This window comes from Calliphora vicina, chromosome 4, assembly GCF_958450345.1.
Source record: "Calliphora vicina chromosome 4, idCalVici1.1, whole genome shotgun sequence".
Classification (NCBI taxonomy): domain Eukaryota; kingdom Metazoa; phylum Arthropoda; class Insecta; order Diptera; family Calliphoridae; genus Calliphora; species Calliphora vicina.
Window position 1 is genome coordinate 16,468,419 of NC_088783.1, and position 144,179 is coordinate 16,612,597.

At 31.1% G+C, this 144,179-nt stretch overlaps 8 protein-coding genes across 13 annotated transcripts in view; 2 read left to right on the forward strand and 6 right to left on the reverse strand.

The window, feature by feature from the left end:
- The window catches only part of Caf1-180 (Chromatin assembly factor 1, p180 subunit), a 6,821-nt gene extending 3,343 nt beyond the window's left edge, over positions 1-3,478 (reverse strand). Inside the window, exons 1-2 of the mRNA XM_065506732.1 lie at positions 2,329-3,478; positions 1-99 (exon numbers count right to left, since the gene is read on the reverse strand). The exon at positions 1-99 is cut by the window's left edge and continues 1,084 nt beyond it. Of these exons, the coding sequence (XP_065362804.1) occupies positions 1-99; positions 2,329-3,153 (924 nt within the window). The 5' untranslated portion in view covers positions 3,154-3,478. The remainder of the gene's footprint in view (positions 100-2,328) is intronic.
- A 13,916-nt stretch (positions 3,479-17,394) lies between these two features.
- On the reverse strand, positions 17,395-23,577 carry Gbeta13F (guanine nucleotide-binding protein subunit beta-1). 6 transcript variants are annotated; one of them, XM_065507472.1, is made up of 3 exons: positions 23,438-23,577; positions 21,318-21,461; positions 17,395-21,066 (listed from the first exon to the last, which is right to left on the reverse strand). In XM_065507472.1, the coding sequence occupies exon 3, from the start codon at positions 20,862-20,864 to the stop codon at positions 19,842-19,844; it is 1,023 nt and encodes a 340-aa protein (XP_065363544.1). In that variant the 5' UTR covers positions 20,865-21,066; positions 21,318-21,461; positions 23,438-23,577; the 3' UTR covers positions 17,395-19,841. The 6 variants fall into 6 exon arrangements, with proteins under 6 accessions (XP_065363544.1, XP_065363539.1, XP_065363543.1 ...); XM_065507467.1 differs by having other exon boundaries at positions 17,395-21,072; XM_065507471.1 differs by having other exon boundaries at positions 17,395-21,072; positions 21,318-21,479.
- A 2,513-nt stretch (positions 23,578-26,090) lies between these two features.
- Positions 26,091-38,139, reverse strand: Ranbp16 (Ran-binding protein 16). The gene is made up of 19 exons (XM_065506952.1): positions 37,842-38,139; positions 37,399-37,628; positions 37,163-37,328; positions 36,721-36,959; positions 36,431-36,647; positions 36,259-36,357; positions 36,037-36,183; positions 35,295-35,974; positions 29,854-29,998; positions 29,520-29,667; positions 29,299-29,452; positions 28,831-29,236; positions 28,621-28,759; positions 28,487-28,564; positions 28,360-28,421; positions 28,162-28,301; positions 27,199-27,318; positions 27,058-27,128; positions 26,091-26,517 (listed from the first exon to the last, which is right to left on the reverse strand). The coding sequence occupies exons 1-19, from the start codon at positions 37,842-37,844 to the stop codon at positions 26,468-26,470; spliced, it is 3,294 nt and encodes a 1,097-aa protein (XP_065363024.1). The 5' UTR covers positions 37,845-38,139; the 3' UTR covers positions 26,091-26,467.
- A 717-nt stretch (positions 38,140-38,856) lies between these two features.
- Positions 38,857-40,329, forward strand: por (Protein-serine O-palmitoleoyltransferase por). The gene has a single exon (XM_065506985.1). The coding sequence runs from the start codon at positions 38,872-38,874 to the stop codon at positions 40,303-40,305; it is 1,434 nt and encodes a 477-aa protein (XP_065363057.1). The 5' UTR covers positions 38,857-38,871; the 3' UTR covers positions 40,306-40,329.
- A 24-nt stretch (positions 40,330-40,353) lies between these two features.
- LOC135956470 (protein RFT1 homolog) lies at positions 40,354-43,683 on the reverse strand. The gene is made up of 7 exons (XM_065506984.1): positions 43,450-43,683; positions 43,161-43,375; positions 42,544-43,045; positions 41,981-42,244; positions 41,529-41,911; positions 40,894-41,014; positions 40,354-40,826 (listed from the first exon to the last, which is right to left on the reverse strand). The coding sequence occupies exons 1-7, from the start codon at positions 43,507-43,509 to the stop codon at positions 40,692-40,694; spliced, it is 1,680 nt and encodes a 559-aa protein (XP_065363056.1). The 5' UTR covers positions 43,510-43,683; the 3' UTR covers positions 40,354-40,691.
- A 2,971-nt stretch (positions 43,684-46,654) lies between these two features.
- LOC135958223 (uncharacterized) lies at positions 46,655-48,509 on the forward strand. Its single transcript, XM_065509109.1, has 3 exons — positions 46,655-46,792; positions 46,849-47,064; positions 47,704-48,509. Exons 1-3 carry the CDS (start codon positions 46,715-46,717, stop codon positions 48,466-48,468), a joined length of 1,059 nt encoding a protein of 352 aa, XP_065365181.1. The 5' UTR covers positions 46,655-46,714; the 3' UTR covers positions 48,469-48,509.
- Positions 48,510-56,769: 8,260 nt separating this feature from the next.
- On the reverse strand, positions 56,770-106,368 carry inaE (inactivation no afterpotential E). Its single transcript, XM_065507479.1, has 13 exons — positions 105,631-106,368; positions 84,048-84,142; positions 83,861-83,967; positions 83,638-83,742; positions 83,464-83,568; positions 83,180-83,357; positions 82,650-83,069; positions 82,061-82,585; positions 77,441-77,582; positions 77,113-77,217; positions 74,367-74,494; positions 65,472-65,672; positions 56,770-58,606 (listed from the first exon to the last, which is right to left on the reverse strand). The coding sequence occupies exons 2-13, from the start codon at positions 84,140-84,142 to the stop codon at positions 56,785-56,787; spliced, it is 3,933 nt and encodes a 1,310-aa protein (XP_065363551.1). The 5' UTR covers positions 105,631-106,368; the 3' UTR covers positions 56,770-56,784.
- Positions 106,369-121,642: 15,274 nt separating this feature from the next.
- On the reverse strand, positions 121,643-138,094 carry LOC135957414 (brefeldin A-inhibited guanine nucleotide-exchange protein 3). The gene is made up of 7 exons (XM_065508153.1): positions 137,980-138,094; positions 137,691-137,824; positions 127,800-128,440; positions 127,412-127,732; positions 125,569-126,826; positions 125,128-125,501; positions 121,643-125,064 (listed from the first exon to the last, which is right to left on the reverse strand). The coding sequence occupies exons 1-7, from the start codon at positions 138,062-138,064 to the stop codon at positions 121,782-121,784; spliced, it is 6,096 nt and encodes a 2,031-aa protein (XP_065364225.1). The 5' UTR covers positions 138,065-138,094; the 3' UTR covers positions 121,643-121,781.
- Between the last annotated feature and the right edge of the window lie 6,085 nt (positions 138,095-144,179).

Consider the following 144,179-nt stretch of genomic DNA (forward strand, 5'->3'; position numbering starts at 1 on the left):
TTTGGAAGTTACCCTTTTTGTTGCTTTTTTTATTTCAGTGCCTTTATTTTGTTTATTCTCCTCCTCAGATTCAGAGTCCAAAGCAATAATTTCTACCTCCTTTAAATAAAAATTAATATACATACATACATATGTATGTATTTGTAAATTAGTAATGTAATTCGAAACATTCAAATTCAAAATCAATATTTGTACAGTTGAGTACAAAAGTATCAGAAAATAATGAGCATTAGTTGGGCCGAATTTTCAAGGAAAGTATTACAGTTCGTTTTTTACCTGCAGGACTTGAACTATGTATAGTTTCAAGCAGATAGCATGTGCAACGTCTTCAAGGAAATTATGTATTTTTTGTTATTGTCAAACGATCATAAACCAAGAAAATTTTTGTTTGTACTTATACCATATACCTTAAGTGTAGTTAAGAAAATCCTGATATTAAACATCGTATTAAATTTCGTACATATGTTTATGCATCATTATTTTAGAGCAATGTGTACATTAGGGTGGCCCGAAAAAAGTAGTGGATATCCCTAACTAAAATTTAAAATATAATTCATTTTAAGATACCCTTCTCATGATTCAGTATTTGGTGAGATGGATCAAAGTATAGCAATGTATTTGTATAAGTTATTTATGATTTTTTTTTCATATTTCTCTAAATAAACGAAATATCTGAAAGACGCTTTCAATGCAATATCTAAAATTATTAGAAATTTTGTAATTTTTGGCAAACATTTTTACAAAAATTTAAATAATTAGTTTAAATTTTTTCCATTTTCAATTTAGTTTGGATTTTATTTGAATTTTTGGAAACATATTTTCTTCCCGATCTGATGTTTTGTGTTCAAGACACAAAATATAAATAAATACGTAAAAATATTAATTTTCTATTATGCAATACATAACCACATTTTTCAATTATTCCAAAAAGAAAAACATTAAAAATTTTAATCACAAAGAAAGCATGACAAATAATTAAAATGTTTTTGTGTGAAATGTATAATTTTCCATTATGAAATTATATTTATTTTGGCATCGGTATTGTGATTGTCTTGAACATGAAGCTAACATCAGATCGGAGAAAAAATAGGTTTCGAAAAATTTTAATAAAATATCGAAAAACGAAATTTTTTATGAGGATTGTAACTTATTAATTTATAAAAATACTTTAAATAACTCTATGTTAAAATTTTAAAAACTAAAAATTTTTGCCAAAAATTTAAAAATTTCGAATTCTGATACAAAATTGGAACTTTTAACATGAACCAGTATTTCTTATGTTTCCTTTGGAAGAAATATGAAAAAATATCATAGAAACCTTAAAAAAGGACAAACATTTTGAGTAATGGTCTGCTCAAATAAACTAAACATCTATTTTAGTTGAGAACTTCGACATCTTATTTTTCCCCCTTACAAACGGTCCACCATAATTAGAGCAACTAACTTTAAATGGAAAGAAAAAAGGTGTTTTATTACCAACCTCCAAATCAAACCTTGTTTTGTTGTTTCCCAAAATATTTTGTGGCCAGCTCACGTACGGTTATCACTAGACCCAACATATTTTGTGAAACATCATAAAACAAACCAAAGTTTATTTTAAAAGAAGTAACAAAATCTCTTATTTCTTTTAGTAGTCCTAAAAAAACATTAAGGAGCGTATTATATGAAAAATACTTTATGGAGGGGCTGTATGTTCTGTTGTGTTTCTTATATCTCGAAATCACATAAAAATATATGTAAATGCTTTAGTATTAAAAAACATGTGATATTGGTTAGAAATTTTGTCCAAAAAATTTTACATATTTGTAGTACTCTATTGTACAGTGCGTTTTATAAGAGGCACCCTGAAATATTTCATGAGTATGCTATTTTGTAATTGTTCATTCAATTAATTGGAATTGATTTCTATTAACCTTCGCTTTACCAAAGGTTTTTTATGTACATGGTTTACCAATACCCACCCGGGTGACACTACACTTCTATGAATATATGAGACGAACGAAATTTTAAAAAATTGAAAAAACCTTATAAAAAGTTTAAAATGGTTCTATTAAATTCTATAGAACTCTAGAATTTGTTCAGTGAGTACATATTTCATTTAAATCGAAGCAAAATTAAAAAAAATATTAAACCAATAAAATCGATGTGGTCACCCGGGTGGGTATTGGTAAAGCGAAGGTTAAAGCTATTTTATAAATAGCTTTAGTATTGTTAGAGAATAAACATTTCGTAACAGTTTGATACCGCCCTTATTTAAAAACACATACAAATTAATTTATAATAAAACATCACATACATAATATTAATAACTAAACAAAGAACACTCACCTGTTCCTGATCGTCACGGCTTGTTTTTGCTTTTTTGGTTTCATCATCATCTTCGGTATTTAATTTTTTACGTTTATGAGGATTTAATTCAACGGCAATATCTTCAATATCATCACTCGATAATTCTTGTGCCGAATTATTATGAGAACTTTCGGCCGCCGAATTGTTAAGGGACAATTGCTGTAGTTTTGATTTTCTGCGTTTCTTTTTGCCAGCACTTAAGGGTAATTTTATTTGCAACTTTGAGGCACTGCCATGTTTGTCCTTTTGAGCACTAGATGTTTGAGGTGTTCCCGCACCTTTTCGTTTATCTTTAACAGTGGCTTTCGGAGTTTTTAAAGCTAAATCTTTTTTGTTTACAGCACTAACACTAATAGAAGAATTTGCAACATCTTCAGGGTTATTGCCCTCATCATCATCATCATCGACGTCATCATCCAAAAGTGAAACGACTATCTCAGATGTGGCGTCATTATTACAGACAGTGGATAATTTCTTTTTTTTAGTTGCAGCCTTCAATATCTCAACATTTTCTTTGCTTACATTATCGTCGGCATCAATAACATTGGCACCCTCATCGTCGCTGTCATCATAAGACAGTTTACGCTTTCTACCATCTGTAGAATTGGTATCTTTATCTTTGTCTACTGCAGCCGGTGCCGTAGTAGTTTTTGAGCCAACCGGCGATGTGCCGGGAGCAATAACTTTGAATGGTAATCGTGCTTGTTTTAGTTTTTTGGCACTAATTTTCTCTGCATTGTTTGAAACACTATCATCTTGAACCGTATTTGTTTTCGGTGTACTACCACTTGTAGAATTGCGCATTATTCGCAAATCTGTTTTGCACTTAATATTTTTTACAATTCAAAGTAAACAATAAAAAATACTAGATTTATTCACTTTATTTAGCACAAAAATAAATAAAGCTGCAGCAAATAAAAAATCTTTCTGAAAAATGACAGAAAAACGCGCGAACTACTAAACAAAGTATTAGGTAGCCACATCAACAAGAAATACAAAGAGTTTGCAGGGAAAAATCTGTTCTAGGGCAACTTACTATTTAGAAGGGACAATTTTGTAAATAACGTCCGCTATACAGAAAATAATTTTGAAAAATTGTTCTAATTTAATTTTAAATATTTTGAAGCAATTTATTTTATAAAAATTAGTTACTATTGATGATATAATCCAATTCAATAGAAATTCAAGTGAGTTGAGAAATTTAGTGGCAGCATTAATAATTAAACAAAATTGCCGTATTGTTGTTTGCAAAATTTAGTATTATCATACGTTTTTTAGCACTGCTGTATTTTCTTTTAGTAAGGTTTATTACAACTCTAGTAGAAACTGAACGGCTAATTGTTGTTAATTAAAATTTTAAATGCATTCAAAATAGTAAAAGAAATTAAATTCGCTAATTATAGAAATTTTAGCAAACAAATAATACTTATTTTGAAAATGAAATACTGCGTACGCCTGTATCTGTTTTTTCAGTACGAATAAATACAGATCTTTTCACACCTCAGAATAATTAACTTAAAATCCTTTACTTTTTCTGTTTTTTAAATGTTTTATCGAACAAAACAAAGTCAAATATTTACAAAATATCTAGTTTCATTTTATATCAATGTTGGTTACCGATTCAAAGCGGTTAAAAGGTAACGATAACGCTTATTTTGGTAACGGTATTTGCTCAAGGTCTGAACAAAATTATAAAATTTACAAAAATTACAAATAATTTAACAAAGTTGTTATTATTGCATATTACATTTTAAGTTATATAGATTTCAAGAAACTCAATTACGAAAAACAAAAATTGTTATTTTCATAATTCTAAATTATTTGTAACGGTATTTAAAGGTACCGTGAAACATAATTCCCAAACATAACAGAGATTCCGACATAACCATTTTAGTACAATTTGAGTATGATTTGAAAATTATGGAAAATTATATCAATATTAATAAATCAATATCACACACATGTTTGACTAATAAAATCATTTTCACAACTTTAAATTATTAACAGTATACATTACAAATATGTGGGTATAATATGTAGTTTTAAATATAATTTAAACATAATTTTGTCTTTAAAAATAGGTACATACATACTTTCATTTATATTTGATAACAATTATTGAATACAACTAAAAACAATAAAACATATTTTATGTTCCACATATTTAATTTTCAAATTACAATACACATTTGAAATAGACCTGAGAATAGAGTTTGAAACAAAGGTCAAACGTATTGAATTCATTCCTTTGAAAATTAATTTTTATAAAATTAAGTCCTTAGGACACAGCTACACTTACAATATATGTATAATGACCGCGATCCAGTTGAACGCTATATGTATTGAACACATATCGCGATCCGGATGTCAAAACAATAAGCTAGTTTTGAAATCCGGATCGCGGATCAAGCGATACGTTGGTAAAAGTGAAAAATAAATAAAATTGCTAAACAGGCATTATTTTGGTTTTCTCGCAACAAGTTTTAATTAACGACCCACAGTGGGTGAACTGAAAAAAAGTGGGAATAAATCTGTAACTTCTAAACGAATAGCACGATTTTAATAAAATTTCCCATAGTTATGGAGGAGGTTTTGGTAAGTTTAAGTTTCGATTTTGGGCTTAAAACAACAATGCCCAAAAAAACTTTTTAAAAATCCCAAAATTGTGATTTTTTAGAATTTTTGATCTATTGATCATAGCTCGGTGCTATGAAATCCCTTTGCAGAATATTGGAAAATACAAACAAGGTTTTTTTGAAAGCAGCTATGCGATTAGAGAAATGTCTAATGTTGAAATTTATATAAAAAATAGGTCTACTTCGGACGGCTCTGGACCATGCAATAATATCAATTTTGATATTATTTTGCTTTTATAATATTCCCGAAATGTTATCTTTCAGAAACATTTAAAATTAATGTAAGTACTTTTTTCTAAAAAAAAAATGGCGAAAAACGCCAACTAAAGAAAATGTCAAAATTGTTGTGATTTGGAAAGAGGCACAACCATTGAAAAATTGTTGTAGAACGACCAAATAATACGGTTCGATATTACTTTTATGACAACTTTCATTTGTTGCATATCTGTAATAATCTGAGGATTCGTGATTTTTGTAATTCAAATCCATTAACCCCTAATATACGTCTAAGGTAAGGTATAGTATCCATTTATTAGTGTTATTGCTTAGTTACCTCCTGTCTATACCTGATAAATTTGTATCATTATAAACGTCAAAATGGTTGTCAAGATACAAAATTATCAGTGGTCAAAATTCGACCACTGATAACGAAATTATACAGTTACTTTAAGTATACGCAACAATATTTTTCACGTTTGTGTACAAATACACGTGTATTTAGATGATCAAGATAGATCAAGCAAATTTAAAACGCTTTTTAACACCTTTATGGAAAGAATTTTTAAATAGTTTTTTATATTGTGCATATCTAGTAAAAAATAACCTTTTAAACCATATATGTTTCATCAATATTGATGGACAATAACATACTTAAAAGTGTACCACAAAAAAACGTGTGGCCTATAGATATATTAGTATATATATATACATATAAGATTATTGCTTCGTTATGACAAAATTGTTAGTGATTTTGCTCAGACTACTTTGTCCTGAAAACAAACGGCAATAATTGTTATGATAAATATTTGTCAGTATATGACAAAATTGTTAGTGCGTTTGCTCGGACAACTTTGTGTTGACAAGAAACGTCATTAATTGTTATGATAAATATTTGTCAAGTATAGACAGGAGGTTAGAGCAAAATATTGGTCTTCTCGAGACAAAAATCGGACATAAATGTAGCATCCGATAATAAACAAAAACAAGGGCCTACGATTGAGATAACCACACACATAATAAAACAATTAGGACCGAAAAGCCACAATTTCTGTTCTTATATCACGGTTTTCCTGACAAACCTAAACAAAAAATATTTGTTTCCGAATTGTTTGAGCATTCAAATGTAAATGCAAAAATAAATAATTAAAAAATATTTTACACTAACTAAGCAAATGTATTTTTATTTAAATTTTATTTTTAATTTTTATAATTACAGATCTTTAAATATGAGTTTTAGATGTATTTATTTATTTATTATTTTCATTATACTTGTTTTTCACCTTCATTTTTATTATTATTATTATTGAATAATTTAATTCATTTTGTTTTTCATAAATTTAATTTGTTTTATATTTTTGGGCTGTTTTTTTCATTTACTTTGAAAAAAAAAATATAAAATAAAAAAAGTTATAAATATGTGTATGTGTGTTTTTAACGGTCATTTTTTTCTGTTTTTAATATTTTAATAACAATTTCAATTATTATTAAATCATATAAGACGCTTTTTTGGAAAAATCATTAATTTTTCTTTATGTGTAAGTGTAGCTATGCATGTTTGTATGTATATAAACATATTTATGTATATAATATACAAACATATGTATGTATTTATGTATATTATGGATATTAATTTAAATGTGTGAATATTGCATGTCATACAACGATAATGCAGCAGTACGTTTGTTTGATGATTGCTAGCTAGTGTTTGACTGAAAACATTGACCCATAAAATGCGTTAATCAAAATTTGTTATTTCATAATGTATTTGACATATTTTTCGGACGACTGCTAGTTTTGTTGGGGCCACAGACCACGATTCCGAATGTCAAATTAAAAATAAAGTTTGATGTTATTTTCTTTGTTCCCACTAAAATGTGGTTCCAGCTAGTTTTTTTTCATATTGATTCCAAATTTCAAAGAATGATCAAAATCATTTATTGGGTCGAACTATTCAGACCAAACACTAATGATTGGTTGTGTTTTGTTTTTTTGTTTTTTTTTTTTTGATTTGATACGAATAAGATTTGGTGAGTGGTGAGTAATAATCCGAAATATGTGTAACGTTTTTCAATTATTTGAATGCATCACAAAAATGAAATACATACATCATCATCATCAGCAGCATGTGTATGAATGTATTTATAAAAATTAAAAAGTATAAATTGTTTATGATTTATTTTTCTTTTATTTCTGTTACAAATCTTTATTTATATTTTTATTAAATACGTAATAGTAGAATGTGTAATGTATGTGTTTGTATGATTATTATTATTATTTTTTTTTCTGTTTGTATTGAGATTGAGTGCGTAATTGTTTTATATAAGTTTCCAGTAAAATGTGGTGGGGCGCTATTTTTGAATTGAATTTTCTGCAGAAAAATATGTATATATGTATAAATAGTACATACATACATACGTACTTTGTGATAATGGCTATGGCTAAAATTTATGATAAAACTTTATCGGAAATGAGTGTTTATTTATTATTTATTTTTGTATGAATTGCACCAAAGAATAAAGCAATATTTAGATGAACATAAATAAAAATTCACCACTGGTGTTGTATTGATTGTAAGGCTGTAATACAAAATAAAAAAAAACCCAACAACACCACTTCATAACTTGTTTGTTGATAAAAGTCCACTGTGGAGGACACTATTTGATACTATCAAGACCCCAGCATTGTCAAACATGAGAAATGTTATGTATTTGAAAACTGTATTTTACTACAGTTTCGAAAAAAGTATTTAAATTACAATACATATCTACATATTATTCATTACAACGATATATTTACAGATTTTATACAAATATCTGTTAAAAATTGTATGAATTTGATTTTGAAAATATCGCACACCTAGTTCAAAAGTGACACAACACAAAATTTAAATTTTTCAGAAATCGAAAATAAATATATACCAATTGAAACATAATGAAAAACATTAGTGTTTTTTTAGCCACAGTTAACAACAACAGAATACACTGATATCATTTGTATAGATAAACAAGAATATTGTGCATAGTTTAAGCGTAAAATTCATTTTTCGGGTTTATATAACCCGACAAATTAATTTTGAGTTGTGTCACTTTTGAACTGGGTGTGCGATATGCTGCTTAATTCCTCAAATTTATTCAGCCCAATTATGAACAAAAAAATCCGAGGGAGCTTTTTCCCTATTCACATTTTCATCATTGAATTTGAATAGGAAAAAAACACCAGCGGATTTTTTATTCATAATTGGGCATATTATCTTTCATTTCGAAACGTTCTTTAATATATACCATATTAATGAAGATAAAAGACATTATAACTTTTTTAAAATAACACATTCTATAGATTCTTGAAATTATTACAGATAATAACATCTCCATAAGTAATCTTTGGGGTATCCATTCGATTTTGTTAGTTCGGATAAACAATTTCTCAGGCAAATTCTTAATTTGACACGTGTAGTGTCACTTATGTGTCTCTAAGTCCACTAGAGTGTAGTCACTTGAAACATTTTGTGAGTAATTCGTACCGGTTTTATGCAAATTGTGTCGATATAATTCTCATATAGTTTATTTTTATTTTTGCTTAAGTATACTGATATTCCATGTAACATAGCGTAAAGTCTATAGTCACTTCAGTGTCTCTTAGTGACATATAGTGAAGTCACTTTAAACGTTTATTTTGTACTGCACTTTAGAAAGTAATTATTTTAGCAATGGACTATCTGTGATATACATATGTATATGTCTTTTTAGATGACTATTTGTTTTCAATTAGCACCCGTACGTGTTAAAATAACTAATTTTGTAGTTGATCAAGTTAGGTAGCTTAGGTAAAGTAACTGACGCTATGTAACCAGCATGTGATTCCAATGCGTTGACTACTTTGGACCAGCTATCGGACAGTCTCATTGTAATCAAAAAGGGACATGCACGTGTTAAAATAACTAGCCACGTAGCTATTGAAGTATGTAGTTCCCGCCCTAAATGATGGGTAAAATCACTAGTTCGGGACTGTCTCCTAGAACTGCTGGGCCCATGTCGCACATCTCTACTTGCTTTTTTCTTTCCAATTTGATAGATTGAATTTGGATCTGCATATATGTACATAGCAGATCCAAATTAGTCAACGCATTGGATTCACATACCGGTTACATAGCTACCTAACTGGTTACTTGATTTGCTACAAAACTAGTTACTTTAACATGTATACAATAATCAGTTAAAAATACTGCTGTTAAACATCTATACAATTTGTTAATATTGAATCGTATGAATTAAAGACTGACAGAAGAGTTTAGAAATAGCTTTAAACTTATGAAAAGTTTTTTTTTAAAATACTTTTACAACTTTGCATGATCTTTCAGTGTAACTCTGTGGTAGTAATATTTATACTCCAGTTGTCTATAAAATTAGTTAATATTAAATCGTTTGAAATAAATCTTCACACTGAATATCGCTTTAAATAATTAAAGTCTGTTGAAAAGTTCAAAAATTCAATCTACATTATTCTTAATAAAAAACACTCATTGCCGCCATTATTTTGAAAAATAAAAAAAACTGGAAATGTATTACAACATATATACTAACTTGTTTTAAAGCAAAATAATATAGAACAACGTCGAAATGAATATATTTAAATTAAATTAAAAATATGTATGTATAAATATCCTCAAATACAGAGAAAAAAAAAATTATAAAATACAACAAAACAAATTCATGATCATAATAATAAAGAAAATATAAAAAACAAATTAACACTATATAATAGATAGATAATACAATACATTTACATAAGAATGATAATTTTCGTTAAATATTTTTAAATATATTTATATATTATATAGAATAATTAGTTAAAAAAAATGTATAATAGTTTATAAATTGCAAAAACAAATAAAATCAAAATATAATATTCTAAATGCAAATAATTTTAAATAAAAGAATATACATATGTATGGATGTATGTATGTATGATGTATTTCTATTAATTTAAATATTTATTAGTTATTTTTATTATCGTTTTAAAAAGAACTGTGTATGTGCGTGTTAGGACTTAAATTAATATGGCTAAACAGTTTAAGATTCTTTTAATTTCTTTCCTTTTTTTTAAAAATAATTATTGTGTGCGTTACTTTAAAAAGTAAATAATAAACCCAAATAAATAAGGAACTACTAATGGTGATGTTGCTTGGCTGGCTGGCTGGCTGGCTATAATTGTTTACTTGAAAACAATTTTGAAAAGTTTGGTAATAAAGATATTTTTGCAATTTTTTTCAAACACAAATTTTACAAACATTTACAAATCACAGCAAGCCATAATAGTTTACTAATTATTATAAAGACTTTAAATAAGCAAAATTATAAAAATAAACAACTGTAAGCGAAGGTCCGACATCCAGTAGTTAGAAAATCAAAAATTTAACTAGTGTTAGGGTTAGGGAAAATTAATAAACAACTGAAATCACTGCATTTATATCAAGAACATTTCAAAATGCATTGATGTTTGATACAATTCAATATATTCGGCCTTATTATGAGTATCGTCGCTGTGGTCTCTATGGCTGTGGTATTTCGATTGTCGTATATGACTTAAATATGAAACAAACTCAAACAAATAATTACACAAAATTACACTAATACATTCTCACCACTTAGGTTTTTGATAACTGAGTTAGGTATTTGACAGGAGTGTTTCCGATCTATGATTATCATTCATAATAAGGCTTATTGAATACAAAACGCTTGAAATTGTATTAACATTTATTTTAGTTGTTACAATTCTTAAAGTATTGACTCATAACACTTCGGAGAACTTGAAAGCATAAGCATTTCTCTCAGTTTTTATTTGCAAAATATTGTGTAATAGAAAAAAAAAACAATTTTTTTAAAGATAATTTTTATACACTGCTAATCACATCTTATTATTGCAGTTTCCCATCTTATCTGTAGGTAGGAATAATAAATTCTATTAGAATAGAAATATCTACATAGTATACTACATGCTAGTTAAGTTGCCGTTTAGTAAATCAGAGAAATACTATTTCAATTTGTCATTACTAAATTTTATAAAGGGCCTTCACTTCTAGTTGTTGCTGTTGTATATTTATTGTAAACGTGAGTTTTTATTTCAATTAGTACAATGTTTAAATGTGAGATTGAATTGATGTTTTTTTTTAGCACACAAACAACAAAAAAAGGCACAAATAAATAAATAAATTATTCCAAACATAATAGTTTTAAATTAACCCATTTTAAACTGCATGATTAGAATGTTTGTTAAACAAATATTTTTTTTTTTTCAAAATACAAACCATATTTGTTTAAAAAAAAACAAAATTTCTGGTAAATGTGAAAGTTATTTTTAATATAATAAATAAGTTTAAATGCAACAATTCCAAAACCGAAATAAGAAACCCTTTAATTCTTATTATTAAGATTGAAAAACAAAAAAATATTCGTATATTTTTTTTAAATATAGATTTTATTTTAATTAAAATTGTTTTATTTGAATAAATAGAATAAAATTCTATAAAATATACAAATAATAGTTAAAAGTAATGCCCATTCTTAATATGAATGCATACAGTTGGTTTTAAATTATTTGTTTCAAATTTAAGCCAGTTATTATTTTTAAATTTATGAAAGCTTTTAAATTCTATTAAAAAGTGAGTGAGCCCCAAAATTTAAAGGATTTATTATAATTAGAAGTAGCAATTTTACAAATGCAATAAATCGGAAAGTTCTAATTAGTTAAATATAAATTAAAGTAAATGTAAAAGTAAAAGTATTTTAACATTATATAACATAAATAAAAATCTCTTATATTGTTTTGAATTATGTCTGTAACAGCGTACATTATATGCTTTGCCCCTGATCAAACCTTTAATTCTCAATTATATGTTGTTAGTTTACCCGATTTTTAATATTGCACAAATAATAATTCATAAAATAGATTTTAATTTTGACGAACTTAAGGTTCCGCAAATTAAGAATCAGCAATATTATGGGTCTATCATGGATTGCAACTGAACTAAAGTTGCATTGACAGTTGCCAAAATGGTATTACAGATGGCAACTGGAAACTATCATTTTCTGTTGACTAGAGTTTGATATTGTATTTTATTTCACAGTCCCTTTGAGAAATTTCTACGGGAGTCGGCGATAATATATGCATATTTTTAAAAACAAACCCAAGCTGCGAATCCTTTTGGCTTGTGTGCAGAAACACCCAGAGACTTTGGCGGGAATCGAACCCTCAATCCTCTCGCCGATAGTACAACACACTATCATATAATCTATCGGGGTACATATGTATGAACATATTTTTCGCATATTTTACCTTTTCAAAGTATGTACATCTAAACATTTGAATTCACTGCATTGAAGGGAAAAAGAGTATGAACTCGCAGACATTCATAGATTCAACCTGTTGTTTTCATATTTTTATTTTATTTTTGATATCATGACATATTCCGAATTTTCGGAAGAATTTGCATTATAAAATGTATCTTGAAGTTATAAATTGATGACTGAGCTTTCAAAATTTACTGCCTTTACGAACACAACCATTTGTTGGCATAAAGGAAACATGCCAGATTATTAATAGGCTTCTTTCTATATGATTGTTGGAATAATCCAATTTTTGTTGAAAAAAACTTGAAATCTATACTTTTTAATTATTGTTGTAAAAAATTTATGAAATGCGTTTTTCTCACGAATAAATCAATCTTACAATCATATATTTTTTACTTTGAAATATAATGAAAAGTTGAAAATGAGGAAAATACTCTTAATTAAATAGCAAGAGTGGAAAATCGAAAAAAGTCGGAAGTACGACTTTTTGTTAAAAATACAACAGTTTATAAGAAAATACCGGTATCCTAATTTTTGCTTAAATTTAGCTTACAGAATTTGAATAAATCAATTAGAATTTTCATATTGTTTTTTTTTTTTTTTGTTATGCGTCAAAGAAGTTTTTAAAAACATTTTACAAGTAACAATAAATTTATTGGTTTAAAATGGGTTAATTATGCGGTAAATAGCGTTTTGCCCTCTATAATAAATTAAGTAGTTAATAATACATAGTTTTATATTTATATATTTTTTTAGTTATTTTTTTTTGTTTTGCTAGTCTATACTAAAGAGGAAATGGATGTTTTGTAGCATAAAATATGAGATTTGATTTAAACCCATATTAAAAACAAAAATACATACAACAAAAAAAGAATACAATGTAGAAGAGCGAAGAAATATGTTTGTATGTATGTTTGCTTGCTTGCTGTATGTAAGTATGTTGTTGTTGTATATTTAATGTATTTAACCCATTGTTTTTGTTTGATTTTATGTGATGTTGTTCTTGTTGTTGTTTGTAAATTATGGGGGACTTTTTGTTTGTTTGTTTTGTTTTCACATATTCTTCTCCTATACTCACTTATTTTTAATTTTGTTTTGTTTTTTTTATATATATTTTCTGTTTTAATTTATTTTTTATATAAATTTAGTTACGTTTAGTTTTTTTTTCTTCATTTATACTTAATTTTTAATAAGGATTTTTATGCATATATAAAATTTGTTTATATTTTTGTTTTGTTTTCTTTGTTTTTTTTTTAAATTTACTTTTATTTTTAGAAATTAAAGACCTTAAATACGAAATGTTTTCCTTTTTTATAAAGTTGTAGTGTATGATTTTGTATTTTATTATTATTATAATTAAATATTATTATTATTATATTAATAAATTGTTTTGGTTTTTTTTATAAGACTTAATAAATTAATTATTCATTGTTATTTGTTGTTGAAGTGGTTTTGTTAGGACTTTTTATTTAAATAAACTTGCTGTGGTTTTGTAAATGCTTTATCTTGTTTTTTTCATTCTTTCTTTTATAAATTGTTTATTTTAACTTTTGTATTTTTTTTTATATAATTTTGGTTCTGTGTTAAGTATGTAAGTCTCTATAAAAAAAAATTAAAAAAAATATGACGTTTTGCTAAATGATAATTTCAAACGCTATGTATGTATGTAATCTTTTTTGTTTTGTTTTATTTCTGTAGCTACTGTAATTAAGAAAAATTTATAAAAACAAACAAATTCAATTGAATTCATCTACCACTCTGAAGAAACAAATACAAATTATTATTATTTTTCATATGATTTGTAGTTTTATTCTCATTAAGAATGATGATTTGATTATTTTTAGTTTTATTTAAAGTACACTCAGAAAAAATCAAAAAAAGTACGTTAAATTTATGTAAATTATTTTAAAAGTACCCTAAAAACAAATCAATGAAACCGATCGAATACCTAGAATTTTTTAACAACCCAAAACAATGAATTATTATTGTGTCCGTAAAAAATAAATTTTATAATTCACACAAATTCGAACGATTTACGTATTGGTTTAGTGATGGGTACGGAGAGGATAAGCCACATTTAAAAAAGTATTTCACTGAATACTGATGGCACGGAAAGAAAATTTAGCTTGCTCTTTTTTATACAATACTATCATTTTTCCAAAAACATGATCTTGGTGGAAACTAACGAATTTCCATACATTTTATTGATATCTAATAAGGAAAATAAAACTACTTGCACCTTCGAATAAGTATTCGCTCGTATACGAATGCGAGAATCATTTAGGGCCCTGTGTATAGAAAGAACACTCAGATACACTTTCAATATTATTGCTATCGATAATCAGTTAAATCTGTTCAAAATAATGAGCGTCATAAAAATCCAACCTTTGATAGATTTTTCAAAGAAAAATCATTTTTTAAAAACGATTTTCTTCACTACAAATATTTATTCTTAAAATAGCTTTACTATTTCTTTACGCCAAAAAACGTTTTGAAAAAAGTAAATCTTTTTAGAATAAATCATCACGTTGTTTGCTACAAATGTGATATAGATAAAATAAACATTGACTGAAAAATATTTGGACAATTTTGGGGGAAAATTTTGTAGGAAATAAAATTTTTTGGTGAAAAAAAAATTCGGGTTAAAAATATCTTCCTTGATTTTGACCCATTGTAAGTACGAATTTCTAAGGCGTTATTTGAACAATTTTTGTGGGAAATTTGCGAAATTTCGGGTTTAAAAATATCTTCAGATCTTGATCCATTGACCGAATTTCTATGGCGTTAAATACGTCGGTGGAAATGTCTATCATTAGATATCCATATTGTTTATGTTAAAAACTTAGAAATCTAGACGTAGATCAAAAATAGGCAGTCGTGGTTTTTTGCTTATATCTCAGCCATTTGTGGGCCAGTATTAACCCTTTCGCTACATTGTATCCATATGGATACATTTTAGATTTTTGCACATAACTTCGACATTTATTAATATTTTTAAAAAATAGTTTTTGAGTCTATTTTTGGAATATATTTAGATATGTTTACAATTTATTTCATTGAATTATCACTATGCGTGTTCGATTGGTAGCAATTTGAAAATGTGTGAAAATAGATTTTTGAATCCAAAATTTTTTTTTCAAAAAAGTTCCTTCGATTTTTTGCATATAAAATTTTTAAAAACTATAATTTTGTAATAAAAATGATATAGAATGCTTAGAAACATATTAGGGAAATACAAAAATAAAAAATATTAAAATAAAAATCACGGGGGGCTTCAGGATAAGCTTCCAGGACTAAAAATTTAATTTGGAATAACGGATAAACCAGGACACGTAGGACCTTAATATTAATATCAGTCAATATGGATATCAATACCAACCATATAATATACTTAAAACATCTATTAACACCTCCAGTTAAAACTTGTAGCGAAAGGGTTAATCAAAACAGGAGGATTATAATTCGTTTCGGAAATATTTGCGAAAACATCTAACCTTTCTGATAATTTTGAACAGATTTAGCTCGTTAGAATTAATTTGTATGTTTTGGGTGAATTTGTGATCGTTCCTTAACCTGTCAGTCACAGAGATATTTTCACCCTCCTAAGGCAAAAATAATCATACTAATTAAAATCAAAGTATTTTAGCTAATGGAAGTTTAAAGCTGTTGTTGATTTCAGAAATATATACATATTTCTAAATTTGTTTATCAAGTGTATTTAAGCTAAAATACAGTAATGTTTTTAAAATGCAGATTCACTGCCTGTTTCTCTAAATGCGAACGAAAATTTTCTTTCGTATTTTATATTGAAAACAACAACAAAATTTAAAATGTATTTGTTAATTTAAAATACGAAAGAAAACGTTCGTTCGCATTTAGAGAAACAGGCAGTCAGAAACTTTTGAAATTATTTAAAATTTAGAAAACAATTTCTTACCTAGAATTTTATATGGAAATAAACATTTTCGTTTTGATCCGATACTAAATTTTTCCTGAGCTAAGGTTTCAATAATTTTGTGTTGTTTTTAAACAATTTAAACTCTTTTAAATATCAAGATCTTAAAATAAAAGAAATTTTAATTTCTTGGAAGATTTGAAAATCGTAAAAAATTTTGAAATACTTTTTACTGAGTGTTTGAAAAATAACTGATATTTGATTGCATGGGTGGTGGTGGTGGGTAGGTGTTATATATGTATGTAAGTGTGTGGGTTTATTTACGCAATGATCGTTAATTTATGAGATATTTTCATCATTTAGACAAACTTATTTATGCTTCTTTGTTGTTTTACTATTGTATAATATAATTTGTTTTATAATTAGTTATTATATTTATTATAAATCTTCCTTCTTTTATCATAAATTTCCTATAAATTGTTTTATATACGTTCGTAAGTATATTTTGGTTGTTTTGTGTTCTTAAAGATGATTTTTTGTTTTATATTTTATCTTGCAATGTCGTGTGTGTATTTTGTTTACCACTTTATGTATTTATGTTTTATAAATATTTTTTTGTTTTTTGTTTTATGTATTTTATGTAAGTTAATTGTATATAATTTGTATGTATGTATATTGTGTGTTTGTATGTGTGTTTATGAATGTCTGTGTTTGGTTTGTATGTAGTAGTTAGAACCTCGTATGTATGGTGTAAACTCATGTGCGTGTAAATTGCGCGTGTAATTACATTTTTTTGTTGGTGTAATTTTTAATAATTTTTTTTTTTAAATTTTCATTTAAATATATAGATGTTAGATTTGTGTGAGTGTGTGTGTTGAAAGCTTAGCTTGAGGACACAATTTGTATGCTGCGTTCATCTCTCATTATTATTTAGAAAAAGGACGCCCGCTCGTTTTTTAAGCTATTTAAATAATTTATTGGGATTTTTATTTTCAACGTACAATAATGTTTATTTTTTTATTTATTTTTTTTTTGTTAATTAAGCCAAGAAAAACAAAATAGCATATTAAGGAGTTATTGAGATTTTTGTTTGATAAGTTTTTTTTTGTTGTTTTAAGGAATGTTTGTTAGCCAGCCAGCCATGCACAAGTACATAAATCTGTAATTTGTTAAACTATTTTCTAAAGTTAGCAGAAAGTTACACAAAATGAAAACTTTTAAAAAATCCTTAGTTTATATTCTAAACCTTTTTCTCAAAACCTAAAAATTCTTGAATCAATATAAATTACAAATTTTCTCAATTTAAAATTTTCTTCCTAATCTTCATGAATAAACTCATTAAATGCCATAAAAATATCTAGTGAAATAAAATTTAAAAAAAAGCCGATCGAAAGTGGAATTAATTTCCCAATTTGCTCCTTCAGAAATAGTAAAACGAAACCAATTTCAGTTTTCTAAGTGGAACTGATATTAGTTTGTAATTATTTATTTTTCTTAAATTTTGACAAATCATTGAAGCTAAAACATCGGAATAATAAATATGTATAGAATTGAAACTATTCCAAACGAAATGTGAGAAAGGCCTGTCTGTATATTTGCAGAAACTTTCTAGAATATTATTGTTGTAATTTTATTAACTTTTCCGGTTTAAAATTGTTTACCTAGACTGTCATTTTCATAAATTGTGCGGACAATTGTGCGTTAGTTCTATAGTAGGCATTTCAAATTAAACTCGAACTGTGTGTATGTGTTTTATGCGTATAAATTGTTGTGGAAATTAATAATTTATAAATATATTCCACTAAAATATTTAACAATAAGTTTATTTCTAGAATTTTCACATTTTTTAAAGGAACATTTCTGAGTTTTACTGAAATCGAAAGAAAAATATTTTTTTATATGCAAAAATTTTAATTTTCTTCACGTTTTATGATGATCGTGAGGCAGTAACATATGTTTTGTTTCTAATTTTAGTGAAAAGTAAATAAGAATCTATTAAAAAATAAATGAGTTATGCTAATTTGTATAACATGTTCGGGATTTTCTTACAAATGCTTGAGTGTTCTTTAAAAAAAACCCAGCTGACAGTATTTTGCTTTAGTTGGAGATCATCCTGATTTTAAAATACATTTACTCAGCTATTTTCAAACGGAATTTTACAAATCGTTTCCTGTTTAAAAGGTAAAACTCATATCTTTCAAACAAAATAAATAATTTTGAAATTAATTTCAAAATAACATATTTATGATGTTTTGAAGTTGTAACTGTAAGAATACTGTTACTTAATTAAAACGAAATGATCGGTTCTCAATGGACTCCATCAAAACAGAATTGCTACATGAAATGCTGCAAATTTTTCCGTTCACTTTTGGTCTTTTAATCGTCACGTAATTATAAACCAAAGGATTCTTCTTCTAATAGAACGATGGAAGCTTAAACTACATTTCCAAAAATTTAACCCCAACACCACTTTTTGAATATACAAAAACTACCATTAAAATATTTGATTTTTGTATTTTTTTTTTTTATTTTAAATAGTGTTTAATATGTAAATATTTAGTTAGGAAATACTGTGTGTATGTGTTGTGTGTGGCTGGTGGTCTGTCCATAAACAAACAAAAAAAAAACTTATAATGTAATTGCTCCTTACATTACATTTCAATTTTCAAGCTTACACATTAAGTGAGAAATAAATGTTTAAAAAATATTAAAAAAAAAAAAATGTATATAAAACAGAAAAACAATCATCTAATTTTTGATTTTTATAATAAAACAAGATATTGAGTATTTCTTAAGATTTATAAGTTTACAGTTTTGTGTGTTCTTAATGTTTTGTTTTGTATTGTATGTATGTTTTTAATAAGATTTGTGCAAAATTGTACGTAAAAATTTCCATTATAAAAATTAGGAAAAAGAAAATGATTTTCTTCTTATTTTAATAAAATTTCTTTTTTTGTTTTAAGTAAAAGAAGTAAAGATTTGTTTTTGGTTTTTTTTGTTGTTTTTAAGCTTATTTAGATTTGTTGGGTTACCAGAAATACTCAAAACTTAAAGACTAGTGTTTATATTAAAAAATAAAAAATAAGAATCTATGTTTTATATAGAAATACACATATATATAATATAATATATTGTTGTTGTAGTTGTTGTTTTGGTTGCATGTCCCTTTTTGAAAAAAATCCTCAAACCTGACTTTTTGTTGTAGTTGTTGTTGTATTGTATTGTAGAGTGACCACGGCATTTATTTGTTTATACGTTTTAAACTATATGTAGTAGTAAATAGGTTTCTTGTTTTTTTTTTTCATTTCATTTTGTTGTAGGCTGTTGTGTGTGTTTGTGTGTATGTTTTGTTGTTGTATTTGTTGTTGCTGTATTACTTAAATTTTAAGTTGGTATTTAGTTCCATACACGCAAGAATGAATCCCATGAACCCGTTGCTACTGCCATACCATTCTCGGTGACGCCCAGACATGAAACACGATTATCATGACCGGCGAGTATGCCCGAACGTTCGGCCTTCATTGTGTCCCAAACATTGCAGTTGAAGTCATCGTAACCAGCTAACAGCAAACGACCACTCTTTGAAAATGCCACCGATGTAATGCCGCAGATGATATTGTCGTGCGAGTACATGGCGAGCTCTTGATCGGCGCGTATGTCGAACAAGCGACAAGTTGCATCGTCAGAGCCGGTGGCGAACGCCTGACCGTTGGGGAAGAATGTCACGGCGTTGATGTCGGACTCGTGGCCGGGGAAGGTCTGTTTGCAGACTCCCTCTCGTATGTCCCACAGTTTTGCGGAGGCATCGCAAGCGCCCGACACGAAGGTGTGGCAGCCGGGCGCCAGCGATAGAGCCATTACATCGCCGGTATGTCCCAGAAATGATGTTACCTGTTGGCCGGTTTCAATGTCCCACAAGCCGCATGTCATGTCGCCGGAACTGGTGACGATTTGATTGTCGTCCAGAAAACGGCAGCATGACAAATAGCCACCATGACCGGGCAGTTCACGAGAGACTCGTACATTGCCCTCGCGCGTTTTCAGGTTGTAAATTGAACACATGTTGTCAAGACCGCCGCAGGCGACGTAACTGCCGGAGGGCGCATACGCGCACGTCATCACCCACGACGAACGCAGTGGTATGGCATGGACTTTGTTGGTGGTGTGCGAATCCCAAACAATCAGTTTACCATCCTGAGAAGCTGATACTAAATTCCGCGAATCGTTGCCCCAGTGCATGGCATAGATTTTCGCCAAATGTCCTCTAAGTGTACGTCTGGTACGCATCTGTATACGTCCAATGGGTTCCAAAGACGAGGCCGCCTGGACCAGACTTGTGTCGCAGGCCGCTTTACGGGCATCGCGTATGGCATTCTTAAGGGTTTCAGCTTCTTGTCTCAAACTATCCAACTCGTTCATCTTTGTGTCGGTTTTTTACAAATATTTTTTTGGTTTTATATTAAAGAAATTTTTTTTTGTTATATTTGTATAAAAAAAAGAGTGGCTGTTGCTGTTTTTTTTTTCTATTCTTATTTTTTTTTTCTTTTTTTTTTGTTTTTCCAATTTTTTACTACTACTACTGCTGTTCCTCGGTTTTTTTATATGATGATGGTGAAAATCTCTATATCTTTAAAGGTGGTGGTTGGTTGGAAGAAGGCCGCAAATATATTTTTTTTCATTTTTTTTTTTTGTGAGATTGAGATGATGTTCATATTGTATTGTATCGTATTGGATATATGACGACGATGAAGTCGAACGAGGAGGGGGTGGTAAATGAGTACGAAAAAAAAAAGAAATGAAAAGGTGCGGTGTTAGTTATAAAAAAAATTTTCATATCAACCAAACTTTTTGTTCAGATATTTTAACACTTACCTAAATTTGTTATATTTCACTTGTAGCCGTGTACTTTAGGTTTAATTTCCATCCAAAATCGTGCCTTTTCCACAAATCCAATGATGATAAATTTTCTTTTTTTTTAATTGCCTGGGAGTTCTCTTTTTTCGTTTCGATTTTCTCCTGTTGAAAAAATAAAAACTGCTGCTTGCTGTATAAATGATTCTCCCTTTTTTTTCTTCGTTCGTCGTCGTCGTTTGACGTCCTCTTCACTTCATCAACACTTGTATTTTGTGTGCTCTTTACTTTGCCTATTTAAGTGTATGTATATGTATATTTTTCAGTGCTGCCACATTTTCTTTCTTATTTAAAAACAATCGTACAAATCGTCAATAGAAGAAAATATCGAGTGACTATATACAATATCCTGTCTTAGATTTACATGAAAATGATATCTTAATGGCAAAATATTCAAAATAATAATAATAATTTTTTTGCAATTTTATTGACATTTTTGTAATTCCTCTATCTTAAAAACATTTTTATTACATCTACATATATTTTTGAATAATTATTTTTTAATTCAATAAAGTTTGTATAATTTCCACTAAAAAAATATGTTTTCTTAATAATTTGTATATGGTCATCATGAATCTGACCAAAATAAGCCTCCGAATTAAATTAAAATTATGTTCACTTTTATATCTTCCAGAATACAATGTTAATTGCGATAATTTGAATATTGATTCTCTCTATTAAAACTAATTGTTATTTGCATCTAGATGCAAAAACCTCTATCTATAAGCTTTTTTATACATAATGAATATTTTTGTAGAAAAGCACTCTATCCAATAATGCAAAAATAGTACAGGTCTTAAAAATACAGTTTTTTTGCTCCTGCATGGTCTTGAATATAGTCCCTCGATATGTAGATAATTTGTATGATTTGCCAATTTATAAATAGCAACTTATGGTGGTGACTGGAGTTGGAAAAATAAATAAAACTACTAATTTTTAAAAACTCAACACAGGGAAAATTTTATACAATTTTTTTTTACAGTAATAAGTAATTTTTTTCCATGTGTCGGAGATGAAGAGACCTGACCCTATTTTCGATATAACCTTCTGCATGGCCAAAGGCTGGATACTCATAAATATTTGACACCTATTTATAATAATCTTTATAAAATTTGAAAAAATTTTGACTACACAGTTCTCCAAAATAAATTGTTTGACACAAATCTTCTAGACCATTTTTCATTGCACAATTCGCTGCCTCAGCTTTTAAAGACTACTCATTTAAAAATAATTAATTTTGTGGTTCAAATTTAATTTTAGTTACATGTTAATATTCAATTCTGTAAAATCTTGTGTTATTTTAACTTGAAAATGTGTAATTCTTCTACTCCACTTGTGGCAACACTGAGAATATATATTTTTTCTAATGCCTGCCTCTTTTTATATATATATATGTATATTTTTTTTCAACTGTTCTACAATTCCGTTCGAGTTCGATCGTATTTTAAGACAAGGGGTGAGAATTTTTCACTTCAATTTTTCCATTATTTTCTTGATGATTTAAACAAACTATAAATTTGATTTTTTTATAATAAACACATAAGAAAACGTTACATTTTCCCGTTATAATGAAGGAAATATTTTTTAGATTTTTTTTTATCTAAAATAACACGAAATAATTTAAAAAAAATATTCTCACTGACTTCGATTTTCTTCACTTTTGGTTTTTTGGTACACCAAAATTGCAATTTGCACCACCACCAAAGGGGGGAAACTTTTTGATTAATAATATAACGAAAATATATTAAAACACAACGAAACGAACGAAAAAGAGAGAAACAATACACAAATTTAACGAAACATTTAACATATACACGCTTTTTCAGTCACACACACTTAATTTAAGCTAAGGCACCCAAAAGCGAGAACGAGATGAACGAATTGTTAGTTAATATAGAGCAGAAAATCAATTTAGTACTTTATTACTCTTTCACTTATTTTTTTTCTTATGTTCTCCAAAAATTCTCAGAAGTAGAGTATTTTTTTTTCATATGCCATAAAAAAAAATTCATATCTATATGTATGATTTTCTTGATTTCATATTCATTTTTCACACCTTTTTTTCCACTATTCACACTTACGTTTTGTGCAAATTATGCTAATTGTTTTTATTTGGTACTATTATTATGTTATTTGTTAATTTTTATTGTAAACTATTGTTTATTACAGGCTAAAAAATATTTTTGCTAACAATTTCTTATATACACTCAACGAGCACTAAAATAAGCGAAACTTTTGTTTGACAGATTGGCCAACACCTATAATCTTTTTAACGAAACATTTTTTAGGGTTGCATTCTATTTGCTGTGTACTAAAAACATAGTAAATTGACTATGACAGTTCATGGTGTGTGTGTGTGGTGTTAATTTATAACGGTCAACAACAATGAATGATTCACAATTTAATTATTTAAGGGAATATTTAATTTTATAGTTATAAAATGCAATTAGTATTGTGTTTTAGTTATTCCCTTAGGTTAGTATTTAGTTTAGTAAATTCTCTTAAACGTTTCTTTGTAGAAAATAATAATTATATTTTTAATTTCTTTAACCTGCAGAGTTGCATAAATACGAACAAATGTAAATGAATAGCCAGACTTTTTAAAAAAAAAAATTAAAAAGGTAAAGGTATTTATAGACGACTATACTGTGTATTAATACTTTTAAAATTTTAAATATTAAAAACTTCAGATATTTAATTAATGTTTGCTTAGAAAAATTATTTGTAAAAAAAACGTGAGAAAAAAGAAGTGGTATAGATATATGAATTTAATATTAACGTGTCATTTGAGAGATATTTTGGCCACTTTTTATTACATATGAAATATGTATTGGTATATTTAGATATTTATATTTTCAAGTACTATTTACTTATATGTAAACAAATCAAAGATGTACACGCTGTCAAAGCCACTTTTGCGATTTAAAATTTACAGTGAGTGAGAATACAATGGAAACTTTCTTTGAAAACTATATTCATTAAATTCAGTTTTTAAAAGCGTGACCTTTTACCAAATATGTATACTTCTAAGATAAATTAAAATATAATAAATTTCATCGTTTTTAAGCATTAAAGTTTAACAAAAAATACTTCATTGCTTTGGCAAAATAGTGGAAACTTTTCTTCTTGTGGCCAATAAACTTATATAATTTATATTTTTATTATAGATATTTTTATTTCATAAATTCAAAACCAAGAACCTGGGGCCAAATAATAATTTTCAAATGTCCAGATCTCAATCTCATTGAAAACTTATGTGAATTTTTTGATCGCACGGAACACCACACAAAAATTGCTAATGATAGACCAAAATTATGTGGGGCTGCACGCAAACGTTTAAAGCTCTATATGGAACAATACATGGACATCGAGAAGTCAAGAATAATGTGCCTAAAGCCGATGAAAGAAGTTCGAAGCGAGCTGCGTGACCTTAAAATCCCCAGGAAGAGAGGTAAGTCAAATGGGTCAACTCCTGAAAAAGCTAACCCCCCAAAAATAGTAGCTAGTGCAGATGGTTTACCTGCTACCAAAAGCATAGGCACGCCTAAATCTACATTCATACAGGGATGCGTTTCAAATTGTACGGCTAGGGGTAATTCTATCAAATTTTCCGAGAACAATATGGTCTGATGACAAGTTAAAGCAGGGTACACTTAGAAGTGTGCCCTAAGTTATAGTATTAAAATGTAACGTAACTATAACGTTGTACGGAGGATGATGTTCCACGGACGGTAAGGTCGTGTTAAAGGCTGTGTTAGCCGACCGTAATGTATCCTTAACGGAACAGCTGATCGTTTTTGTTTTGTGTGAAGTAGTAAGAACAGTTATAGCAGGGCACACTTAGAAAGGTGACTGCATCACTACAACAAACAGTAGGTGAACTGTCAAAGTTGCCTGTTGTTGTTTTTGCTTTTGTTGTATTTTTCGCCACAACAACCACAAGTGAATTGACAATTTAAACTGAATAAAAAAATTATCAGCTGTTTCATCGCAGTCACCTTTCTAAGTGTGCCCTAAGTTATAGTATTAAAATGTAACGTAACTATAACGTCTGAAGCTGTTAAAAACATCAGCCAAATTATGAATAAAAATTCCGAAAAATTTCTCATTTTTCCTATTCAATTTCAATGAGAAAAAACTCCCGGGGAACAAACTCCCGCGGGATTTTTTATTCATAATTGGGCTGTATTTGTTTCGATTTTTATGTCAAATTCGTGTTACACATTTTTAATATTCTATAATTGCACTAAAATGCTACGTTAAGTCAGCATTACTGTTATATTCCTTCAACACAGCCTTAAGCTAATTTTTCAAAAATAAAAATCAGACTTGCGCAACTAAATTGCCTAATGTGAAAGGGGTCATACTATGACTCCAAAAACTAATTTTTACCAATATTGAATATATGCTATCAATATGAAAATGTTGAACAGATCTGTCAGATATATGTACTTTCTATATTGTCGTTGTTCTATAAATATATATATATATATGACCGTCTGTCTGTTGAAATCAACTTTCCGAAGCCCCTAACTAAATTTTAAACGCTATAGTTCTGGTTCGATTGCTATTTAAATTCGGGAAAATTGGTCCAGAAATGACTGAGGTTTACGCCAAGAACCAGGACTACCGCGATAGTTTAGTTATTTTTTATCTATATCTCGATACCAAGTCATTAACCTTTCCAACGAACGTATTTTTTTCTTTCAAACATACATACTCAAAACGTCAAAATATATGGGATTCTATGCGAGTAGATTAATTTAATATTTCAATAAAAAAATAAGCTACATATAAGTAAAATAAATTAGTTTACTAGGTTTTTTTGTTTGTTTTTGTTTGATTTTATATATATATATGCATGTATATGAAAGTATGTAATATGTACATCAAATAACTTTATTTAAAGTAAAAAAAATATATAAATATTTTTCTTTTGAAACAGACTTTTTGCATTTACGCCGGTCAGTGTTGGTTGGGTAGAATGTTTTATTTTCTTTATTAAATTTTGTTTATAAATCATTATCCAAAATGAGTTTTTGTTTCTGTTTTTATATTTTTTTTTATTATAAAGCAGTCCGTGATTAATGCTTGTCGTAAGATGTAAAGAATCACACCGAAACCGAATAATTATTTTCCGAATAAATTTGATACGAATTATCTGAAATTAATAACAATAATACACAATTAGTAAATGAATTAGAAGTTAGTTACAAAAACACATTGAATAAAAAAATACAATACAATATAATTTAAGCATATTATCTGACATAGATCTCTCTCTTCTTGCTTTGACTTCTTTGTAGAAATCAATAAAAAATAAACTTATATTTTAAGAATAATTATAAATTCATTAATTTGTTTTAAAAACAAAAAAACAAACTACATACATGTTTATTAAAATTTGTTAATTATTCTTATTGTTATTATTTTTAATATTTTTCTTAACGGTCATATCGAACTTGAAAATCAAGTATATTTTATATGTAATCGATTATTAATTCTCAATAAGATGGCGGAAGTTTAGACAAAATGATAAAATTTAAAAATATTAATAATAAAACTATAATTAACAGAGAGCTATGTTTTATTACTATTCGTTTGTTTGTTTGTTTCTTATGTTTTCCGATTTATTTTTATATATGTATATATCAATATATATGTATATATTTTTACGAAAATTCATCGATAAATGACGAACCAGTGTTATAATTCGATATTTTCGGCAAGTTTACCACATCACGACGGAAGGATGATAAATTATGAGTGAATCTGTTGAAAGATATTAAAATCATGTAAATTAATTTCGATGTATAGTGGGTTTAAGCATTGCTATATATACTTCTCTTTATTTTTACTGGATACATTTCGTTCAATGCCGCTCATTAAATCATCAAACCATTGGGCCATAATTTGTTGTTTGTCTAAAGGTTGTGCGCGTAGAATGTTATCTTTAAGAGATCTGAAAAAAAAATCAAAAAAATTCATAAAATGTAATTTTATACAATAAAGAATAAGTACTTAAAGATTTCCTATAGAACTCTATATCCAGCTCTATTTCTCTATAGAGAAATCTAACGCCAGCTCAAGATTTCCTATAGAGAAATCTAACGCCAGCTCAAGATTTCCTATAGAGAAATCTAACGCCAGCTCAAGATTTCCTATAGAGAAATCTAACGCCAGCTCAAGATTTCCTATAGAGAAATCTAACGCCAGCTCAAGATTTCCTATAGAGAAATCTAACGCCAGCTCAAGATTTCCTATAGAGAAATCTAACGCCAGCTCAAGATTTCATAAACAGAAATCTATCGCCAGCTCAAGATTTCCTATAGAGAAATCTAAAGCCAGATCAAGATTTCCTATAGAGAAATCTATAGCCAGCTCAAGATTTCCTATAGAGATATCTATAGCCAGCTCAAGATTTCCTATAGATAGAGAAATCTATCGCCAGCTCAAGATTTCCTATTGAGAAATCTAACGCCAGCTCAAGATTTCCTATAGAGAAATATAACGCCAGCTCAAGATTTCCTATAGAGAAATCTAACGGCAGCTCATGATTTCCTATAGAGAAATCTAACGCCAGCTCAAGATTTCCTATAGAGAAATCTATAGCCAGCTCAAGATTTCCTATAGAGATATCTATAGCCAGCTCAAGATATCCTATAGATAGAGAAATTATCGCCAGCTCAAGATTTTTTTTTTTTTAAATTTATAAGTAGAGAAATCTATCGCCAGCTCAAGATTTTCTATAAAGAATATAGAAATCTTGTCAGCTCATTAATAATATTTTCCCTTTTAAACTTACCTAAAGTAATCCTCATACAAAAGTATTAAAACTAATAAAGGCCTGGACATAGACCATTGATTTCGGCAATCTTCAGCCATCACATTATTTAACAAAGTTGACATCATATTTTGCAACAATTCCGAATTCATTTTAACAACCTTTAAATTAAACAGAAATAAATCTATAGCAATTCATATATGAATAAATAAATAATACCTCTAAAAATCTAGCATTTTCCGGAGTTAAACTGCGTAATTTTTTATTTGGGAATGTAGACACTGCAGAAAAAAAAAACAAATTAAATTTCGTAATTCTATACAATAACATTCCAAAAGAAACTTACTTTTCAACTGAAGTTGCTTAAATATATAGGATACAATGCTATCCAAAATGGAACAACAGGTTATATAAATAGTCGAATCTGAAAACCACAATATTTACATAAAATTTCTTATTTGTGAATATTTAAAAGATTACCCAAAGCTGTAAATCCTTTAGAAAGACTTTCTAGAATGTAAACAAATGCACCGGGTTCTAGGCCAGCCAGAAAACTTATATGATCTTGTGATAAACAATTCAATAAATTAAAATAGGATGAGGCCAATTTGGGATATTCCTAAAAAGTAATGAAATAAACAAAGGCAACAATTAAATACTTATAATTATTAAATAATCGAAATAACCTACCAACAAATCATTTTGTTGTATTGACATGATCATTTTTGCCGCTATATTCAAGACATTATCCAATGTATCGTCGCCATATAGTTTAAACACGCCAAAATTAACATAATTCCCACCCAATGCATTCTTCAAGATGGTAAAGCATACCGATATGCCTTTCAGACGCATAGGATATTGCTGGTCACGTGGCACATCCAAATGCAAAATACGATTACCATAGATACAGATAAGTTTTGATGCTTCACGGAATAACAGAATACCCATGGGACTGGAAACATTGCCCTGCAAACGTTGTGTACGACAATGCACTAATTCGGCAAAGAGTTTTAAAACTGGTGTTGTGACGGCAGGATCGTGGGCCCATAACTCAACAGATCGTATTAGCATGGGTAAATAATCGGAGTAGTATCTTCAATAATAAGAAAAGACAAATTAAAATTAAATTATATCATTTATTTAGCAATTACTTACAACCACTCAAACAGCATTGTATAAGGAACACGTGATGTCAATGGTTGAGCTAGACCTCGCAAATCTCTGGCCAAACCAATAATTGCCTTTTTGGCCTCTTCATTGGGAAAACTATTGGAGTCCATTAACACTGGGCCCAGGTTCTCAAATTGATCTAGTTGCAAAAGTAATTGAGTTTAAATTAATTTTTCCTGAAATTTCCCTGAAAAGTCAACTCTTACTGGTTAAAGGTGTTAAGAAATTATAAAATCTTTCCTCATCTTCGCCCAAATCAAACATCAGTAGACGTCCTAGTGATGTATAAAACATAGTACGACAGCGCATTTCCGTTAAAGATGAGTTAGTGCCCAAAAACGGAAAATGTTCACTCTAAAGATAAACAAAATTAGGCATATGTAACATGGAAAAGGGTTGTGATTTATTTAATAGCCATATTCAAAATAAAAAATCTGTATGGTAAGCCTCTCGTTAGTTAAGCATACTGTTTTTCATATTGATATACATATACCACTTCAATATTATGTTAAATATGTGATTTAACAACTAAACGCTTACCGTATGATGTGTAAGCATGAACTGTACTTCCTCTAGTTTTGCCAATTTACGAACGGAGTTGAAATGCACAGAGAGATCTGACAGCAGCATTAAAGTTTTCGTTATTATTTGTTCTGAATGGCCCCAAAATTTCAGATTTGTTATACTACAAAAACAAAGATATACAAATATTTACAACACATTTAATACTTAGAATAATGACTAGAAGCTTATCTCAATTACGCAAGGCATAGAAAATATATGTATTTATATTCTGAAAGAATAAAAAAAATACAGAAAATATACGTCAAAACTTCAATTCAAATTTCTACTATGATATCACTCGATTTTAGTAAAGCGTATGACACAGTTAATTATTGTTTTTTTTATTGAGAAATTGGCCCCTAAATTTATTTTTTCTAAATCTTCGGGTAAATTATCGACTTCGAGGATTTTATTGGTTCTCACTGTACAAGTTACTTATTCGCTGATGATATAAACTTACTTTTTTATACTGGAATTCAATTCATCGATTGCCATGAAGTCACTATAAATTATACTTTATTACAAGCTGCAGAATGGGCTTTTTATAATAGGCTGAAGTTTAATCCTTCTAAAACGAAGGCAATATGTTTTGGGACATATAATAATAACTTAATTAACTCTGTCTAGGTTTAACACTCGATAGAAGCCTGACTTTTGACATATATAGAAACATATATCCAATGTAAGTGCTAAAGTAAGTCTAGTTTTGAGATCATTATACACTTTAGATTATTACTTAACTATAAACATTAAGAAACAACTAGCTCATGCTCTTCTCATGACCCATATTCGATACTGTCTAGATATTTACAGTGTTACTTCAATATTAAAATTGAATCGTATAAAACTAATTTTTAACCGGATTATACGATATATTAATAGCCTTAGAATCTCTGATCATGTGTCTGATTATGTTATACTGTTCTTTCATGCGATTCCTTAAAATTGGAATTTTATTTACATATTATCAAAGATTTGTTACTCAATCATCTCAATATCTATTACATCTACCTTCACCTTCGTGAGAAGGGTATATATAAGTTTGTCATTCCGTTTGTAATTTCTACATTTTTCATTTCCGACACTATAAAGTATATATATTCTGGATTCTTATAGATAGCGGAGTCGATTAAGCCATGTCCGTCTGTCTGTCCGTCTGTCTGTTGAAATCAATTTTCTGAAGACCACAGATATCTTCGGGATCCAAATCTTCAATAATTCTGTCAGACATGCTTTTGAGAAGTTTGCTATTTAAAATCAGCAAAATCGGTTCATAAATAACGGAGATATGAGCAAAAAACCGGGACAACCTCGATTTTTGACCCATTTTTGATCTATATCTGGATTACTAAGACATTAATATAGACAATATGGATATATAATGATAGATATTTCAAAGTCCATTGCAACGATGTTGATAAGGCTATAGTAAGTTGGACATACAATGGGTCAAAATCGGGAAAAATATTTTTTTACCCGAATTTTTTTTCATCCAAAATTTTTTTTTGTCATACATTTTTTTTTCCAAAAAAAAAAATTTAAAAACAAAAAAAGAAAAATTTAAAAAATTTTTTTTTTTTAAAATTTCGAAAAAACTTTTTTTTTTAAAAAAAATTAAAAAACTATTTCGAAAAAAAAATGTTGAAAAACAATTAAATAATAGTTGCTGAATTTATTACCTTTTGTTTTCCAATAAAGGCTTATTTTGTTAAGTTTTAGTTAATTTTAGTTTTACTATTATTACTTTTATTCTGCACAGAAAAAAGTTTCAACATAAATATTATGATTCGAATTCATTGATTTCAATTCATAACATTTATAAATAATTTCTTAAATAGTATGATTTTTTTAATATTTTATGTTTTGAAATAAAATCTAGAAGGCTTGAAAAATATAATTTCAATTTCATTTTTATTTTTATGTTGTTCAAAAATGTTTGAAATTTTTCATGGAAAATTTTTAGTTTTTTATGATTTTCAGCTACAAAATGATATAAAAAGCGCGAAAATGATTAAATTGATTTAAGAGGATGAAATGCTTTTATATTTATGAATGTTTTATTATGTTTAATGATAATTTTTAAGTTTCAGATATTCTCCTTTTTATCTTAAAATATTGGCCAATATATGGCTATTATGCAAATATTCTTGCACTAATTCATTATATAATACAATTATAATGCAATTTATTAAAAAAATTAAGTAAAAAAAGCCAAAATTTCCGTCATGTAAAATTTTATAATATTTATGAACATGTTCTTATTTTGAATGAAATAAGTTTGGGAAAAAAAGTCAAGTTCCATTAATAATATTTATTACAAAATTCATTCCAATTATGAATTTCTTTTTTCTGTGTGTATTAATCGTATATGGCCCAATGGGCTCGATTATTTAAATAAAGAATGAAATGAAAGAATAGCTTAACCCCATGTCTATACCTTATACATTTTTATCATGATAAAGGTCAAAATGATTGTCAAGATAAAAAATTATGAGGTATAGCCTCCATTTATTAGTAATATTTTGCTTCGTTATGACAAAATTCTTAGTGCTTTTGCTCAGACAACTTTGTCTTGACAACAAACGTCATTAATTGTTATGATAAATATTTGTCAAGTATAGACAGGGGGTAAAATTAAAATATCCGTATCTGAATGTTTTTTATACCTTTTGTCATTCCGTTTGTAATTTCTACATTTTTCATTTATGTATATTCTGGATCGTTATAGGTAGCGGAATATAACTTACATACCTGATTCATTCATCAATATATCCGCTATAGACCTGGTTCGGTTGCTATTTAAAATCGAGAAAATTGGACCACAAATGGCTGAGATATAAGAAGAAAACCAGGATAACCTCGATTTTTTATCAATATCTCGATTACTAAGTCATTAACCCTCTAACCGGCCAATTTTATTTTGAGGTAAAAAAATATACCAGGTTATTGTTTGAATAAAAAAAAAATACGTTGGAATAAAAAAAAAAAACAAAAGACAAGTGCACGTTTATATTTATCACAATTAGTAAATTGTTTGTCTCTTTACACATATTTACCGTTATAACAGGAGAAATAAGCAAATAAAGCAGCATTACATACATTTAATATACCCCGCCTAAAGGCAGCCTTGCCGGTTAGAGGGTTAATATAGACAACATAGAGAATTATACATAGAGACGAGACAATATGATTTGTCAAACAAAAATACAACAAATAATATTTCTGATACAACAAGAAAATACATTGACTAGCATGTATTTTGTTGTTGCAAGAGATAGGTTTTTGACAATTCCGTCTCGTCTCTATGTTACCCTTTGTAGACAATATGGATATCTAATGACAGATATTTCAATTTAAAATAAAAAAAATGTTTCACTAATAAATTGAAATTTTTTTTTGCGATAAAATTATTTTCACTAAAAAAACGATACAACAGCCGACTATAGCTCTCTAACTTGTTCTACCTTTCCGTTTGTAATTTCCACAATATAATTTTCCGACCCTATAAAGTATATATATTCTGGATCCTTATAGATAGCGGAGCCGATTAAGCCAAGTCCTGTTGAAATCAACTTTCCGAAGCCCCCAAATAACTTACATACGAGATTCAAAAATCAATATCTCCGGAATTCTGCCGGATCGGATTACTAAGTCATTAATATAGACAATATGGATATCTAATGATAGATATTTCAAAGACCTTTGCAACGACGTATATAAGACCATAGTAAGTTGGACCTACAATGGGTCAAAATCGGAAAAAATATTTTTTAACCCGAATTTTTTTTTCACCAAATTTTTTTTAGCTAAATATTAAATATTAAAAAAAAAGATTCGGCACATCCGAATAAATTATAGAAAGAATATGATGAATATGAAGTAATGCAGTGCGAGTAATAGAATTGGGATTTTTTTAATTTGTGGTATAAATGTTTTGATAATTTTTCGTAATATTTAAGAATTTTTAAAAAAATTTGTTGCAAAATTTCTAAATTTTAGACAATTTTCTGATTTTTTAAAACATTTATAATATTTTGTAAAATTGCAGACTTTTTAAAAGAAAATCCGTTTGTTTTTGTAAAATTGTCCAAAAAATGGAAAATTATACTCTGATTTTTTAACACTTTTTTTGTGTTTGTTGTGTAAAAGTGTAAAAAAAATCAAAGTGTAATTTTCCATTGTATTGAAATGATATCACACAAAAAAATTATTTTTAAATGGATACGAATGAGAATTTTTCCATTCAAAACTGAAAATGAACCAGTTATTTTCGGTTTATGCAACCTACAAATTATTTTTGAATTTCCGCAAGGTCAACAACATTTATTTTAGACAAAAAAATCAAAATTTTTTTTAAATAATTTATGTTGTAAATCGAATTTATTTTTAGCATCACTATTAAAGTAACGGTATTTTGGGTATGAAATAAATGTTTTTAGTTCTTTTGTTACACTCAACTCGATCACATGCGTTTTACTCTAACAACAGGTTATGTATGGGTCTTTGTTCACAGTGAAAATAAAAGGAATATTTTTTTTTTTAATAAACGGACAGTTTGAAAAATTTTAATAAAAGACTTTATGATCCAATCACGAATAAGATTATTATAAGTCGCGACATTGGGTTCATGGAACATCAGGTAAGTAGCAATGGAAAATACTTTGCTAATATTGTTCCGAATCTTGTAGTTGAAATCGGTCGAGATGATGCCAATTCAGCGGAGGAATTGAATAGTGAATTGTCATCTAATGTAGTACTAGAATTAGCAACTGAGGTTAAAGAGGAGCAAATAGATGAAGAGATAGTTAATACATCAACTGACAGTCTTAACGTACGATGTGAACTCTGAAGAGAGTCTAAAATTTGAGGATGCATTTGAAGAACAGCGTGATGAAAACTTTTCTAGGTAAAATGCTTTTCGCTTTTCTGATCGTATAGCCTTTGTGCGAAAACTTTTGTGTCAAGTGATCCTGCAACAGTCGAAGATGTCCTGAACTCTAGAAAAGACTCGTTGAAGTTGAATGCTACATAGAAATTGGTTAATTCTTCAATTATGTAGACGACAGATATCCAATTTCTTCTTTTAAGATAGCTTTTAGAGTTTTCACGGCTACCGAAATGTTTCCAATTTCAATTTATTTTTAAAATATTTTTTAATACAAATATGACTCAACTTTTAACAAAATATCTCATTTAGAACCAGTTTGAGGGCAATATTCAGCTGTGCCGCATCAAAGTATACTTTTATGATAAAGATTGAAAACAATTTTTGTTGGGAGAAGGTTATATATGCCGAATATAGTTTTCTTACTTTCAGAATATAAATATTTCCAAGCCTTTCAGCAAATTTAAAATTTGTCGGTATGTGTACTGCAGACGTGTATAAAAGGAAACTATTGAAATGAAATAATACTTACATTTTTCGGTTGATAAAACTCAATAGCATTTGTTCATCACTGATGCCAAATACCTCATTTAAACGTTTATAGACATTTGCCTTCTGGGTTTGTTCACTGATATGCATTTTGCGCACCTGCTCTAGAAAACTTAAAATTGCCAATTCAAGTTTTTCACAGCCGGCTTGCGGTAAACGAGCATCGGTTAATCTCATTAACTGAAAAACTCTGATAACCAGCTCGGCATCCATGGTATCATGTTCATCGTTTGAATTCACCGTCAGTCGACCAACAATGGCAGAGCCAATGATATAGACTAACCACGTCAGTTGTAATTCGTGTATGCTAATATCCATGGGATTTGAGTTGGGTGTTTGCAGTAAATTTTCATATTCACGGGCTTTTTGATCGAAATGTTGTACCAGCAACTGGCACGTCTTATCGTATTCACAGCGTTCGATAACCGACAGCTGTTCCAATTGCTGCTGTACCATGCACAAGTCGTCCAAGGGATCATCAATGTTGTCGCGTACAATGACAGGAACGGCTTCTAGTCGTGATTCGACATAGGCTTTTGTTACCTCGGGTGTGTAGGTGCCCAATAGATGAGGTTCGGCTGATTTGACATAAGGAACTGAAGCCACCATACGTTGCCATAGGGTAAGTAAATAATGTACACTATTGGGGGCAAATTGCCACATCTGCAATAAGTGAAATTTGTAATGAAATCAGAAAACATGGGGAGAAATGCAGAAATTTCTACCTGTAATGATTGCACGGTAAATTTAGCAATTAATGCAATAGCTTCGGGATAACAAGGCACTGCAATCAATTCACCCAATTGATAGTTGGACTTTAATCGGGCCAGTAGGCGACAAAATTCATGGTAATTATCAGGATCACTTAAACCCTAAAGAAGTGTTTTTATTTTGTTTTTATTTGTATATTATTGCTTGTTTTTAGCTTACATTAGGTTTGTACTTACATGTAAATTAACCAATATATTTTTAACGCCTTCCACCAAATGTGTAAGGAACTTTGTTCGTTCAGAATTATTGAATAAAGAACGACGTACAGAAGTCATCTGAAATCAATAAATATAATGAATGTGTTGTTTTACAATATGCCTATTTAAAAATATATGTATATATATTTACCTGCACCAAACACGCTAAGGAATAACTAGCCAAACCATTGGGTAATATTTGATACAAATCAAAAAATAATTTCAATGTATTTGCATCTAAGAATGCCGGACGCCATGATGTTGGTATTTGAACGCTATTCATATCATCAGATGATTCATCTGTAGAACTGCCAATAAAGTCGAAACTCAAACAGTTCTTTGTCAGCCGCAACACATGAGAAACAAGACTAAATAAAACACACACACAAAATATAAAATACAGATCCAAGTTATAGAAAAATTATTATCATTATTACTTACTTGACATAAGCTTGTTGAGACTCATCCATGAAGTTTAATGTTTTACTATTATCACGTGCAGTAACCAAAAGATTACACGATAACAGGAATATGTCGAAGAGTTGTTGGTCTCGGAATGATGTAGCAATTTTACGATTTTTGGAAAATGATATATTGGCATCAACTTCCACAATTGAGTTCATTTCTAAAACTAATTGTGATAAAATTTGCACTCCAATGGTGCAGTGCTCCACAGAACCCTAAGAAAAATTAATAAATGTTGAATTGAAATTATGTACATACATACATATATTGAAAACCTGCAAATCTGACTAGTATTTATTATTTAGAAAATGTTAATTGAGAAATTGGCTTATAAACTATAAACTAAAAAAGTATACAGATTTGTCTTAAATTTATTTCAGCATACATACTTCTGAAACTAAACCAATTATGTAGGTACCTGTAAAAATGTTTTAACATCTTCCAATAGATTCTGAAATATTAGTTCATTTTTGTAGGTATCGAACCAACCATACTTGGTTATTTTCGCCAAAAGTGTTACCAAGGCCTGTACTACGAAATGTTGCAAGTTCGGTCTATTGGCCAAATAATTAAGAATATAACTCCTATAACCCAAAATACAGGAAAATTACAATTAATTCTGCTTGCAGTTTTATAAAAAGTAATAAAACTTACCTGATATCGATGCGTTGTTCCAAATTTAAACCCTGTATTAGTTTTGTCAAGGTGGTGGCGGCCAATAACTGAGCATAACTGGAATCGGCACGATCCAATAGCATCTGACATTTGGGCAGAGCATCTTGGCTGCTAACAAATTGTACCAACGTTTTTTCCGCATTGGAACGCAATGCAGAATCTGTGGCCTCATATAGCTGTTTACACAATATCTCCAACTGTTGGATTTCCTAATAAGATACAACAAAAAAAGAGGAAAATATACCTACTAATTAAAACTAAACAAGACAGAGAGACATCTGCAAACAGCAAATCATAACCTCTAAAAGTTAAATCTTTGCAAAAAAACAAATTAACCGGCGTAGTATCTGTACATTTACCAGTTGATAATAATAAAATGCTAATATACAAGCTTTTTATTAAATTAATTTACACTAGCTTACCATTTTCCAAATAATTTGTGTATTTATCGTCGGTACAAAAAAAATCAAGATATCCTAAAGTAATGGACTCCTGCAATTGAACAAATTTTTGTTGTTGTTGAAATGCTGTTCTTTATACAATTTCGCTTTGATTTTCTACATAAAAATATAATAATAGAAACGCTATTTTATTTATGAGTAATTGAATTATGTGTATGTATTTTTTTAATTATTTATTTTTATACTAGGAGTTAAAATTTCTTCCAAACAAAATATTTGCAAACAAGCTTCTCTGTAAATTTTGTTGCAATTTCGCAACTCTTCTTCTTCTTGCTTGTTGTAATTGCAAACATTCAGTGTGAGTTGATGACACAACAGTATATAGTCAACTAATGAGTACAGCATGAAAGGCGTTAATTTTTTTACCTTAAAAAATCGCTTGAAAATAGGAAAGTATTTTGAATTTTGATGTATCGTTATGTTTTGTATTTTAAAGTTAAATATTTGCCCACCCTTTTTATAGGGTTACAACAGACATGAAATGCTGTTAAAACACATGGTTTAAAACCGTATTAAAACATTGAAAAAACGCTAACATGATGGGTCTATACCTAACACTAACATCATGTTAGTGTTATGTTAAGCATTTCATGACCTAGTGTTAGGAATAATATGCTATAAATAGATTTAAGTGTATATACTAATGTATATCACATGGGTTGCAGGTAGTTTAGAATTTAGTTATAAGTTATTTTTTGGTTTAAGATTGTAAATAAAACACTTCAGTTCGTTTTTAAAACCCAAACAGGGAAAATCATTTCTTTTTATTCACAGTCAGTGCCGCTTAACTCTACAATATCTATTTAAAGCAAAATCATCATCAATTGTGACAGAGAAATATAATCAATGTAAATTCAAACTAATTGGCTTAAAAATCGCAGCATTATCAACACTGAAAGCAAGTGCAACAGCATCTCGTTTGCCGGTGAAGTTAAAATAAAGGAATTTTATACGAATTCTACTTTTGTTTCGACTAATTTGGCTTGGATTAATGGATTACTATTACTATGACCAAGAAGGTGATGATGAACTAGAGGACAATGAAGATTATGAATACGACTCAATGGTACTGCCGGATGAAGAATCATTTAAGGATGTCTATGAAGGTTGCATTAAATCTTCCAATCAGCAAGTGCAACAATATATATTAGTTCTTTTGGGATGCGGTTTTTTGCAACGTGTTGCCTGGGAAATAGTAAGACGTTCAGTAGGTAATAGACATCAGTATTTGTACCATTTAATCTCTTTAGTTTGTGGCCTTACAAGTTTATGGTTTTATGTTGGCGCCGGCAGCAGCCTTTATGTATGCCTGCATGTTTTGAACTTGTGCTTATTTCTGAAGTTGGCGCTAAGGTTAAAACTGAAATATACGGGTCCTTTGCTCTGTATGTACACCATATTTTGTCAATTATTTTGCGAATATCTATTGAAATCTGAACAATATGAAAGCATTAGGGGACCACAAATGGTGGTGAGCATGAAATTGATATCGGTGGCCTTTGAAGTTCAAGATGAAAAGGAAAAGTATCAGTTGATAACATACTTGGGATATCTGCTAAGTCCGGCTTCTTTAATATTAGGACCCTGGGTGTCATTAAAAGATTACAGACCAGATTTTAATGTGAGGTTCAAATTAATGCCACATTTGGGCAGAATTCTCTTAAATATTTTATTAGCTGTAACGTTTTTAAATCTTTCCAACTGTATTGTACCCTGGTTAAAGCAATTATTGAGCGCGGGACTGTGGTGGAGTACTTATTTGGAAGCCTTCTCTGTACGTTGTAGCCATTATTTTGTTTGTTATCTTTCACAGGCCACACTAATGTCGGCCAATACGAATTCTTTGACATTAAGCTCCTCGTCTTTGGCATCTACTCAGACCATAGTCAATCCATGGGCTATAGAATTTCCACGCTCTTTGTCCGATGTTATACGAAATTGGAATATACCCATGCATTTGTGGCTGAAACAAAACATATTCAATCGTTTACGTGCCACAAAATATCCGTATTTTGTTGCCATTTTTATTACCTATCTAGTATCGTGTCTAGTACATGGTTTCAACTATAAAGTACATTTGGTTTTAATTTCCCTCAGTTGCTTTAGCTACTTTGAGAATCTCCTGAGGCATTGTTTAGCCCAAGTATTCGATGCCTGCATAGAATCAACCTGCTGTAAACAGAACTGCAAATATTTGCATTGTCCACGTCGTATGACGAAACAATATTTTACGCCTGCTTCGCTATTAGTACGTTTAGTCAATTTCTTATTTAGTTTAATAGTTGTCATACAATTGGCCTATCTGGGGGTAATGTTGAATGCCACATCGTCCAGCACTATGACCATATTAGAGATTTGGAACAATATGAATTATTTGGGTCATATATTAGCCATGCTAATGTTTGTATTTTATAAATGTATTTAAAATATCAAAGAAAGGTTTTTTAGGAATAATGTAAGAATGTACTTAGTATTATTATGTACTTATAAAACGACCATACGTTTTTTTTTATTATTTTTATTTAGAGTTGTTTAGTTGTAATCTTAATTTGTTTTCAGTTTATAAATATGTATTTATAGGTATGTAAGTAAGTAATAAATTGTTAATATTTCTTTTATATACATTTTTATATATGAAAAATAAAATTAAATAAAAAAAAAAAAATATTTAACAAAATTTTACTAGGAATGTAAGTAAGTGAGCTTGTTTAATTAATATAAAGAAGAAAAAGAAAACTTTAACTAATTTTCATAATTTCTTCTAATATATTTGATATTTATAGCATTTATTAATAACATTTGTCTTTTACATCAAACAGCCTTTAATTTTCTTTTATACGACCAGCCCAGCTTTATCAGATCTTTATTTTCATACGACCAAACAGCCAAAACAATTACAACGCTTAGAACGCCTAAAGTAATGTGCTTTAGAATGGTTGTGTTAAACTGTTAAGAGATGAAGAAATAGATTTTATTTTGTTGTTTTTATTTTAAACTTTAGCAAGTCACTTACCATCCAATAGTTGCAGACAATTCCCACAAAAATTAATGTCAATATAAAGAATCTCTTTGGCAACAAACCCATTAGTGGATTGCAATCTAATGGCTTGTATTGCAGCCAAATAAAACGAGTGCTAAAATTTAAAGATTTAAAGAAATTAAGAAAATCTAGTATGAGAGCTATATTCTGTGCTGAGCCGAATCTTATATACCCTTCACCAATGTATGCTTTAAGATAAATATTGAAAGCACTTGTTGTCATATCGGTCCTAATTTCTATGGCGTTATATACGACGTTCGAAATGTATATGATTAGATATCCATATTGTCTTATGACTTATATTTCAAAAATACGTAACAAATCGAGGTCGACATTTATGGGTCGATTTTCTCCATTTTAAACAGCAAAATAACCAGGACTAGAACCGATATATTTATATATCAATAAAGTATGTAAGTTATTGGGGAGCTTCGAAAAGTCGATTTCAACAGACAGGCGGACATGAATCCACTATCTATAACCATCCAGAATATATGTATATGTGAAAAATGTGGATATAACAAACGGAATGACATACTTATATATATCCTTAGCATGGTGAAGGTGAATCTATAAAAATCTTGTTTGATATTGAAATTAAAAATTACCTGAAACAAATGCGCGAAAACATATTGATACAGTTGGCAAATATAAAGCCCACGGGACCAAAAATACTCGTCAATACGTAGGATAATACCAAAAAGCTTACAGAAAATATAGCCATTAGATAATTGTATTTGTCAATGTCTTGGCTGGTATTGGTGGCAAACATATAGCCCTCAGTTATACCATTCACCGCCAGGAAATATATAGCCAAACAGTGCCATTTTAGTAGTACAACTGGCAAACCGTCGGCAACAAAATCAGCACCACCATACAACAGCAGTAGGGTGTGTGAATAACTTTGACCAAATACCAGTGCCAGTAGACCTATTGATGATACAACTAAAGAGAGATGACTTAGAACTTGAGCGGCTTGCTGCACTTTTGCCTTGAAAAAACAATTACTTAGTAGATTTTAATTAGATTCTTTATGTATAATAAATAAGTTTATAATTACCTTATCCTGTTTTTGGAGATCCACATCTCTGGCAATGGTTTGTGTAAAATAAAAGTAACTACTTTCCTCTATGGGTCTAAATATGAATCTTGCTGCCAGACTGCCCAAATTGTTGACCACGTCGTAAGTAGCCTGTTGACTAAAACTTAGGACAGGACTCATGGACATAACATATTTCTCTCCCTCCGTTAAAATTTGCTTAAGAACGCCTTGCTTGACAAAGCTTAAAGTTAAAACTTGCAGTTCTGAGTTGAAAAAACGTTCCTAAATGAAAAACAAACATTTTCAATTCGCTTTAAGATAGAAACAAGTACTTACTACCTACTACACCATATTTCATTTACACATAGATCGGAAACTCTCCTGTCAAAGACCTAAGTTAGTTGTCAAAAACCTAAGTGGATAAGGTATTAGTAAAAAAATCGAGGTGATAACAAAAAATGGTTGTTCTGGTTTTCACATAGTTTTTACTAATACATTCTCACCACTCAAGTTTTAGGCAACTGAGTTACATAGGACTTTGACGAAATCTATTAATTTCTAAACTTTATTTCACTGCTTACCTTGTTAATCATGGTACCGGGGAGAAATTGCCTCAAATTTCTAAACGGAAAATCATGCATACTATCGAAAATGTTTTTATTAACAAATGGCAATCGTAGCTTCCAATTATTTTCTTTATCCTTCATGGATTTCTTGTAATCTTCAAACAAATGTATATAATAGGCAAAAAATCCATAATGAGATACAAGTATTGTAATCGCACTAACCAATTGAGCAATAGCAAAGGCATAAATGGCCACCGAACCATTTCCTAAGACAATCCAAAGAAACACCACTGAACGTACAAATATATGAAGAGTATTTAAAATAACTTTAAGTTTAACAAAACAAAACACTTGTATTATAAACACTGGAGCTTCGGCACACAGTTCTATGACACAAGACAAGGCGACAGCATAACAAGCAAAACGGTATTGTGCCGCAAATACAGTGTCAACAGCCGTTAGCCAATTGAGCCATATATACACGCAAGGTATGCTTATAGCTATGCAGATGGGAACTCTGGAAAGTGGAAAAGGAAGAGGAGCACAAGAGATAAAGATAAACATTCACCAATTTTTTCAGCTCATACATATAGTAGTTTAAGAGTTTTTGTTATTCTTAACGCTCTACTTACGTTAGCCACTGTTGATTTATTAATTGAGCCCATGAGCATTTTTCACGTTGCTGGGAGGTAGCACTAAGCGAAGCACGATTTATAGCCTCACGAGATAAGAACAGAAGCGTACTCTCCAGCAGCAGTAAACGTACATTCATTATGCCCAATACCTCGCGGCCAACATTGCGCACTATGAAGGCATTGATACCAAAGGTTATAATACGACATAATACCTGTTTGTTATGAAATTTAAAAGCAATAGGGATATATTTTTTCTTATCACAATAAATGGCAGTTAATAACCCACCTGAAAAATAATACTTAATCCGGCGTTAAGCAAACTACTTTGCAAAACATTACGTGACATCTTGTTGTGTATAAATATGTAGACCTGGGCATTAAATTCTTATCATACCTGTCCACACATATTTGTCGTCTGTCTTTCCTTGTGCGTATTGTTCCTATTTTAAATATTTTTGGGTTACTAATTTAGTTGGGATGTGTAATGTTTTTATTGGCGTTTGTTTTGATTCTGGTAGCAGTGGTGCTAATTTAGAGATTTCACATTATATGTAGCGATTTTGCGAACAGTTTAGCGGAGAAAAAAAAGTGTTTAACTATTAGCGGGAAATTTAACTAGATTGATAATTTGTTGGTACTTTGAAGAATGAAAGGACACAGGAAAGGTATCCCAAGACATAAAATTAATAATGGATGGATTTCCGGAAAAAGTGGATAAATTTCTAATATTTTAATACTTAATGAATTTGTACAATATTTGAATAAGTCCTCTATAACTCCTAAACTAAGAGAGATAATTTTAACGTTTTTATGCTTATAATTACGATATCTATCAACTAAAAAACACATCAATATGTTTGTATGACTTTTTCAAAAAATTGGAATGCAACAGATTTATACTTGGCCTACAATTAAGCTGACAATGTATGTCAACATAATCATTATGATTAACTACCAATTTTTCTGAAAATCTTTGGATTTTTGTGTAAAAATAGTTATTGTTTCGAAAAGCGCCCAATTCAAAATATTTGTGACTGGCTCAATTATAATTTTCCCTAGTACTTTCTCAATACAGAAAAATCGCGAACTGATGATGGATTTTGTTGAAAAAGTTATCAAGACTGTCTAGAGTTTAAGAAGAAGCAAGGAAGCTCTAAGGTTACCAGATCAATTTCTATAAATGATGCCTTATTAAGAAAATTTAGAGCAGTGTCATGCTTATATCGTCGCCTGCATTTAAATCAGAAAAATATTGGTTAATTTGTAATAATGTTTGTATAGGACTGCTTTAATAATAGCGGTAAACAGGACAATTTGCCAGATGGCTAAAATATGGGTTGAAAACAGACAAATTTTAAACCTGCAGCATTCCTGTTTTATTATTGTTTATTTCAGGGTTTCGATATTCAGCTCTAGCAACATATTTCTTACATTTGACTATGCAATAAATATGAAATTATCTCATTTCATCACAATCAGCTAATATAAATATTCATACTGTTCGTTCGTATTACTATTAAAATTGCAATGCTCTTCTGCAATTTTTAGTAGCAAACACAATCCATTGCATATCCACCAAAATATATGTTCGTGCTTTAGTAGCACACACAGTTTTTCTGTCGTGCTAATATTGCACTCCATTCGTTTTATTTTGTTGTGCTGGCAAACTTTTCTAGCAAAAATACACACTTCTGTAGTTGTGCTATAGCACAATTGACATTTCTGCAATTGATGCTATCAGTTGCTGTTCTTGATAAGTGCATAACAACATATCAGTAAACACACCCAATGTACAGTTGGGCAGAATCAAAATTTTTTTGAAATATATCTGGCATTTCTAAACGGCTGATCTGATCAGGATAAAATTTGACGCGGGCATAGCCAAGGAGTATTCGAGTTTAAATTATTGAAATGGGACCTACAAATGCCTCAGGGGCGGCGCTATGGGGGCTCAGAATAGGGTACCTTCGTCATGCAAAATTTTTAAACACGTGCCATTTTTTTGTTTCCCATTCGATTTCAAAGAGTTTTATATGTTTAGAAAGCGCTCGTCTATGTCTTGAAAAAATATGCTTGTGTGTGCTATTTATCTCTTATACTTTTCGAGTTATAGGCATTTCAAAATTGAAATTTTAAAATTTTGCCATACCTTGGTCCGCTTTTTTAAAAATATAGGTCGTACTTTTGTACCGAACGGGCTCGATTTTTTTTTGTTAGTTAGACAACTAAATTATCAGTAATATACAAAATATTTCAGAGTAATATCGATTATAGATCCAAAAATAAACGATTTTCAATTTAAGAATTCAAAAAATAGTAGATTTTTGCTGTTTTTTGGATGAAAAGGTGACTTAAATCTTTTTTATTAAAAAAAAACTTTCTTTAAGAACATATAACAATTTTATGTTTTTCTGTAAGGTAGCTTTACAGAGAACATTTTGATATAAAAAACATGTCCTATTTTTTGAACATGTTGCCCTTTCGTCCTTCGGAATTTGACCTATTTTTTGATAAAAATTTCAACTTTGGGCCACATGTTCTAAAATCCCAAAGTTGGGATCAAAAAACGGAAAGCAGCTTTAGAAACCTTGATTTGTTCCCTATTTATCCCCAAAGTATTTTCCCAGCCCCGAAGGAAATGTAGACCATATGGTTAAAATTGTAAAAAATACCATTTTCGGGATTTTCGCTTAAATTTTTAGGAATTGTGGGATTCCTTTTAACCTTTTGAAAAGTTTTTTTACACTTTGTAATTTGGAATGACAAATTTAAAAAACGTTGAAAATTTCATTGAGTTTTGCTAATAAATAAAGATTTTATTACAGATTACATATTTATTGAGTTTCTAAAACTAAAATTTTTATCAAAATTTTAATAGGATTGCAAATACATATTAGGAACAATTTGATCCTCATTTATTCCGAACATTTTTTTTCTTGTTTAGATATTTTAATTTTTGGTCTTACAAAAAAAATGCAAGTCAATATCTCAGTTAGATTCAAAAATATTTACACTAATGAATAATCGTTATTTCGTATTACATACTTGACAATAAAATAACTAGCAGCATCCAAATAGCCAAAAAACAAGAAATATCAATGCAACCATAGCAAAGCAACCAAAGAAATGTAAATTGCTGCCAGAGAAAATTGATAGCACAACAAAACAAAAACTTATGCTGACGCGCAATATTAGTTCGGCAAAAAAGTGTGTATGCTGCTATAGCACGAACATATATTTTGGTTGTTGTGCTACAATAACGAGTTGACAACTGGTTGTATCTGCTACTAGAAATTGCAAACTAACATTGCAATTTGTATAGTAATATATGAATAGTAACAGCAATTTATATTAGCAGAGTTATACAAAATTATAATAGTAACTATATTTTTAGTATGCAGATTGATAAAAATGTATATTTACTGCAATTGACGGCTAATATAGTAGCAATTGTAAACCCTGGTTTATTTTGATTGAAAAATTTGTTGTGCGGTCTTTAATTTTAAGTGTAAAAACTATTTTTTGTCATTTTATTTGTAATTTACACCAAAATGAGAACGTGTTTTGTGCCCTTTTGCGATGGCAAAAATAAAGATCAACCCAATAGAACAATGTTTTTAGTGCCTAGGGTAAGTATTTTGTACTAGAAAAGCAATTATAAATTAAATTATTTTTCTTCTAAAAGGAACCAGTACTGTTTGCACAATGGGCCGATATTTTACCAAAAGTACGCACCTTAAGATCTATAGATAGAATATGCCATTTGCATTTTAGACCTGAGGATGTGGTCTATACATTTGATCATATTATTAATGGTCAAATATACAAAATACAAAGAGATCGACCTAGATTAAAGCCAGATGCCCTGCCATGTTTGGAAATGACCACCAAAGAGGAATTGGTAAGTTAAATGTTTTATACATATTATACGATATGAATATAGATAAAAGAGAACAAATCGATATATCCCTGTAACACTTTATATTTTCATAATTTCTTACTGTTAATATTCACATTTTCTGTATTGACGTCCTTCGGCCAGACGTCTACTTTGGGATATATCGAACACCGGCTTCGCTAAAAATACTTTTTCGGTATATCGAAATTTACTAATGTAGGTACGACATATAGATTAAAAACTAAATTTTTAGTTCACAATGTTAATAACATGTAACAAATTATATATCAGATGAAAGGTATTTTCAATCATACCAATATTGCCATGATAATAATATAATCTATTATTTAGAGAAGATATATACTATTATATATAATGATTTTAATGTTATATAATTCCCAAATTAAGAGAACGGATAAAAAAGTTGACGTTTTTATGCTTATAATTAAGAGTGATATCATTACAAATTATTTAAATGCAAGCTGTTATCATGATCTTGATTTAAGCCGGTAAAAATGTGTGACTGCAAAATGTGATAATTCGTAATACATAGTTTTTTTTGTTAGTGAACAAACCATAGATCAATATTACTAATTTAATGAAAATTAAAAATAATTTGTATATTTACGTGTTATATTTTAGCTCTCATACAGAGTAAAGCATCGACTTCCTAGTAACACTAAAGTAGCAAAATTAAGTGATAAAGCGATATCCGATCAAATATATGAGCTGATTACAGAAGATCATCAAGCTGAAAATGAACAACCAACGATTCTTAATGTCGAAATTCAAAAGCAACAACCTCAAGTAGATAATTGTACCGCCATTGTTGTTAATTTCGAAGATGTTATCGAAAACGTTAATAATGACGAACAAACTATAAATGATGAACCAGATAATCAATTAATTGATCTGGTAGTGGAAGAACCTAACTATGAATGTGATGAAGCTAATGAAGAAAGTGCTTCACTTAATGCTAATAGTGAAAATTTGGCAATGGCGAAACTAATGGATTTATTTAATTTACTCTATGACAATGTGTATGATGTTCTAGCGCCTAATACTCTGTGGGGTATACATCGTTGTCCAAATCGTTCGCTTATATGTTTCTCTTACATGGACGTCACGAAATTCCAATTTACAAAAATGATTAATATTAATGTCGGTGGTTCGGTGCAGCTGTATTTTTATGGATCTTTAATAAGAACTCTGCAGTTATGTGAGGATATTGACGATTTGGATAGTATGGCAATAGTGTTAAATCATGTTGATATGTGGCGTTTGTGTTTTGGAAAATCATCGAATTCGGAATGTGAAATTGTGGTGGAACCAAACGATGACAACTGTTGGAGCACTGATGACAATGATCAGGTATTTTTGTGTAAAATATGTTTGCAAATGAATTAATATGATTTTTGCGATGAATAAAGTGGAAATTTAATTTTAAAGTTGTTTGAATTGTCAATATACATTTGAAAGTACTTTATTCGGCTGTGTCGAATTTTAGAAATTGTTATGGTGAAAAACATAAATGAGATTTATTCTCCTGTATCGCTGTACCTTGCCCGTTAAAATAAATTAAAAGTATATTGGGTGTATAAGTTAAAAATGTGCGACTTTTTTTAAATTTTTAACTTTTATTTTGAAACATTTGTACAATATAAATTTAATGAAAGTATTGTCCATTGTTAGCTATCAGCTTTTCCCAACAAGAACAGTTCATTTTTAGAGGCCAAAAACGAATAAAGCCAATATCAAATACTTTGTTCCAAAGTGAAGTGTATCTCAGAGAGAGCGTTCTTCATCAATCGAATCACATAATAGTTGGACGGGCACGGTCTGTACTACAAAGCGGGTGAGGCAAAACTTCCCAATCACTTCATTCTAAATAATTTTTATGTGGCCGAGCGTTGTCATGATGAAATATTTTGGTTTCATGTCTGGCCGCATATTCTGGGCGTTTTTTTTGGCCAATTCTCAATTCAAACGTATCAGTTTCATTCGGTACAGGTTCCCTGTGATGGTCTGGTCAGATTTCAGCAGTTCACTCACAGACACTTTATTCCACCAAATACACAGCATTAGCTTAGCGCCGTGGATATTTGGCTTTGGTGTCGATTAGGCTGGTTGGCCTAATCATAAATAATGATTCGGTGCAAAAATGATTTCCTTTTATAGCTTTCAAACATCATTTTGTACATGTAAAATCGTCTTACAAGGTCTTTCAACTTCAATTCGTATGGTATCCAATTTCCCTGATTTTGGAAGAATCCTGCTGCTGCAAATCTTTTGAAATTGCTGATTGAGTAGCTCTTAATGATTTTGCAACCTCTTCACCTTCGTGAGAAGGGTATATATAAGTTTGTCATTCCGTTTGCAATTTCTACATTTTTCATTTCCGACCCTATAAAGTATATATATTCTGGATCCTTATAGATAGCGGAGTCGATTAAGCAATGTCCGTCTGTCTGTCTGTTGAAATCAATTTTCTGAAGTCCCCTGATATCTTCGGGATCCAAATCTTCATAATTCTGTCAGACATGCTTTCGAGAAGTTTGCTATTTAAAATCAGCAAAATCGGTCCACAAATGGCTGAGATATGAGGAAAAAACCAGGGCAACCTCGATTTTTGACCTATATCTGGATTACTAAGTCATTAATATAGACAATATGGATATTTAATGACAGATATTTCAAAGACCTTTGCAACGACGTATATAAGACCATAGTAAGTTGGACCTACAATGGGTCCAATTTCGATATTTAAATTTTTTATTTTGAAGTATAATTTGGTTCAAATTAAAGAAGTTAAAGCAAAACTACCCGCATTTGATGCTTTGTTGGTACAAAATTCTACATTTTTGAACCAAAAAAAAAAACTTTGTTGTTTACATAGAGCGGAAACTAGGAAAAAACTTAAATAAAAAAATTACTCAAAATATTCCCACATACGAGTGTTGTTTTTGTTTTCACATAGTTTTTTCTACTAATACATTCTCACCAGTTAGGTTTCTAACAACTGAGTTAGGAGAGTTTCCGCTATATGTCTATTCTCTATGGTTTATTCTCTAATGTTCAATAATTATGTAAGAATTAATGTCAGATATGTACCCTTCAAAATGACATATATATAAGTTATTAAAAATCTATTGCATTGAAAAATATACATACATATAGCGGAAACTCTCCTGTCAAATACCTAACTCAGTTGTCAGAAACCTAAGTGGTGAGAATGTATTATATAAATAAAACTATTTGAAAACAAAAGCATCACTCATACGTGTGATTATTTTGAGTAATATTTTTGTTTGATTTTGTTCTTTTTTTGCTTCAGCGGCACTTTTATTTTTATACCCTTCACCTTCGTGAGAAGGGTATATATAAGTTTGTCATTCCGTTTGTAATTTCTACATTTTTCATTTCCGACCCTATAAAGTATATATATTCTGGATCCTTATAGATAGCGGAGTCGATTAAGGCATGTCCGTCTGTCTGTCTGTTGAAATCAATTTTCTGAAGACCCCTGATATCTTCGGACCGACACTGTGTCAAAATCGGGAAAAATATTTCAAATTCCCACAATTAAACCAATAATACAGAAATGGTGGTTGTATTTCTTTTTTTAATTTCTTACTTTATTTTAAAATTATTATAAAATTTATTTATGTATATTTCTTATTCATTTAATTTTAATAATTGTTTTTTTTTCTCTTATTATTTTGCGAAATTCGCTCATTATTTTACAATATAAAAAAAACAACAAAACAAAACAAATAATGAAGTTGTAAATTAATAATACATAATAATGATAATAAAAATCGAAACATAAAAGAAAATGTTTATCATATTATGAATGTAGATATATTGGCATTTATTTAAAATCTAAATGAGGAGATCCATTCACATCACAGTCATCGATTTATAATATCTTATTTAAATTTTGTTTTTATTTTTTAATTTGTATATTACATAGATAGATAGTTCATCTTTTCGTTAACGAAATAACAATGTATGTTGCAGTATGCGCTTCTCAACATGATCCATAAATGAATGATCGATATTCTTCGTAATAATGTTGTAAATGCATGTGTTTTTTTTATTATTATTAATTTTTAATTTAATTTTTTATTTTCATTTTAATTTTGGATGTGTTGTTGGGTATATGGAGGGGTGTTATAATGCACAAGTTTTTTGTTTTTATGTTTTTTAATGGCATAAATTGCGGATGGCTTTATCACTTGATCAACAAATTCGTCACTACTTATAAACTAAACAATTCTATACTATTAGTATCTATGTATTGTATTGTATTTATGTTGTTATTAATGTATGTTTGTATATAAACTACTTACTAAAATAACTAATTATAAATCGAATTGAGTCGTTTTATTTTATATTATTTAATTTATTAATTTATTTTTATACTTGTCTACTTTACAAAGTACAAACAATTCTTTATTTTAATTCTTTGTACTTAATTTAATATAAATAATTATTATTATTAAATATTATTTCTGTATTTATTTAATTATTTATCGTGTAACAAACAATCTACTATAATTTTTAATTTACTTATAATTCTTTAAAGGTTCCTTCATTACAAATATGTTAACATTTTATAGGATTTTTATTTTGTTTCGAGTGTTTAATCAAAGAAAGTAAATGTTTGTCTTATATCTCCAAATATTTTGCATTGATTTGGCTGATTTTTTAAAAGCGATTTTCTATTCCTGCTAGATCTGTAAAACATATTAGTTATATGCAAAGAAAATGTGTAAAAATAAGATATTCTGCGCTGAAAATAATCCATGTTTAAGTTAAAAATTATAGAAGGAATATGAAGTAATTAAATGCTGAAATGGATCGAAAATGTAACAGAATTGCTAAATTATTTTCAATTTAAATTGGGGAATTAACAATTTCGAATTTTTTGTACATATGTATTTGAAAAAGTTTTGATTTTTTTTAAATTTTCGATTTTTTTATTAATTTCTAGATTTTTTGGTAAAATTGTGGATTTTACATTCAATGATTTATTATTTTAAACCTCTGTAAGAGTGCCTCAAGGCATGCATTACAAAACACCAATTATCTCAAAAAGTAATTATAACTTTTTTTTTAAATTTAACTGTGACTTTAGTTGCCGATTTGTTAACAATTCACTCGAAGGTCGAAATGCATTCCGACTTTTAGTTTTTGTTTTGTTAGTGATGCCATAATTTTAGCACGTGAAATTTAGTGTGTGACTTTTTTTGTTTTAAATCAAAGTTTTACTAACTTTTAGTTGCCCGATCTATTCGAAATATTTTTTATTAGTTATTTTTCATTAGTTTTTCAATAAAATCGTATCATACTTATTGTTTTTTACACCTAAACCGGCAACAATGCCCTGAGGCACTCTTCGCCTTTTTGCAGCTGGTTCCTAAAGTTAATTTGCAAATTTGTTTCTGATGGCTTTTCTTAGTTTATTGTGTTACCTAAAATTACCCTAAAAATTATTCGACAACTTTTTTTTAGCTTTTTAAAGTTTGTAATTTTTATTTTAAAATTCGCAAATAAAAGTTGTAACCTGACATTTTATTTTATTTTTATTTTATTCAGTAATAAAAAGCCAATTTGGCCAAAATAATATTACATAGTAATACAATAAACCTAAGTATAAAAACAAGGTTTAAATATTCAATAAATTTCATGTTACAATACTTTCAAATGGGCTCCCCAGCCGTGATAAAAAAAGTATATGATAAGTATGTCAAGATTTAATAGAAAAAAAGAGACAAATGAAATACGGTCCAGTTAGGGATAACGAAAACAAGAACAATATTAATATTAATTGAGGAGATCACAAAGGGTCTGAAAAATATTGTAAAAGTTTTACTTTGAAAACATTATTAGAGTGCGTGAAAACACGCAACTCTAATGGCAGACTATTCCAATAACCTGTGATCCTAACAACGAAAGACCTACTGAAAAAAGATTTAAATATCCTAGGGGTAACAAAGTGAGGATTCCTGTTGCGAGGAGAAAAAATAAATGCATCACATATAACAGAAGGTCTACCAGTTTTCATAATTTTATAAAACTTTAGCAAATTACGAAACTTTACAAATTCATTAAAAGAACAACCAATAAAGCATTTCACAGACTCGGAAATATGTTCTCTACGTCGAATGTTAAAAGCAAATCTAACTATCGAATTAACCAAGCGCTTCAATCTAGTAAGACACAAACCGATAGTCCCGGATACAACTTCAAAACAGTAAAGAATCTGTGGCATTAGAATCGCGTGTGCTAATTTTGTTCTCACATCCTTAGATAAAAATAGATTAGTACGATAAATCTTACGTAAAAAACCCCAAATTCTACCCGACACAGTGTCAATATGATTCTTGAAGGAGAGTTTAGAGTCTAGAACCACACCCAAACATTTATGATGTTCAACAAATTGTATAGAATCATCACCTAAGAACACATCTAAATTAGAAAAGAAACGGTTAGTAGGACCAAACATCATGGCTTTAGTCTTAGTTGTGTTAACCTTTAATGAATTGGCAGTCATCCAAAGTCTAATATGCTCCAAATTAGAGTTAATATCATTCTCAAAAACTTCAATGAATCTTCTATAACCTCTAAATAAAAGAAAAACATCATCTGCAAACAGAAAAGGTTTACAATTACTGGTTTGAATAACGTCAACATCATTCACATAAAGCACAAAAAGGAGAGGACCTAAAATAGATCCCTGTGGGACACCCGTGTGGAGAGGAAGTAAACTAGAAGAAACACCATTTACTACAACAAATTGCGACCTACCAACCAGATACGACATTATAAGCTGACACGCAGACCTAGAAAAACCAAACGCATCCCTCAACTTCAAAATCAATAGAGTTAAAGGCTTTTGATAAATCCATAGAAATCAAAACACTCAACCTATCGCTATTGACATTCTCCCTGATAGAATCAGTAAGACTAAGTAGAAATGAAGTAGTATTGAGACCATATCGATAGGCATATTGTGAATCACTTATTTTAGTAGAAACCAAGTCATTCATCTGGGCCTTAATAACATTTTCAACAACCTTAGATAAAGCGGGGAGTATGGAAATGGGTCTGAGATCATCTGGACTATGTACAACTTTGACCTTAGGTATGGGAACTATACGCGCTACTTTCCAGGCAGAGGGGAAAACTGCGAATGTTAAAATTGAATTTACAAAATGAAGAATCACGTGGGATATATATGGGAAAATCATTTTTAAAAAGCAAATTGATAAACCATCAGTGCCGACAGACTTGGACTTAACTTTATTCAAAGCTTCTAACAGTTCTAACTCACCAATACAAGAAAAAGAAAATCCACCAGGGCCACCAAAAACATTAAAGTCAAAAAGGTCAGAAACAGGAAAATCAGAGCCCGCAAAAAAACTATTAACTGTATTGGAGTCAAATGCCAAGTCAGTATCATCAACACCAATGCAACCGGAACTTCTAATAACCTTCCAAAAACCGGCAGAATTAATGTTACCAAAAAGCCTACGTAATATACCCTTCGCACGATTACAAAGCTTACAATAAGTTCTCCAATTTAAATCAGAGCGATTGGACATTTATTGAAAAAAATATATATATGTATGTATACATAATTAACCTTTTCTTTTTCTCTCAACCACTAAACTTAAATGTGATTTACTCTCTCAGAGATATAACTCAAAAAACGATTTTTAAATTGTAAAGTCTGCCAATTTACCATTGAAATGAAAGTGGACCCGTTATTTTCGATCTATGTTTCTAATATTGGGTGTATGACTTAAAAATTCTCGATTTACAATGGATGGCGTATCTTTTGAAAACGGGGCTCTTAACACTTTACAGAAGGTTTCCCAGGTTAGGTTGGTATCAATTAAGTACCTCTCAGATATTGTCCTATAATTTAGACAGATCTGAGGTTTTATCCCCACTCCCTCATCAGCCTTAACCTTAACTCGCAATTTCGTCCTCGAGCTCATATTCCTGTACGTTATATTGTCCCTGTACTCAGCACATCCTAAAATTCTACGGACTAATTAGTCCAGATCAATTCGACTGTCGGCCACTATTTTGAATTTGACCACATGACCTGTCGATATAAATAATAACAATCACCTCCCACCAAGGTTTCAGCCTAGAAGACGCTGCATTCGTTGGGAAGTCTATATGACATTCAAGTATCTTTATTAACACACCAGCTGCATCTTTTATCTATGTATGCATCTGAGCATATTGAACACGCGGGTTGTACTTCTGAAATCATATATGGAGGTTCTGTAGTCCGCGATTCCCGGAAAGATAACAGAATGTTCATGTTACTCGAATTGGTGCAAAATATTCCTTTTGCATTGAATAATGTTATGAATTAATTCAACGATTAATGAATTACATATACATATTTAAATAAAAGTCATTGAATGAAACTGATGAATTTATGGAATGAATGAAATTTTAATTCCGAATTAAGTACCCCTATTGGCACTGATACACGTTCAATATACATATATTGACCGCGATCCAGTATCGCGATATTTATTGAACGTGTAGCATGTATTATTGATGAAACATATGAAATTTATGTTCCCATGATATTCCAATGCACTTTTCATTCACAATAGTTTATTCTGTTCTGTTGTTTACAAAATTCCATCTAAAAATTTCCCATGTTGGGGTATTTTTTCACGTGAACAAAGTTGATGAACAAAAAATGGGAAAAGGGAACATATTTCATGTGAAATATTGTTTCGCGATAGGGGTGAAGATTTTATTGAATTAAGCTCAAATGAAATTAATTAATTCGAAGCTCTGCCCTAGTCCTAACCTATGGAGTATCCACAGGCTTAGTAGGAGTTGAGTTAATTATTGTGTGTTCCTGGGTATTCTAGTATTTTGCCTCCTCTACTAATTTTATATCCACACCTCTGTTAACCACCTAGCATCTTCTGTAAGTAAAGACGAATAATTTGTTTTCCCAGACCCTTACTTTTACCCAAAGAAGAAAGTTTGCCCAGCAACAGTTAACTGATAGTCAAACGTATTTTTTTTTAAATGTACAGAAGTTTTTCATAATTCAAAAAATTATTTCGTATCATTCAAAATTTAATTTTTCAAAAATTGAATAAAATTAATTCACAATATAGTTCGTACATTGCAAATCAGAATTTCGTGGTGCGAATATACGAAATATTTTGTATAATGTACAAACGATTTCTTATATATAAGACATGGATTTTTTTCAGAATAGCAATATTTTGGAAAACGTGTATGTCCCACACATAAATTCCAAAAAATCCCCCAAGTTATTCAAAGCATTCCAAGTGTTAATTAAAATATAAAATCGACTTGCCTATCTACAATAATCGAGAACATAGAATAACCCCCTGTTCTGTAAACCGAATCCGAGGAACGATTTCGTTTTTAAAACGAATTCACTTTCGATTTGGTATTCTATAAATTGGATGCACATGATTTACTCGTTTTACTTTCGAGTGTTTCAATGTACAAAATCGTGCGATTTGCAGAATATCAGTTTGTCAATTTTTCGAAAATCATTTGGTTTTGAAATCACTCGATTTATATGAATATTTCACCAATTACAAACGGCAGTTAATCAAAAATGTTTCTAAATAAAAAAAAAAAAACAAAACACTTACTCTCCTCCAGTAAACACTCTACTCTATTGTACTAATTGCATTAAACACTACTTTCGTTAGGTGTTCGGGATCTTGGACTAGGACTAGAAGAACCATTTGCAATTGTTAATTCAGGTATATTTGTGGTGGTATTATTAGTATTGTTAGTTGTAGTAGTAGTAGTAGTAAACAGTTTAACATTGTCACCCAATGCCGTGTACAGCGGCTGTGATGACATTACGGAAGGATATATACAGTTTTTTCTTTTGCCCCGACCCATTGTGCCGGTCGAAAGCGGTGAATTGAAAGCGACCTTCGGCTTTTGTACTAGAGCCGAGTGCTCCTGGTCGTTGCTAAACGATGCATAGTGTTTCGAATACAATTCCGTTGTGTTTGTAAATGCATCCTGGTGAAGAGGAAAATGTGACTCTAAAACTCCCTCTGGCATAATGTGAGGATTTGAGTTGGTTTTCGCAGTCATACAATCGATCGATGAATTTGCACTATAGAAAGTTGTTTCATGAGAACCCATGTTGAGGGTGTTTAATTGATTGCTACAGCTACAGTGATTGTTGCAACACTTGGCACATGCAATGTTGTCACGAGCACTAACATCGTTGTTATCGTTTATAATGTTGCTATCGCTAAAGGTGAGTTTGCGAGCAACACTTGCTTCGGTTTTTTGTTGTTGTTTATTCGTTGAGGCCACAACATCGTCTAATTGATCGGCTGATTTAGAATTTTGTCTACGATGGCAATGTACAGAGGAAGAATTTGAAATTTTAGCTAAAATGCGATCGCCTCCATTGGCGGTGTTGGTGGGGATGGTGTTGTTGGTGGTGACTCGTTTATAACTTTTAGCCGAGGCAAAACTATCCTCCTCCTCACTGGAATCCTGGATGGCTGGTGTAAATAAAGGAGGCGGTACAATCACTCTACCCATACGTTTGTATTGGTCTATATTACGACTATCTTCGGCACAACTGGACAGATTTTCGATAAATTTGGGGGCTCTTCGTAAGACTGTGGGCGTGTGTAACTGTGATTCGAAAACATCATTGATATCGACCACATTATTGTTGGTCACATTCTGCAAATAGTGATCTATACTAGTGGCCAGACTATTGCGTACACTGTTGCGAGATGATATACTTGATATTTCCGAAAGGGTTTCTGGACTGGCCAGCGGTGCTAAACCGCACCATTCATCCGTTTCTGCACCATTTGTGACATCTGATGCTCGCCTTAGAGGCGGTATGGGTAGAGATTTGGGTTTCTTTTCTATTTTGGCCGAATGTTGTCGCTTTAAATTGCTTAGCGGTGATGGAGTGTCTTCAAATGCCACACATTTGGTTTTTGGTGGCTGCAACACCAATTCGACTTGTTCCACTTTCACCATCTCTGCACTGCTGACGTTAATGGGACTCTTGCGTGTCACCGTAGTAATGCTATTCTCCATTGCACTTGATATGTCGTATTGTATACAGCTGATTTGGCTGCGACTTAAAATACTGCCCGCCAACGAGGAGGCCTTACTGGAACTCATACTTTCGGGAAAGTGTGCATGTTTGTGGGTCATTTGAGGACTATGGAGATTTGTAAATGACGTCTCTAGACATACTCTTTGTTGCTGCAGTTGTTGCTGTGTGGTGGATGATGAGGTGGGTGTTTGACTTAAACTGGGCCTCGAATCTAAACTATCATGAGGTCCATTTGCGTCCGAACTCATGTGATTGGCATTGTGATGATGCTGATGATGTGTCTGATGTAATTCCATATTGGAACAATTATAATAACTGTAGACATCTTGATTGCTGCGGTATAAATCATTAGATGTGGTGGAAAATGCATTCGATGACTGGCGATGTGGTTTGCGAGGACCACTAGTGGTAACAACCTGAAATAAAAATAGCGGGGGGATAACGTTATTAACTTCTGTTAAGTAATATTTATGAAAGAGTGGGATTCAGGGAGGAATACTTTTCAAAAAAATCCAATATGGACTTTCAAAAAAATTAGCAATAATCTGAAGGTTCATCGTAACACTATTTCAAAAGCCACTAAACAGTATAAGGAAGACATGAACATTGAAAGAAAATCAGGATCAGCAAGAAAAAAATGGTCTAACAGATATTGGTATGACAAAAGAAGTCGAAGAACACTTTCGAAGAGCACCGAAAACATCTATGAGAAAAGCAGCTCTGATTCTTTTGTGCGCTGAGACAAAGTTAATGTTGAGTTGAAGTCGTATAAAGTTCAGAAAGTTCCAGATCGCAATTCAGTAAAGAACTGAGAAGCAAAAGAACGAGCGAAAAATTGAGGTAAATTTTTATAAAAAATACATCTGTTGCGTGATGACTGAGGATCAAGATTTTTATGTGGCTGATGGACGCGGTAATGTTCAAGAACAACAGCGGACAAAAAAAAAACAAACAAAATTTCCCAAGAAGTTTCTTGGGTGGCAAGCCATTTGCAGTTGTTGCAAAAGAAGCCAATCATTTGTAATATCAGGTACGAAACACTGAAATATATATTACGGAGTGACTACAAACAATTTTTTAACCTTTCTTTCATGTTTCTGGCCCAATTTGGTATCATGTCACTAGGGAAAAAAGGCCCTTGAGTGGTATTCAAACAATAATGTCAATTGTGTACCACGGGAGGTAAATCCACCCAACTGTCCAGAACTTCGGCCTGTGGGAAAGTATTGGGCTCTTGTAAAAAAGGATTTAAAAAGCACAGGAAAAGGACTTATACGTTTTTAAGCGTAATTGAACCACCTTGTCCAAAAAGGTAACGAAATCAACTATAAAATCTTTAATGGGAGGATTTCCGAAAAAAGTGGATAAATTTATAAACACCGAGTAATATGCCAATATGCCAATATTTTAATGTTTAATGAATTTGTACAATATTTGAATAAATTTACGTATTTTTGAGAATTTTTATATTCTGGAGGCTGGACAAGGTCATTCCAACAAGGACTTCGGAACTTTGACAATTGATAGCGGCCCTATTGTTGGTCGATTTGTGCGGACAAAGTTCTACATGGATACGGGTACGCCAACAAACCAAGTTTTCGAATTTGAGACAATACCAATCCACAGGAAATCCAGAGCGTCCAATGGATCCAGAAAAATTCACTGTTTGTTGTGGATTTTGGGCAGGTCCATATTTGAGAACGACGTTAGCCAGGCCATCACCGTCAACGGCGATGATTAGCAACTTCTTTTGGCCTGTTTTGGATGATATGGACACCAACGACATGTGGTTTCAACAGGACGGTGCTACTTGCCACACAGCTCATGCCACATTGGACATTCTGAGATCGTACGATTTTACCTCGTTAGACTATTTCTTGTGGGGTTTTCTTAAGTTGCATATCTATGCGAATAAGCCACAAACAACAGCTGTCCTTAAAGCCGAAGCACACAGTATACAGAGGCGTCACGAGACAGAAAATAATCTCGTTTTCTATTTGTCTCTTTCTTTATAAACTGCCCTTTTCATCGTTTTGTTTTGTTTATTTCTTTGTTTTGATTACATTACTTTGTCTACCATATTCGCGTTGTGTATAGCGTTTTGCTTTAACACATCACTGATATTGTAGTACAAAATATTTGCTATCCCTTTTTAAGAGAAATTGACATCTCTGTATACTTTGTGGTCAAAGTAACCCTTGTCAGTCATGGACAATTTGACCTTTCGAATGAGCTACACCCGGGGAAGTCGTGGAGGACATTTGCATACATAATGACATCGATAGGCCTTTCAAACTTATAACAAATTTCGATGATCTCTCAAATACAGTTTGTTTTACTTAAATTTAATGATAGAAACCGCTATCACAGATTATTCCCCCGTGTCTATACTTGACAAATATTTATCATAACAATTAATGGAGTTTGTTGTCAAGACAAAGTTGTCTGAGCAAAAGCACTAAAAATTTTGTCACAACGAAGCAATAATACTAATAAAATAAATCGTTCCCACGACAATTGGATCTCCGTTCCGGAACGACCCGAATCATATTCGGCCAAAGATTGTCAACTCAGCGACAGCTGTACAAACCGAAAGTTTTTTCCCCAGGTGAGCAAAACATGTCGGCAATTTTGCTCAAAATCCTTTTAATTATAGCCGGCGTTGAACAGAATCCAGGTCCCAGTATTTGGCTCTGTTCAATATGTCAACAACGCATAATGCGTAACACCACCTCAGTACAATGCACCGTTTGTAATAACTGGTGTCACCTGAAAAGGTGCTCAGGACTCACCAGTCACCGCGACTGGAACCCCAGCTTCGTAGGATCTTGTTGTAGTACGCAGCCTCAAAACCCCAGCACTACCCCCATAATTACGATCCCACAATCCCGTGTCCAAACTCCACCCCCCGGACAAAATTTTGTCCAATCCCCAACCCCCGGACACAGCAGACCCTGTTCAAATCAATGGACATGTTCTGTCTGTCAGGACGTAATTAGAAGGAATATAACATCAATTCAGTGCAATGGCTGTAAAAATTGGTGCCATATGAGAAGATGCTCTGGATTACGCTCGCACAAGGACTGGAGTAATAGCTTTTTAGCCCCCTGTTGCATAAACATACCCCCGGCGACAGTTGCCACCCCAGCCACACCTGTGCAATTCACCCCGCACAGTGTTGTGCAGACACCCCAACATCTGCCTCTACTACAACAACAAACCCCGGCGAGAACTCCACCTCAACTGCCAAGTATATTAAATATACCACCCCATCAGCACCATACCCGGCGGCCTTTGCATATCGGGGATTCCCAAGTATCGTTTAAGATCATGCAGTTAAACTGTAATGGTCTTAGAAATAAGGTCGTGGAAATCACCAATTTTATGCATGTTAATAACATCCTCATTGCCGCCATTCAAGAAACGAAGCTAACCAGGGATTGTAGACTCTCGGCTTCCAGTGATTACAACATCATTCGGAAAGACAGGGAACGTGATCATGGTGGTGGCCTTGCTTTTATCATAAAGCGAAGCGTCAATTATACGTTGACAGTACCACCCCCCTCCCCCTCTCCTGACCCCTACCTGGAAGTAATGAGCATCTCAATAAAAACTGGAGATATTGAGTTAGAAATTGTCAATGTATATATTCCACCCGTAAACAGCATTGGGACTAGTTATCATCCCAGCATAGCACACCTTTTGCAAGGAGATAACAGAATAATACTTGGTGATTTCAATGCTCACCACGAGAGTTGGTACTCCCAGCTACCAAACGATCCACGCGGTATTTCATTATCAGACCAGATAGACGACTCGGACTTCGCTGCAATTAACGAAGACCTCTCTACGAGAATAACTGCTCGATGTTCAAGCTCCCCAGACATTTCCATCGTCTGCATGTCGCTTCTTGCCCATACCACCTGGCAAGCCCAAACGGCATTAAACTCCGATCACATCCCTATCTTGATCACAGTAGAGAAGTCTAGCGACTTTGTGGAGCCAGATAAGCGCACGTTCGTTAACTACAACAAAGCTGACTGGCTCAGCTTTACGAACTACATAGACGATACACTACGTCACTTGCCGCCCCCCACATGTGCCAGAAGGGGTGAAGCAATCTTTAGAAAGATAGTCCTTCAGGCGGTAAGGCGCTTTATCCCCGCAGGAAGAATACCAAATATTAGACCAAATTTTCCATCACAGGCAGCACGATTGGCTCAGGAACGCGATCTCCTGCGTGCTAGCAATCCAGCTAATGAGCAAATTGAGCAGTTGACGGCTGAAATTGACTTTATCGTCGACGAACATCGCCGCAACAAATGGTTGGACCACCTGAATCATTGCTCAACAGACTCTAAATCGCTATGGTCTACTATCAAAAGTCTAACTGGAAACAATAATAGAAATCAAATCCTCGCTGCTATTGCGTTTAATAACTTGCAACATACAGATGCCAAGAAATGCGCAACACAATTCTGCAGGCAATTTATAGAACACCCCGCCACGCAGAGCCGGACCAAAAGGACTATAGTTCGGAGAACTAAGAATCTTACTCGAGATCCTCAGCCACGCTCCTTCACCTCCCGTGAAGTCGAGTTCATTATCTCCAAATCGAAACCTTCTAAAGCTCTAGGTCCGGATGGTATCTCAATGATAATGCTAAAGAAGCTCGGTAAAGTAGGTCTGGAATATCTCACCCACCTTCTGAATCTCTCGATTCACCATTTGGTGATTCCAGATATCTGGAAGGTGGCTCGAGTTATCCCAATTCTAAAACCGAAAAAATCAGCTACCCTAGGAGAATCATACCGCCCCATCTCCTTATTGTCACCAATAGCAAAGATTTTAGAATCCCTACTATTACCCACCCTGAAAGAGCATTTCCCGCTCGCCACACATCAACATGGATTCAGGGAAGCGCATAGCACAACAACGGCTCTAACTCAGATAACCTCCCATATCGCCAATGGCCTCAATCAGCAACGACCGTGTCAACGTACCATCGTCGCCGCACTGGATTTATCCAAGGCATTCGATACGGTCGATCACTCGATACTGATTAATGACATCGTGAACTCCACACTCCCAAATGATGTCAAACGCTGGATAGCCAACTATCTATGTGGAAGACATGCGTTTGTCGAGTTCAGAGGCCAGAAATCAAAATACCGCAAGATAAAGATGGGCGTGCCACAAGGAGGAGTACTATCACCGATGCTCTTCAACATATATCTTGCCAAGCTACCTGAACCCCCCCCAAATGTCTCTATGGTGTCGTATGCAGATGATTGCACTATTATTTCATCAGGTGTCAACATCGACGACATAAGTGCCAAAATTACCCGATACCTGGCCACCATAACAGACTTTTTTCAGGAACGCAAACTCAGGTTATCTGCTCCGAAATCCTCGGTGTCCCTTTTCACCTCTTGGACTAAAGAAGTAAGGACGGCGCTCAACATCTCAGTCGAAGGTCGAACTATCCCCACGGTTCAAAACCCGAAAATTTTAGGGGTAGTCTTCGACAGCCTCCTTCACTTTTCAAGGCACGCAACCTACATCAACCAAAAGGTTAAAAATAGAAACAAGGTCCTTAAAGCTCTAGCTGGCACCTCTTGGGGCATGAACAAAGAGACGATTGTAGCGACATACAAGGCAATTGGTCGCTCTCTTCTCAACTATGCTGCCCCAGTATGGACCTCTTTCCTCAGTGACACCCAATGGCGAGGTTTACAAACGGCCCAAAATAATGCTCTCCGGATCGCAACCGGTTGTGTCAAGATGACGAATGTGGATCATCTACATGAGGAGACCAGGTTACTGTCGGTCAGACAACATAATGTGTTGTTGACTAGACAGTTCCTGTTGGCATGCCATCTGCCGAGTCACCCCAACCATCAGATTCTGATGCAGGATCCTCTTCCCCGACACATCCGGATGGACTTTCGACACTTTCGCAGCGACATCCAAGACGTCATACCATCGGACGTCGACAGATTGTCTATTGCAAGTGCTCGGAAATTGTTGCATCAAACGGCGGTTACTGAAGCCATTAATGGCTACACATGCAACAGAGTCCTAAATGAACACCCCCTGCGATATCGGATTGTGAGAGACTATTACCAAGGCATACAAGAACTATATTAGCACAATTAAGAGCCGGTTGGTGCAGTTTCCTCAACTGCTACCGAGAACGTATCGTTCCTGGCACTTTAAACCGTTGCCCCGCCTGTCATCAAAGTCCTCACGATACAATACATTTATTTAATTGTCCCACCAGGTCTACAAATTTGCGCCCCATAGACCTGTGGTTAAGACCAACTGAGGTGGCGCAGTTTCTCCAGCTCCCACTTCCACCTACTGACATCAACACAAATAATTAAAATATTCACTCTTATAATTACAGGAAAGAACAATCGGATACAGTCGAACTGTTACAACAACTAATAAATGGAGACTATACCTGATAATTTTTTATCTTGACAATCATTTTGACGTTTATCATGATAAAATTTTAGCAGGTATAGACAGGGGGTTACACATATGAAACAAATGACAGTTCTCAAAAAAGTAATATCGAACCGTAGGTTATTTTAACGTTCTTCAACCAGTTTTCAATGGTTGTGGTTTGCAGAGCGAGAGAAAATATACAATTTTCAATAGACATTGAGTGTGATCTTTATTTGTCCCTTTTTTCAAACCACAACCATTTTGACATTTTCTTTTGTTTGTTTTCTATTGCCATATTACTGGAACCAGCTGATTCATATCTGTGTAATCTGTGTTATCTATAATTATGGAGGCTAAGGATGAGTTTATTTACGTTTATTGCAAAAAATAAAAGCAAACAAAAGCCAAAAAAGAAAACAAAAATAAAAAGTGCATTTACAAAATTATAATAAAAAAAATATTTATTTTCAGACTTTCTTTTTTTTAATGTCTTAAACTATGACAATAACAAAAATATAAATGTAATCTTTAATTAACAACTAAATAAATGAGAAATTTACATAAAATAATAAACAATTATACATAAGTACATATATGTATGTGCATATGTAATTAAATAAATAATTAAAATTAAAGAGATACAAGTAATTAAGTAGTTAAGTAATTAAATAAATAGATAAATAAGTATTAATACATATGAAATACATTTTAGTTCATGTACAATTTTCAAACAATTAAAGCATTTAAATTTCTTGTTCTTAGAAATTTGATTTACATTGAAGCTCTCAAGCTCTCAAGGTTACTGCTTGCTGACTACGCATGAGCATTTAAATTGTATGAACTATTAACCGATGTACTGTCTTCGGTAGCATCGGAAATTACCTTTTTTAGAGCAGCCAATACTTTGTCCGGCATATGATCTTGCAGCATTACCGGTGATATTAGCACCTCATCAAAGTCAATGCTATCAGCCCAAATGGCCTGATAAACAGGTTCTCGACTTTTTAAAACATTTCTAGAAGAAAACAAAACATACAAGAGAAAATTTCAATTATTGATTATTACTAATTTTTGTTGGGTTTTAAGTGGGCAACACAGAATTAACACATTTTTATAAACACATATAACATATAAACACAATCATGCAGACAAATATAAAATGAAAAATGTATTTTAACACCTTAAAATAGTTTATAATAAATCCATTGTTGTGTATTCATAATAATGGCCAAAAGCTTATCAGTGAAATTGATTTTGTTTCCTCCTTTATAACAATATATAATATGATGCAAATTTGACATTTAAAGTGTCAAATGTGGGAAAATACTTTTCATTGATACCCTAACTATACAGATTATTACAGATATGAAACAAATGACAGGTTATTTTGACGTTATACAACCACTTTTCAATGCAGAGCGAGAGAAAAATATAATATGTTCAATAGGCAGCGAGTGTGATATATATTTGTCCCTCTTTCCAACCCTTTTTGACATTTTCTTTTGTTTGTTTTCTATTGCCATATTTCTGGACCCAGCTGATTCAGATCTGTGTAATTTCAACAAATAGATATCTACGGTATAAACTACCCAGAAGATCAAGGTTAGTTTCCATGGACAGTCACTCTTTAGCAGCTTACTTGGGTCCATTTATATACGGATATTTACAATACTTCCGTTGTCTCCAAGTTAAACCAACCAGATTCTCTGATGAAGGATTAGATTCGTCTAAGATTTATCCTTGATAGCTCATTAAAGTATGATTGGAATGGAAATCCGAGGATGCATTCCCTCAGGTTTGTCAGTCTCAGGACGTGTGTACAGTCTCTTCCTCTTCTTCATTATGACAGCTTCTACAGTAGTCGTTGAAGCTGATTCAGATCTGTATAATCTAGGCCTAACTAGATCATATCCTTATGAATTTATTCCTTGACCAAATATTAGGTTTTTTCTTGTTTGAAACAATGTTATATATGTAACTGGTAAATGGTTTATGAAATGAACAACCGTCATGATAAGACTTGCAAATAATGCCTGTATGAAACCCATAATAATGACTGAAATGGAAACAAATGTATACAAAAGGAACAATACCAACTGTTTTGAGTAATTCCTCAAGATAAAATTAAATACCACGATTACTATTTATATTTTGAGTTATCATAATACCGATGTAAATTTGTATACCCACCAGCCATTCCATTTTTAACAATTTTGAATTAAAACATTTGTTGAAGAACCATATTCTGGATCCTCATAAGACTACTTAGCTATGTTCATCCGTCAGTCGATCTGTCTGTTTAAAACACGATAGGGCCCCAACTAGCTGACTGAAATTTTTGCACAAATACTCTCTGTTGTTAAGGTTTATTTGGTATTTACTGGGCAATATAGGTCTATGATTGCACCTAGCTAGCCCTCATACAAATGTCCCCTTGGAATTAGGGTTCTATAGCTGAAACAAAAAGTCGACTCTTCGAACTTTCGACTTTTTTCGTTTTTTAAAAAGTCGACTTTTCGAACTTTCGACTTTTGGTAATTTATAAAAGTCGACTTTTCGAACTTTCGACTTTTTAGTTAAATCGACTTTTTTCGACTTTTCGAATTTTTTAGACTATTTTCGACTTTCCGACTATTTTCGACTTTTTTCAACTTTTTACCATTTCTTGTAACAAATACATAGTTTCTACATTTATTGATGCGCCTTTTGTAATGTTTAGCAATAAAAATGAAATTTATCAAGGCGATAATAGTTAGAAGAATGTTGTGTAGAAAAAAGCTTTAATTTATAAACATTAATTTATTATTTATATTAGCATACACTACAAAAAATGCAAGTATACCAAATTGCAATAGTTTTAGTATAATGTTGCAATTAAATTTTTTTTAACAATCTAAAAAGTCGACTTTTATCGACTATTCGACTTTTATCGACTATTTTCGACTTTTATCGACTATTTTCGACTTTTATCGACTATTCGACTTTTTTCGACTTTTATCGACTATTCGACTTTTGAGATAACATAATCGATTGTTCGACTTTTTTCCGACCAAAAAGTCGATTTCGACTTTTCGACTTTTTTCAGCAAAAAGTCGATTGTTCGAATAATCGAACAATCGACTTATAGAACCCTACTTGGAATACTGTTTGAGCAGTTGATTATGCAATAATCCTTATAAAATGTTGCACAACTTAGTTCTAAGAACTATGAAATTATACAGTAAAGTATGGCGAAAATTAAGCAACATTTGTCCCTAGTACCCATACAAGGTCCCCCTCAAAAAATGACTTGAACAATCATAATTATCTTATAATAATTAATATCGTGATGGAATTGGACTACGAACTTTTGTGAGGATCGGTTCATAATTGATCCTACCCCGCCATATAACCCCTATATTAGAAAACCACACAGCCAAACCAGATTCATTTGTGTTGGAGTTATAAAATTATGTTATGAGAGGATGTAGGGAGTGAGGATAGTTGAAGTAGTGTCTGTAGATATTCGATTTGAATTTTCCTAAATTTAAAGTGGGCTACACGTTCGTTCACAAATGCATGAGTTGTGATTGAAGAACATATCGAGCCCTTAGCGCCAAATTATCGTAAGCGACATTATTAAAATTTTTGTTTTATTGCAGAAATTTAAATTTTTTGGACCGACTGATGCTTTAGCGTTCTCAGAATATCAAAATTGTGAATAACATCAAAAATATAGGGGGTAAGATTTTATCGTAAGTCAATGTTTATATTTTACAGTAAACAAATTTTATCGTAAGCGACACACAGTGGTATAGAAAAAAAAGAGGGAAATAAATCTGTAACTTCTAAATGGTTAGATTGGTTTGAATGAAATTTCACATGCGCAAAGAAGAAGTGTTGTCGAGTTTAAGTTTTGAACGTGGACCTCATGGGCCCACCAGGGGCGCGACCAAGGGCCCTCAAAGTAGGACACCTCGGGTATGTTACATTTTTAAAACGATATTATTTCTTGGTTTGAGTTCCGATTTCAAAAACATTCACCCTTATTCTATTTGGCGTCATCGACATCGTCGTCAATATCGAGTCAAAAAATGGTATATGTTACGCCGATATCTATAACAATTGGAAACTTTTGACAGCGTTTTCTACTTTAACACGACTTATAAAAGTATAAAATTCTGTCAAAAGTTTCCAATTGTTATCGATATCGGAGAAACATATACCATTTTTTGACTCAATATTGACAACGATGTCGACGACGCCAAATAGAATAAGGGTGATTATACATGTAGAATGTTCTCATCGAGCAGTACAAAAAACCTCGTCGTAACTATCAATTATAGCTTATGAGATATTCGCATTTGAAAATTAAATTTTCAACATTTTTATCCACCCTACTCCAGTTTTTTAATAACAGCGTATCCAAGTTTTCCTTTATTGGACTAACAACACATGTATGTGTCAAATGGAAAAAGAACTGTTTAAAAATAATGACTAAGTCCAAAGTTATATGCATTTGAATTTAAACAATTTTTAAAAAGCGATTTTTCGCTATTTTTTTGGGAAAAAATAACTTTTTTTCTTTTTAAGTTATATAAAAAATTTCTAAAAAGATGTATAAGGTATTTCTACTTTCTGAAAGCTAAGTTTTGATAAAATATTTTAAAGGAAAACTAATTTCAAAATTGTTGTTACCGAGGGGACCAGGTCCTTTCAAAAAACACTTATTTTTTATGTAAAATAAAACTTTAGGGCAAAAATTCTCAAATCGCGTATCCGATATCAAAATATAGTAACCGATTATAGGTGGCTCAATATGTTTCTAATTATTTTGTAAAGGGTCCCGACAACCCCTACCCAGGTATGGATATTATAGCCAAAAAACTAAAAATTAGCATTTTTGGAATTTTTCAACACTTTTTTGGGAATTGCGGGATTGCTGATAATAAATTTCAAAATTCGTTTTTATTTTTCCATTTTAAATAGAAAAAATCTACATAACTGTGAAATTTCATTAAAAACTATTTCATTTTAATTTGAATTCGAAAAATTTTTATCCATGCAAAAATTCAATAAAAACCATTTTTTGTCATATTTTTCTATAAAGTATTCCATGAATTTTTAATTGTCAAAAGTTATAAATAGACAATAGAAAAATTGACAAATAGCTTGAACGAAATCATATAATATCGCATCATAACATTTTTAATTTTATGTATAAATTTCAAAATAATCATAAAAAACCTTCTCCTGTAAAATTTGTGTTTTGCAAGATTCTTCGAGTTTCAGAAACGACACATTTCCAAAGAATATTGAGATATTCGGCCATACATTAGAGTTGTATTAAATTTTCGGATGTGTAAATTGTACGGATATCAGATGGAAGCATGTCTTCAGACACTTGAAGATTTGTTTAATCCAGCGGACATCACACTGAATTCTTAATTTCATAATATTTGCACCACCCATAAACAAAGATGAAGCAGTATGATCTGTCGCACGTTGGAGTCAGTGAAATCGAACCTTTTCTCTTGAGCGATTTAAATATTGTCACAGCATCCTCAATTAGCTATTCATTCATGTTTAAATTAGCAGAAATAACAAAGTTCTGCGGCATCCCTAAATTTACATTGAACTTGTTTCAAAAGAACCCATCTACAACAACTAGAATAGTGCGATCTCTGAGAAGGTTGGATATAAATCTGGAGTTATTACCGAAGCAAAAATCCATATGTATCGATAAAAGTGAATTTATTCATTTAAAATAATGGTCCCTTGCGTTATATCTAACTTAACTTTGAACTTGTTTGATGAGAATCCAACTAAAACCACTCGCATAGTTCGATCTCTAAGAAAATCCATAAAAGTGCACCATGCCAGATGCTGTCAAATGTCTTGATAATAACCTCTCCTATAGGAGGCCTAGCATGTCTCTCATATACAGTGGTTAGGAAATAGGGAAGCGATTTTAGTAAATGATTGGGTATTAATTTAAATAGTAGGATTTGTCGAACTAGCATTATCCTTTACTTATTTAACGAAGGACTGACTGCTTAATAGCGGTAAGAACATGTATTTTTTTCCGTCTCAGTACTTTGGCAATCGAAGAATTCGTTTTATTATTACTTGTACGTCAGGTATTCAATACCTTTCCCTCTGGATCTAATTGAAATTGTTCACGTCTGATCAAATCCGGATTTTTTCCCCCCAGCATAAGTGGAATTGTCACTATTGTACAAGAAACAAAGTCTCTAATAGAAATGCCTAAAGAAATCCGTAGATACAACTTGAACATTTTGGAGTTGTTTCCTGAAACCTTACGAAGTTCAGAGAGCGAAAAGGAGAGGGAAATGGTACAATGATCTGAATTGATGAGGTTCGAGAATATTTACTTTGTATTTATCGTATTGTGTTGATGCCCTACAAGACATTAAATAGGCCTTGGTTCATTTGGACTTGTCCCTGAATTCTTACGAAGTTCAGAGCGCGAAAAAGAGTTGGAAATGGTACTATATATTATAATTTCGTTCAAGCTATTTGTCTATTTTTCAAAAATATTTATAACTTTTGACAATTAAAAATTCATGGAATACTTTATTGAAAAATATGACAAAAAATATTTTTTTATTGAATTTTTGCATAGATACAAATTTTTCGAATTGAAATAAAATATTTATTTATGAATAGTTTCACAGTTATGTAAAATTTTCTATTTAAAATAGAAAAATAAAAACGAATTTTAAATCACAAAAATGGAAATTTTTAGTTTTTTGGCTATAATATCTAACTCCGACCCTGGGAGTTATCGGAATCCTTTACAAAATAATTAAAAGCATATTGGGCCATCTAAAATCGGTTATTATATTTTGATATCGAATATGCGATTTTAGAATTTTTGCACTAAAGTTTAATTTTACATAAAAAATAGGTGTTTTTTGAATGGACCTGGTCCCCTCGGTAACAAAAATTTTGAATTTTTTTTCATTTAAAATATTTTATGAAAACTTAGCTTTCAGAAAGTATAATTTCCTTATATATCCTCTTAGAAATTTTTTGCGATAACTTAAAAAGAAAAAATGTTATTTTTTCTCAAAAAATTAGCGAAAAATCGGCTTTTCAAAATATTTTAAATTCAAATGCATATAACTTTGGACTTAGTCATTATTTTTAAAAAGTTCATTTTTATTTGACACATACGTATGTTGTTAGTCCAATGAAGGAAAACTGGAGAAAATCGGAAAATATTTGGATACGCTGTTATAAACAAACTGGAGTAGGTTGGGTAAAAATGTTGAACATTTAATTTTCAAATGCGAATATCTCCTAAGCTATAAGAGACAATTGATAGCTACGACTAGGTCTTTTGTAGCACTCGATGAAAAGATTTTATGTGTGTAATTTTTTTGAAATCGGAACACAAACGAAGAAATAAGATAATTTTAAAAATGTAATATACCCGAGGTGTCCTACTTTGAGGACCCTTGGTCGCGGCCCTGGTGGGCCCATGAGGTCTGCATTAAGAGCTTAAACTCGAGAACACTTCTTCTTTGCGCATGTGAAATTTCATTCAAACCAATCTAACCATTTAGTAGTTACAGATTTATGTCCCTCTTTTTTTTCTATACCACTATGTGTCGCTTACGATAAAATTCGTTTACTGTAAAATGTAAACTTTGACTTACGATAAAATCTTACCCTCTATAATTTTGAAGTTATTAACAATTTTGATATTCTGAGAACGCTAAAACATCAGTCGGACCATAAAATTTTAATTTTTGCAATAAAAAAAAATATAGAAAATGTCGCTTACGATAATTTGGCGCTAAGGGCTCATATTGATCAGAATTACCGAGAGGTTCAAGAACATCATGGTGTGGAACAAAAACTAGCGACGAATAAATTTTACGGCGGCGGTTGCCGACTCTAAAAATCTCTCAAATAATTATGATTCAAAACGTAAAAATTTCCAAAATTTTACGATTTTTTTTATTTTCGTCGACTTTAGCTGGAAAATTTTCGGCGTTTAGCTGTCCGCGATGGTCTCGGGTGTAAAGTGGGGAACAAAAATTGAGATTGTTGTGTTGTACACATGAAATATACCTTTGTTCCCTTACTATTTGAACAACCATCTTGTGCAAGGCAACATATTGGACTTCTATAGTTGTATGTCCGGAATATTGAAACCAAGAAGAGTTGAGTTGTATTGGAAACAAAGTTGCGCCACTTTTTTTTGTCCAAATATTGAGAAACTTTGTGTATGGTAATCTTTTCCCGCACTATTTCATTTCCCGGGAATTTCATTTCCCGGTAATTCCCGCCTAGAACTAATTATTCAATTTTAAGAACGTAGACTTCGTTAAAAATTTAATATAAACTGACAGGATTTCTAATTTTGGTTATATACAAACTTGTCAACATTTGTCATTTGTATCGGAATGGCTGCAATTCCATTAGATTTTGTTCTACCTACGTTAGATTCCAATTATTTCTGTAAAATAAATATTTTATTTTTTAATTTTGAATTGCATTGTTTTGCTTATTAAATCAAAAATTGAGGAAATATGTTAATTAAAACTTGATGATAACCCAATAATATTAAACAAAATTCAATTCCACGGAAGGTGGTTTTATTCCAAAAATTTTAGTTTTACTCTTTGTGAAAAAGCAAAATACTGAAAAAACTACACTTTCGATGGGTTAGAATTCTGTGACAGCTGTGAAATTCATGAGTTTTTGTAATATTTTGAATTATGAACTTGGTATTGGTCTATTTGGGTTGAATCTTTTTTCTTGTATGAATCTTTTGCATTAGTTTTTAAGCTTTAAGCTTCTTTTAGAGAAAATCAAGTTCAAAAAAATCACATAAAACTAAGGAAAATAATTCCCGGGAATTCTCGCAAAATTTCCAGGAATTTCGGGATTGAACATTTTGCGGAATTCCCGGGAATTCCCGTGAAAAACTCTAATGGTAATACAAGTTGTTACTGTAACAAATCTGTCTTCGAAAGGCATACAGCTGTGGGTGAGTTGACAATATTTGGCCGAGTGAGACTCGGATCGTTCCGTAACGAAGATCCAATTGTAGTGGGAACGATCACAGTTTGTAGTAATGCGTAGCGTATGGGTACCTCGTATGGTATTATGAAAAATATTGCAATTTCTATTTACTAGCTTTTTCTACAGTCCTCTTCCTTATTTCTTGTGATTTATATTTATCCATTTTTCATCTATACTAAAACTTTCACATGCATTAAACAATTTTCATATTTGTTTTGTTTTCGTATTGTTGTTCTAAATATATATAAATCATGCAATTACACTATCTTTCCACGATTATTATTATTTTGTTTTTTTTTTTTTTGGTTGGTAAATTATTAAACAAGGACTAGGAGTATAAAATGAGTTGAGAATAATAAAAAAAAAAAATAGTAAGAATACAATACAATAATATGGTAATGGTATTTATTGTATGTAGTAGCTGTATGTTGTATATATTGTATAGATCGTATCCTACCTCCAACCTCTGTCATATTTTTTCCTGTAATTAAATTATTTAGCAATTTTAATTTGTATGGCATAAATAAATATATTGAAAATAAAAAAAGGCAAATTAAGAATTTTATTGTTGTTGTTGTTGATGTTTTCTTTTTTCAAAAAGCATTATATTTATTTAGAAAAGTAAAAAGTGTCGAATTGTGAAAAAAAGTGAAATTATACAAATACTTACTCATCGGCTCTGGGATGATGACGTATAATGTGTATTATACGTCCTGGCGGATATAATGGTTGATGTATGGTTAATGCTATGGTACTATCCGCGGGATGTGTACTGGCCGAACGTGCTGAATCGCGTTCCTGTAAATGGAATTTTTTTTTAAATTAAATCAAGTGAGCAAGTCTAGTCGGTCAAAACCCGACCTATTATATGGTAGGGCAAAAATACTTTTCTTTTAAAATTTCAATAATTTTTTTTTGTGAGTGCCTTTTATGGGAGCTATGACCAATTAATTAACAATTAACAAGAGTAAGATTTATTTCAATGTGAAACTTATTTCTGTTGAATTTTATGTGAATACTCATGAAAACTCGGAAGAGAGATTTGTATGGCAGCCATGATCAATTATGGACCGATCGCCATGAAATTAGGTTAGAAATTTATTGGGTGTATGACTTAAAAAATGTGGCGGCATGGTGTAGTGGTTAAAGTGCTTGCCTACAAAACCAAGCACCCCAGGTTCGATCCCTGGCAGAGGACGAAAAATTTTCATCATGGTTTTCGAGTTTTTAAAATTAACTCCCCTCTAAACAATCCATCCAAGAAGAGAGGATAACATCATGATAAAGGTCAGGCAGCTCGCCACCACACCCTGGGAAAAAAGGTAGGAATCAAAGTATTGAATTAGCAAGGTTCCCCACCACTACACCATATACACAGAGGGCGTTGTTTCTAGCCAACGACAGATGGCAACACCATTATCCTAGACCAGCTACAGTAGACCAATTATCTACTTAGTTGGAACAACAACCGATTAATGAAACTGACACAAGGCAAAAATAAAAATAACAATAGGCTGGATCTTATGGCAACATCCTACATGTATCCTTGGACCCGCTACAGCAGACCAATCACCTACTTAGCAGGAACAACAACCGTTTAACGGAACTGATACAAAAATAACAACAGTCTGGTTCTACATGAAGACCCACGATACTCCAATAACAAGGAGTGCAATCTTACATGGGAAATATGCGAAAAACAACTGCAAACAAATCGTATAAGATGGAAGATGCTTTGTGGAAGCCAAATGCTCCCAAGAGGGGTAATGGAGAAAAATAAAATGACTTAAAAATGCTGTTTTTGCTTTTAATAACTTGTATGTAATTTTGAAGGGTAGATATCAGTTATTTATAATCACTTAGCAAATTTTGCTTCGAAAATATCGAATTTTGTACCAACGAATCGCCATATGCGAGAAGTTTTGCTTTACTTCTTTAATCTGAAAAAAGTGCCGCTGAAGCACACTGATTGCTCACTAAAGCTTCTGGTGAATATGTTCCATTGGTTTCAACGTATGACACATGGTTTGTTCGGTTCAAAAGTGATTTTGACTCGAAACACAAAGATCGCCCAGGCCAGCCAAACAAGTTTGGAGGCATTACTCCATGAAGATTATTGTCAAACTCAACAGGAGCTTTCAAAATCATTGGGAGTTACTCAAGCAGCAATATCAAAAAGTTTGCGAGCAGTAGGATTCATCCAAAATCAGGGAAATTGGATAGCATATGAATTGAAGTCGAGAGACCTTGAAATACGATTTTGCATGTCCGAAATGCTGGAAAAAAGTTCGGCTGAAGCACTCAGATTGCTCAACAGAGCTTATGGTGGATGTGTTCCATGGGTTTTAACATGCGAGAGATGGTTTGTTCGGTTTAGAAGTGATGATTTTGACTCGAAAGACAAAGATCGCCATGATCAGCCAAAAAAGTTTGAAAGCCAAGAATTGAAGGAATTACTGCATGAAGATTGTTGTAAAACTCAACAAGAGCTTGGAAAATCATTGGGTGCTACTCATGCAGCAATTTCGAAACGTTTACGAACAGCAGGATTCATCCCAAAGGGAAACTGGCTACCATACGTCTTTAAATCGAGAGATCTTGAAAGACGATTTTGCATGTCCGAAATGATGTTAGAACGCTATAAAAGAAAATCATTTTTTGCACCTAATCATTACTTGCGATGAAAATTGGATCCATTACGATAACCCGAAGCGTAAGAGGTCGTATGTAAAGCTTGGCCAATCAGCCGAATCGACACCAAAGCCAAATATCCATGGCGCTAATGTAATTCTTTGTATTTGGTGGGAGCAAAAGGGTCCTATCTATTATGAGCCGAATGCAAATGATTCGTTTGAAGCGAGCATTGGCCGAAAAACGCACAAAATACGCGGCCAGACATGAAACCGCAATATTCCATCATGACAACTCTAGACCACATGTTACAATATCTGTTAAAAACTATTTAGAATGATGTGTCCAGACCTTGCCCCGTCCGAATACAATTGGTTTCGATTGATGCAGAACATTCTCTCACTTTGGAACAGAGTATTCGATATTAGCTTGATTCGTTCTCGGTGTCAAAAGATGAGCAGTTCTTTTGGCTCGGAATCCATATGTTGCCAGAAAGATGGGAAAAGGTCATAGCTAACAATGGTCAATACTTTGAATAAATTTATATTGTACAAATGTTTCAAAATAAAATCTACAAATTTGAAAAAAATCCCACATTTTTAAGTCATTTATCCAATACATAAACAGCAAGCCAGGCGGACGGAGAAACATCGTTAAATCGATTCGGAAAGTGATTCTGAGTCGATCGGCATATAAAAGGTTTTAGATTTTTTCAAAACTGAAAGTTATTTTGAACAAAATTTTCTTAAAGGAATTAAATAAAATAAATATAGTAAATTACTTACTTCTTGATATTTATTAATATGAGTATCTTTTACGGACATTTCTACAACGGACTTGGGTTCAGGTCCACAACAGCAACATATCATTGAACATGATATAGTTTTCCACTGAAAGATATAGATTTTTAAATAAATACCTATAAACAGGTTACACAATTGGGAGAATCCATCTCAAAATGGTCGGAAAATAGCACTTTTCGGATTTATCATGTCTATGATTTGATAAACAACTGTGATTAATTTCCTTAAAATCGAAAATAACAAATTCGACTACTGTCCGTTTTGGTATGGATGGATCCTAATTATACAAAATCTTTGAGAATATACACACCTTAGGATCTATACTACGTTGTATAGCGTTTATGAGATCAGCTCTTAAAGCTTCCATTTGGTATAAACCAATGCGAGGTACAACATCTTTACCCAAAACCACTGAAGTTATAAACGTTTTAGAATACTCTACAGCTGGCATACTGCAAATAGATAAAACAAATTAAATGATTAACAAAATTATAACACGTGATTAAATAAAAAAACAAAACAATGAAATACATTTTTGTCATTATAACAAAATTTATATTGTTTTTGCATTTCCAATTATTATTGGAATATAGATAGGTTTCTTTCGCTGTCGTTTGTTATTAATTGAATGTTATAAATCTTATCTAATCTGTTGGCAATCGGTTAATGCCAGTTGAAATTTTGTCAGGCAAAATTTTTATAATGCAATCTGTTTGTTGTGCGTTATTTTTTGTACGTGTATTAACTGCTAATAAAACACGATAACACTTTGAGATAATTGCAGAATTTTAGTAGATAATTGCAATTGATTTGTGAGCTATGTGTCTTTATATATTAAGAATTGATCATGGCATGTTTTTATTACCGCACATTGTTATGAATACTAATCAATACTAGTTATTTATTTTTTTAATTTAAAATAATTTTAGACTTTTCATATAAAAATCGATATTTGGTGGGAAATAAGAGTGATCACAGATTATTGCCCATTTTCTTCTAGGACCTCTTATTAGGGATCTATGAGTGATTTAAGATTTTTCGTATAAAAATCGATATTTGGTGGGAAATAAGAGTGATCACAGATATTTGTCCATTTTCCTCTAGGACCTCTTATTAAGGATCTATGAGTGATTTTTCATATAATCGATATTTGGTGGGAACTAAGAGTGATCACACATTATTGCCCATTTTCCTCTAGGACCTCTTATTAAGGATCTATGAGTGATTTTAGATTTTTCTTATAAAAATCGATATTTGGTGGGAAATAAGAGTGATCACAGATATTTGTATATTTTCTTCTAGGACCTCTTATTAAGGATCTATGAGTGATTTAAGATTTTTCATATAAAAATCGATATTTGGTGGGAAATAAGAGTGATCACAGATTATTGTCGTTTTTCCTCTAGCACCTATTATTAAGGATCTATGAGTGATTTTAGATATTTCATATAAAAATCGATATTTGGTAGGAAATAAGAGTGATCACAGATTATTGCCCATTTTCCTCTAGGACCTCTTATTAAGGATCTATGAGTGATTTAAGATTTTTCATATAAAAATCGATATTTGGTGGGAAATAAGAGTGATCACAGATTATTGTCGTTTTTCCTCTAGCACCTATTATTAAGGATCTATGAGTGATTTTAGATATTTCATATAAAAATCGATATTTGGTAGGAAATAAGAGTGATCACAGATTATTGCCCATTTTCCTCTAGGACCTCTTATTAAGGATCTATGAGTGATTTTAGATTTTTCGTATAAAAATCGATATTTGGTGGGAAATAAGAGTGATCACAGATTATTGTCGTTTTTCCTCTAGGACCTCTTATTAAGGATCTATGAGTGATTTAAGATTTTTCATATAAAAATCGATATTTGGTGGGAAATAAGAGTGATCACAGATTATTGTCCATTTTCTTCTAGGACCTCTTATTAAGGATCTATGAGTGATTTTAGATTTTTCTTATAAAAATCGATATTTGGTGGGAAATAAGAATGATCACAGATTATTGCCCATTTTCCTCTAGGACCTCTTATTAAGGATCTATGAGTGATTTAAGATTTTTCATATAAAAATCGATATTTGGTGGGAAATAAGAGTGATCACAGATTATTGTCGTTTTTCCTCTAGCTCCTATTATTAAGGATCTATGAGTGATTTTAGATATTTCATATAAAAATCGATATTTGGTAGGAAATAAGAGTGATCACAGATTATTGCCCATTTTCCTCTAGGACCTCTTATTAAGGATCTATGAGTGATTTTAGATTTTTCGTATAAAAATCGATATTTGGTGGGAAATAAGAGTGATCACAGATTATTGTCGTTTTTCCTCTAGGACCTCTTATTAAGGATCTATGAGTGATTTAAGATTTTTCATATAAAAATCGATATTTGGTGGGAAATAAGAGTGATCACAGATTATTGTTCATTTTCTTCTAGGACCTCTTATTAAGGATCTATGAGTGATTTTAGATTTTTCTTATAAAAATCGATATTTGGTGGGAAATAAGAGTGATCACAGATTATTGCCCATTTTCCTCTAGGACCTCTTATTAAGGATCTATGAGTGATTTTAGATTTTTCATATAAAAATCGATATTTGGTGGGAAATAAGAGTGATCACAGATTATTGTCGTTTTTCCTCTAGCACCTATTATTAAGGATCTATGAGTGATTTTAGATATTTCATATAAAAATCGATATTTGGTAGGAAATAAGAGTGATCACAGATTATTGCCCATTTTCTTCTAGGACCTCTTATTAAGGATCTATGAGTGATTTAAGATTTTTCATATAAAAATCGATATTTGGTGGGAAATAAGAGTGATCACAGATTATTGCCCATATTCTTCTAGGACCTCTTATTAAGGATCTATGAGTGATTTTAGTTTTTTCATATAAAAATCGAGTGATTTTAATTTTTTCATATAAAAATCGAGTGATCACAGATTATTGCCCATTTTCTTCTAGGACCTCTTATTAAGGATTTATGAGTGATTTAAGATTTTTCATATAAAAATCGATATTTGGTGGGAAATAAGAGTGATCACAGATTATTGTCCATTTTCTTCTAGGACCTCTTATTAAGGATCTATGAGTGATTTTAGATTTTTCATATAAAAATCAATATTTGGTGGGAAATAAGAGTGATCACAGATTATTGCCCATATTCTTCTAGGACCTCTTATTAAGGATCTATGAGTGATTTTAGTTTTTTCATATAAAAATCGAGTGATTTTAATTTTTTCATATAAAAATCGAGTGATCACAGATTATTGCCCATTTTCTTCTAGGACCTCTTATTAAGGATTTATGAGTGATTTAAGATTTTTCATATAAAAATCGATATTTAGTGGGAAATAAGAGTGATCACAGATTATTGTCCATTTTCTTCTAGGACCTCTTATTAAGGATCTATGAGTGATTTTAGATTTTTCATATAAAAATCGATATTTGGTGGGAAATAAGAGTGATCACAGATTATAGCCCATTTTCCTCTAGGACTTCTTATTAAGGATCTATGAGTGATTTAAGATTTTTCGTATAAAAATCAATATTTGGTGGGAAATAAGAGTGATCACAGATTATTGTCCATTTTCTTCTAGGAGCTCTTATTAAGGATCTATGAGTGATTTTAGATTTTTCATATAAAAATCAATATTTGGTGGGAAATAAGAGTGATCACAGATTATTGCCCATTTTCTTCTAGGACCTCTTATTAAGGATTTATGAGTGATTTTTATATTTTTCATATAAAAATCGATATTTGGTGGGAAATAAGAGTGATCACAGATTATTGCCCATTTTCCTCTAGGACCTCTTATTAAGGATATATGAGTGATTTAAGATTTTTCATATAAAAATCGATATTTGGTGGGAAATAAGAGTGATCACAGATTATTGTCGTTTTTCCTCTAGGACCTCTTATTAAGGATCTATGAGTGATTTTAGATTTTTCATATAAAAATCGATATTTGGTGGGAAATAAGAGTGATCACAGATTATTGCCCATTTTCCTCTAGGACTTCTTATTAAGGATCTATGAGTGATTTAAGATTTTTCGTATAAAAATCAATATTTGGTGGGAAATAAGAGTGATCACAGATTATTGTCCATTTTCTTCTAGGAGCTCTTATTAAGGATCTATGAGTGATTTTAGATTTTTCATATAAAAATCAATATTTGGTGGGAAATAAGAGTGATCACAGATTATTGCCCATTTTCTTCTAGGACCTCTTATTAAGGATTTATGAGTGATTTTTATATTTTTCATATAAAAATCGATATTTGGTGGGAAATAAGAGTGATCACAGATTATTGCCCATTTTCCTCTAGGACCTCTTATTAAGGATATATGAGTGATTTAAGATTTTTCATGAGTGATCACAGATTATTGTCGTTTTTCCTCTAGGACCTCTTATTAAGGATCTATGAGTGATTTTAGATTTTTCATATAAAAATCGATATTTGGTGGGAAATAAGAGTGATCACAGATTATTGCCCATTTTCCTCTAGGACCTCTTATTAAGGATCTATGAGTGATTTTAGATTTTTCATATAAAAATCGATATTTGGTGGGAAATAAGAGTGATCACAGATTATTGTCGTTTTTCCTCTAGGACCTCTTATTAAGGATCTATGAGTGATTTAAGATTTTTCATATAAAAATCGATATTTGGTGGGAAATAAGAGTGATCACAGATTATTGTCCATTCTCTTCTAGGACCTCCTATTAAGGATCTATGAACGATTTTAGATTTTTCATAATAAAGTCGATATTTGGTGGGAAATAAGAGTGATCACAGATTATTGTCCATTTTCTTCTAGGACCTCTTATTAAGGATCTATGAGTGATTTTAGATTTTTCATATTTTTCTATTTGAATATTATTATAAAACCAAACTGAAAATTTGAATACCATACCTTAGTAAACCACCTGGCGGCGAATAGGCAAAACACTGTAACGTTGGATAGTCGGCCTTCATTAATATCGCCAATATGGCGGCAGTGCCGGCACCCAACGAATGACCCACTAATACTAAACCGAACGTATGTGTATTACGCTCGAGATTCTTGTTGAGAGCATTCCGTATGATATTTTGCTCTTCCAATTTGTTACGTATATAAATTGCCGCTTGAACCATTCCCTTATGACCCAACCAATCGTCACGCGGTGGATTCAAAGGTAACACTTCAGCTTCGGCATTTAGATCCGTGAGAATATCTTTCATACTCAAGGTACCACGTATGCTGACAACAATTTTCTTTTGGGTATAATCGATGGCAACGAAAAATGGTGTTTCGCCCACATCCACATGATAGGTGACATACACAATTTCAATATCACCAACTTGTAGAGTTTTCTTGAGAGCAGCATAGTTGCAATAGCAGCAATTGTCTTGAATTATTTCCGCTTCAGTGGTGGGATTAACGCAACAACCAAAACATCTGCAAGTAAAAGGAAACCATTTTAAATTCACATTTATACGAGAAGAAAATTGAAATTACTCACTTTAATTCCGGTATTAAATTGTACATTTTCGATCTATTTATTATAAAGTACATGGGCCAACCGTATGCACCCTGAGCAAAGTACATATAATGTATAACAGTTTGAAAGAAATCATAATTTTTCGCATCATTTAAGGCTAAAAATTTCGTACGTTCCGTGATGGGTACACCGCTTAGAAATTCATAGGTACCATTTTTTCGTTGTCGTACTACCGCTTCACGTTCCAGACGTTGAAATTTACGCAACAGCACCAAACCAGCCACCACATCTGACGGCACTACATCCAGTTCACGAAAAAAGTCACTCAGTAGTCGAGCTATATCGGTGAAGGAGTTACGATTGCGTTCCGACGAACCTATGCAACAGAATAGTAAACGACAGCGATGATCCCAGCTGTCCTGATAGGCTCGAATAACTTTTCTGTAAAGATGAGAAATTCAGGTAGTGCAAGTTTCATATGCAAATAGTTGCAGTTTAGATAAACTTTTCGTTGAGTCGAGTTTAGCTAAACAACAATTCAATTTACTAACCTTTGACGCCAATTACGATTCATACTATTGCTGCGTTTATAATTAAAACGTGACTCTGTTTCACGCATTGATCGTTGATACTTCTTCATTTTCACCCATGAACGACCGGCTGTATCAAAGGTACACCAGATCGTTGCCATCGTAACAAATACTAAGGCCCAGTTTGAGATCATAATTGCTAAAGAAAACAAACAAAATAAAACGATAAATAAGTGATACCAAAGGAAATAACTATGAAATTAACAATATAATGTTAATTGGCTTTAAAAGTTTCATAAACATACCAAAAAAGATTTTCTTTTCTGTACTAACAATGGTGGATTGTAAATAATATTTTGTCAGCCACATTGTTCCCATAATCAACCAGGCAATATCGAATAACATTACCACTATAGGAAAACAAACAAACAAATAAATTTAGTTAATTTTATAGCAAAACTCATGTGTGATATATTTACCAGTTTTAATATAAATCCATATATTTATTGGTGCCCTGACATCAGAGTCCAATATACTGCCACGCATTGATATTATGCATATTCCTATTTCTATAAATAATGAAACTGCAATAAAGGGAAATACAAAGAAAAAACAGTATTATTTATTTATAAATTTATTGTTTTAGTGGTTTTGTGGTAAAATATTGTAAAAAATATATTTATATTTGCCAGACTTACTTACCACTTAATATAGCTAAATAACCAATTTGATGATAAAAAAGTAATTTAACATCTGTTATACTGGTATCGTAATCAAAAATGGCCAATGATACAATTACAGTTATCACACTGTGGAGAGAAAAGAGAGAGAGGATCCATTAAAATTTTATTAATTTTTATTATTTTTTTGTTAATTTTTGTTAACTTACCATAAGAAATGTATGGTTACTAGAAATGCTCCAGGCACCACTAGATCATCTGAGCCTACCGACCAGCGTCTTCTAAAAACAACAAGTCCTGGCATCTGTAAAATAAAATTTAATTAACTAAAAAGTATATGTAAGAAAATCTTTTCTATGGAAAAAACTGTTATACTTTTGTTGTAGAATATACTGTTATACACAGGATTTTCTATAGAATATACTGTTATATACTGTTATACACAGGATTTTCTATAGAAAATACTGTTATACACAGGATTTTCTATAGAAAATACTGTTATACACAGGATTTTCTATAGAAAATACTGTTATACACAGGATTTTCTATAGAAAATACTGTTATACACAGGATTTTCTATAGAAAATACTGTTATACACAGGATTTTCTATAGAAAATACTGTTATACACAGGATTTTCTATAGAAAATACTGTTATACACAGGATTTTCTATAGAAAATACTGTTATACACAGGATTTTCTATAGAAAATACTGTTATACACAGGATTTTCTATAGAAAATACTGTTATACACAGGATTTTCTATAGAAAATACTGTTATACACAGGATTTTCTATAGAAAATACTGTTATACACAGGATTTTCTATAGAAAATACTGTTATACACAGGATTTTCTATAGAAAATACTGTTATACACAAGATTTTCTATAGAAAATACTGTTATACACAAGATTTTCTATAGAAAATACTGTTATACACAGGATTTTCTATAGAAAATACTCGTGTTATACACAAGATTTTCTATAGAAAATACTGTTATACACAGGATTTTCTATAGAAAATACTCGTGTTATACACAGGATTTTCTATAGAAAATACTCGTGTTATACACAAGATTTTCTATAGAAAATACTGTTATACACAGGATTTTCTATAGAAAATACTCGTGTTATACACAGGATTTTCTATAGAAAATACTCGTGTTATACACAGGATTTTCTATAGAAAATACTCGTGTTATACACAGGATTTTCTATAGAAAATACTCGTGTTATACACAGGATTTTCTATAGAAAATACTCGTGTTATACACAGGATTTTCTATAGAAAATACTCGTGTTATACACAGGATTTTCTATAGAAAATACTCGTGTTATACACAGGATTTTCTATAGAAAATACTCGTGTTATACACAGGATTTTCTATAGAAAATACTCGTGTTATACACAGGAATTTCGATAGAAAATACTCGTGTTATACACAGGAATTTCGATAGAAAATACTCGTGTTATACACAGGAATTTCGATAGAAAATACTCGTGTTATACACAGGAATTTCGATAGAAAATACTCGTGTTATACACAGGATTTTCTATAGAAAATACTCGTGTTATACACAGGATTTTCTATAGAAAATACTCGTGTTATACACAGGATTTTCTATAGAAAATACTCGTGTTATACACAGGATTTTCTATAGAAAATACTGAAGCTAGAATCATGAAATTTTAACTGTGGGTTCCTCCCTCCCCAAAACGATCCGATAAGAAGGGATTTTTGGAAATTCGAACGTTTAGGGGATAACAAAGGGTAAAAAGGGGTAAATTCGGTATCCTTATATCTTCAAAACTAATAAAGATACAAAAAAACTTTAAATTGCATGTTACTCCATTTAAAAAATAAGCTGACAGGTGTTTCGTACTTTTTAGAAATTCGAACCCTTACGGGATAAAAATAGTGTTTATTTTTGGTACTTTTTCATAAAATATGTATGTTTTTCTATAATTTGACAGAGACATACGAATATTTTATTATGAAGTCCCACCACGATGCAGATTTTTATTTGAGTAAAATTTTACCACCGCAATGGGGATAAAAAAGGTACCAAAAAGGAAATAAAATCGGGAAAATACATTTGATTTGAAATTATTAAGCCAATTTTGATAATTTTTTTTACATTGGATCCTGGATTCATACAAAAATTAACTAACAGGGTGTTATTTGGAACTCGAGTGAATATTGGGCCAAATCCGGGTAAACAGTTCGGTACGTTTTTTAAAACATATTTTTATTGGGCACATTAACACAGATTTTAATCGATTGAGACATGTCTGTAGCATAAACAATTTTGACAAAATGGAATATTTTTAAATTTCAAACTTGAGGGGTGTTTTTTTTTAATATTTTAAATTATTTCACTTATCGACATTAAAGATAGCTGATATGCATCTGAGTGAAGTTAGTGTTAGGAATAGTGGATAATATTAAGGTACCAAAATGTGAGAACTGAACTATAGGTACTTTTTTGTTCTTCTAATGGTACTTTTTTGAAATTTCTATAAAAATGGACTTAGAAACATGAAATTAAGCATATATGGTCCTATGTGAATCAAAATTCAAGCGGATGTTTCATGGTACTTTTTCTTTGTTATAATGGTACTTTTTGAATTTTCTATAACAATGCACATAGAAACATGAAATTAAGCATATATGGTCCTAAGTCAGTGAGAATTCTAGGCGGAGACTTTTTGGTACTTTTTTTATTCGGATGGTACTTTTTGTAATTTCTTCACCAATGAACCTAGAAACATGAAATGAAGCTTATATGGACCCGAGTGAGTCGGAAACCACAAATTGGGGCTTTTTGGTACTTTTCTATATTCTAAAAGTATTTTTTGAATTTTCTGTAATAATGGACACAGACAAATTGTAATTAAACGTATATGGTCCAATGTGAGTGAAAATTCAAGGGGATACTTCAACGTACTTTTATTGTAATGATGATCCTTTTTTGAATTTTCTATAATAATGAATCTATAAACATAAAATAAGGCATATATGGTTCTAAATGAGTGAGAATTTAAAGGGGGACTTTATGGTACGTTTTATATTTTTTTCACCAATGAACTTAGAAACATTATGCTTTGTTTATATGGACCCAAATCTAGAAGTAGTGACAATATGGAACTTTCTGTTTATTATAACGGTACTTTTTGAATTTTCTAAGAATAAATGATACTTTTTCGTTATTCCAATTGTAGTTTTTGTATTTTCTTCACCAACGAACCCAGTAACATGAAATAAAGCTTATATGGAATCGATCGAGTGGAAATGCTGTGGGGGCGTTATAGTACTTTTTCTTATGGTACTTTTTATTTAATTTAATGGTACTTTTTTTAATTTTCTATAATAATGGATCTGGAAAAATTAAATTAAATAGAAATCAGATGGAATAGGACGTTTAAATATTTTGAAAATTATGTACAAACGTTATTTGCTAATCAAATAATTTGGTATGTTAAGCTGTTTCATGCTACATAGTAAATAACACATTTTTTAATTGTACATTGATATACATTTTTTTAATAACAAAATATATGCTAACGAAGTAGCGGGTGATATGCTAGTCTACAATATTTTTGACAGGAATGCAAGGTCTTGTTATAATGATCAAAAGAAATCTATAATAAAAAACAGCCAAGTATTATTTAATTGCAATACGTACTTAATTGTTTAAAAACTGATAAACTAAATTATTGAAATTGTGAAACTTTTAGCTGCCAGCTGTTTAAACTAATTTATAGAGTAATAAAAGTAAACAGTAAATAAAATAATACAATATTAAGAAACGGTATAATTAATACATAAATATTGCCTCAATTAAATGCATGAATAAAAATGTTAAAAATACTTTCAAAATGTTCATATGATTGGATACATATAAGATTTTCTAAACAATTAAAATTGTGTATTAACTCTTTCAGCCACGGTTTTATGAGTATAAGTTTAAAATCAAAACAATTGCATTTTTACTTTAATTAAAGTTAGCTGATTATAAAAAAATTAGAAAAAATAAAGGCTTTTATGGAATGGGGTGGTTAGTTTATTAACCACCATAGCGGTGGGCATTAAAAATAATTTCGTAGAGTCTACATTTGTTTGAAAGCTAATAATTTTGACTAAATTTTCTGACCAAAACAAGAGAAATAACAAAGTAATACTGAATTCGATGAACAATAAACACTGTGCTTTTATATTGAATGCGTGAAAGTCTCTTAGAAAAAGTACGTTTTAAAATATTTTCAAATTAATATATTAATCTAACCAGAGCACCCTGACGGCAAAAACATAAACGATGACTTCAAAAAATTTAATTGTTTAGCAAAATGCCAATATATGCCAATAATCTATGTTTTAAAGACTATAGAAAAGGAGGTTAGAAAAGTGACCACTAAACCGCAAAGAGTTAAGATCCTAAAGGAAATACAGTGATAGACAATCGTTTATATGCAACAGGTTTTCTTTTATTTTTAAAGAAACTATAAGGTCTTTCGGATAAATTATTTTATGATATTTAATAAAAATCATTATTAATAAATTATGAAATAATATTGTAATCAATTTCACTGTATTGTTATTTGAAGGAAAAATTAACTGAAATTTTGGTGAAAAATTCGTTTGTACGCACTTTATTTAATTTAATAAAAAAAAATCTTACAAATTTATTGTACAACATTATTTTTTCTTTCTTTATTATATTTCCTAATAACTGCAGAATATCAGCAATTCGACCTACATACATATATTCGACCTATATATTGTATATACATTTAAAAAAAAACTTTAAAATTGTTATATTTTATTAAAGAAATTGTTGATTCTGCAACTTTATAATTTTTACTTAATATTGTAATATTCGACACTTTTTTTTAAATATTTAGACCATAGAATAACATACACACAGTCTCAAAAGTGAGTAAACACCAATGAATTTTTTAATTTTTTCAAAATCATGAAAATCATTATAGTCTGACTTAAATTCTTTTTTTCAGAAACGAATCTATTATTCAGCCCAATCTCCAACAAACCGAAACTTTTAAATTTTAATCGATGGATTTTCATTTTCTTAAAAAAAAATAATTTTTGGTGTTTACTCACTTTTGAGACTGTGTGTATACTGAGAGACAAAAAACTTAAGTCTGTTGTCAAAAATCTAAGTTTTGTAACAACAAAATACAGGTAAATCCATGGTCTATAACAATAAAAAAAAAAACAAAAAAAAAACGTCATTTTGTTTGTGTAAAACTATACTGAGCTTGTCAAAAACAGCTGACTACTATACCAAGCCAAACAAGGCGATTCCACATAAGGTGGTGTCGATAGCACAGCTGATTATTATTTTTCTTTACTTGTTTATGGATCAAGCTGTCTAATTCACTAAAGTTTGTTGTTGCGAATACCACAACAAATCTAAAAAAACAACAAAAAGAAAAGGCAGAGTATGACAGCTCCAGCCAACATAATCAAAAATTTTGACAAGCAGAGTATGTAAAGCATTGTTCACATAAAATCCGGTCGCACTGTAGAAGTTTTTTACAAAAAACTAGTGGCAACATTTTAGTTTTCTTTTGGCATGACTTTCTAAACAAACCAACCGTTATTCTGTCAAGATTTCAAATTAATATATGTATTAATTTTTGTACGAACCCACCCAATTGTCCCCAGCTTCGGCCAATTGAAAAATATTGGGCTATTGTCAAAGCTAAATTAAAGAAAAATGGAAGCGCTATTATCGACAATAAAAAAATGTTATATGCTTGGAATAAATATGCAGAAAAGTCGACCGAAAAGTTGTGCAAAAGTTAATGGGTATCATTAACACTTTATTAAAAACTAGTTGACCGCCCGGGCTCCGCCGGTAGCTATTTAATAATGTTAGTTCTTCAAGTTTCTCCAACCCACATACACCTGCCTGTTCTTATTTATTTGCAAATAAAATATCTAAATTTGTACTGCACACTTTAGGGGACTTTTTTATTACAGTTGACTGAACTAAAAAAAATAAAAAAATTTCCGAGTTTTACCTGGAATTATTGAAATTTTTTTCTTTACAAACCATCTCCAAAAAATTTCGAATCGAATAAAAAAAAAATCAGCCAAATCGCACCAGCCGTTCTCACGTGATGCCATTACATACATGGACCATTTCATTATACCCTACACCACCATAGTGGGGAGGGTATTATGCGTTTGTGCAGATATTTGTAACGCCCAAAAATATTAGTCTAACACCCACCTTAAAGTATACCGAACGACTTAGAATCACTTTCTGAGTCGGCTGGCTGGCTGTCTGTCCATGTAAACCTTGTGCGCAGAGTACAGGTCGCAATTTTGAAGATATTTCTTTGGTACAAATTTGGTACATATTATTTTTTCGGCCCAAGAACCAAGCCTATTGAAACTGGCTGAAATCGGTCCATTATTTCACCTAGCCCCTCGAAATTGGACTTTATAGGTCATAAATGTTTAATTTATCTATGTATCTACACAAATTTCGCTCCAAATAAGTTTTATATATACAAAATTCATGTGACCAAATTTTGTTACGATCGGTCCATAATTAGTCATAGCTCTCATATAGACCCGCTTCCGAAAATCACTTTAACGTGCATAAATCGCTTAAAAATTTTGGTATATACACCAAATTCAACATAAATAACTTTCATATAAACATAAATCACACGACCCAATTTCATGGTAATCGGTTCATAATTGGTCATAGCCCACATATAAGGCCCAATTCCGAAAATCACTCAAAAAATATAAATTATTGAAATTTTAAAAGAAAAATCTTCTTGCTCATTTACTTGGTGTAGGGTATTTTATGATCGGGCTTGACCGATCATACTTTCTTACTTGTTTTTTTATCAATTTGGGGGAATACCAAAATTAAAAAAAGAAGTTTTTAGCAAATTGGGAATTCCCATAATTACAAAACAAAAATTGTTCACATTTAGAGCCATTGAACTTTGTTAACTACTTAAAGCGTCCATATAAAATAAATGAGTGTTCACATTAGTGGATAATTCATTATATTAGATGTTCACATTATCGCAAGTTCACTGTACTTATTTTATTCGCAAAATATGCTTAGTACGATCATTTAATAATTCTCTTATTGTTTGTTTGTATTAACTTCAATATAAAACAAATATATATCCGGTTCATTAAATGTGTCTAAATTTTAATTCTTTATCCGCATAAACTCATAATAAATTAATAAATTTTCAATGTTATAAAAAATGTTTGCCATTCAGCATATTTGGCATAAATTCACACAAAACAATTATCTGTGTATAAATCAAAATAATAAATACTATTTTGGTATTCATTTCTGCGTATTCTTCAAAAAATAAAAATGATTATTTAATTATAATTTACTTCCATGGGTCAATCACGAAGGTTAATCAATTTCACTAATAAAATGTGCTCAGTGATTCATTGAATATGATTAGAAAGAACATTATACGTATTTCTGCTTATACTTACTACGTAATCAATTTATAAAGTACGGTTTTGCCTTTAACAATATATTTGTTTGTAGGTTTATTTATTTTTCATCAAATAAGCGATAAGTCAGTCAGCTTTAAATCACACAAATATTTATAAAGTTTTAAGATTTAACCACAAATGTTTGAAGAATATTAATAATAATAACTTATTTTAAGACAGTGTGGAGTGTGTTTCATTGTTTCAAACTTAACCTTGGGTCTAGATTTAGCACGTTTTTACTCAGTAAACACTCTCTCTTAAAAATAAGTGAAATGAAAGTCCGACCTAATCTGCAACAAACTTTTAAATGGATAGAGTTTATGATTTTCATTATCTTAAAAAAATCAAATATTCACTGGTGTTTACTCACTTTTGAGGCTCTCTGTGGTTGTCGAGTTAAAAGTATATTTTAGGGGTAAAAATGGACTTTAAATAAATTTTTACTAGGATTTAATAGATATTTATTATATTTGTTAAAAACACAGAGCAAAACTTTCTATCTAGTTTGATCAATAAAAATGTTTTAACAACAAAATTACAGCAAACTTCCAAATTCATTTGTAGTTTCAGTTTAAAACTTTCGAAAAATAAATAAAATTATTTCTAAAGCCAAAAGAAAATACCTGCATTTTAACGATTTAGAGTAAAATGCAGATAATGGAATGGTCACGTCTTCTTGCTGGTGATTAAATTATTTTGCATACTTTTGTTATGATAAATCCTTGTCAGAAACAAGCAAAAACTGCAATTGTTATGCTAAACACAATTTTTTTTATAACTACAAGACAAAAAAATAAAATTAAATAATACAAGGGTAACTAGAAACAAATTTAACACTCTCCTGATCTAAAGGTTTATTATTTATATTTGAAATGATTCCTAACACCCTGTCTATACCTGATAAATTTGTATCATGATTAGAGTTCATCTTTTCCCGCACTCTTTCATTTCCCGGGAAATCGGGATTAATTTTGAAATTTCCCGGGATTCCGGGAATTCCCGTCTAGAACAAATTATTAAATTTTAAGTATGTATTTGGAAATTGGATACAAATAAAAAAATACAGTAAAAATTTAATACAAAGAGATAAACTGAGACGATTTCTAATTTTGGCTATATACAAACCTGTCACCATTTGTCGTTTGTATCGGAATGGCTTCAATTTCCATTTATTTCTGTTAATTCGCAAAAAATAAACATTTTATTTTTTTTAATTTTCTTAACATTTGCGTTTTCGGTTTGAAAACGCCAAACAGATGTTCTGACAAACGAAAACGCTAGAAATTGGGAGTTTCAAACCCGCTAGCAAGGCGAATTCATACAAGGTGGTGCCAGTTCTACAAAAACAACAATTGGTCTTAACTAGGGTTTTTATACCGGGAATTCCCGGTACAAATTTCCCGGGAACTTTGCCAATTTTTCACTACCCGATAAAAAAGTGACGAAAATACATAGAAAACAAGTTAGAACTATATTTTTTTTTCACCAAAAAACAGTGAAAAGTTTTTTACAGTTTTTTTCTTATATCTTGGCAATAATAGACCGCTTATTATTCATTTGAGGTTTTTCGTATGAAAATTTAAAAAGAGGATTCATTATTTATAGAATTTATTTCTTATTGAATCATTCTAATTTCTTTAAATTTCTTCTCCAAATCCATAACAAAGTAGCTTCAAAAATTTATTAAATGATTAAATTTTTCTTCAATTAAAATCTAGCAGAAAAAGGTTTAAGATAATTTTTTTAATTAATTTTGTAAATGATTTGATTTAACAAAAATTTAATCATTCAAAGTTTGAAGAAATTCTGTTATTAATTAACTTTAAAATTAATTCAGTTTAAACAAAGACTGAATGAATGAATCTAAAAAATTAAATATTAGGAATGGATTTATGGAATGAAAGGCTGACATTTTTAAATTACGGATTAAGATTTTAGTGAATTAATCTCAAATTTTATTAATTAATTCGAAGCTCTGATATTTATTAATTATAACACCAAGTTTTTATATGAAATTTGTCTATAATATTCCTAATTTACAGTATCATTATATATTTCGGGAATAGCCGGGTACCCGGGAATGTAGAAAAAAATTTACCGATTCCTGGGAATCAAAAAAGGTCGGGAAATTAAAACCCTAGTCTTAACAAATGTCAAAAAAACCAAAATCAAAAATTAAACAAATAAGTATTTAAACTTAATATAGTATAGATAATTGAATAGTGAGGCCTTGACTTCTTTATATACACAATAAATATTTTGTTAATAAGCTTAGAATATGTAGATATTTAAATATAAAAACAAGCTTTGACAATTGTTAGAACCAAAAAGCGAAAAAAAAGTTATCAGCTGTTTGACTGACTCCACCTTGTATAAATTCGCCTTGACCGCTAGTGAATACTGAAAACGTTGCTTTTTCCAGAACATGGTCGTTTGAATTGCATTGTTATGATTATTAAAACAAAAATTAAATAAAGATATTCATTAAAACTGGAAGAAAACCCAATAGTATTAAACAAAATTCAATTTCACGGAAGGTGGTTTTATTCCAAAAGTTTTAGTTTTACTCTTTGTGAAAAAGCAAACTACTAAAATAATTCCACTTTCGAATTCTGTGACTGCCGTAAACATTCGCGAGTTTTTGGAATATTTTGAATAATGAACTTGTTATTGGTCTATTTGGGTTTAATGATTTTTCTTGTATGAATCTTCTGCATTTGTTTTAGAGCTTTAAGCATCTTTTAGAGAAAATCAAGTTCAAAAAAATCACATAAAACTAAGGAAAATAATTCCAGGGAATTCTCGCACAATTTCCCGGGATTTCGGGATTGAAAATTTTGCGGAATTCCCGTGAAAAACTCTAATCATGATAAACGTCAAAATGGTTGTCAAGATAAAAAATTAGCAGGTATAGTCTCCATTTATTAGTATTATTGCTTCGTTATGACAAAATTGTTAGTGCTTTTGCTCAGACAACTTTGTCTTGACAACAAACGTCATTAATTGTTATGATAAATATTTTTCAAGTATAGACAGGGGGTAATGAACTGGATAAATGTAATGTTTAATTAATTTAAATTTAAATCACTTCAATATGAAACATATTTCATATTTAAAACTATTTTAAAATGTGGTTTTATAAATGCTCTGCAACTATAAAAAAACATCCTTTATGTAAATTAGCGTGTTTTTCGATTTTTGAAAAGTGCCTGGCAGTATTACTATGACACTTGGTATAAAACTGCGGTTCTGAAAAGTGAGTCAAATCGGATAATGTTAATCCCCGTCTACACTTATGTTGTTCGCTATAGACATAGTTTATTATAACCGTGTTCAACTGTACTGAAAACTTGTTGATAATTGGTTAAATTAAATATTAAATAGCGTGATATACGGCCCGTAATTTAGTGATTTAGAATTTGTGTAAACTATAATTTTAATTATTATTAATAATGATGTTCAAGCTTAGAGACAAGTTCAAAATAACAGAGATCAACAAATAAAGAAAAAGCACATTCGTGTGTCCGTTTTGTAATGCACATATGTATAACATTTATAAAAATAAATTGATTTTAACATTATATTCTCATCGCGAAAAAGTTCCCGCAATGTGTTTTGTTACATTTGTGGTGAATACACAGACAATAAGTTTAGAAAAACCTATAACAGACTTGTATTTTAATTACATTAAGATGGGGATTAAAACCCCGAATAAGTCGTGGGTTCCAAACAATCACCCCTATCGTGAAAAACATGTGAAATTTATGTTCCCATGTAATATTCATTTCCCTTGAAGGGAAAATCGCTATCGTGATATTCCCATGAACTAATCATTCACAATAGTTGATTTTGTTCGTAACAGATCAAGGCGAATTTATACAAGGTGGAGTCAGTCAAAAAGCTGATAACTTTTTTATCGCTTTCTAACAAAGCTTGTTTTTATATTTAAATATCTATCTAAAATATTTTTGTTTTACATAAATAAGTAAAGTCCTTACCAAGGTATATTAATTATAAGGTAGTGTCATCGGCGAATTCAGAATACCGAGCGAATTGGTTATATTTTTTTTATATGTAGTTTGACATTGTTCCTGCATTTGAAGGCGAATTGGCTGGCAGGGAAAAATGTCAAAAACAGCTCACAAATAAATCAAAGCGAATTTTTGTTAAACAAAAAATGTTTATAAATTTGAATCTGTTTGTTATTTAATTTGATGTTTTTAAAAATAAAACTAATTTCGTGTAGTATTATTATTGGTTTTAAAACATAAACGAATTTAACAGCAAAACAAAGTTTGACATTTACAAAATGTAAACAAATTTTGAAATTTATAATGCACTACGGCGAAAAATGAACATAGTAGCAAAAAACGATCAGCTGGTCTGATAACACTACCTTATAATTAATATACCTTGGTCCTTACTATACAATTATCTACACTGTATTAAGTTTTAATACATTTTTGTTTTATGACATTTGTTAAGACCAATTGTTGTTTTTGTAGAACTACCACCACATTGTATGAATTCGCCTTGTAACAGATGTTTATTGTTTACAAAATTCCATCTAAAAATTTCCCATGTTGGGGAATTTTTTCACGTGAACAAAGTTGATGAACGAAAAATGGAAAAAGGAAACATATCTCATGTGAAATATTGATTCGCGGTAGGGGTGATTGTGTGAGAGAAAATATGACTGATGGAACCCGACATCATCATCCTGAGACTTATGAAGCATTATGTGAAGGAAGGCACTAGATAAAACTGATCCATATTTTGGTATTATTGATGGCCCACAAATAAAACTTTTAGTGAAAGATCATACATTCAATGAATGATTTAAAAGCAGCTTCTGATAAATCTTTTGTTGTCAGAAGGCAAATTACATGGAATTAGTTATTGACTTTTTAATTAGCTCTAAAACATCCTGGATGTATTGGATGTTAAATTGTTAGCATTGAAGAAATATTTATACAGTTAGAATGAGGGTATCGAATATACTTAGAATTAAATTTAATTTTGACGGCACAAAAATCATTCTCGACCTGAGTAATCGGTAGCTAATCAGAGTACTTCTTAAAGTATTGTAATTTTAGAACTAAAATTCTACTACAAAATTAAATATACTTAGTATTGAAATAAGTAATATTCAATGATTACCAAACAATAATTGTTCCGCTGTAATCTATATTTATTAGACATTTGTTGTTTATATAATCCATAAAGGTCATTTGTAACAATTACAACTACAAACACTTGGTTTCCGATTTGAAATTTTTCCAACATTTTCATATACATATGTACAACTAAAAAAACTCTTGTAAAAACAACCCATTAAAAATCTAAACTGCTCCAGATTTGTGGGTCTTTATTATGTATTATGTAGTAAACTACTATATATAGTCAGCCAAACCAAACTGAACAATCTAAACCAACTATAGGTAGTGTGTACGTGAATGTACCTACATGTTTTACTAATTATTTCGATAATTTAGTTTAACGTGTTTCCATTTCTCTTCCTTCCTTTCATTCGTTTGTTCATTCATTCGTTCGTTCATTCATTAATAATTTATGCATGCAATTATTGTGTATTAGTTTATTTTATACTATTTAAATTATTATTGTTATTATTGCTGTTTAGAATAGCAAAACAAATAAAAAACACTTCATTATATTCATGCCAAAAGTGAATATTCTGATTTTGTTTCAAACAGCTAGACAGCTATGGATTTTTGTATGCGAGAATACTTGTGTTTTATTTAGTATCTAGATAAAATCATAATATTAAATTATGAGTTCATTAATTTTTAATTTAATTTCAAGCACATAAATTTTGAAATATAAAACGCTGTTTTTAACAAACACATTGTTCTCTTAATTCTTAATTTCATTTGCAAGGTTATCTAAAAATAGTATAAAAACAAAATGAGGATCTTTATCCACATTAAATATCCAGTACATTACATTGTGACTATCCCTAATAAAGTCATAAACTGCTGGCGTATGCAAAATTTAAATTTACTTTTACATTTTCAAAATTGTTTATTTATTTATTTACTTTTTCTTGTATTTGGGGGCTTTTGATGACTTTATATGTACTAGTTTTGAAATATGTATGAATATTTACTAGAATCTATAGAGAATAAATTCCCCATGGTCTATATATATTGCACTGGTGGGTATAAGCGTGAATGAGTCATTTTGTAATTGTATTATTATTTATATTTTTTGAGTTAAAAGTTTATTCAAAATAATGCCCACCAACCGTGCAAGTTTTAGTTTTTTTTTTAGTGATTTTAACAAAAATATACAAAATTAAGAAACTTTTATTTCATAATTTTTTTAAAGAAACACAAAACAAACAAAAAACTAGTTATTAAATTCGGTATTTAAATACATATTATTTATGGGCTCCTTATGGGTTTACCATTCGAATAAAATTTATTCGAATAATCGAATAAAAACCACAATTTTGTATGAATGATTAAAATGTTTTAGTTAGTATTAAAAATTATTCGATCAATAATTGTCGAACAATAAAATACTTGATTTTGATACTGAAGACAAAAATCGCCCAGGAAAGCCTAAAAAGTTTGGAGACCAAGAATTGGAGGCATTAGTCCAAGAAGATTATTGTCAAACTCTACAAGAGCTTACAAAATCATTGGGACCTACTCAAGCAGTGATTTCAAAACGTTTGCGAGTAGCAGGATTCATCCTGAAATGAATCCATTACAATAACCCGAAGCGTAATAGATCCAAAGTGAAATATCCATGACGCTAAGGTAATTCTCTGAATTTGGTGGCAGCAAAAGGGTCCTATCCTGTACCGACTGAAAAAAGCCCTGTTAAATATCTGTAAAAAGTATTTAGAATGAAGAGGTTGGGATGTTTTGCCTCATCCGCTTTATAGTCCAGACTATGCAGAACGCTCTCTATGGGATACGCTTCACCTTGGAACAGAGTATCCAATATTGGCTTGATTCGTTCTTGACCTCAAAAGATTAGCAGTTCTTTTGGTTTGGACTATTAGACACTATAAACATCTACGATTGAAGCTTACCTAAGACTGTATAAACAACTAATATTGAAGCTAATCTAAGACTCTATAATCATCTACGATTGAAGCTAATGTAAGACTCTATAAACATCTAGGAATGAAGCTAAACTAAGACTCTATAAACATCTAGGAATGAAGCTAAACTAAGACTCTATAAACATCTAGGAATGAAGCTAATCTCAGACTCTATAAACATCTACGATTGAAGCTAATCTAATACTCTATAAACATCTACGATTGAAGCCAATATAAGACTCTATAAACAACTACGATTGAAGCCAATCTAAGACTCTATAAACAACTACAATTGAAGCTAATCTAAGACTCTATAAACATCTAGGAATGAAGCTAAACTAAGACTCTATAAACATCTACGATTGAAGCTAATCTAAGACTCTATAAACAACTATGATTGAAGCTAATCTAAGACTCTATAAACATCTAGGAATGAAGCTAATCTAAGACTCTATAAACATCTACGATTGAAGCTAATCAAAGACTCTATAAACAACTACGATTGAAGCCAATCTAAGACTCTATAAACACTACAATTGAAGCTAATCTAAGACCCTATAAACATCTAGGAATGAAGCTAATCTAAGACTCTATAAACATCTACGATTAAAGCTAATCTAAGACTCTATAAACAACTATGATTGAAGCTAATCTAAGACTCTATAAACATCTACGATTGAAGCCAATCTAAGACTCTATAAACATCTACGATTGAAGCTAATCTAAGACTCTATAAACAACTATGATTGAAGCTAATCTAAGACTCTATAAACATCTAGGAATGAAGCTAATCTAAGACTCTATAAACATCTAGGAATGAAGCTAATCAAAGACTCTATAAACATCTAGGAATGAAGCTAATCTAAGACTCTATAAACATCTACGATTGAAGCTAATCAAAGACTCTATAAAGAGCTATTGAAGCTTACCTAAGGGCTAAATAAAGACCTACGATTGAAGCTTCCATCCATTATCCCTAATTTAGGGTGGGCGCGGCATTAAATTTGCAAGTATTTTATGTATATCTCTGATACTCAGTTATGTATAATAACAAATGAAAGGTATTTAAAATGGCTTTCTAAGAATGTTCCCCTTTGGAGAGTGGTTGTCAGTTCCAAAGATAAATATAGGGCGAAATCGGGATCCCGAGGTGCACGGACCTCATGGTAAGAGCTTATTAATTTAAATTTGCAGCTGACTAGAGTCTTATCTATTAAAGCGGGGATCCAGTGAAAGGTCACCTCGGTGAGCACGCTGTGGCTGTGGTTAAAACCTGAAGCGGGTAGAAAATCTTTGGTTAAATTAATGATGTTTGTGCTAGTGACAAATTTCGGGAAACCAATTGTATCTTACTAAATGCTGTTGCTGAATTTAACAGCACAATTAAAAGTAGCACTACAGTACTCAGGAAACGTATTAAAGTGGTAGCTTTCGTGGTTCTCGGTCGAGGTTTATTGTGTGTGGTGTCTCGGGACTTTTATCGACCGGGAGCCTTTGAAATTACTTGCAAGTCAACAATGGCTGTCATAGACGCATTGATTCTATCCGGTATTAATACCACCGTGAGATTAGGACTTCAAGGCTAGACACGTTTCTAACAAAGTTAACACACTTAGAAATGTTCATCGTAGATATTAGAAATTTTGTTTGTAAATTTAATCAATCCTTTGATAAGTATTAATACACAGTATTGTCGTCTGTAAATACCTTAAATATGATATTCAATATATGTATTTTATTGTACCTATTGTGTCTAGACAAAATGAGCATTTGAATTAAGCGCGCAGAAAATAAATTAATTATAAATGGAATAAATATAATGATATTGAACTGGATAATAAAATCTATTCTCTATCATAAAACTCCTATCTCTAAAAAAAAAAGATCGGACTTAATTTATTATTGTATTTCTGGGTAAATACTCAGTGCAATCAAAATTCACTATGACCTTTTTAATAAAACAAATTCAAGAGTATTTCTTTGATAGTTGATGGGCAATATGTCCACAGAGATAATTTGCATACTCTTGACTACTGAAGTGTAATTAGTTAAATGCTAATTAATTTTTTTTTATTTTATTTTTTTCATTTTCATAATGTTAATTTTCTTCTTTTTTTGCAATTAAAAAAGTGTATGTATTCGAATAAAAATAAAAAAAAAACATTCAAGGAAACTATAAAAAACACTAAATTATTTCATATAATAATGCTGGAATAATGTTTTTATTACAGCATCTCTGTTTACTTTGACATTTGCATTTTGAAATGACAGAACATGAAGTTTGTTTTTAGTTCGTACTTGTTTGTACTTGTACATGTATTTGACATTGTTGTTTTTTTCCTCAGTCTTCTTATTCTTCTTTTGTAAACTATAAAAATTTAATGACACAAAAAAAATGGAACGTGTCGTGTGGTAGTGTGTGCGGTGGTGTGATGTGATGCAGTGTCATATGGGGGTGGGTTGGAATTTGGGAATATCTAATGACATACCTATATAGGATACGTATGTGTATAAATATATAACTACATTATTATGCATACAGTGCTGGGAAAAAATATAGACATAGTGATGAAATGTCCAAATTTCCTTATTAAAAATTTTACAGGAGAAACAACCAACTTTATAAAATCGTTTGTTTTCAATATGTTTTTTTTAGTTATACTCAGGTTTGGCTGAAGTATTTTTTTAAACTGGATTTAAAAATGGACTTAGCACTTTGCTTTGTTCCAATATTGACTAAAAAATTCGGGATTTACAATAGATGGCGTATCTTTTGAACGCTGTTTTTGTTTTTAATAACTTACAGTGACGGACAATACAATAGAATCACTACATATGAATTCGATTAAAGCGGTAAAACTACAAAATTTGATTTCAAAATTTAAAATTTGTTCATTATATATTAATGCTCATAACGTAAACAATAAATAGAAAAAAATAAAATAAAAAAATAACAAATTCTTATGCTAAAAACGATGTCAAATCTAAAAGACTAAATAAAATATGCGACATTCAAATAGAATCAATCAGTCTTAAAATGATTAAAAATAAAAAATCATCATAAGAATTCGTTGTTTTCTTAATATTTTGTTGCATATCAATTATTTCTAATAACAGCATCAAATCTTTTGGGGATTGAATTTAACCCGGCAATTCCCATACCCTCGCCAATGGGAGAAACAATTTGTTTTTATTAAAAATAGTAAAAATACGTCTAGTTTACACTATAAATAAGTTTAAAATAAAAAAAAATATAGCTAGTTGCGATTTTATAGCGGGGTCACCAATAGGTGACACTGGGCAGAGAAAAACTTATTTTCTAAAAATACTTGCTGATATTGTTAGCCTGAATATCTAGCAGTATTTATTAAAAAAAATATTGTGGTACTTAACCGTTTGGCATTTTTATAACAACTTATTTATCATAAGACACACACCAGTATGTTAAAATCAAAAACACTGCTTAAAGATTTTTAAAAATCCCCTAGTTAATAAAATTCTAGCGTTGCCAAAATAAAATCAGATATAAAACAGGATCTCGTCTGTATATAAATAATATCAATATTTATCAGTGATATTTGTTTCTATGTTTAAAACTACCGTTAATGTTTGTCACCTGTAGGTGACACTGGGAATTGCCGGGTTAACAAAGTTTCGCATGTAGATCGGGAAATTGCATACCATATTTCCTGAATTTTCTGACCAAGTTCTTCCTTGTTTTTCAATTTTTCAAGTCCGAGTTTGTCTTTTACTATTTTCCATAGGATTTAAGTCTGGTTATTGAGACGGCCATTCGATAACATGAATTTTGTTATATAAAAACCATTTTTTGGCAAGACCTGACGTGTGCTTTGGGTCATTATCTTGCTGGAAGAGCCATTTCAAGGGCATATTCCATTCTGCATGTGGCTTTATAACATTCTCCAAAATATTTACATACAAGTGCTTATCCATATTTCTTTAATCCAATAAATTGGACCAACGTAATACCAAGAAAAGCATCCCCATATAATAATATTTTCCCAACCATGTTTAAACGTTTTTGGTTTTTGCCATTTTTTGGACGTCTAACCCATGTCTTATCATCACTACCAGTTAAATTAATGGTCGTTTTGTCCGTCCACAACACATTTTGCCACTTTTTTATATTTTCTGGCCCACACCAATCCTTATGATTGCTCCTGGTTTTAAATGAAATATTGGTAGTGATTCTATTGTAATGTCCGTCACTGTATATGTCATTTTGAAAGGTACATATCTGACATTTATTCTCACTTAGTTATTGAACATTATAGTGTAAACAACAAATTTTTTTTCGCTTCCAAAGTGTCGAATTATGTACCAACGAATCATCATATGCGGGAAATTTTGCTTTATTTCTTTAATTTGAAAAAAAGTGTCGCTGAAGCTCACCGATTGCTCACCAGAGCATGCCAAAAAAGTTGAAGAATTAGAGAAACTCCATGAAGATTGTTGTCAAACTCAACAAGAATATGCAAAATCATTGGGAGAATCTGCAATTTCAAAAAGTTTGCAAGTAGAAGGATTCATCAAAAGCAGGGAAATTGGATACTATACGAATTGAAGTCGAGAGACCTTGAAAGACGATTTTGTATGTCCAAAATGATGTTAGAAAGCTATAAAAGAAAATCGTTACTTGCGATAAAAAATTAATCTATTACGATAACCCGAAGCGTAAGAGATCGTACGTGAAGACCGGCCAATTAGCCGAATCCACACCAAAGCCAAATATCCATGGCCTTAAGGAAATTCTCTGTATTTGGTGGGAGCAAAAGGGTCCTATCTATTATGTTCGGTTGAAATCTGGCCAGACCATCACAGATTCGTTTGAAGCGACCATGATGTGAAACCGTAATATTCCATTATGACAACGCTCGGCCACATTATGAAATACCTGTTAAATAGTATTTAACATGAAATGATTGGGATGTTTTGCCTCATGCACCTTATATTCCAGTCCTTGTCTCATCCGAATACTATTTGTTTCTATATATTCAGAACGCTCTCTCTGGGATATGCTTCACCTTAGAACGGAGTATCCGAAATTGGCTTGATTCGTTCTTGGCCTCAAAAGATGAGCAGTTCTTTTGCCTCGGAATCCATATGTTCCCGAATAGATGGGAAAAGGTCAAAGCTAACAATGGCCAATACTTTAAATAAATTTATATTGTACAAATGTTTCAAAATAAAAGCTAAACATTTTAAAAAATCCCGCATTTTTAAGACATAAGCTAAAAGTTGTTCAGGGCCGTTGTGTTTCAGCTTTGATATGTTATATAAGGAATATTGAGTTCTTTGCCTAGCTGAAAGTATAAGCTTAGATACTGTTTCCACTCCTAATTATTTCAACTAGCTCAAGAACCTAGTCTCCTTCATGCAATATTTCAAAAAGATATCCCTGTTTGCATCGCGACACAAACCGAAACGATGCAAACCGAAGCACGAGTTTCCATACATTTGTATTGATTTTCATTTAATTGGTTCCCAGATTTATAATTTTAACTGAAAAAATAGATTTTTCATTAAAAAATTACCATGTTACCGACGCAAATCGAAGCAAAAACGACGCAGTTTCGAAATCACAGAAATTTTAAAAAGATGCAACTTCGAAACGACGCAAACCGGGGTATTGCTGTATTTTCAAGGTTTTTTAAAAGTTTTCTCCTGTTTTTACAAAAAGTGCGACATAAACATCTCGTTGCTTGAGCAATGAAATGTTGTTTTTATTATTTAGGTTGTCCGTTTCGTAATTAATACCCCTTATATTATTAACTTGTTCGTTATCCATGACACCATACCCACCAAATGATAGGACTTCAGTTTGTAGGCCTTCTAAAAGATCCCATACTCATTCCACTCTGCCTGCTCTTAGAAGGTGTTCAAGAATCCCCTTCTAACAAGTGAGTAAATGAAAATAGCCTACATCAAAAATAAAATACTCTGGATTGATTAACTCTCCTTACAAATTTACAACATTAACCTTTAACTTATGACGTGAAAATTTTTGACATAGTCACAGATGTGGTGTAATTTTTACACCTTATAATTTTTGCAAAAAATTTTATTATAAAAAACATTTTTTCGTTAATATTAGCTTTTTAACAATAAGATACAACAATTTTAATTTAAAAAAATTAAAAAAAGAATGCAAAATGTTATTTGAAACAAAAATGCAGGCACTTTACTTCGCAAGCTTTTTTGATAAAACTTTAAAAAAATGAAGAGAGGGTGTAAAATTTACCACCACCTCATAAGTTAAAGGATAAATTGCTTGCAGCCCTCTAATAGCAGCGAGTATACAAGGCCTTGGCTTGTATACTCGCTAATAAAATTGAAATGATTTTGCATGTGGCAGAAGTTTTTGTATCTTCGAAATGGGGCATTTTGGAAGGCCTCTTTACTGCATATTTTCCCGCTGGGTAATAACTTGAGACGCAAATGTTCTCCAAATTCCCAGATCCCCAGAGAACATTTATCTCATTCTTTTTGAACCTCTTAATATCTCGGGAATATTTTTTGGAAATTTTTGTCGGGATTTTTCGGGAATTTCTTTAAAAGTTTTCTTCTTAAAGTTACAATATTCTGATTCGCTGCGATGGCCAAATTAGCAGCTAATTGAATGATTCCATTACATCCATTGTTTTTTGGTTTCTAGCAACAGATAGCCAGTTACCAAAGAAGCATTGCCGGGAATGAAAAAATGTTTTAATTTCCTCCCGGGAAGGGAAAGAGTCCGTGAAATTAGGAACCCTAATCGTAAGATTAGACTAGGTGCCCAGGTACTTTTTAAAGCGTACAATACTGGTTTATTCTTCAATTAAATATTGATATTTTAAACCTAGTTTGTATAAGTTTGGACTAACTAAAGTCCGGAAACTGTCCTCATTTATTAAAAAAATGTACCTATTATTTTCCACAAAACTGTGCATCCCATTGTATGTACGATTGTACCTTTGCAATGATAGAAAAGGTGGTTGTTATAATAAGGAGGAAGAGAGCTGATTAACCAACAGAAACGTCAAATATTTTGTATTATACACGTATATTTTTGCATTGAGAATTTTGGATAAAAAAAAATGGAATTAAATCTTTTAAAAACTGTACAAAAATAATCAATGAAATATGAAAAATACTATAAATTGTTAAATAACTAAATAAAAATGTAATAATATTAACAAATACCTTATATGAAACATCAACTAAATGCAGAACAGATGCGAGGGCGTTTTGTAGAATTAATAGTAGTTGAAGAAGAAGAAGCAGCTGAAGAATAGAATGTAGGTTTTTCTTTTCTTCTTAATTTTCAAGTAGTTTGTGTCTGATTTCACATATAATATATAAGATTATATTTTTATTTTAGTTTAAAACACTTTTTAAATAAGGTTAATAAGGATTTTTAGTTTAGTTTTATATGTATTTTTTTAGCTTTTTCCTTTCATTATTTTATTTTATATGTATTTTAATATTTAAAACCGGCTTTATACTGATGATGATGTTTCCTTCCTGATAAAATACACGTCCTAAATAATGCTGTTGTTAGTGTTGTTGGTTGCGCGCTGCTTCTGCGTCTGATGCTGCTGGCGTTAACGTGTGTTTTTATTCTCATCTCTCTATTTTGGTTGTTGTTGTAGTTGTTGCTGCTGCTGCTGCTATTGCTACTGATGTTGTTGTTGGCTTTTTGGGGGTATACACATTTGTTTTTATTATTGTTATTTTTGTTGTTGTTGTTTTTATTATACTTTTCATCATGAAAGCATAAATATTGACACGTTTGTTTGGTTTTTTGTTGTTCTTATTTAACACCAATATTTCTATTTTCTTATATTTTATTTTATTGTGTTTTTATTTCAATTTTCCTACCTATGCGAGGCGAGTATGTATATTTTTCCTGCAATTCTTTTATATTCTCTCATTTCTTGGCTGTCAGATAAAAAAGAACCACTTTTAAATGCCAAATTCTATTGTTTTACTAGGAGTGCGAAAATGTAACGAACCTACTTACACTAGCAACAACAACAACAACAACTAATTGACCCAATGTTTGTTTAGCTGCAAGCACACATAGCTATATTTTTACACGAGCATAATATAGCAGCTGAAAAATACATCGACCTAGCGACCCATCGACCCACCGACCGATAGGCCGACACTACAGCAGACTAAAGGTCGATCGATACTTATACATCACACATGTACTACATTAATACCGAACGACTCTGACTACTATTTACGACTAGGGACGTGTAAAATGTGGGCATGTCTATAGAAACCTCAAAAAACAACAATACAATAGAATAATTCAACACCAACAACAAAAAAACAGTGCTGTAAAGTAATTAAATTATTGTTTTCATATTTTGTAATAAAGCATTGTTCACATAAAATCCGGTCGCACTTTAGAAGCTTTTTACAAAAAACTAGTGGCAACATTTTAGTTTTCTTTTGCCATGACTTTCTAAACAAACCAACCGTTATTCTGTCAAGATTTCAAATTAGTATTTTAATATTTGTACACGTGGCGAGCAATGGAAAATCACACTAGAAAAAAATTTTGCACAATTTTCTAAAAAATCCAACATGGTCAGGTGCAATGATAGCAAAATAACTGAAGCTTCCAAAAAGTACTGTGAATGATGTGATAAAACGTTGCAGAGGAACCTTAAGCACGGTACGTAAGAAAAAAGAAACCAAAAAAGTTAGCAGACAAGACCAAGACCTTACAACGAAAATAGTGCGTTGTATTAAACAAAATCCTGGTTTATCTGATAATGATCGCGATATAAAACCAGTCGTAGAACAGCACGAAGGATACGTCTGGATGCTGGCTTACGGTCATATCGTAGCATTATATATCCAAATCGTACTGAAAAGCAAAATATTGCTGTAAAACGGTCTCGTTTACTTTAGGAACAAGTTTTGACAAAACTTAATAACTGCCTTATCATGGATAATGAAACGGATGTGAAAATGGATCTTCAACAGCAATCAGGACGTAAATTTTATGTTGCAGAAATATAAATATACAAAAATGGTTAAATTTGGTAAGAAGGTAATGGTAAGGCAAGCTATTTGCAGTTGCGGTCTTAAGAGTGCTCCATTTGTAGCCTCTACAACTATGACTTCGGTTATTTACATCTAAGAATGTCTTCCAAAACGTTTGGTACCCCTTTATTAGACAACACCATTCTTCAGTCAAGTTTTGGCCCGATTTGGCCTCCTACCACTATTCCAAAGCTGCCGTTGATTGGTAGCGAAGCAACAAAGTCGATGTAATACCAAAACATATGAAACCACCCAATTGTCCCCAACTTCGGCCAATTGAAAAATATTGGGCTATTGTCTAAGCTAAATTAAAGAAAGAAAATGGAAACGCTATTATCGACAATAAAATGTTATCAGCTTGGAATAAATATGCAGCACAGGTGGACCGAAAAGTTGTGGAAAAGTTAATCAAGTCAAAAACTAGAATTTTTATTAGAAATAAAGATATTTAACTAGTTTTTTTTGCATATTCATAATTGCTAATAAATAAGATTAAATTTATGGTTGAACATTATTAAATCGCATTTTTCTTTATGTAGATATTAAAGCTTAAGTTCGACCGGATTTTATGTGAACAATGCTTTATATTGTTACGAAATTGTACTTTAATTCAAATATAACGATTTTAAGGGCTGATTTTAAAGTAGCATAATGCTTTCAAATAACAGTGCTGTAATAGCAAACAGTAACATATCTGTGGACATTATTAAATAAAAGCTTTCAGTTGATTTGATCGTAAGTTGGCAACGCTGTATTCGAATTCGAATATTCAGTTAAAGAAAATTGTAGAAAGTACACCACAGATGGCGTATGTATTAGTAAGATCTAGAATATTCGAATTTTGACAGTTAAAGAGCAATCTAGAATGCAGATGGCAGTGTTATAAATAGTGTCAGAGGTTGCAGTAGTGAGTCAGTTTATCAGAGACGCTTGTCGAACAAACATCAACTGAGTGATGTGTTTTTCAAGTGAATTCGTGTACATTATAAAGTGTGCCTGTATTTCTGCGAATTTATAATCGTGTATAAAAAAAACACTGAGTGACTATTTAATTCTGTTGTTGTACATTTTAAATAAATAAAGAGTTGTTACAATTTTGAAACTACTAAACGGCTTTTATTTGCAATCAAAAGTATCCGGTTTATTTAAAGGAAATAAACCAAACGTTTTGATAAGGTTAAAACGTAACAATATGTTATTAAAAACAAAAATCGCATTCAAAACATACGTCTCCATTTTTAAGTCATACACCCATCTTCAAGTATATGGATCAGATTTAGAATCACATTCCTCCCCAAAGTACAGCTCTCAATTTTGAAGATACATACATATTTCGAAAAAATTTGTTACATTCGTTTTCTTCGGCTCAGGGCCGAAGCCTATTGAAACTGTTGGAAATCGGTCCATTATTTCACCTAGCCCCCCATACAAATGTCATCCCAAATAAGTTTAAATTAGAAGGATGCCATGATGATAGTTTCCATATAAAGACGGCTTCGAAAAATTACTTTAATGAGCATAAAACTTTTAAAAATCTGAATATCCAAATAAAATTCAACACAAATAAATTTCACATAGTAAGAAATCGAATGGCGATCTGGATATGATTGGTTATAGCTACCATATAGTGCTTATACTTCCAAAAATCGCTTACGAAAAAAAAGTTATTGAAATTTTAAATTACATAATAAAGTTTTTGCTTATATGCTCAGTGTTGAGCGAATATACTATATTACTCGTTTTCTTTATCAAATTGTTTTAATTAAAATTACAAAATTTTAAAGTATGCAACAAAAATCTGAAAATATGCAAAATATGCAACTTTCAAAACGATGCAATTTTGTTGCAAATCATGTGATTCGGTAAAGTAATTGATCATAATTGATTTTGTTTTTGCATTTCATGAAAATCACAGCCCTGCAAATAAATCTGTTATGTTTTTGGTTTTTTACTCCTTATAGAACCTTGCAATCTTGAGGTTTACATATGTATATTCTAATATATTTTCTTATTCGTTTCCATTTTATAAATATAAATTTGTAATGATTTCTTTTTAAATCCTTAAAATTTCTATAGATTTTCACAATTGGCCATAAAATGAATAATGCACTCTTTTAACACCCCGTAACAAAGTGTCAAAACCGTTTTGTTGTTATTGCTTTTGCTAATGACACAAATTCTTTCAATGCGAAAATTTCTACAGGCTTCTTTAAATTTTTTTATTTATTATATTTTGTTGTAGGCATTTTTTTGCACAAGATTTATTATTAATTTTGTATTTATAAAATTTTAACACTTTTTGTTTAATTTATTACACACGAAAACAAATAACTTTTCGAATTCATATTTTTTACGTTATACACACATCAAAATTATTTAAAAAAAAAAAAAAACTCATAAAACTCTGCAAATTTTTTTTTTGTTTTGTACAGATACAGAGAGTTATAGACAGACAGACTTCATTCGTCGTCTTGTACCACGAAATACTCGCACAACAGAAGTCCGTAGTGTAAAAAAACTTTGCTTTCGTTTCATTCATTAGGGCATCTTTTTTTCATTTTTTGCATTATTTTTTATTTTCTTATATCTTTTTCTTGTATTTTCTGCTTTTTTTTTTATTATTTCAAATACCGAAAATGTATGGTATGTACTTTTTCATACAAAAAAAAAATCATGAAATCAAAAATTGTTCATGGCTTAGTTTAAATTTTAATTTTTATGTATAATTTAACACTGTGTTGAAACCATTTTAAAAGGTTTCTTGTTTTTCATTTATTTCTAAATAATAATAGTAGTAATTAATTATTTAAAAGGCGGCTGTTATTTTTGCTAATATTCACACGCTTTTACATAATTTGTGTGTGTTTTAAAATACTATTTTTTTTTTAAATTTAATTTATATCCATTTTTTCATCTTTTTTTTCAATTATTTCGTACCACTTTCACTCAGCTGTCAGGCACTACTGTGCCATTGAATACGCCAAACACAACTGAATTTTGTTTTCTATTGAGTGTACGAACTATTGTTGAAGATTGTTTCGAGGAGTATTATTATGGAATACATTTGTTTGTTATGTCTACAACTGAGAATATTATACTTTTGTTAACCACCATCGTTGGTGTTGCTTCTTCAGACATTGATGCATTAAACACATTGAAGACAGCAGGCTTCCGACTTCAATCTGTCAAAAATAGAATACACACGTTTATATGAAGACGATTCTTTTGACGACAGCACAACTTCACGACGACACGACTTCGTTTGCTGCTGCTGCCCAATTAGGCTAATTTCTATTTTTGTCAACTTCAAAACAGAAATAGTGTTGCTAATATAATAAAAAATGTAAATCAAATTAGTGCTTAAAAAAATATATTTTTTTTTACTTAATTAAGAGAAGTTTCTGATAACCATATTGAAATGAATTAATAACAGGTACATAAATTATTACCACATATATATATTTACTCAAAATAATTGTTTAACGTTTAATTACTTTGGAATTTTGTACGGTTATTTTTTATTAAAGTAAAAAATTAAAGTGACATCACTAAATTATAAATCAGCTGTTTACTTTGAAGCTGTCGTCTTTAAAAGAATTCACCGGCTGCCGCACGGCTGCAACTTCAGCCAGCAGCATTTGTGTTCGTGAAGTCGTGAAGCCTGCTGTCTTCAATGTGTTTAATGCATGAGAGAGTAAGAGAGAACGAGTTATTTTAAGAAATGAGAGAGAGAGAGTGTTTGTTTTAAAATACACTGACAGAAAATTAAGTGGGAATGGTAAATATGCTTTTAAAAATAAAAATATGCTTTTTATTTCAATTTGGTTAAAAATAGTAGGGAGATAAAAAAGGAAAAATGTTATAAAAGTTGATGAGAATTAAAAGTAAATCCATTATTTTTAGATTTGTATACATATTTATATTGTTTGTAGGACTTACAAATGCGGGATTTACAATAGATGGCGTATCTTTTGAAAGCGGTTTTTGTTTTTAATAACTTATATGCCTTATTGATGGATACATTTCTGTTATTTATTCTCACTTAGTTATTGAACAGTATAGTGTTAACAATATAGTTTTTATTTGCTTCGAAAATGTCGAATCTTATACCAACGAATCATCATATGCGGTAAACTTTACTTCTATAATAAGCGATCAGCGTACCCAAAAGCAGGGAAATTGGACCGAAGAACCGTAATATTCCATCATGACAAAACTCGGCCCCATGTTGCAATACCTATTAAAAAGTATTTAGAATGAAGTGGTTGGAATGTTTGCCTCATCCGCTTTATAGTCCAGACCGAGCCCGTCCGACTACAATTTCTTTCAATCGATGCAGAACGCTCTATATGGGATACGCTTCACTTTCTCAAAAGCATTTCTTGGTCTCAAAAGCATTTCTTTTGGTTCGGAATCCAGAAAGATGGGAAAATATCATAGCTATCAATGCTCAATACTTTGAATAAATTTATATCGTACAAATGTTGGAAAATATAAGCTAAAATCTTAAAAAAATTTCTCATTTTTAAGTCATACACCCAATATTATTTTCTTTAAATAAAAAGATGTTGCCTCTTTCTGACCGTTGCAACGCGTTGCTTACAAAATAGCAGGATTTAAATTGAATTGAAGCAGAGAAAAAAAGTTTTTAAACGCTTTATTAATCAGATCATTTTATGGCATTAATGTTTCAATGTGATTTCGGTCATGTGGCCGTTGCGGAGATTCAATTTACAGACAACTTTCGCAGTAAATCAGGCTGTATTTCGGTAATAACTCGTCGAATATTAGCTACCAAGTGCTCAATCGTTTTATCTGAATAGACTTGGGAATTTTCATATTCCCAGATAAACTAATCTAATAGCGTCAAATCACATGAATGAGGTGTTCAATTAACAGGTCTTGAAATTACTCGTTCTCAGTAAATTGGATTGTATCGCTCGCGGCACCAAAAAGTTAGTAAGCATGTCATTATACCGCTCACCGTTTTAGCAGAGCAATGTGACAACATCCGCAGTGCCGACCCTAGCGTCCCACGGGTTGCTTAGCTGTACTTAGAAATAATCAGGTTGGTTAACGTGGACTAGCGGAAACTTGGGATGGATCATTTGGAGAACCGCAACTTGAGGACAGTAGTTGGCAATTTGCAGTTAGATCTCTCTCTAACCACACGAAGAAGGATGATATGGTCGCGATTCAGTTTACCGACACCACCATTTCCGATCCTAAACAGTGTGCGCGAGATTTTAGCCTAATTTTTATTGAGCAACCAGAGAGAATTAAGGCGAATTGTTCGCCAACATCACAAGCTTCTAGTAACTGACGAACCACAACTTTTCTAGCCTAGTGAAGTTGCAGAGTTCTTCAAAAATGACAAACATTCCAAGGCTATTGGACCAGATTTAATCCTGAACTATTTGAAAGGCCGTCGGTAGTTCAATGTGTTTAGAGACAATACATGAAAACACCGAAGAATTAAATAAGGCTTCCCATAGTTTGAGGACACGTCACCTCTATTGTTTAACTTTTATCTCTCTAGAGTCTAGACTACTTTAACCTCCACGTTCCAAGGCTAGTTGACCAGATGTAAGAGATATTTCGTGAAACATTTAATTGGCCGCCAGTCTTTCAATGAGTTTATAGACAAGAATTAAACAAAGGATCCCTCATGGTGGAATCCTATCGCTTCTATTGATTAACTTCTACCTGTCTAGTCTACCAGAACCTCAACTTGGTGTGGAAGTCATACCGTACGCGGACGACTGTACTATTATGGCGGCGGGCTACAATATTGATGACCTATGCGGTTTGGTGAACAGTTATCTCAAGGATATCCATGATTTCCTCAAATAAGGCTAAACTCATCGTTGAAGTCAATACGTGTAACGTTGCCCTCAGAGCCTATTCGGGCTGCCTACAGATGCCCTAGGAGGAAACGAAGATCTTCCCGGTCAAGCAACACAACAGCTTGATTTCACTCCAGTTCTTTCTGGGATGTTATCGGAGGAACCACCCCAACTTAAACATAACGGAGTTAGGGTTCCCCCGAGGCATGTCAGAAAAGATCTTCGCAGAACAAACAGAACAAATAATGACGGGGAAAACAAGACTAGTTCTGGCACAACTTAGATCTGAATGGAGCAACATATTTAATGTCTACTGGTCCCACATAGACCGTGCCTTCTTCAACATATGCCTAGCCTGCGGAGATGGCCTCTATGATACCCTTAAATTTTTTGACTGTTCTGTTACCTCACCCCATCCTGAATATCTTCAGACATTCGAGGTGGAGATGTAACCACCTTGATCGCAACAATACAGAATCCTAATCGAGGTTATAATTGTATATGCTGTTACAACGACCGAAATCATAAAAATAATTTAATTTGTATAAAAAGTTGAGTTTATTGAGCTCAGCAGCAAAATGTATGAGACGGTAAAAATATCTCTCGTAACAAGGATATTTTGGGGAAATTGAGAACATTTCCTCAACGCTCAGATATATGCAACTAATGTTCAGGTTTTCTTCGTCTTTTACGCAGGCAAAATACGAGTACATTAATCTTAAATGTTTTGCTGGAGTTTTCATTATTTTCAATGAGCAGAGAAATTTCTGGCTCCCGACTGATGAATTGCAGAGGTAGACAACATTAAATGGTACTAGTTGTGCGTGGAGTTTGTGTCCCCTCGATCTCCCTGATTTGATCTCATAAACTTTGCCATATCAATAAATACTAATCGAAATTCTATACTGTCAAGGTACCAGAATGTATCTAATGATGAATAATGAGGGGTTGGGTATTTGTAATGTTTATTCTTATAGCCTTGGTTTTAGAGATATTTATCTAAAGAACATATTTTCCCGCTTCTTAAGCAATATCGTTAATTTTCTCCAGGATGTCTGAGTTACTTTGATATTAGTGTCCCTGGTATCCTCTTCATTGTTGGATTGATCGTTGTTTCATCTATCAAACAATAAATTATTAGAAATATTGTCTGTGACAATACGTTTCAAAGTTTGAAGTAATGTTCCACCTGGGGTTTTCAACTCTCATTGTGCATTTCTCAATGGTTTTCCGGTTATCAAATTTTCTCTTTTTCCCATCGCATTAAGTCCTTAAGAGAAGGTGATATTAGTCTTAGAAAATTTTCCAAACGAGTTAAAATATTTCCTGCACTTTTTTTAGAAAAATTTTTTGAATTGTTTTTTTAAATTTTTTTAAAAATTTGACGCATTGTAGGTCCAACTTACTATGTCTTATATACGTCGTTGCAAAGGACTTTGAAATATCTATCATTAGATATCCATATTGTCTATATTAACGAGGTTGTCCTGGTTTTTTCCTTATATCTCAGCCATTTGTGGACCGAATTTCTCGATTTTAAATAGCAACCGAGCCGGAAGAATTCCGGAGATATTGATGTATGAATCGTGTATGTAATTTATTTGGGGGCTTCGGAAAGTTGGTTTCAACAGACTGACGGACATGGCATAATCGACTCCGCTATCTATAAGGATCCAGATTATATATACATTATAGGGTCGGAAAATTATATTGTGGAAATTACAAACGGAATGACAAACTTATATATACCCTACTCACGAAGGTGAAGGGTATAAAAAACTTATAATTGTGGATAATTATTAACATATCTGTGGAACATACAACATTGAATAAAAGCTTTGAGTTGATCATTATAGAAATATAACTTTCAAGAAGCATCGGTAGATGGTGTGCTAGAAACATCTGGATGGTAATGCAGTGTTCTGTATAAATTGTGAATTATAAACGTGTATTTGTATAAAAACACACAGTGACTATTTAAACTAGAGTTTCGTGTTCGGTTTTAATCGAAACCTAAAACGGAAACCGACAATTATTCTTCGGTTTTTACTTTTAATCAATTTTCAGTAGAAAAATTAAACATTTTGAAATGAAAAACAAACTTTTTCATCCAAAGATTCATTCAAGTATTTCCTGACAATTAAAATTCAAATGACTGTTTATTTTTTTAATTTAAAAAAAGAATGCAAAGTTTTTTTAACAAAGACTTATGTAGTTATTTTCAAATATCCAATAAAAGTATGTAGTACTGGCTGACCCGGTGCTGACACCAATTAGAAGAAAGAAATAGTACTATTGAGTCTGCCTTTGTGAATTGATAATAATTCAGGATAACATGTCTCTAGTTTCAAGTTTATTGGTTCATTGTAATGTGGATTCCAGCTCATTCGAAACTTATTATTAGAATTAAAAAAGGACCATAAACCCCCACATTTTGTTTTCCCACTCAGCATCATGAATGCCTAATTTCATATTTCTGGGCCCATTATTATTGAAAATGCAAAAGAAATGTACCACTAAAGTCACATTTTGGGAATTCTAACTCATTCAGAATCGTGTGTGTCTAATTTTTAGGTTTATTATTATAAAATATTCGAAAAGTACTATTACAATAAAGAAATAGTACTATAGCCAACTATTATGCACATAAGAAAAATAATTTAATATAATAAAAAGTACAATTAGAAGATAAAGTACCAATTTTCCATAATTGAACCCCCGTCAAGTTTAAAATTAAAGTAATTTCCTGATTATACGTTCAATATTATAGAAAATTCAAAAAGTACCATTTTGAAGAACGAAAAAGTAATCCTTAATTTGGTTTAGTTTTCCTTTTTTGGCATCATAATACAATTGAGCCCCCTATTCTTGATTATTTCTTTACTGAAAAGCATATTAGCCAACTTTAATGTATATAAGCTAACTAATTTAATATATTAAAAAAGTACCATTAAAAGACATAGTACCTATTTTCCTTTATCCTCTAGAACACCCGTCAAGTTTGAATTTTAAATTTGTTAGCTTTTCCGATATTACCCACTGATTTTGTTTCTATAACACTTGATATTTAATTATTACAAAACCGACCGAAACCGATCGGTTTTCAATTGTTTTAAAACCTAAACCGCGGTTTTGAAATTCTTCGGTTTTTTTGGAAACTCTAAACTGTTGTTGTGTAAATTTGAATAAATAAAGTGTTGTTACAATTTTAAACTACTAAACTGCTTTTATTGGCAATCAAAAGTATCTGGTTTATTTTAAGGAAATAAACCACTGTTTTTAAAAGGTAAAAACCTAACAATATTACTAGTAAACACTTTTCCAATCTTCAGAGCCTATGCGGCACGAGTTGTAATTATTCGAAAATTCGAACAAAACATCATAAGTACCTACATACATACTTACTGCAAATTCATAAAATATATTTTGAAATAAAAATGCTTGATATTTATCATAAATTTTAGTTTGATTTTAAAAATGTTTTTTTTTTTATATTTTTAAACTGAAATATTTTCATTAGTGTATACATATAAATATAGTATTAGTAAAGATGCAATAGTTTAGTTTTATTTTTAATTTTTGTTTTTTTGTTTTGTTATATTTGTTTCATTTTATAATTATTATTATTATATATTCTGTTTGTTACTTTAAAAATTCCCAAAACTATAGTTGTTTTTCATGCTTTTATGGATGCGTTTTGTTTGGTAGTCAAGTACATGTTTGACCATTAAAAAGGACTCTTTATATTTTCACTTGACCTACTTATGAAATTAAAAACAAATAATAATAATGAAAATGAAAATAAAAATAAAAATAAAAAAAATAACAAATGAAAGAGAAGAACAATGATTAGATTTGTTAATTACAGCTGAATAATTTAAATGTGTTTGTTTTATTTTCTTTAATTACTAAATAGTTCATAAACGATTTGTTGAATGGTGGAAATGATGCAATTTATTTTACTTTTAAATATGTTTTAAGCTACAGAAAGTTTCTAATTTTTAATTGAAATGACTGAATGAATGAATGAATGAACATGAACGTATTACATTCCACCATTCTACAAAAGATTGCACAAGTTAAAGTTATTGGTTGGTTAACGTTATCTAAAACAATGCCTTAGTTAAACCTTGTTTAATTAATTAATGTTTGTATTTATTTATTTATGTTTTATTTTAATAAGGATAGTTAGAAAAGTTATAGTTTTATAATTTGTTTGTTGTTACTTGTTATTTATAAAGGCTTTGTTTGCATTGGCTGATTTTAATTTAATATTTTGTTGTATTTTTTAAACTATGATAAAATAAAAGGTCTCAAAACATATACACATATATTTTTAAATTGCAAATATGAAGAAACATTTTTGTAAAAAGTTGAAAGTTTCGGTTTATTCGAAATTTTTGCAACTTTTTACTTAAATGATTGTTAACTTAATAATTCTTATAAGATAAATAAACTTAGTTTAACTAAAGCGAAATCATACTACAATTTATAAACCTTGACAGCAGCTAAACAATATGTACTTTTAATACTTGTAAATATTTGCATATTTATGGTTTTGAAACCTTTTTTGAAATACGAATACGTTTCTATGTATGTATGTGTTTCTGGCTAAATGAAGTCGAGTGATTGATTTGAAATATCGTGTAAATTATGAAATATATATTGACGTTTACTAATTAAAGGCTTGTCTTTAATGATAATTATTTATTTATACGTACAATATGTTTGTACATATTTGCATTGTAGCTGCTAGGTGCATTTAAAGAGATAGAATGATACTGAGACTAATAGAGAGAAAGAGAGATAGAGAGAGAGAGTTCAATACATAATTAAATGTTGCATTAGTAGTAAATTCCTGATATCTCTGTTGAGTTTTTACTTTGAGTCACTTTTTTTCATAATATTTCACTTCCAATCGTACCAATTTTTTTTGTTTATAGTTTAGGTTTTTTAAACTCAAATATTTTATAATATTTTATAAAAGAAATGAGCAAATAAGAGGGGGAAACTTAGTTGGTAGATTCAGTAACAAGTATCAAACATTTTGTCCGAACTGTGTTACCACAACTACCATCTCAAATAAAAAACGATAAATGTTTAGGGAGGAAATGAAAAAATTTCGATCAAAAATATGAATTTCTGAATATTTACTCTTCTGAATTCGTTAATATTTGGTATATATGTATATAGTGTCCATGGCCAAGTAAAATTTAAATTTCGAAATTCGCTTTAGTTGGGTTTTTATATGGGTTCAAAGTTCATATATGCAAAATACGTAATGAAAAACTGTCAATAATAACTTTTTACGGTCTCATATTAAAGTCAATTAATCGTAGATTTTAAATTTTCTAAACAAAGCAGGACATAGCTTAGAAAATCCTCCTTCAACATAGAATATATCAGAAACGATATCTTCCCTTTTCAAAAACAGCACTCGTATGTGTGATTTTTTTGTTTGAGTTTTTTTTTCTAGTTTTTGCTCTATGTTTCTCTATGGTCCCAGTAACGAAAGAAATTTCGTTTTCGACATAGAGAACATAGAGCCATAGAGAAACATAGAGCGGAAACTAGAAAAAAAATCAAACAAAAAAATCACACATACGAGTGCTGTTTTTGTTTTCACATAGTTTTTTCTACTAATACATTCTCACCACTTAAATTTCTGACAACTGAGTTAGGTCTTCGACAGCACACAGTGGGGCTGGAAATAAATCTGGCATTTCTAAGCGGCTGGTTCGATCGGGATATTTTAGTATGAAAAAGAGCAATATTCTGAAGGACGGAGTTTTACAGTGGCATATCTTGGAATCTAATTGAGATATTGACCAGAAATTAACTTATCTAAACAAAAAAATATAGTTCGGAATAAATGTGGATCAAATTGTTCCTAATATTTGCAATTCTATTAAAATTTTGATACAAATTTTAGTTTTAGAATATCAATAAATATGTAATATGTAATAAAATCTTTAGTTATTAACGAAACTCAATGAAATTTTTAACGTTTTTTAAGTTTGTCATTCTAAATAACAAGATCTAAAAAAATTTGTCAAAAGGCCATGGCAATCCCGCAATTCCTAAAAATTGAAGCGAAAATCCCAAAAATGGTATTTTTTACAATTTTGCCTATACAGTCCACATTTCCCTTGGGGCTGGGAAAATACTTTGGTGATAAATAGTAAACACATCTAGGTTTCCAAAGCTGATTTCCGTTTTCTGATCCCAGCTTTGGGATTTTAGAACATGTGGCCAAAGTTGAAATTTTGATAAAAAATAGGTCAAATTCCGAAGGACGTAGGGGCGACATATTCAAAAAATAGGACATGTTTTTTATACCAAAATGTTCTCCGTAAAGATACCTATAGAAAACCATAAAATTGTTATAAGTTCTTAAAGAAAGTTTTTTTTTTAATAAAAAAGAGTTAAGTCACCTTTTTGTCCAAAAAATAGCAAAAATCAACTATTTTTTTAATATTTAAATTGAAAATCGTTCATTTTTGGATCCATAATTGATCTGAAATCTTTTGTATGATATTTGCAATTTAATTGTCTAACTAACCAAAAAAAAATCGAGTCCATTCCGTCCAACTACGACCTATATTTTTAAAAATGCGGACCAAGGTATTGCAAAATTTTAAAATTTCAATTTTTAAATGCCTATAACTCGGAAATTATAAGAGATAAGTAGCACACGCAAGCATCAAGATCAACCGAGCGCTTTCCAAAAATATAAAAATCTTTGAAACAAAAAAATTGCACGTGTTTAAAAATTTTACTTTGAGCCCCCATAGCGCCGCCCCTGGATTATTTGTAGGGCCCATTTTAATAACTTAAACACGAATACTCCTTGGCTACATCCACGTTTCTTTTCACCAAAAAAAAAATTAAAAAGCTAAAAAAATTTTTTAAATTTTTAAAAAAATGTTAAAATTTAAAAAAAAAAAATTTAAATTTAAAAAATTTTAAAATATCAATTCGAACAAATTTTTTTCCAAAAAATTAATAAACTGCTTTGGAAAAAAATAAATAAATTTTGTTTACCTAAAAATATTTAAAATTTGTATTTTGAAGTATAATTTGGTGAAGGGTATATAAGATTCGGCACCAGATTTTAAGTGCTTTAATACTATATTTTTAAGGAACATTTATGGTATTAATTTGTATTTTTGACTTATCATAACAATTAATGACGTTTGCAAAAGCACTAACAATTTTGTCATAACAAAGCAATAATACTAAAAAATGGAGACTATACCTGAAATTTTTTTTATCTTGACAACTATTTAGACGTTTATTATGATAAAAATTTATCAGGTATAGGCAGGGGTTTATATTTATCTATTATCTACTGTTAGTAAAATAATTATGTTAAAAAAAACACAATTTTGTTGAAATTTGAAGAAATTTTGTTCACGATTTCTAGATTGAATTGAAGTCCTTACGATTTATATAAAAAATCAGACAAATAATTTCAAAGTTATGCCTAAAAATTTTGTATTTGCTTATTCTTTGAAATAATATTTCCTTTTTACTAAATGTTTATTATCTTGAGATCCTCTCCGGGTCTCACTTTGAGTTTTGTATGTGTTATAATAGCGAAAAAACTTAATGGAAAATGGAAGATCCTTCAATTACAATTATTTGGCTCAACATCCTGTATTCAAAAGAAAACCATTTTTAGGTAAATATATAGATACTAGGGTACATAGACCATTACTATTAGACAAATATTTTAATAATAAAAAAATAGGTTAAAAAGTTGTATGCAATTGAAATTGAGCGATTTTACACCATTTATATACAACATTTTTAACTTTGTACCACAATAAAAGACAAACCAAAGCGAATTAAAAAAATTTTAAGAATTTCGAATTTTGTATGGCCTCAAAAAAACTGTGTACCAAATTTTAACAAATTTGGAACGAATAAGGTCCGATAACTTGTCGAAATTTTTAGTTTCCTTCCTTTTGTTTTTGAACAAAAATTTTGTATAAATTTATATATAAATATAGAAGCTTTTTATAAAAGCAGGCATATATGACTAGATTTTAATAATATACTATACATTTCATTAGTTTATATGTATGTATATTAATGTATATATAAATATGTATATATATATAATCTTATAATGGGCGGTAATGGGCGGCTAGGATTTTTGTTGTATGTAGTTAGTTAGTATATGTATATGTATGTATGTAAATATATAAGTTTGTATTTATAATTATTATTTATACTTTATGGTGGGTATGTGTATGTATGTGTGTTAGAGTGTGTGTGTGAGAGAGAGAGTTTTGTTTTGCAGGGAATTAGGATTTAAAGTTTAAAAAAGATAGAGAAAGAGATATTTGGATTTTTGGTTGGATTAAAAGCTCTGATGCGCTTGTCATACATATTATTAATACACACTTACAAGTCAAAATAAAACTCAACAAGCAAAACCTAAAATTGGTTAACTTTTAGTTCGTTGCCTTGCAACTGCACCAAACGGAATGCTTCGCGTATTGTCGGCGTCATTAATAGTTTCAAATTACCCTCAGCTTCGCCGGGCAGCGATCGTAACAGTTCCATTGAGGCCACCACTAGTTGGGCCAAAGCTGCCCTCTTGTAATTGGAGTCTTTTAGAATGCTGGTGGCTCTCTGTTGTTCGATTTCGGGTGATATTGTCTCCGATTCGGGTTTTTGTGGGCGATTTGTATCGAATGGATTATTGCGACTTTTGGGTTGAAACTCACTGATTAATGTGGTCATGGTGACGCTTTCCTCTTCGGGTGAGTTTGACGATCTTTGCGGTGAATAGTCGTTGTTTTCTGCCAAACCGGAGGTGCTGCCACTTTCAATATTGCCATTCAAGGTAATACACATTGATTTGATATTTTTTGCAGAAGAATTAAGTTTGTTTAGGTCTGCATTATCTGCATTACTGGAACGTAGACGGCCATTTTCTATGTCATGCAGTGTAGAGTTGCTTAAATACAGCTCACACACCAGATTCCAGGCGTCTTGCAGGCAAAACAAATATCTAACAAAGTTCTCTTTCTTCTTGACCTTCGTGGTATTGAGACGTGAGCAGGACTCCAGAATAAAGTTCAAGTCCTCGGGTCCTAGATTGTAAATTACAATATCGTTTAAATAGGAATCGACCAAAGCTATGTAGTAAATCATCCAGGATGAAGTCATTTGTTTATACAAATTGGCTGCATACTCTATATTGGCCACCTTTTGCATTAGAAATTTGAGGCCTGGGCGTGAATCAAATTCCAAAGCACTTGTTAGGAACTGCAAGCAACAACGCAATAGTATCTCCTTGGAACGGAAATCCAAGTCGTAGTCATAGCATTGCTGTGTAGCGGTGGTGTAGTTGTCAAAAATACAAGTAGACACGGCCTGTGGTACACATTTCAAACGGGAGAGCAGCAATTTAGCCACCAATTGCAGCAGCATTTGATTGGCCAGTAAACCCACCACTAGGGTCTTGAAGGGTATTCTTATGACAAAGTTATCGAGATTGGAATTGAAGCCATTATTTTGGGGATACAACAGAAACGAATAGCTGCGGTCATCCGTCAAATGTTTATCCAAATGATTGTTTAGTTTAACTCCAGGCTCCCTCTGATTATCGGAGAGAAATACTTGCTGGGCCAAAGAGTATATGCGTGTTAATTCTTCAATAGTGCTGTCTCGCCGGGCCGCTACCTTGACATTGGCACAGTCACCATAAAAGCTATTGGATTTTTCGTGGAAAGCAAAGGATAATTGGCGCAAAGGTGCTATGGTTACAGTGCAGGCCCTGTGTATGGCCGAGCAGGCAATCATCCATTGGTATTCATTAAACAAAGTTCCTGTGGACAGTATAACATGTTTCAGGCAGGAAACTCCAACGCGAGCCACAGTTTCTTGGACCTGGGCAGCACATTCGATGAGCACGAGAAGCAATTGTTTCAGGGCCAGCGTAGCCGAGTTTGACACCTTTGTGCTAGTCTCTTTAGATTCTTGGGAACTTTCCTCGCTAGAAGAAGTACTGTCGTATTGAGCACCACCTCCAGTGCCACCCACTCTTTCATCTACTGGTTCGGTAACAAATTTCAATTTAGAATATGCATTATCCTTGGGTTGTAATATCTGTGTGACACGAGTTCTAGTATTCGTTGCTTGTTTGCGCACTTCGGGTAAGGACATTTTAATAAAATCCACCACCAAATCTGTGGTCATGCAGCAGCAATGCTTGAAATTCTTCTCCACCATTTGCCACGAGGTGCCGGTCTTGTTGATATACCTCAACCAATCCTGTATCATAGGTATCAACAAGTGATTTATGCAATAGAAACCAAATTCTATGCCGGGATTTGTTAGTAGATTCTTAAAATGCTTAAAGATTGTCTGCAATATGGGAGCCTGATGTGAATAGGGACACACTATCAAGGAGTTTGTAAGACCATCCAATAGAAGAAACCATACTTTGAGCACTCCAGATGGCTTGTCCATTTCATCGATTTTTACTATAGTCTCCTTGTCGATATGCAAAGAGCGATAAGAAATCATATGTTGTTCATTTTTGGTTTGTAAATAATCGTTGCCAAAATAGGTGAAATTTTCCATGGAATTGGGTATGTTGGCATCGATAATATGAGTATATGATATGCCCTTGATCTTGTAGGTGGAATGGAAATTCGGGCATTTCGGCATATTGTACATGAAACCTAAAATGGAAGAGCAACGTTCTAGGAAACGTAAAGTTTCATGCAAAAATTCTGTGGGTCTAAAGTTATTATCATCTTCGTTGGTATTGCCCCCACTACCACCACTACCACCTGTAGAGCTGCCAGTATTTGCTGCACTACCTCCACCTCCACCACCTACTCCACCGCCACCCCCTCCTCCAGCTCCTGGTACCTCGAGGAATGATAGTAAGCATAAAATACAATCGAGGCCCGCATTAGCAAAAACCAAAGTGTTGTCGGAATCTAAAAATACTCTAAATATATCGATGATATTGCTTGCGTTTAACATGCGGCTTCTGGCATTGCGTAAGGTACCAAACAAGGGACGCCAGCCGGACCTTATTTCCGTGCGATGAGCTTCCACAATTTCGTACAAACATGCTACAATTTGATCCTGTACATCGGAGTCACATGAATCCATGCTTAACAGATTCTCAAATGGTTTTAGCAAAGCTTCATTAAAGTGAAAATATGGCAGCTCAGATTGTTCCACCAATAAGGCCGTAACTATATCATGTATATACTCTATAGCCCGCTTTGATATAACTCGATCTCTATGGCAAGCTGTATCCATTAGGTGCGGCCCTGTTATGGCCCATATCTTGAGTATATGTAATAATGGTCTGGGACTGCGAAATACTTTAAGCGTTACATCGCCTATACGATGTAAAAGTAGAGACATTGGCAAAGTATCATGTTTACGCCAGCCCTTACTAGGCCACCACACCCGGCTGCCTTTACGCGTGGTAGTGTTCTTGTACAACTGTTCCCGGGAGGCTCTACAAAGATTTTTCAAGAACTGACACAAAGAGGGCAAACTTAAACGTTCGGCCGCATCACTAAAGAGATTTTCTGCCTGTTGCGAGAGACCACAAAGAACTTTTGTCGTATCGCTGGGACTCAGTAGAACAGTTTCGTTGGTGCCCGAGTACACTTTTAGAATCGAAGTAATATTTGTGTTGGGACTACGTAGTGGAGCTTGTAGGAAGCTATAGACATCAACACTGTAACATAAATATTTGCGTATTAATAATTACCAAAAGTCTTTAATTAAATCTCCTACTTACCAAGTTTCATCATCATCTATGGGTATGGAAGCTAAATTAAGCTTTTCATTCTGCCCTCCTCCATTACATTGCAGTTTCTCTCCCGTCTCTATGTCACGATTACCATTGGGCGATGAAGTTGCCACCGAAGGATTTCGCATGCTAAATATTTCATGCTCCAACTGGCTGACGTGACGACAAACGGCGAATATAGATTGCCAGCAATCTGGACTATAGGAACCTAAATTAAGACCACCACTAAGAACAACATCCATGGACAAGGCCTGACTTGCAGAAATACGTGGACCAGTCGTTTGACAAACATTTGAAGCCAGCAAATTAAGAATCTTGCCAGCCAAGTGCTGTAAATTTAAGTTATTGCTTAAGGTAGCAGCCTAGGGAAATTAAAACACAAATACTTAATAATATTTTATAAGATAGGAATGTTTAGAATAGGCTTACCGAGTGCAAACCATCCAAACACATGGCATACAATGCTTCACCATTTGATTTGGCAGTTTTACTTTTTACCCTCAAGGTGCGTTTAGATAATGCCACAAATTTACTCGAACTGGATGAGGGCAAATCACCCAAGCCCGAACTTAACACCAAAACCATTGAATCCCAGCAACAGGTCAGCAAACGTCTGCTTAGTTTCTTGGCAGCTTCACGTCGTGCAGTACTATGTTCATCGTCCGTATACTTCACATTGGCCGACTGTAATCTCTGCCACTCTGACATCATTTGGGTTGCTCCCAAACCACCAGCATCGCATAGCATATCAATCAAGGCACAACGATTGTTACCACCTTCCTGATCATTGCTATCCAAGGATTCCAATATATTTAAGATCAATACACTCTGGTACAATTCACACAGCCAAGCTGAAGAAAGATATACCAAAACACCGGTATTCTGGACGGATGTAACAAACTGTTGCTCGGACATGGGTATCATAATTTCCTTTTGCATGTCCGCATAATAACCGGCTTTCTTGAGCTGCCAACTAAGTAGCAAGGCCGAATATATGGCCAAATATATGCCATCGGCATTGATAACCGTAAAGTTGTAATCAAAATCTGAAATGTTGGCGCTGTTTTCTTGACACACTGCCGAGGCAAACTCTTGCATGGCTTCATCGACTTCAATGCAGGAACGTAAACGCAAGAGCTTAGGAACCAAATCAGAGTGCAATGCTTTTGCAAAATCCCGAGCATGCTGCCGATCAGTATCGACATCTGAACGTACCGGAAACACTGGCACTTCCAGATTTGTATATGGCCAGCGATTAAGTTCAGCCCTGGAGGCCTCATCACTCGAAGTTGAATGTTCTTCATCTTCGGGTCCCTCAGTGTCGCCAGAACCATTCGAAGCGGCATCATTTTCTATATGATGATCTCCTTCGCTTTCCGAACCCGACGAAGCCTCATAAACACTCTGACGAAATTCAACTACGGCATCTCGATAGGAGGCCGGTAAACGGGCCATTGATTGGTATGTCAGCGGTCCTGTATAATCGGCATCTTTTAATTGTCCATAGCGAGAGTTTACTACGTTCACGATTTGGTCACTTATCATAGTCTCAGTTAATTCGCCGGTACATAGTACCTGAAGACTTTGCAGTAGAGCAACCATGCACTCTACACTGGCTTGCAAACTGGCCTCGACAACAGTACCATTACCAGCGCCGTAAGCACATTCTTCCATGGCATCGATCATTCTGAAAAAAGAAAGAGTTATGATTTTTGTGAATTTAGAAATTAAGTTTTGATGGGTTGATCAAATCTTTAATGCTTCAGCATGAATACATTCAATCTATAACTTATGAATTCATTTGAATAGGATTCTCAGTCAGAATTTCTTAATTAAGAGAGTTGTGGAGGTAAATTTTAGGACAATATCCTAAAATTTATTTCGAAAAGCACTAAATCTATATTTTATTTAATTTGTCATAAGTGTTAGGAGTTGATCTGATAATAGGAAGAATGATGATTGTATTCGTAATCCGAATTGTGTTGGATATTTGGCGTATCATGCCAACTGAACTAGAACTGATTTAGGAAATTTCAAATTCACTGGAACTGCTAAGTTTTCTATTTCCCGAATGTTTGGGACTGCGGATGCTGCTTATAATTATATTTAGCTGTAGGTGCAGATAATTCCGAATCGGTAAATTAAGATAGCTAGAAATTGTTCAGACTTTCATTCCATTATATTAGTCTGTTCCAAAGTCTTTGGAGGTAATTATTATCATGTTAGAATTAGGTCAGAAAATCCATAATTTCTTATTTGTCCATATACTTACAATCTAAAAAGAGCCATTTCATCACTGCAACCTTGGGCAGTAGTTTTATCGGCATACAAAATCACAGCTAAATCTATTAAACGTTCTGGACTTCGGAATATTTCTCGCACACATTTTAAAGGTTCTGTACGATTCTGTGGAGTTGGAAGCAATAGCATGCGATGGAATAATGCCTCTAACATGGGTCTCAAGGAGCCATGAGAACCGGCTATTCTTAACAGTTGTATACCCGTAAGATAAACACAGCGAGCCTGTGCGCCATCTAAACCAGGTCCAGTAAAAAATCCTCTAGCCTCATTTTCTATAATATGTAAAGCATCTCTGGAATTGTAAAAAAAAGTATAGTTTAAAATAGTAAATTAAAAGTATTAATGTATGTAAAACCCACTTGTAAGTAAATTTCTTATCCAAATTTACTCGGCCTGGTGACCCTAAAGCAGCGGCTAAAGTGGGACAAAACTTTTGCCATAGAAACGAAGTGAAATGTGGATTGGCGTACACATTCCGCGGCAAGGATGATGTTAAAGTCAATATACATTCCGTTAAATATAGAGTACAAGTGTTTTCCACTTTTTTATTGGGTGAACTGGTAACATTGGGCTCCACCAAACGACTACAAAGCCACTGCATTACGGGAATTACCTCATTGTATACCGCTGTAGCCTGAGTTTGTGTCATTAAACCAGCTGGTGCAGTTTTCTTGACATCCTCGGCCTCTTCTATTAGAAATGTACAAAATGTTCGTAAACACTGTGAGGCAGCTGCCAATGAAGCAGCCTTTGTTGCTCTCGAACCCAGTTCCCAACATTCTCCACAACGTGACAGTATTTCTATGAGAAGACGTCCATTTAAAGTACAAGCGGGAGAGCATGCCATTGCCAGAAATAAACGTAAAACATTAACAACAGTATCCTCATTACTTGTTGTGGGCAATATACTAGATGTAGCACGCAATAGTTGGGCTGGCAACCAAACAGAATCATCTTCCGGTTCCAAGCCAATATAAAATCGTTCATCTTTTATTATTCTCTGCAAAAGTTATAGAAAATATGGTAACATTTTAAGTTTGAGGGTCATTTGCAGAAGTTATAGAAAATATGGTAACATTTTAAGTTTGAGGGTCATTTAATTATTTGTTTTGTTGTGTTTTCCACTTTGTTTTTGTTACATTGAGTGTTGTTTACTTTACGGGGGAAATGTAAACAATGACAATGTAACGGTATTGAAATGTCAACTATATGCAGATGTACATATGTATGCAGTATTTATTTACATTTGTTAAACAAAAGAGATTTAGTTACATGATTATTTTGTTTGTTGCTGTTAATTGATTTCAATATTCGATGCATTTGGAAAATAGTAATGTGAAAATGGACGTTCATATATAAAAGAGTACATATGTATATTTGAAAGTGAACATTATTTAAATCTGTTTACTTTGAAACTGAAAATCTATTTCAGGCTAATAAAAATATGAACATCCAATTTTGAACATAGTGAAACTCTGTGATATGCCTTAGTCCCCATCCATACTATGAAACATTTGCTGCAAAACATTTGAGTTTGTTGATGAAAGGGGTACTCTGCTTATTCGTTCATATTCGTTCTGTACAGAAATGTCAAAAACTGAAACGCAAAAACTTCACTGTGTGGACACGAATGCAGTTTCAAAGGAGAATTTCAAAATGTTTCGCAGCAAATGTTTCACAGTGTGGACCGGGACTTATTAATAACTTTAATAGGTTTTTTAAGATACCACTTAAAACATTTTTACATATTCATTGTATGTACATTTATAAAAGCACTCACAAATATAGTAGATCTGATGTTCTTTGTAAGAGAACAATGTCCCAAATTTAAATAATGGGAACCTAATTTTGATGAACATTTTTTTCCAAAGAAACTACCTTTAGAATTACATCACTCTATATCTGATAAAAATATTTTCTGAAACAGATAAAGGACAGAAAATCTCAAATATTTTATATTTTCGGTATTAACAAATTCCAATTTTTTTTTGTATTGTATTGTGACTTAAAAATACGGGATTTACCCGGTTTTTTGTTTTTAATATGTTTTATGTACATATGGGCAATTCCATATCATCGTACGTGACATTTGTACGCCTATAGAGTGGAATAGATTTTGCAACATTGGTATCCAAAATATCGAGCGAAATAAGGGTATATCGCACGTGACATAAAACGGAACTCATTTTGAGGTACATACATGTAGAAATATGCGAAAATTTTCGAATCGCGAGAGGCGTTATGTTTTCTTTTAATTTCTTACACTTTACAATCCGTCATAATTAAATAAAAACAATCTTTGGATGATTTTATAATAAATATAATTTAATATGGTACGTGACATACCGTTATAATAGCAAATAAACAAGTAGAGTTTTCATTTCATACTACAAGCTAATTGGGAGCTTAGTTTTAACCGCAATTTTAGCCTAAAACATGCAAATTAAATTAGTTATAGTCAGTTTAAACTATTATTTTTACTAATGAAAAGTTGTAATAAGCTCTAAATACTTACACATACAGCCCAATTATGAATAAAAAATTCCCCGGGAGTTTGTTCCCTGGGAGTTTTTTCCCATTGAATTTGAATAGGAAAATGAGAAAAGGGAAAAAACTCCCGGGGAGTTTTTATTCATAATTGGACTGGTTTTTAGTCCTGGTAGTCATTCTCGTGGAACTGTCCATATGTCATTTTGAAGGGTACATATCTGTCATTTATTCTTACTTTAGTATAAACTATACAGTTCTTTTTATCTTCGAAATTCTTTAATTTGAAAAAAGTGCCGCTGAAGCACACCGATTGCTCACCAAAGCTTATGGTGAATGAGTTTCATCGGTTTCAACGTGCGAGATATGATTTTTGCGGTTTAGAAGTAGTGATTTTGACACGGAAGACAAGGTTTGAAGACCAAGAATTGGAGGTAGTTTGTTGTCAAATTCAACAAGAGATTGTAAAATCAGTAAAATCATAGGGAGCTACTTAAGCAGCAGGATTCATCCAAATTGGGTACCATATAAATTGTAGCCGAGAGACCTTGAATTTGCATGTCCGAAATGATACTTGAACGCTATAAAAGGAAATCATTTTTGCAACAAATCACAACTTATCGATACCAATCACAAATATCCATTGCGCTAACGTAATGCTCGGTATTTGGTGAGCTGCCGAAATCAGAGGCAACCTGTATCGAACGCAACTGATTCGTTTGAAGTGAGCATTGGCCGAAAAAAAGCCCAGAATATGCGAATTACCGTAATATTCCATCAGGACAACTTTCGGCCACATGTTCCAATACCTGTTAAAAAGTATTTTCAATGAAATGGTTAGGAAGTTTTGCCTTATTCGCTTTATATGCCCGTCCAACTACTATTTGTTTCGATCGATGCAGAACGCTCTCTCTTTGTATCACTTTAGAACAGAGTGTCCTATATTGGCTTGTTTCGTTCTTGGATGAACGAAACAAGCTGTACATCAAACTGTAATTTTTCGGTGTGCATTGTCTTTGCATTTGCATTGCATTGTCATGTGGATTGATATCGTCTAAAATTCGGCAATTTTTTTGTTAACGTACTCATTCTCCAGAAATGGGTCTCATCATTTTGATGAACTTTAGGTCAGTTTCCAACTGATAATAATTTTCATGGTAATATAGCTTCAAAGTTTAGAGCTATGAGCTGTCATAGTTTAGAAGTCCCTATTGGAGATCCTTTATATGAAAACTACGATGACACTCTTGAATATATTTTTTTAGACTATCATTTGCCAATTAGAAACTGGTAATCAGAGGATCGTATTAAATAATGGCAACTTGAGGTCCATTATCCCATTGCATGTTATTGCTGCAAACTCCACAAAATCGCACAGAACTCTTCTTCTTTTTTCTGCTTATATGTATGTAAAGTACTGGGAGTAAAACCCTCTACATTATAGTTATTTTCATGATATGTATATCACATCAAATACGTATCAGCTCAATATACGAGTATTAAGAAAAACATTATTAAATTGTAGAAAATACATATAATTAAATTTTAGCTTATTTCACCATCTTAATTTAATTAAAAAATATATGTGAATTTCTTTCCATTAAAAAAACATTCGTTTCGCCAATTACTGTTCGAAAAATCATTCAAGCTTATCCTTTTCAAGTTCATATAAATCTTTTCTCTGTCACATTGTGTCTCAAATTTCACAAAACAAAATGTTTACAATAAAAGTTTTACAATAACACCAGATTTACTAGCACTGACCTTATAATTTTAGCGCACATTTTTGATATTTCGGTTTAAAAATTAAACTAACAGTAATCATATGTGAGCATTTTGACACTCACCTTATTTCAATTTCATTCCATGAAACATTCCTAAGTAACTCATCTGTTTAAATTCTTTTGAACAGAATTTTCATTCTGTGTAATTATTTCATAATATAATCTATATATATAAAAGAGTAACGTTACTGACTGACTGACTGACTGACTGACTGACTGACTGACTGATTCATCATCGCACAGCCCAAACGGCTGAAGCTAGAATCACGAAATTTTAACTGTGGGTTCCTCCCTCCCCAAAACGATCCGATAAGAAGGGATTTTTGGAAATTCGAACGTTTAGGGGGTAAAAAAGGGTAAAAACGGGTAAATTCGGTAACCTTATATCTTCAAAACTAATAAAGATACAAAAAAACTTAAAATAGCATGTTACTCCATTTAAAAAATAAGCCGACAGGTGTTTCGTACTTTTTGGAAATTCGAAACTTTTAGGGGAGAAAACGGGTAAAAACTGTATTTTGGTACTTTTTTTGCACCCTATGTATCTTTTAAACCAATAAACATAGAAACAAATTTTATATCGTATTCTTTAATTAACAAAAAATAAAAAATATAAGTTTGGTACTTTTTGGAAATTCGAACCTTTAAGGGATAAAAATTGTGTTAATTTTTGGTACTTTTTCATAAAATATATTTTTCTATAATTTGACATAGACATACGAATATTTTATTATGAGCTCCCACCACGTTACAGAAATTTATTTGAATGAGATTGTACCACCTCAATGGGGATAAAAAAGGTACCAAAAAGGGGATAAAATCGGGAAAATACATTATATTTGAAATTATTAAGCCAATTTTGATAATTTTTTTTAACGTTGGTTCCTGGATTCATACAAAAATTAACTAACAGGGTGTTATTTGGAACTCGAGTACCAAGGTGTATATTGGGCCAAATCAGGGTAAACAGTTTGGTACTTTTTTTAAAACATATTTATTCTTGGGCACATTAACACAGATTTTAATATTTTGATACATGCCTGTAGCATAAACAATTTTGGCAAAATGGAATATTTTTAAATTTCAAATTGTTCAAGTAAGAAAAGGGAAATTGGTACTTTTTTCCTAATGGTACTTTTTTAAAATTTTAAATTATTTCAGTTATCGACATTAAAGTTAGCTGATATGTATTTGAGTGAAGTTAGTGTTAGGAATAGGGGATAATATTTAGGTACCAAAATGTGTGAACTGTACTATAGGTACTTTTTTGTTCATCTAATGGTACTTTTTTGAAATTTCTATAATAATGGACTTAGAAACATGAAATTAAACATATATGGTCCTAAGTGAGTGAGAATTCTAGGGGGAGACTTTTTGGTACTTTTTCTTTATTGGAATGGTACTTTTTGTAATTTCTTCACCAATGAACCTAGAAACATGAAATAAAGCTTATATATAAACCGAGTGAGTGGGAAACCACAAGTGTGGGTTTTTTGGTACTTTTTCTATATTATAATGGTACTTTTTTGAATTTTCTATAACTATGGACTTAGAAACATGAAATTAAGCATATATGGTCATAAGTGAGTGAGAATTCTAGGGGGAGACTTTTTGGTACTTTTTCTTTATTCTAATGGTACTTTTTGAATTTTCTATAACTATGGACTTAGAAACATGAAATTAAGCATATATGGTCCTAAGTAAGTGATAATTCTAGGGGGAGACTTTTTGGTACTTTTTCTTTATTTGATTGGTACTTTTTGTAATTTCTTCACCAATGAACCTAGAAACATGAAATAAAGCTTATATGGAACCGAGTGAGTGGGAAACCACAAGTGTGGGCTTTTTGGTCCTTTTTCTATATTCTAATGGTACTTTTTTGAATTTTCTTTAACAATGGACTTAGAGACATGAAATTAAGCATATATGGTCCTAAGTGAGTGAGAATTCTAGGGGGAGACTTTTTGGTACTTTTTCTTTATTCGAATGGTACTTTTTGTAATTTCTTCACCAATGAACCTTGAAATATGAAATAAAGGTTATATGGACCAGAGTGAGTGGGAATCCGCAAGTGGCTGCTTTTTGGTACTTTTTCTATATTCTAATGGTACTTTTTGAATTTTCTATAACAATGGACTTAGAAACACGAAATTAAACATATATGGTCCTAAGTATGTGAGAAGTCTAGGGGGAGACTTTTTGGTACTTATTCTTTATTCAAATGGTACTTTTTGTAATTTCTTCACCAATGAACCTAGAAACATTAAAAAAAGGTTATACGGACCCGAGTGGGTGCGCAACTACAAGTGGGTGCTTTTTTGTACTTTTTCTATATTCGAATGGTACTTTTTGTAATTTCTACACCAATGAACCTAAAGCCATGAAATTAAGCTTATATGGAAACGAGTGAGTGGGAAACCACAAGTGGGGGATTTTTGGTACTTTTTATATATTCTAATGGTACTTTTTTGAATTTCCTATAATAATGGACCTAGAGTTTCTAAAAAATCGAAGAATTTCAAAACAGCGGTTTCGGTTTTAAAAAATTAAAAACCGATCGGTTTCGGTTTTATGATAATTTATTAAATCTTAAGTATTATAGAAACAAAATTAGTTGATAATATAGGAAATGATATACAAATCTAAAATTCAAACTTGACGGGTTATGGTTTAGTGAATGCGAATTTAAAAGTGATAATCAATGGTACTATTTCCTTATTGCAATGGTACTTTTTGAATATTTTATAATAATAAACCTAAAAATTTAAAATTAGGAACACATTTTGCATTTTCTATAATAATGGACCCAGAAATATGAAGTTAGACATTTACAATTAGATTCACAAAGTGAGACTTGATAGTACTATTTCTTTCTTCTAATTGGGGTGGCGAAGCGCACCGGGTCAGCTAGTTATATTCATATAATTGTGAAGCATTGGTGTCACAATTACGAAACTTAATTTTATTTCTGTGACTTCATTTTTAAATCTTAAATGCTTATTGCGATTTTACACACGTATTTTTAGTATTGCAGAAAAATTTAATGATTCATTACATATTATTTATTTAATTTATAATGAAATAAATTTAAAGCAAATTTCAATGATTCAATAAGGAATTAATTCTTAAATATAAGAATGCTGAACATTTGTACATAAATTAACTACACCATTTCCAATTTTATTGCAGAAGTTTTATATTGTATTTCAGAAATTTCTAATCTTATTTCAGAAAATTTCAATTATATTGCAGAATTTTCTAGTTCAATTTCAGAATATTCCATTTATATTTCAGAAATTTCTAATTTTATTTCAGAAACTTCCATTTGTATTACAGAATTTTTCAAATATATTTAAGAATTTTCTAATTGAAATTCACAAATTTCCAATTATATTTCAGAATATTCCAATTATATTTCAAGATTTTCTAAATGTATTTAAGAATTTTCTAAATGTATTTCAGAAATTTCCAATAATATTCCAGAATTTTCTAGTTCAATTTCAGAATTTTGCAATATATTTCAGAATTTTCCATTTATATTTCAGAAATTTCTAATTGTATTTCAGCAACTTTTATTTGTATTTCAAAAATTTCCATTTATATTTCAGAAAATTCTAATAGCAATATCAATTGAAATACAATTGGAAATGGTGTAGAACTGCATTTATGAAATGATTTACAGATCGAATAACATCTAAATGTATTTTAATATTTGATACACAAATCAGTCAGATTCTCAAGGTCTACATCAAGCCTTGTAGAAGTTGTAGAAGTTGATTCAACTATCAAACATTTTCGAATTGTACCATAAAAATCTCCATGAAATATATGTATGTTATTGCCCCCACCAATTTATTTTCACCCAGTGTATAACAACATACAATGTCTGACAATTGACATTTTGATTTCAAAACATTACAATTTTTAATCCTTTGTCGCATATGGATGGGTATTAAATAAAAATCAGGAAATTCTATATGTACTCGTTTGTCGTTTGTGCAATATTTCCTTAATACGAGCATTAAACAAAAGCAGCTACACAATAATAATAAGCGAAAGTAGTGAGTGAGCGAGTGAGTGAGTGGAATACACAATGGTGGTGATGGTGCCATTGTTATTTTCCATTTAGACAAAACGACACTTGATCCTTTTGTGCAGTAGTAGTTGCATTGAAATACACACCACAAACACAAGTATACTTGCGAGGATATGTATATGAGGATACCAACAGTTTTATAAGTAGTCAATGTATCCATTATAGACAGTAATTTTTACTAATGTCTGATCACTTGTCTGTCTCCCATTTATATATTTTTTGGGTCATTTGACATGTGTGTGTTCTTAGTAGTGCATAGTGAAGATAATTGGTTACTATATACATTCCAGGTAATCTAGCGTGAAGTTAATTGCCAGTATAGTGTCTCTAAGTAGTCTAGAGTGTAGTCACTTTAATTTTTTTGGCTCTACACTTAAGAAAGCATTGTTCACATAAAATCCGTTTGCACTGTAGAAGCTTTTGACAAAAAACTAGTGGCAACGTTTTTGTTTTCTTTTGGCATGACTTTCTGAACAAACCAACCGTTATTCTGTCAAGATTTCAAATTAGTATATTAATTTTAGTACACGTGGCGAGCAATGAAAAATCAGTTAAATATACTGCTGTAAAACGGTCTCGTTTACTTTACGAACAAGTTGGATGATGAAACGTATGTGAAAATTGACCTTCAACAGCTACCAGGACGTAAATTTTATGATGCAAAGAGCCGCATGAATGTCAATCAAAAATATACATAAATATACAAAAATGGTTAAATTTGGTAAGAAGGCAATGGTAAGGCAAGCTATTTGCAGTTGCGGTCTTAAGAGTGCTCCTTTTGTAACCTCTACAACTATGACTTCGGATATTTACATCAAAGAATGTCTTCAAAAACGTTTGCTACCCTTTATTAGACAACACCATTCTTCAGTAAAGTTTTGGCCCGATTTGACCTCCTGCCACTATTCCAAAGCTGTCATGGATTAGTATCGAAGCAACAAAGTCGATGTAATACCAAAACATATGAACCCACCCAATTGTCCCCAGCTTCGGCCAATTGAAAAATATTGGGCTATTGTCAAAGCTAAATTAAAGAAAAATGAAAGCGCTATTATCGACAATAAACATTTTATCTGCACAGGTGGACCGAAAAGTTGTGCAAAAGTTAATGGCTACCATCAAGTCAAAAACTAGAAGAACACAGGAGATGTATCCCAAGACATGTCCGATTTTAAGCGTAAGTGGACCACTTCGTCCAAAAAGTATAAAATCATTAATGGGAGGATTTCCGGAAAAAGTGGATAAATTTATAAATACCGAGTAATATGCCAATATTTTAACCCTCTAACTTTTTGAGATAATTGGTGTTTTGTTTTTAAGTTTTATTTAACTTAATACAAGTATACTTTTTTTTAATCACTTTTTATCCCTTGTTAGATCAATCTGTCGTAATTTCGAAAGTCTAATTATAATTCTATAGCTCACTAATGTTACTAATATTATAGTACAAAGTCAATTTACCTTGAAATTATTTTTATATTATAATATAGAGTCGGTCAAAATGTTGTTACTAGCACTACTCATCTGTAAGATATTTATCATAATTATTATAATTTATATTTGGGGGATTCAATCGGTCTGCTATTAAGTCATATTATCATAATGTCCTAATATATTATTTGAATACCCTAATTAAATCGAATAATAAATTAGAAACTTCGTAGACTATTTGATGCCGGTTATTTGCACAACTAGTCACGTATACGTATAGCTATGTTACCAGTGCTAACTCTAAATAATAGCTCGGGACCGTCACCCAGAACAGCTGGGACCTCAAACACAAGAACACTTGTGAGGATGAAAATGTATTGGTTGTATGTATATATGTATGTATATGTAAGTGTGTGTATTTTGAAATGTATTTAAGTTTTCACTTCACTTACATGCAATCCGTTTAAGCCCATTGTTACAAATTTTGGTCGCTTGGTGTCTAATGCCATTTGCAGTGCTGTAAAGCACACCGAACGCAATTCATGTGATGGATCTCGATGTATGCCATGTTGTCGATATAATTTATCTAAAAAGGAAACAAATAGGAAACGAACATTGTACAATCATAAGTTTAAACTGCATATTTGCAATGTAAAACTAACTAAAAAGGCAGAAGGACATCAAGGAAAGAGAAAAAGTACGCAAGTATGTATGTATAAGGTTGCTGAAACTAAAACTTACCGTATGCTATTTGTGCAGTCTGTCGTAGGGCATTATGTTTAGTCCCCGTAGACTCCTTGATTATCAATAGAAATAAATCTTCCATATTTTCGTTGAAAATTTAATGTTCTTTTTTTGGGTTTTAGTATTAAATTTTTAATAACTTGTTATAGATGACAATATATTTTTCCTTTTGTTGCTGTTGTCCTGTCAACAAATAAATCAATATTTAAGATGTTGTTGTTAATGACGCTGATGATGATGATGACGACGACGACAACCTAAACAACGACTACAAAGCAATGAGTCTTTTAAGAACTAAAAAGTCCTTTGTGTTTTCATGTTGCAAAACTTCTATTTTATATATTTTTTCTCTTAAAGCAATATCTGTGTTTTTTTTTTAATTCAAATGTGCCTTAAGCCTCATATACAGCCACTCGTACATACATATGTTTGCACTATTTATGGATGACTCAACTTCATGGAGTGAAAAAAAGTACATACACTACCAGTACTATCCCATAAAAATGTACCCTTTTTGCTAGCTATACGATAAAATTCAAGGTTTTAAATTTTCTTTTAGCCAAATTTTATTTCCTTTTTTTATTTAATTATTAAATTCGTTTGTTAGTTTTAACTAAATTTTTCGTTTTTAATTTACATTTTTCAAATTTATGTATTTTTTTTTTCTTAAATTTTTACTATTATTTTGTATATACAATTTTCTAAGTAAATTTTATCTTTTTTAGAATTTTTTTATATATTATTCACTGTTTTCACTTATGTCTACATGGACTCTCGTTTTGTGACTGCTGTTGGTTGCCACAAATAATGTACTCCATGGGTAGATAGTAATAGTTGGTCAGGGATGAAAGTTTCAAAACTGTAAGTACCTTTTTTATTAAAGAACATTTGGTACCATATTAATAATATTAATTTGCAACCCAATAAAACTATACAATGGAAACATTTCCAAATATTTATTTAATCCAAAATAATTCTAAAGAATTTATAGATCTTTGGTAATTATTCGAACTATTTATTTTATATAATTTGTAAGTAAATTTTAATTAGGCTTAAGTTCATTTTTATTATAATTTATTTGTAATAATTCAAAGTATTCTAAAGAATTTTTTTTTTCAAACCTAAGTAAATTTTCTGGTTAAAATAATTAAAGTCTTATATATTATTTTTAAATTGATTTATTAAATATATAATTTGTATTATATTAAGTACCTATTATCCAATAATACTCCTACAAAAGTTTAATTTCATTTCTTGGCAAGTAATGTGCGCAGATCCAAAACTAATGCTGGGTTTTTTAAAGATCAGAAAGTTCCAGATCGCAATATAGTAAAGAACTTAGAAGCAAAGGAACGAGCGAAAAAATCAAGATAAAATTTTATAAAAAATACACCTGTTATGTGATGGTACAAAATTTACAATATTGTTTGAATACCACTCAGAGAATTTTTTCCAGAAATATGAAGGAACTCTGTACTGTTTTAATAAAGATATTTTAAGAATTTGTACACACTGATGTCACAAATGACCCATCAGTTCTAGGAGACACTTTCGAACTAGTGATTTTTCCCTTCATTTAGGGTGGGAACTAGTTACTTCAATAGCTACGGGACTTTTTGATTACAATGAGACTGTTCCATAGCTGGTCCAAAGTAATCAACGTATTGGATTCACATACTGGTTACATAGCGTCAGTTACTTTACTAGCTACCTAACTGATTACTTGATCAACTACATAATAAGTTATTTTAACATGTACGGGTGCAAATTGACCACAAATAGTCATCTAATAAGACATATCATAGACAATCCAATAAACGATTGCTTGTAAACAAACCATCCTTCGACAACTCTCCAATAGATTGCTTCTGGTGGGTGAAATAACCACTTTTTAAAGTGCAGTAAAAATTAACTTTTACTATAGCTTACTAAAGACACTAAAGTGACTATTGACTTCAGGCTATTTTACATAGGATATCAGTATACTTAAGCAAAAATAAAAATAAACTGTATGAGAATTATATCAACACAATTTGAATAAAACCAGTTTGTACGAAATACTTACCAAACGTTTAAAGTGACTACACTCTAGATTACTTAGAGACACTTAAGTGACAATTGTCTTCACGCTAGATTACGTGGAATATATTAAGTAACCAATTGTCTTCTCTCTGCACTACAGATATTACATCCTGTCAAATGACCCAAATATATAAATTGGAGACAGTCAAGTGATAGGACATTAGTGACAATTACTGTCTATAAGGGATACATTATTGACTACATGTTTAACTGCTGGAGAGTGTCTTCTTTTTTATAAAATTTGACCCCAATTTTGTCGCTCGTTCTTTTGATTCTAAATTCTTTACCGGATCGATCTTGAACTTTATACGACTTCCACCCTGCAATATTAGTTTTGGTTCTGCTCACAAAAGAATCAGAGCATTTAACTTTACGGATTGCTTTTCTCATAAAAGTGTTCAGTGCTCTTCGAAAGAGTTGTTCGTCTTCCTTATACTGTTTAATGGCTTTTGAAACAGTGTGACAATGAACATTCAGATTTTTGCACCCTGACGGCAAAGTTTTGCAAAAAATCATAAACGATAACTTAAAAAAATATAATTGTTTAGCAAAATGTCAATAGATGACAATAAAGAGTTAAGCGCTTATCTAATTATACCATTCGCCATGAGTGGCAAGGATATATGTATATAAGTTTGTAATTTCTACATTTTTCATTTGCGACCCCAAAAAGTATATATATTCTGGATCGTTATAGATAGCGAAGTCGATATAGCCATGTCCGTCTGTATGTTGAAATGAACTTTCCGTAGCCACTAAATAACTTACATACATGATTCATACATCAATATGTAGGGAATTCTTCCGGTTCGGTTGCTATTTAAAATCTATAAAATTGGCCCACAAATGGCTGAGATATAAGAAAAAACCGGGACAACCTAGATTTTTGCGCTATTTTTGATCTATATCTGGATTACTAGATATTTCAAAGTCCATTGCAACGATGTATATAAGGCTATAGTAAATTGGACCTACAATCAAAATCGGGAAAAATAATTTTTTTAAACCGAATTTTTTTCATCAAAAAAATTTTTTTTTTCATAAATTCTTTTTCCCAAAAATAAAATTAAAAAATACATTTTTAAGTATAATTTGGTGAAGGGTATATAAGATTCGGCACAGCCGAATATAGCTCTCTTAGTTGTTTTTAATATATTGGTCCCATATTAATGCTTGTGTACCCTACTTTCAATATATTTTCCTAAAAATCCTTCTTTTGAACAATATAACCACATTATCAATTCCTTAAAGAATAAATTAAATAAAAAGCACAAAAATTTTACTAAATTCTACCATCTCTCTTCAAAACATATCGGCAATTGTTTATCGATGCGCATGTCCTGTTAGAGGAGGAAACGAGTACTTGTATGTGTGTGTGTGTTTACATGTGAGTGAGTGAATGTGCTCTATCTCAATTATATAAAATAATCAATAATTTATGACAATTCCCTCTTCTTAGTTAATAATATTATTTATTATTGTTGTTTTTGTTATTTTTGTTATTTTTCTAATTCGTTTTTCTTTGTCATTTGTATTGTTGTTACACACACGTTTCTTCCTGTAAATATACAATTTATTTCGTCTATTTTGTTTTGTTTTGTCGGACTTGAGTCTGCTGCTTATTATAGTGGTGAGTCCGTATTCACTCACTCACTATTATTGTCTTGAAGCCTGTTGGTATCTTTTTGATGATGAGTGGATGATGACGATGTACACACGATGAGACCGTATTAACAGGTGGTTTATCTACTTTGTTGCCACTTTGTAGAAGGAAACTGAAAAAAAAATGTTTTTATGGCATAAATTATGCATTCGTACAACAAAGAAGGTCACCCAGTAATCGTTTCCGTCATCATCCTTTTAATGAGCATTTTGCTTGTTGTACCTTTTAATGATTTTGAACTTGTAATACACATTTGAATAAAATGAAATAAAAGTATGAAACTAATGAATTATTGTTAACGGTTTAAAAATTTAATAATTTTATATGTAAATTTATCAAATTTCTTTTGGTCTTATTGATTTTTAAAAGAAAATCTCTAAAATGCAAACGGAAATGTCTGAAATGTAATTTGAAAATTGAATTATAAATTAGTAAAATACAAATATAATTTACCTAAATCATTAGGCTTAATTCGATAAAACCTTAATTCATATTCGCAATTCAAGCATACCATAAACGTTATTCCATTCCTAAAGAATTATTTTTTTTTTTTAGCTTCATTTCATTATTTTGACTAAAATATTTTTATGATTTAATTGCATATTAAATTTTATATTAAACAAATGAGAGAGCTATATTAGGCTATGCTAAATTTTATATACCCTTTACTAAATTATACTTAAATAAAAATTTTAAATATTTTTAGGTAAACAAAACTTAATTTTTAATTTTTTTTTCCAAAATATTTTTACCGGTTTTAGCCCATTGTATGTCCAACTTACTATGGCCTTATATACGTCGTTGCAATGGACTTTAATAGTAATGAGTTAGTAATCCAGATACAGAAAAAAATCGAGGTTGTCCTGGTCCATAGCGGATATATTGATGTATGTAAGTTATCTGGGGGCTACGGAAAGTTGATTTCAACATATAGACTGTCAGACGGACTCCGCTATCTATAACGATCCAGAATTTATATACTTTGTGCGGTCGCAAATGTAAAATGAAGAGATTACAAACATAATGACAAACTTATAAACCCTTGACATTCATGGTGAAGGGTATACAAATAATCTTAATCCAAATTGATATTTTTGGTTTGGTTTGTTTTTAAGAAATGAAAAAAATTCTAAATCCAATTTATAATTAATTTTAAATATACAGAGAGCCTCTAAAGTGAGTAAAAACCAGTGAATTTTTTGATATTTTAATAATCTTGAAAATCATTATAGTCCGACTTAAATTTCTTTTTCTGAACCGAATATATTATTCAGCCCAATCTCCAACAAATCGAAACTTTTAAATTGTAATCGATGGATAGATTTTAAGAATTTTCATTATCTAAAAAAAATCCAATAATTTGTGGTGTTTACTCACTTTTGAGGTTCTCTGTATATAAATAAAGAATATTTTTTAAAGAAATAAATTAAATACGTTTAAAGTAATATACAATTTATCCTATGAATTAATAAGTAATAAATAATTTGAAGAAATGATTATGATATTAAATTTAATTCTCTTTTGAAAAGTAAATTAATGAATTAATTCTTTCAACCCTTCCATCCAACATTACGCATATAGGCTGATTTATTTAGAGGTTATTTTTTAAATTTTAAACAAAACACTTAAAATAGAATTGAATGTCGGATTATTTATTATGAACCGAAAAACAACTTCTTATATTTATTTTCATGATGAATTGTCAGGGACTACTGAATAGAAATAAGATCTGTGAAAAAAAAACAAATGAATAAGAACCTCTGAATGAATCATCCTTTATAAGAATAAAATAGAATCAGATTTCGGCAAACATTTAAGATCTTAATCACTTATTTGCTAATTTATGGGAATAATTGTAATTTCTAGTGAAAAAATCAATAAGAAATCCTTTATCATTTGATATTTCTCATAGAAAAAATATAAAAAACCCGATTCTTTATACTGTTATCATAATAAAACCTATATACAGTGAGTGTCACTCAAAATCGTACAACATATTTTTTTTTAAATATTATGAAATTATGCAGGCAATACTAGGTGATTATATAAAAAATTAAAAGTCATTTTATTAATTGGAACAAAAACTATGTATTTCAACAAAAAAGTTAACAAAACCTCAATTCCTTAAAAAAATATTGATGAAAATTAAAGAACATCACAAAATTCATATTTCACTTAAATTCGTACACTTATATTAAATTACAATTAAAACTTTAAAAATTAAAAAAAAAGTTAATATTAAATAATCCTAATACTTTGTAGGGTATCCTTTGCTATTTTTTAGTGCCTGTAGGATTTTAAATGAAGCGTTGATATTCTGGGCACTGACAGTGTATTACCCAATTTTGTTATTTGTAGATAAGCGCAATTAAAATTATACCATATCTTCTGATAGGTAAAAGCACACTCAATATAAAAATAGCATTTTAAATTATTTCCAAAACATCAACTT

Coding starts and splice junctions, on each gene's coding strand:
- Gbeta13F (XM_065507472.1), bottom strand. CDS start 20,864: ATGAACGAGTTGGATAGTTTGAGACAAGAAGCTGAAACCCTTAAGAAT.
- Ranbp16 (XM_065506952.1), bottom strand. Junction 36,648..36,720: donor TCTCAACAAGCTTATGTCAA/GTAAGTAATAAT, acceptor TGTTTTATTTAG/TCTTGTTTCTCATGTGTTGC. Junction 28,760..28,830: donor TACAACAAAATGATTTGTTG/GTAGGTTATTTC, acceptor ATTACTTTTTAG/GAATATCCCAAATTGGCCTC.
- por (XM_065506985.1), top strand. CDS start 38,872: ATGGATTACTATTACTATGACCAAGAAGGTGATGATGAACTAGAGGAC.
- LOC135956470 (XM_065506984.1), bottom strand. CDS start 43,509: ATGTCACGTAATGTTTTGCAAAGTAGTTTGCTTAACGCCGGATTAAGT. Junction 43,046..43,160: donor ATAAATCAACAGTGGCTAAC/GTAAGTAGAGCG, acceptor TCCACTTTCCAG/AGTTCCCATCTGCATAGCTA. Junction 41,015..41,528: donor TTTTCGCGCATTTGTTTCAG/GTAATTTTTAAT, acceptor TTTAAATTTTAG/CACTCGTTTTATTTGGCTGC.
- LOC135958223 (XM_065509109.1), top strand. CDS start 46,715: ATGAGAACGTGTTTTGTGCCCTTTTGCGATGGCAAAAATAAAGATCAA. Junction 46,793..46,848: donor CAATGTTTTTAGTGCCTAGG/GTAAGTATTTTG, acceptor TTCTTCTAAAAG/GAACCAGTACTGTTTGCACA. Junction 47,065..47,703: donor TGACCACCAAAGAGGAATTG/GTAAGTTAAATG, acceptor GTTATATTTTAG/CTCTCATACAGAGTAAAGCA.
- inaE (XM_065507479.1), bottom strand. CDS start 84,142: ATGCCAGGACTTGTTGTTTTTAGAAGACGCTGGTCGGTAGGCTCAGAT. Junction 83,743..83,860: donor TTATTTAGCTATATTAAGTG/GTAAGTAAGTCT, acceptor CCTTTATTGCAG/TTTCATTATTTATAGAAATA. Junction 74,495..77,112: donor ATATTAATAAATATCAAGAA/GTAAGTAATTTA, acceptor TTCCATTTACAG/GAACGCGATTCAGCACGTTC.
- LOC135957414 (XM_065508153.1), bottom strand. CDS start 138,064: ATGGAAGATTTATTTCTATTGATAATCAAGGAGTCTACGGGGACTAAA. Junction 128,441..137,690: donor TGGGCTTAAACGGATTGCAT/GTAAGTGAAGTG, acceptor TAACTTTTGCAG/AGAATAATAAAAGATGAACG. Junction 125,502..125,568: donor GTTTGGATGGTTTGCACTCG/GTAAGCCTATTC, acceptor TAATTTCCCTAG/GCTGCTACCTTAAGCAATAA.